Genomic DNA, 107,286 nt, shown 5'->3' on the forward strand with positions numbered 1-107,286 from the left:
CTATTATTACTGTTAATAACTTTAATAAGTTACTAGTTATATTTAGTATTCCTTTTAATTATTCCTTAAATTATAAGGTACTAATCTATAGTAAAGATAGCCTTACTATCTTTATTAAATCTTAGATTAAGTAGAATAGATCTATTATTAATCTTTATAATGTCCTTAAGTTCTTTGTCTAGGGAGCACTAAGACTTAGGGGTACTTATTAAGGGTATATTCTTAGAGGTTAATATAGTGTCTTTACTATTAGGTAAGTATTAAGGTTAACTTACTTAACAGGAGTAATTAAAGTATTATAGTTAGTAATCTAATAGTAAGGTTTCTACTAGGAATAAGCTAGGGTTAATACTTAGTTAATAGTAGTATAGGCTTACTAGTCTATTAATTACTTAGTAATTAGTTAGATAGTTAATAGTTATAAAAGTAGCTTATATAGCTCTTATTAATTAAATTACTAAGGTTAAATACTAAAAGTTATTTAAATAAATTATATTATAAGAAGTTAATTACTAAAGAGCTATAAGAGTCTATTCTTAAGTGTATCTAAGTCTATCCTATATATAAGTTTATTCTTCTTGTTAGTGTATAGGGCTATATATCTAAACTATAGTACCTATATGTTTTCTATATAGCGTCTATATACTAAGTATATAGCTTTTATATTTTTAATATATAGATCTTATTTAATCTTATTATTATATAACTTATACTATAGTTCTTTTATGTCTATAGGAGTTATCTTGTTTACGCTTATTTATTAGTTCTATATAAATACTATTACTGCCTACTAGTTACTTTACTAAGTAAGGTAATATTACCTATAGCTTATTAGGTTATAACACCTTAAGTAGCTAAAGAAGGTCTTTATCTTAGGTACTATACTTAGTAAGCTAAAGGTAGCTAGACTACTAGTTCTAGATAAGTATTATAGCTATATATTAATAGACTTTATATAGGAATACTTTTAGAACTAGATATATTTACTATATCTACTACTATACTTCTCTATTATCCTCTTGTTATAACCTAATAAGCTATAGGTAATATTACCTTACTTAGTAAAGCAACTAGTAGGTAGTAATAGTATTTATATAAAACTAATAAATAGGCGTAGACAGGATAACTCCTATAGATATAGAAGAACTATAGTATAAGTTATATAATAATAAAATTAAATAAGATCTATATATTAGAAATACAGAAGCTATATACTTAGTATATAGACACTATATAAAAAATATACAGGTGCTATAGTTTAGATATATAGCTTTATACACTAACAGGAAAAATAAACTTATATATAGGATAGACTTAGATATACTTAAGGATAGACTCTTATAGCTCTTTAGTAATTAACTTCTTATAATATAATTTATTTAAATAACGTTTAGTATTTAACTTTAGTAATTTAATTAACAAGAGCTATATAAGCTACCTTTATAACTATTAACTACCTAACTAATTACTAAGTAATTAGTAAACTAGTAAGCCTATACTATTATTAACTAAGTATTAACCTTAGCTTATTCTTAGTAAAAACCCTATTATTAGATTACTAACTATAACACTTTAATTACTTTTATTAAGTAAGTTAACCTTAATACTTACTTAATAGTAAAAACACTATATTAACCTTTAAGAATATACTCTTAATAAGTACCCTTAAGTCTTAGTGCTCCCTAGACAAAGAACTTAAGGACGTTATAGAGATTAATAATAAATTTATTCTACTTAATCTAAGATTTAATAAAGACAGTAAGGCTATCTTTACTATAGATTAGTACTTTATAATTTAAGGAATAATTAAAAGGAACACTAGATATAATTAGTAACTTATTAAAGTTATTAATAGTAATATAGTTAAACTAGAGCGCTTAGAGAAAGCTATCCCTAAGGAACCCTTAACTAAGATATAAAAACTTAAGGAGACTATTAAAACCCTCTAAGGCACTACTAATATTATATAGACCTTAGTTAATAGTTAAGATAAGCTTAGACTTAATAATCTATAGCTGTTTAATAAAACCCTAAGACACTTAAAAGGATTCCTTACTTAAGTCTAAGTATACTATTAGTTCTATAACGTTAACTTTAGAGATAAACCTAAGAAAGTTATTTATACTACCTTATTTCTTAAGAGAAAAGTACTAGCCTAGTTTAAACCTTATCTAATAGACTATATAATAAACAACTAGGTAGGCTTAAAGATAAAAACCTAGGAGATCTTTTATAAGTACTCTAGGTTTAAGAAAGCACTACTATTACTTTTCTAAAACCCTAATAAAAAGTAATAAGCTAAGCAAGAACTATTTAACCTAAGATAGACTAAGGCTACTTTATACTATATAGCTAAATTCTAAAGACTTACTGCTAGACTTAATATTACTTAAGAATCCTTAATTTTTATATTTTACTAAGGACTTAAGGAAGATATTAAAGATAAACTAGTTAAAATTATAAACCTCCTTAAAGATTTCTTATTATATATTAAGCTTACTATTAAAATTAATACTTAACTATATAAGTAATAACAAGAGAAAGAAAAACTAAATAACTTAATATAAATATAGGTAAAAAGTACGCCTAAGGGCTAAAGCTACTAGGCTAGTAAAACAAAATATCTAATAAATAATAAAGACCTTATAATAACTAGATAAGTACCTCTTAAGGACACTATACTAGACCTATAAATATAAGTATAGTATATAAACAAGACTAATAACTACTATATAACCTTAAGACTATTAAATACTTTAACTATAAAAAGACTAGTTACTATATATAAACTATAAGTAACTTAAATAACTTTAATATAAAACCTTACTAAAGTACACTAAAAAAGCTAATATAGCTACTAAGGAAGTCCTTTATTAATAATTAACCTAGACTACCTACTATAATAATACCTATACTATACACTAGGACAGTAAAGAATAAGTAAGATAGTATCCTAAGGAGCTAAAGATAAAAAATATATCTATAGGAAGAAAAAGACCTAATAAAGAAAAAAGAAACTAGAATATTATTATAGCCTTTATAATAATATAAGATATAACCTTTAAAAAGCTATAAGATACACTTAATATACTTAAACTTAATATAATTAAAGAATACCTTAAGAAAAAGATAGTAGTAATAGAAATACTTATTAATAAGTAGTACTTAATAAAACCTTACTAAAGAGGAACCTTAAGATTATTACTATAGCTAAGAAATAGTAACACTAAATAGTAATAAAAGTCTAAGAAACTATTAACAAAAGAACTAAAATAGAACTATTATAGTAAGTATAAAGTATAGTAGTAAAAACACTTACTAAGTACTAAGTAAGTATAATAAACAAGTACTATAAAGCTTAAATAGTACCTTATAAAATCTATAATAATAAGAAAAGAATATCTAATAATAAGTTAAAGTAAAAAAAAAGGAACTAAGGAAACTTTTTTTACTAACTAAGGTATACCTTTAACTTTATATAACCCTTTAGAGTTATAAAGTAGTAGAACCTTAACCCCTAGATCTAGAGGAAGTGTTAGAACTTACTAAGACTATATAAACAAAAGGATTCTAGAATATCTTTACTAGAACTATTACTATTACTAGAAAGTAATAAGGTATCTAAGAATAAGCTTTAGAATAATATAACTAGTAACTTATCTTAAAACTAATCTAAGCCTAAGATATAGTATAAAAGAAACTTAAGTAACTATATATATAAGATATATTAAACTTTATTAAAGAATAACTATATATATAAATCTAAGCCTAAGGAGACTACTAAAAGTAACTACTACTAGAATAAGATATTCTAAGGACTATAAATAAAATAACTAAACTAGGTATATAATTTATTAAAGTTATAGTAGTAGAAAAAAAGAAGAAGACTTAGTTTTTACCTTTATAACTTACTATTTAAGAACTAACCCCTTAAGACACTATTAAAGTATAAGGAACTAGTTTTAATAAAGAAGAACCTACTAATAAACTCTCCTTAGATAAGTTTATATCCCCTAGTAAAATAGAGCAAAGAGCTACTAAGTAATTAGTAGAAATTAGCTATAATAATCTTATAAATCCTAATCCCCCTAAGGTTAAGGACTAAAGGATTAGAGAGTAAATATATAGTTTACTATTATCCTTATCCCTAATTAAAAGCACACTAGGCTATAATTTAGATAAACCTCTTACTCTATAAACTTATAATAACCTTATAATATAAGGTAATAATAACTTTAGCCTTATATTCTATAAAGTACTAAAGGATATAAATAAACAAGAACTCCTATTCTATAGGACCTAAGATATAGATATTAAAGGAGAACCTATTATCCTATATAATAAAGAACCTATGTTTAGAGACTATAAACACTTAGACCTAAAACATCTATTATACTATAAGGTGTTCTAGGCTAACTATATTTATAATAAATATATAAAATATAGAGAAAAGAAAAAGTATATACCTTTTACTTTTATAGGCTTATAATAAACTAGTAACTAAATACTAACTTAATAAGGACCTCTGTATATAGAAATTAAGAAGTATAAATAATAAACTATTTACTTTAAGCTAAGCCTAAAGTACTTATGCTATATATATATAGTAAACCTAACACTAGTTAAAATACCTATATAATAAATATAAACACTACTATATAGAAAAGCTAAGGCATAGAGAACTTAGAAGAAAAGGCTAGACCTTTCTAAGAATAGCTAAAAAACAAGATATATTACCTATAAAGGGACTATAGATAATAAAGGACAAAAGTCCTTATACTTAACGCTAATATTTAGTAATAATAACTATTTTATATTAGATATTAAAATTAAAGGGTAGATTATTTACACTATAGTAGATAGTAGAGTATAAGTAAACCTAATATTACTAAGGATAGTAAATTAACTAGAAATTATATAGTAATCTAAGAATAAACTATATAGCCTATAAACTATAGAAGGAGAACAGTTATATATAATAGTAAATAGTTAATAAAGAGACTAAGGTTCTCTTATAAACGTTAAAGCTACTATAAATAACTAACCTTTAATATTATAGCTATTAGCTAACTAGCGTTATCCTTAGGATCCTATAGCTATAAAAGAATAACCTTAATATAGACTAGAGAATAGGCTAACTCTAGTAAAGAGACTTAGCTATAAGGCAGCATTATATACTATAACCCCTAAGTAAGTACAAGAAATAATAATACTATATATACATTAAAAGGATTAAGCCTATATAAAACTAGTAACTTATGTCTATAGTAACTATTAGAAATATAATATAGAATAAAGAAGATTTAGAAGAAAACTATCTTAATATAGTACCTTATAAATATTAATAATACACTAAGCTATTTACTAAAGAACTAGAAATAGGCTTACCTAAGTATAGACTATAGGACTATAAGATTTAACTACTTAAAGAAAAAATACCTAAGTTTAAGCTAATCTATACGCTTAACCCTATAGAAAGAGAAGCACTTAATAAATAGCTAGATAAGAACCTAGTAAAAGGTTATATTAGACTATCTAAGTTACTAGTAGGATACCTAATCCTGTTTATACTAAAAAAGAATAGAGAACTAAGACTTATATTAACTACTATAGACTTAATAATATTACTAAAAAAATAGCTACTTACTACTACTAATTAGTAAACTATAAACCTTCTATATAAAGCTAACTAGTTTATAGTACTAGACCTAAAGAAGTATATAACCTTATTTATATAAAAAAGAAATAAATAAAAATAGTATTTATATAAGGCAAAGGCTATTTAAGACACTTATTATACTATTTAGACTTACTAATACACTTACTATATTCTAAACTATAATTAACTATATTCTATAAGAGAAGCTAGATATTTTTATTATCTACTACCTAGATAATATCTAATCTTCTTAAAGACCTTAAAGAATATAAAGAATATGTACACTAAGTACTTAATAAACTTAGGAAGTAAAACTCCTAGTAGAACTAAGAAAAGTAAATTCTACACCTAAAAGGTAGACTACCTTAGATACACTATTACCCTAAGAGAAATATAAATATAGGATAAAAAAGTAAATATAGTTAAGGACTAGCCTACTCCTAAAATATTAAAGATATCTAATTCTTTATAGGATTTATTAACTTTTATTAAAAGTTTATTAAGAACTTTAAAGATATCTTATAACTAATATAATAACTTACTAAGAAAGACACTAAGTTCTTATAGACTAAAGAATACTAATAATTTTTAAGAAACTTAAGAAGCTTATTAGATCTAAACTAGTCCTTATAATACTTAACCTAGATAAGCTATTTAAAGTTAAGACTAATGCCTTTAACTTTACTATAGGTAGACAACTAGGATAATAAGACAAGGAAAAAAAACTTTACTTATATATATTTTACTTAAAAACCTTCTATAGACCTAAGCTAAATTACTAAATCTATAATAAAGAACTTATAGCTATTATTAAAGTATTCTAAGAATAAAGACTACACCTATTAGGAACTAAGCACTAGGTGTTAGTTTATATAGACTATAAGAACCTTTTTACTTTACTACCTTAAAAGTTTTTAATAAATAATAAATATAATAGTCTAAATTCCTCTTAGAATATAACTTTAAGATTATCTACTATAAAGAATAGAAAACAAGAAAGTAAACACTTTAAGTAAAAGACTAGACTATAAAGTACTAGTACTAAAGGAAATATAAGTTATCCTTAAATATAATAATAATAGTAATATTATACTAGCCTAGAAACTTATTATAATTAGTAGATATATTAATACTAGTATAACTAGTAGAATAATAGCTAACTAGATTTATAAGATATATAGTACTAAGGTATATAGACACTAAGGAGTTATAAAGATATTTAAAAGGATTTAATAATACTATAATAAATAAGTTATATATAAAGAAGTAGCTTTAGTAATTAAGGACTATAAGATATACAAGAAAGTAAGAATAGTCCTTATAAGCTATATAGGTAAATATAACTACTACTAGTACTACTAGAAGTATAGTACTTTATCTCTTTAGACTTTATTATTAAACTTTAAAGATAAAAGAACTACTTATAAAAACCTACTATAATAGTATATTAGTTATTATTAATAGACTTATAAAGTATACTTACTTTATTCTATACCTAGAGTTAAGTACTATAGAGGACCTAGTGTATACTTTTTAAAATATATTATTAGTAACTATAAATTACTAAAGAAATTATATTAGATAAAGATAAGTTATTTATATCTAAGTTCTAGAAATCCTTAATTTTATAACTAGGAGCTAATTATAAGCTATTAACCTTATTCTATCTATAAACTAATAGTTAAATAAAAAGAATTAACTAAATACTTAAATAGTATCTATAATATTATATTAACTATAACTAAGATAATTAAGTACTATTACTTTATAGCCTAATTTACCTATAATAGCGCTATTAGAAAAGCACTCTAAACTTACTATTCTACTTAAACTATAGATTTTAACTAACAGTATATAGAGAACTATAACAAAGACTATAGGCACTAAAAGCTATAGCTAACTTTAATAAGATTTAAGAACTCTAAGAATTAGCCTTAAGAGACCTAGAATTTATTAGATAATAAATAATAAAGTATATTAACTAGAAAAGGATTAAGGGACTAACCTTTAAAGAGGGAGATAGTATATATCTTATTTACTAAAATATTAAAACTAAGTAACTAAGTAATAAACTTAATTATAAAAAACTTAGACCTTTTAAAATCCTTAAAAAGTCTTACTAGTTAACTATAAACTTAACTTACTAGAAATAATAAAAATACACCTAGTCTTCTATATTATACTACTTAAACTAGCACTATAAGATTAAATATAATAACTATATTATTATAGAACTAAATAAACTAGAATATAAAGTTAAATATATTATTAATAAACACTATAAAGACAGTAAAGAATAATACCTAGTAAAGTAGAAAAGCTATAAGTATAAAGATAACTTATAAGAACTAGTTAAAACCTCTAGTACTTTAATAGCTACTCTAGGACTTTTATAAGTACTAGAAAATTAAGTACTAATAGACCTATACTAGTAAACTTATTACTAAGCCTATATAAGGACTAGTCTATATTATTCTTAATACTCTTAGCCTAAAGATTACTTATTACTTAACGCTTATAAGTATTAAGCGCTATTAAAGTATTTACCTTCTCTAACTCCTATATCCTCTATATAAACATCTCTATATAATATTCTTTACCTTCTTATAAATAGTATAAATCTTAATAGATAACTAGCTACCTTAGCTACCTTAGATTAGATCTAAGTAAGCTACTAATAAAGCTTAAGGAGATATTACTTACTTTTTTCTCTTTTTCTCTTATTCTTAACACTAATTACTTAGCCTTTATACTATATATTATTAGTAGTAAACTAATAGAAAAGAAAGAACTTTACTTATAACTTAATACTATACTATTCTATTATAAGGACACTTTAAGTTTTTATAACCTTAATAAACTTTAGCCCCTTTAGCTATTTAATAAATATAACTAGTATAAAAGCACTAGGTGTAAAGTATAATATTAAAAGAACTAAACTATTAGAAAATATAATTATACACTAAATAAAGTACTAATTTTAATCCTAATTTTTCTATATAACCTAATATAGTGTTAGTATTATAGGTAATTAAGAAGTAGAATTAATAACTTCTTAACCTAGGAGATATAACCTACTTATATAGGTCTTAAGAGTAAGACCTTTAAGAGAGAAAACCTAATGTTATAACCTAATAAGCTATAGGTAATATTACTTTACTTAGTAAAGTAACTAGTAGGTAGTAATAGTATTTATATAGAACTAATAGATAGGCGTAGACAAAATAACTTCTATAGATATAGAAGAACTATAGTATAAGTTATATAATAATAAGATTAGATAAGATCTATACGTTAAAAATATAGAAGCTATATACTTAGTATATAGACACTATATAGAAAATATATAGGTGCTATAGTTTAGATATATAGCCTTATACGCTAACAGGAAGAATAAACTTATATATAGGATAAACTTAGACACACTTAAGGATAGACTCTTATAGCTTTTTAGTAATTAACTTCTTATAATATAATTTATTTAAATAACTTTTAGTATTTAACCTTAGTAATTTAATTAATAAGAGCTATATAAGCTACCTTTATAACTATTAACTACCTAACTAATTACTAAGTAATTAGTAGACTAGTAAGCCTATACTACTGTTAACTAAGTATTAACCCTAGCTTATTCCTAGCAGAAACCCTACTGTTAGATTACTAACTATAACACCTCTAGCTACTAGATATATTAGTCTTTAGCCTATTAAAGTACGCCTATTAAAGGGAGGTTAAATATCTAGATAACTAGGTTAGTAATTTAACTATTACTAGTAAAAGGGTATTTTTAGCCTATTATATAAGGGCTAGAGATATAGCTATAATAGTCTAGAACGTTAGAAGTAGCTAGAGGTTAGCTAGACTATAGCTAATATATATACAGCGGCCTCTATCTAACTCTATAGTAACTAGGGCCTAGTAGACTAGCTAGACTAGCCAGTAGACCAGCTAGCCTAGTAGCTAATAGTAAGATAAAGCTATATTTATTGTCCTATAGTTAACCTCTTGTTAGTCTACTAAATTACAGTATTAACTACGCTAGTTAAACTAGCTAGCAGAGGATAAGTTAGATACCTATACTATTTATTACTTATCTAGAAAGGTGTAAAAGGGGTATAATAAGCAGGCATCTAGAAAGGCACTTCTAGAGCAAAGGGTCTACTAGCTAAAGGGCTAGTTAGATGACCTACAGTAATATAAAAGGAAAAGGGTTACCTTATCGCCTAACAGCACTTTTGCTACTATATATGATATCCGGCGGGCGCAAAGTCCGGATATTGGCGATATGGATAGTCCGGATGAATCCAGCGCATCTGAATTACCCAGTGAGGCCGAAAGTTGCATATGGGTGGGCGGCAGAGGTGGTGAAATAAGTGGTGATAGTGGTGGTGATGGTGGTGGTGATGGTGGTGCAGATGTGGGGGTGGTGCATATACAGGGTATTTGAGTTAACAACAACTAATCAACCACCTTTCCCACCACTTGTGATATCACAAGAAAACAGGGATATCCCATCGATTACCAGTGAAAACCAACAGGCATTATTGTCTTACCATACTTCATTCTTATTAACAAATAGGCTTAGCTAGGCGGGCTAATTGCGTTTTCCATTGCAAAAAATGTCTGTTTACAGATGCTGAAACATAGGTTACGCCGTGCCACAGATGATTCAATCAATGCTTTTGAAGTCGAAGAGTTCTTATGTGATACTTTTGACGGCGGAAGCATCAGTCTCAGCCCTAGTGGTTTTATTTGAGTGTTCCACCTTTGTCGTCAGCCTGCGGATCCACATGAGGCTGTCTCCATCTTTAAGCGCGGATCGTCCGATGAAACCCCACGGTGGATACACGGATCACCGGCCCGCGTCCGTCCGTAGGTGTTGTGATGTTACATACTAGTCATCCACCTCTAGCGATGCTCACAACCGGCTTCAACATGTCGATTGATGGGGAATCTGTCGTCATTAATTACCGATAGGTTATCTCTCTCTAGCTTAAGTGCCGCCAAACTCCAGAACAGCGTAATTCCAGCTTGAGCGGAGGCGACAAGACTTTCACCACAGCATAACAGTTGCTCACGAGTTATGGAGGGGCCAGTCAATGACAGAGTTGCAGATGATGCGCTTATCAGCAGGCGGTGACGCTAAAGGGCTTCAGTGAGGTGGATGATGTCGTCTGTCAGCTGCGTGTGACGGTTTTGCTCCCGACCTCTGGATGGCGCAAAACACTTCCGCCATAGAACAGTTTTAGGGCCCACGGAGGGAGTAAGGGCGGTGGTGGTTAGAGGGGACGTTGGTAATATTACCCCGACGCGTCCAATGTCTGTAGTTTGGAGAAAGAGTGCCGTCTGGAGCCGGGCAGAGTCTATGTTATGGCAAGGATTGCGGGGTAATGATGCAGACCTTAGAAACATTAACATCAACATAGTAGATGCCTTCATTTAATAGCGGGCAGCGGCAGAATGCTAGAGAGATTTGTTCAGCGGCCAGTGGATTAAGCCTATTTTGGATTTTGCTTAACTAACTGATAAGAAGGCTAGGATTTAGAAAGTTATGTTAAGTTAAAAACTCCTTGGATTTAAGCAATTCAAAGTCAGGCGATTTAAGGTAAAATATAGGTAATATGGTTCTTTGTGTAGCCTTAAAGTAGGCAATTACTAGCCTAGTTGTAGATAACGTGTCGCTAGCACTCCTTGAAGGTTAAGTAGGAGGGCTTTATCTTAGGCATCGTGGGCGTCTGTTGGCGATGGTGGATTTGTGGCAAAAAGGGCGTTTTTTGTATGGGTTATGGACGGCGGCGGTGGCAGTGGTGGCAGTGCCTCCCAAAATAGGCTTAACCACTGGCCGCCGAACAAATCGCTCTGGCATTCTACCGCTGCCCTTGAATAACAAGGAATCAGACCCATCACTATGCTGGCGTTGCTTTCCACCCAGGACCCTGACCCTATTCCAAACAAATAAACGCATATACGTGTAGTTGCCACTCTTATGGTTACTAGTCGCCGGAGGATTGTTTTCCGCTAGGACCAGCCACTGCGTCATTCACGAGATCTAGTGGAGGACATGAACCTGGTGCTTGGGTTCAACCGCGCCCTAAATTGAGCAGGCAGGCCCCTGCGATGCAAGGCGTATCGCGTACGGGTGCCATCGTGTACAACGGTGCCGCCGGTTTCTAGGACGACCGGCTCCTTGCGATCGCTGAAAGACCCCTTAACTCTCCGTGTTAGTCAGTGCCATTCCGGGTATTCGGCATTGGTAGGTCAGGTAGGCGCTGGAACAAGGCATAGAGTGACGTAAGCGCTGGAACGGCGCCTTTCTAGCGCAGTTGGGGATCTCCGTCGCCGGCTGTCTTAGCGTGGATCAGTCGGCAGCAAAATGCGATAGACGGTCGTTGTTGTCGTTGTCGATCAATGGTGCTTTGTTCAAGAAACGCATTGTACCGGTTCCCTCTCCAGGACAATGCTGCTTTTTGGACTAAGAAGATAGAAAGACTTTTTTTAATCCGAAGTCCAGTTCGCGTTCCCCTGCATTAGCTCGCCCTTTGGCCTCACATAAACACGGGACCCAAGTAACTTTGCGCAACACTAGACATTTCTACGAGCACACCCTATTCTTAGATATCCGATAGGCACATTAGCGCAGTACTATTCCGCTGCCGAATGATCAGTTCGGACGAGAAAGAAGCCATTCACCCGACGCAGCAACCCGTAATACCCGACCTCCGCCGAGCCTAACGCCAAGGATTGAGGAGATATGGCCGGTGATCGAGTTTTCGCCACGGCGTGGCTGTTCCTTTGAAGTCCGAGACCTCAGAAAAATACGATGGCCAAAGGATTGATCTAACAAAGTAGATGCTGGTTCGATGAGTATATAGCTCAAACATGCTCACACACTTCTTGGCATTCGTCACACAATCACAAGCTACTCAGCCAAAACATCACTACCAATACAAGTCATCTCATCGACCCACTATCGTTACTTGTTTGATTTGATTAGCCACCCAAGATGGTAGCCCTGCAGAATGCCAAGAACTTTGGGAGCTGGCTGCTGTCGACCCAAGCTGCCTTGTCTCAAGACAAAACCAACGGGTGCGCCACCTCCTCCCCCCTGCACCCCTTTCCCGGCCTGTCGTCGACGCAGGGCTCTGTGAATAACTTGCTCGCATCGAACTGCGCTTACTAAATGATAGGAAATCTCCTCTTGGGACTATTGGGGCACCCAAGCTTCCGCCCTTCCTGACAAACAACCCGCTGCCCCAGGGCAAGCCGTGGGGACCGCTCACGGTCGACGGAACTAACCCGTACTCCACCTGGCCCAACACCGGTGTCACCCGCAACTACGACTTCACCGTCAGCCGTGGGACTATTGCTCCTGATGGGTATGAAAGATCAGTTCTTCTGGTCAACGGGGCGTTCCCGGGGCCAACCATTGAGGCGAACTGGGGCGATTGGATCGAGGTCAAGGTGACCAACAACATCACCACCGGCACGCCTGAAGGTACTGCACTTCACTGGCACGGCTTTCTCCAGAAGGGCACGCAGTATGAGGACGGCGTTCCTGCCGTGTCCATGTGTCCTATTGCTCCCGGACAGACGTACACCTACAGGTTTCAGGCTTCACTCTACGGCACCACTTGGTACCACTCTCACTACTCGTCTCAGTATGCTGGCGGCCTGGTAGGGCCCATGGTCATCTACGGCCCCGGAAAGCTCTCGGCCGATATTGACCTCGGCCCGGTCATGCTTTCAGGTAGGAAAAAACCCTGCTGCTTGTTGACCCCTTCCCCAACCTTCTTTCCCCGTGCGCCTATTATAGCTCCCCGCTAATATCCATCATCAGACTGGTACCACGAACAATACTACGACCTGCTCGAGGACATCTTGAAAGTCGGAGCAAGCGGCCTAGTCTTTTCGGTCAACAACCTTATCAACGGAAAAAACAACTTCAACTGTTCTGATGTCACCCCTGGAGACAGCACCAAGTGCACCCCCAATGCCGGTGTCTCCAAGTTCAAATTCCAGACAGGCAAGACCCACCGTCTCCGCCTCATCAACGCTGGCGCCGAAGGTACACAGCGGTTTTCTATCGATGACCACACCCTCACGGTCATCGCCAACGACTTTGTCCCAGTTGAACCCTACGATACAAAGGTCGTCACTCTTGGCGTCGGCCAGAGGACAGATATCCTCGTCAAGGCTACCGGAAACGCCAACAGTGCCTACTGGATGCGTAGCAACATTAGCAGCTGCAGTCTAACCAACCAGCCCTTCGGCCTTGCTGCTATCTACTATGACAAGGCCGACGAGTCAAAGGTCCCGACTAGCCAAGCGTGGGACGTCGCTGACCCTGGCACTTGTGTCAACGATGATCTCTCCCTCACTAAGCCCGTCTTTAAGATGGCGCCTGCCAACGTCCCTGTTACCCGAAACCTCGAAATTAAGCTCTTCCGCAACGATTCTGGTATCATTCAATGGTCGCTTGGGGGTGAAGACTTCCGTGGCGATTATAACAGCCCCACGCTTCATCAGGCCATCAAGGGCAACTTGACCTTTGACGCTGAGTGGAACGTTGACAACTATTCAAACAACGGCAGCATCCGTGTAGTCATTAGCAACAACAGTCCTGCAGCGTAAGTCCATCCAGCAAAGTCTCCCATACAACTAGTCAACCGCACCTTTTACCTCCCCCTTGTTACGTTGCTTCTATGTAAGCAAGACTGACGCGTATCCGACAGCCACCCGATGCATTTGCATGGATTTAACATGTATGTACTGGCCGAGGGCCCTGGGCTCACCTGGGACGGGACCATCACCGACCCCCAGAACCCGCAGCGCCGCGACGTCCAGCTGGTACGCGCCAACGGCCACATGGTCCTGCAGATCGACACTGCCGACAACCCGGGCGTGTGGCCGTTCCACTGCCACATCGCCTGGCACGCATCGGCTGGCCTCTTCTCCCAATTCCTGGTGCAGCCCGAGAAGGTGGCGCAAATCAAGCTCCCACAAGCCGCTGTGGATACCTGCAACCAGTGGCAGGCCTGGACCTCGAAGAACATTGCCGACCAGATCGACAGTGGCTTGTAGAGAGTGCGAGGGATCGCACAGATTGATGTGTATAGATATGATACATGCTCCAGATTGTTCCATTAATTATACATGTACATAAGGTCAGAATGGCTTTGTTAGACAGGGATATGGGCCGAGGTAAACTGTAGAAATAGTATTAGTCAGATCAAGCAATAGACACTATACTGACACCTCCTTTCTTGTTACTTTGTCTTCAAGAAAAATTAACATCTATTGCTAATTGTGGCATCAGTGCTGTGCTGCCTCACATGGATACAAGGTTCCCCGTGACAGTACTTATATAACAGACCTGTGATGAACCGCAGCGTCTGGTCATATGAGAGAGAAGTAGTTGTCCTATTAAGAAACTACATATGAACCGGAGAAGTGGTACAAATACCTTTTCTACACGGTCCGTGCGGGTGGTACGCCACATCGGTGGCGGCGCTGCTGGCACTAGCCACACGAAGCTATTCCAGCTTCACAAGACCTATATAAGACATGGAATAATAGAGAACTACTGTGGGAGATTAGTGTTATCGGCAGAAAAAAGAGATGGTAGACAGCAGAGAATATATTTACATTGGCGGGTATAATTCTTCAGGCAACAGAAAGCTAAGCACTACTTGTAATCAAGGCCAAAATCGCCAAAATAGTCATCCTCAACCTTATCACAAGCGAAGGCCTCTCGCAGAAACAAGGATACCATGCGCCATAGCGCGACAAATACCTCTACAGCAGGCTCATAAGACTCGGCGAAAGCATAGTCAGGGCCAAGCCGAAACACTACAGCGCCAATTTTGGTATATTATAGCGCTGTATGGCTTTAGACCTATAAGCTTGGCTGCTCGGTTTGGTCATTGGCGCACCCTACTATTCAAGACCCTACACTTGAGATCTATTTTCAGTCTTCTTACCGCCTTTCTCTTTCTCTCCTTCCTTCGATGCTAGCTTTCTCTAATATTTGTAGACAATCCCAAAAATCGCGTCATCGAAAATATTGTCTTTTACCAACGGAATTCAAGAGTGGTCTCCGTATCAAAAACTTCCGCCTGATGACATGGTAGATGAGCTCTGGAATCGGCTGTACAGGCGTACGCCCACCCTTCCCATCACCATACAATATGTTGTTTCTGATTAACGCAGCAGATGTTCTTCCTGAAAGGATCAACCGTAAATCCTCTAGAAAGCTGATTAATCAGACAGTCGTCGCTCCTGGGTCGGACGGACAAGGCTTAATTGGTCTAGAGGTGATGAGTTCTACGCTACGACGCATTCCTTCAACCATCCCAATGGACTGACTTCTCATCAGACATCTAATGGATTGCATTGCTTGGTTTAAGATGCGGTTAAAAAATCAGCCGGACTGACATTGCTGACAATACGCTTCGGAAATCCTTGTGGCCTAGTCGCTACCCGAATTACTCTGTGGTTACACCATCTTACAGTTGGAGAAGACTCTCATTAATGATCATACAACTACATGAAGGCATGAAGAATCTTGTAGAACCAATGGAGAAAAGGCCCTCTGGATCATAAGCTATGACGCCCCAAGACTTAGACTTTTCTGTTGCTATGGATCGAAGCAATCTAGACCACAATTACAACCACGGTAACCTACTACCGCTACGGTCTTGATCAATGCACCGGAGATAGATGATGAACTACCTCTGCGGTTTAGATCAATGCATCGGAGATAGATAATGAACTACCTCTGCGGTTTGGATCAATGCACCGGAGATAGATAATAGATCAATGCACCGGAGACTGACAATACACCAGTTAATCGGAGATACCTCTGAGAAGATATATATTTTGATGCCTCGAACCCCTCCAAACCATCATTCCTTTCCAAACATCATCAAGACATCCTTCACCGACAAGCTCTTGCTACTACTATTACTCATTCAATTACGAAAGCCAGCCTTCATCAGCCTCTTCCCCAACGAGCTCTTACTTCTCTCACTACTTTTCTCATTACTCCTTCAATTCAATCAGGATTGCCTCAGTCTTCGACCAAGCGGCAAATACAACCACCATTACAAGGCAAAATGGGTTCTTCTCACTCAGTCACCTCTAAGCCTGACGGCTACTACGGCCTCGCCGCCATTAGCGCCCATGCACGTCGGATCCGCTCCACGACAGACGATGCCGAGGACGTCCTTCATTTCGCGATGTCCCAGCAAGACAGATTCCACCACATCTTCGACGAAGAATCCGAGGCTGAATACCATATCCGGCGAGGTTGGGAGATGGACAAGCACCTGGCCTGCCAGACACTTACTGGTCGACAACTCCGCCATTCCCTCCGCGATATGGATCGCGAGATGACCCACCAGCTCCGAGTCAGTTACAACAAGTTCCGCAACCGCAAGCAACGCGCCCTTGCCCAGTTCAAGTATGAGTGGAAAAACCATGAGGATGCCAGACATTATCCTTACTGGGGCAAGGAGCTGTACTGCTAATGGACTACCATAATAAAACCATCGATAAGGTTGGATCAGTTGGCATTGAAAGAAAGGGTGTGAGATGTCAAAAGTATAGTTACATGGGACATCGATAATTAGGAGAGAGGTTTTCTGGTTCCCCTTAGGGAATGGCATATATTAATTACGCAATAAAGTGTGTTCACTTTCATGATTTTGTGCATCCAAAAATTACTACCTCGTGTTTATTGTCTTTCCGTAAGGAGGAAAAAGTCTCTCATCAATGCTTTTATTGAGACTGTTTGTTATGCCATTCAAGATGGATGCATTAACGTGCGTCTTCTATGTACCGGATCTGTCACCTCATGAGATAGTTTAGACAGATAAGATTGGGACCAATCAACTTGTCTTGCCATATAAACCAAACCATCCGTCTTTCAGCATAACCCAGAGGTGTGTTGAGAGAATGATCAGCAACTCGCATTGTTGTCCAGCAACATTTCAAAAATCTCATGATAGCTATTCATAGCTGCGTAATGCAACAATGACTTTTCTTCCGGACCATACTGGCTTTCTCAATCCAATATCCCAACGTTGTTGTCCAGGAGGGCCCAGACAATCTTCGATGACCCTCCCGATAATGCTGCTTGAAGTGCAGTGCCATGAGTCGCATCGCGAACGTTGACATCTGCGCCTGGCAGGGCATACATCCCCCGTTGAAAACGCCCAGTAAGATCAGGTAAACGATCACGTACCAGTACTGCTTGCTAAGGAAGAGCTCGTCCATCATGTGCTCCACCACCGCATCCGCGGTGGTCGTGTCCTGGGGCCTGGCAATGGTAGCCGCGTCGAGGTCATGTCTAACTTCGAGGACGTATTTATTACTATGTAAAATGAAGTACAGTCTTATAGTCTATACGCTGCCAATGAATACCCCGGGACACCAGAACCCCAAGGCCGCTGGTGCCGAATACATACGGAGGAAGGATGCTGGCATAAGATAGGCAAGGACACCTAATATCATAAAACAAATCAGCAATCTCAGATAGTGTCGTTGTGAGAGTGGTGAAAGACGATAAGCTGATAAAGGGAAAGCTTGAGACATGAAGTGGAGAGGGGTGGCGGGTAACACATAAGAGGGCAGACGGGAGAAATGCGGGAGAACGGAAAGCGTACTCTGGGTATTGTTAGCATCATTTGATAGATTGAACGGTGACACGGAAAAGCCACCTAGATTGCCAGCAGCCCATGTGTCGCTGCTTTCCGGGCACAAGCTTGGGATGAGGAGTTATCATTCTAGTGTATTGTTGCGATATGGCGGCTGCTGTGCGACCACACCCAGCATGCGCGATGCTAAGCCCACGGCTGCACCGACATGTGCGCAACTACCGGTACCGGCACACATGCATGGCACCCACACAGTAACTGCAGTCCTAGGTGTATAAATGTCAATGTGACAGGCAATCTCGCGATGTCTTTCCCTGTTCTACCCGGATAGCCCGCTGCACGCTCACCTGCAGTCAACAGGTTTCAGTCAATGAGGAGGACCGTTGAAGATTGAGGACGGTACTAGTGCTTACGCTTAGTCACTAGCCTTGGCTGAGCTTGTAGGGCTTGTACTCGATGGAGGGGGAGGGGGAGCAGGGGTGGCTTGAGGACGATGCTGACTGACTTCGTTTGCACAGGTGCCTTAGGGCTGACATCGTACGATATGTATCGTCCTGGGAGAAATCGAAAGCTTGGAATGCTTATCTGTGAGATGCGATGAATAGTGAAGTCTGACGCAGCAGCTGAGATGTCAGGATCTCATGCGCCAGGGCACACACACACAAACCCGGGTGCTAGTGTGCGTGGGTTATATCCCGGGTCCACACCAAGCTGATCCAAGGTGTTTGCAAGTAGGCAAGCCCTCAAAACTGTCTGAATCGCTAGGGGTTTGTCATTTCTTCTTTCAAGTCTCAGCCCTGCGACTCGGATGAGAGCGATAGCCTACTGCAAGTGTGGCACGCTATCATATCCCGGTCCACCCCATCTTGTGGCCAACAGGAAGCGTCGAGGCGAAGCAGTCACTCCAGCCGATCCTATAACCGCAGCCGGCACTCTCACAGACATCCGAATATAGATGATGCTCTCTCAAGATGACGATAGCACTAGCTAATATCTCCTCATCTTATACTGCTGCGCAACGTGATCAATGCAGCAGTGCAGCAGGGGGGGGGAGTCCAGAGCCCGACTTTTTAACCCTTCAAAATTGTGTCATGGCTTGCTGCCCAGCCTTTGGAGTGTGCGCTATCAAGAAGGTCGAATAAGTATCTTCACTCCCCGGACAACTTCAGCTCATGTGCAGTATCATCGCGCCATCTGCTCTTTCGTTGTCTGTCCGCCGCTACCTGTATAGCCTAGGCAATTCTTTGTTAATCCGCAGTTTATCTCTTTCGGCCTCCTTTACTTGCTCGTGTCCTGTTGACACCAAGGAGCAGTGCCGAGATGGCCTTCTCGATGTTACTGCTGTTGTTGGCCGGACTGGCACAGGCTCTTCGTTATGACCCGGCCTTTGAGGAGTGGAATCTGAACACTAACCAGCAAGCAACAAATCCTCTTGATTATACGGGGACGCGACCGGGGCACAACTACACGGCATCGCCTGATAATTGGCGTTTTCCGTTCTACACAGTGATGCTGGATCGGTGGGTCAATGGGGACCCGTCTAACGACAATGCGAACGGGACTTTATTCGAGCAGGACATCTTGGGTACACAACTACGGAATGGCGGAGATGTTCAGGGTCTGATCGACAGCCTGGATTATCTCCAGGGGTTTGGTATCCGGGTAGGCTCTCGACCAATGGGACCAAGCATTTTGGCTGCGTGTGCTAATAGGATTCAGGGGATATACCTCGCGGGATCGCCGTTCATTAATCAACCGTGGGGTTATGATATGTACTCGGTAAGAAACCTGAATTCCGACTCCCCAAGCACACTTCTACTACCCCCGGCAAGCTGTTCTGACCATTTTGTCAGCCACTCGACTTGACACTGCTCGATGCCCACCTCGGAAATGTCACAATGTGGCAAAATGCCATCGATGAGATCCACTCCCGGGGAATGTACGTGGTAATGGACAACACAGTGGCCACTATGGGGGACTTGATCGGTTTTGAGGATCATTTGAACGTCACAGCTCCATTTGACGAACGGGAATACAAGGCGCTCTGGAAGACCGAGCGCCGATACCACGACTTCGAATTCGGTAACGATTACAACGAAACCTGCGAGTATCCTCGGTTCTGGGGGGCCGCGGGTGACCGCGTCCCGGCGGCCGACATCAGCGCCCTCAAAGGCTGTTTTAACAGTGATTTTGATCAGTACGGCGACGTTGAAGCCTTTGGTTTCCACCCAGACTGGCAGAGGCAGCTGTCCAAGTTCGCTTCCGTCCAAGACCGCCTCCGGGAATGGGTCCCTTCCGTGCGTAAGCGCTTGGAGGTATTCTCGTGTCTGCAAATTACCATGCTGGACATCGACGGGTTTCGCTTCGACAAAGCCGCTCAAGTCACGGTCGATGCTCAGGGCAACTTTTCAGCTGCGATGCGAAAATGCGCTGCTAGCGTGGGGAAGAAGAACTTTTTCTTACCCGGCGAAATTACGGCTGGAAATAACCTTGGGTCGATATATTATGGTAGGGGACTAGAAGCGGACTCGAAATTCGATCAGCTTGACAAGGCCCTCAACGCAACGGGTAATGATACTAGATATATCCGGGATCCGGGACAGAATGCCCTCGATGCCGCCGCATTTCATTACTCGGTGTTCCGCTTTCTCATCCGGTTTCTGGGCATAAGCGGCCCAAATCTTGAGAGCGGCTACGATCTTCCCACGGATTGGGTCAGCATGGTCAGCCAGATGCTGCTTACCAACGACCTAGTCAACCCAAACACCGAAAAGGTCGACCCGCGCCACATGTATGGCGTCACGAACCAGGACAACTTCAGGTGGCCTGCTGTGAGCCAAGGCATCGAGAGAGAACTTCTCGGATTCTTCATGACCACGCTATTCATGCCAGGCATCCCACTGCTCTACTACGGCCAAGAACAAGGTCTCTACGTGCTGACTTCCACCGCGGAAAACTACGTCTACGGCCGTCAGCCCATGACGCCCGCGCCGTCGTCCATGCTCCACGGATGCTACGCGCTCGGCGCCTCCACCTATGTCGACTTCCCTCTCGGGGCTGCCAGAAACGGCTGCGAAGACGAAGGCGTGTCCCGCGACCACCGCGACCCCAGCCATCCCATGCGCAATATACTCAGGGCCATGTACACGATGCGAGAGAACTACCCCACGCTATCCGAAGGCTTGCTTATCCAACCACTGGCAAACCAGACCGAGTACCGGCTGTTGAACGGCAGCCTCGTGCCCACGGAGTTTGGCATCTGGAGCGTCGCTCGCGCACTCTACCCGGGCTTCGTGCAGGACCAGTTCGCCAAGGACCCGGTGTGGTTTGTCTACCACAACGAGAACGAGACGACCAAGTACAGCTTCGACTGCAGCAACAACTTGACGGGCTTTTTTGCGCCGTTTGATGCCGGCTCGACGGTGAAGAACTTGTTCTACCCGTACGACGAGCTCACCCTGGCCTCGTCGCCGCAGTTCTTCGGGTTTGACGGATCCGAGAAGGCGTCGGGGTGTATTTCCGATATCAGCCTGGACCCTTTCGAGTACCGCGCCTATGTGCCCAAGGCACAGTGGAAGGAAGCGCCGCCAATGATCACCAAGTTCACCCCGGGACACGACGTGTCCATCGACTCGGCAGATTCCAAAGGTGCCGCGAACATCAGCTTCTCCTTCTCTCAGGAGATGGACTGCGATTCCGTGACGAAAGCCATCTCGGTAACGTCCACTGTCGAAGGGAATGGCGGCGATGCCACGATCGACGAGACGAGTGTCCAGTGTACGAAGCTAACTGAGGATAAAAAACCGCCCTACATCGGCGCCATCGGCTCAAAGTGGCGCTGGACAGCCACGCTACGGAACCTCACGGACGGCGTCCACTCCATCAAAGTGGTCAACGCCTCTGCCGTAGCAGGGGCCTCGACCGGATCGACAGACAAGTTCCTCCTCCGCGTTGGCGCCGCCGGAAACCCCATCACCTTCCCCATCTCCGCCAACTACTCCGGCACGCTGCTCACAAAGTCCGGCAGCGACCTCTTTGTCAATCACCAAGCGGCGGGAGCGTCGTCTTGGCGGTACTCGACGAACTGGGGGTCGAGCTGGAGTGACTGGACGCCGTACGCGGGCGGCAAGGACAAGATCGACAGGCTCCCGTGGACAGGCACAGCACTGCAGGCTTGGTCTGGGGATCACGTCATGGTGCAATATTGGTCTGCCCCTCTCGGCTCTAGTAGCCTCATGCAACAGGGCGACGCATCGTCAGACACGGGCAAGGTGAAGAGGGAGACGCACGACAAGGGCGGCACCGACCTCGCCTCGTCCACGAAAACACGTCGCTTCCCGCACGTCTTTGTCCAAGGTGACTTTAACCAATTCGGCTTCGACGGCGGGATCAACAACAAGATGTCCCAGCACAGCCCCGACGACGGCATCTGGGAGATGCACTTGATGGCGGAGTGGCCCGAGTCGCTGCAGCTCAACATCTGGGGCATTAACCCGGACGGCCGGCCCGATGCGACCTACGTACTGGGGGACGTCGACGGCGACGGCGTCGCGGATCGGCTGCCGCCGAACGCGGTGCAGGCCAACTTCTTCAACGCGAGCGTGCCGCCGCCGGGCTCGGCATTGAGCTACAAGCTGCGGTTCGATGACGCCACGTTGAAGTTGGAGCTGGTACCGCAGGGCAACTGGCGACTGCAGCTGCTACTGTTTATCCTGCTGGCCACGGTGCCGATCGTGACGGGGCTGGCGGTGGTATGGATATTTATGGGATCGTTTTACAAAGTCAAGATCAACAAGGTTGGGTTTAAGCGTGTGAGCAGGTCGCCTTTTGGGAGGGCTGCGAACCGCTTATCGACGTTATCGTTTGATGATTTTCGAAAAAAGGATGCCACGGAGATGAGCAACTATGGCGGAGCTAGCGCTGTGACGGAGAGGCGGACAGTTTTGATTGCTACGATGGAGTATAACATCGATGATTGGAACATCAAGATCAAGATAGGCGGCTTGGGTGTGATGGCTCAGCTGATGGGCAAGGCGCTGGAGCATCAGGATCTGGTGTGGGTGGTGCCGTGTGTTGGTGTAAGTGCCACGATGCTGTTCATGCTCCCCGGATCAACCTACCTTGCCGTTACTCAGGTTTCCATCGATCGATAAGCTACTGACAATATACACTAGGGAATCGACTACCCTGTCGACGAAAGGGCACCGGCCATGTATCCGGTAATCATGGTAAGTCTTGAGTTGAGCTCCCAAGCCAACATAACCAAACACCTTTTCCCCTTGAGAGTCTAGGCCTTGCTGACCACGTCGTTGCGAATAGGGCAAAGAATACGAGGTCCAAGTTCAGTACCACAAAGTGAACAACATTACCTACGTGCTCCTCGACGCCCCAGTATTCCGAAAATGCAGCAAAGCCGACCCATACCCACCTCGCATGGACGACATGGACTCAGCCGTGTACTACAGTGCATGGAATCACTGCATCGCCGAGACAATCAAGAGGTAAGTACGCCTTTGAAACTCGCATTCTGTTCATAGAGACCTGTCTCTTTCTCTCTCTCTCTCTCTCTCTCTCTCTCTCTCTCTCTCTCTCTCTCTCTCTCTCTCTCTCTCTCTCTCTCTCTCTCTCTCTCTCTCTCTCTCTCTCTCTCTCTCTCTCTCTCTCTCTCTCTCTCTCTCTCTCTCTCTCTCTCTCTCTCTCTCTCTCTCTCTCTCTCTCTCTCTCTCTCTCTCTATCTATCTATACGGATACCCAGGGAAGAAAGGCCCATGCTAACTGATGTGTGCGGCAGATTCCCCATCGACCTCTACCACATAAACGACTATCACGGCGCCGCCGCGCCCCTCTATCTTCTCCCCGAGCGCACCATCCCTTGCGCCCTCTCCCTACATAACGCCGAGTTCCAAGGCCTCTGGCCGATGCGTACGCCCGCCGAATCCGCCGAAGTCGCCTCTGTCTTCAACCTCGACCCGGCCATCGTCAAGGAGTACGTCCAATTCGGCTCCGTCTTCAATCTCCTGCACGCCGGCGCCTCGTACCTCCGCCTGCACCAGCGCGGCTTCGGCGCCGTCGGCGTCAGCAAGAAGTACGGCGACCGCAGCTTCGCGCGGTACCCGATCTTCTGGGGCCTGCCCAAGATCGGCCAGCTGCCGAATCCGGACCCTGCGGATACGGCGGACTGGAGCCTCGAGGAGGCGGCGCCTGATCGGGCGGTCGAGGTGGACGAGGAAAAGGAGTCGAAGCGCGGCGCGCTACGGAAGCAGGCTCAGGAGTGGGCTGGGCTCGACGTCAACCCGGATGCCGAACTCTTCGTCTTTGTGGGACGGTGGAGTCTGCAGAAGGGCGTTGACCTCATTGCGGATGTCTTCCCGTCCATCTTGGAGAAATACCCGACTACGCAGCTCATCGCCGTCGGCCCCTGCATCGATCTCTACGGAAGGTTTGCGGCGCTGAAGCTGGAAAAGCTGGCGCAGATGTACCCCGGGAGGGTGTATAGCAAGCCCGAGTTCACCGTCCTGCCTCCGTATATCTTCAGCGGCGCGGAATTTGCGCTGATTCCGTCCCGCGACGAGCCGTTTGGACTCGTTGCTGTGGAGTTCGGAAGTAAAGGTGCCCTTGGCGTCGGGGCGAGGGTTGGTGGGCTGGGACAAAGTAAGATATTATTATTCCCTTTGGATCCTTTCTATGATATTATGCCCGTACGAGGGAACAGGTAATTAACCGCAGTTCACTGACCCATGATCTAATCATCTAGTGCCCGGATTCTGGTACACTATCGAATCTACCGCCACAAGCCATCTCCTTCATCAGTTCCGCAGCTCCATCGTAACCGCTCTCGAGAGCAAGCCCACGACCCGCGTTCTCATGCGCGCCTGGTCCGCCAAACAGCGCTTCCCCGTCAAGCAATGGCTCAAGGACCTCGAGACTCTACAGTCCGAAGCCATCCGCCTGCACAACAAGGAAGCCTCCAAGAAGAAGCGCTTCTCGCATAAGCCCCTACTGAGTGTCCCCGCGCGCGGACGCGGGCGCGACTCGGCCGAAGCATCGCCGCGGTCATCGTCGTCGTTTCCTTCTCGACTATCGAGCCCTGCTGGAACCCTGGACCGTCGTCGATCGAGAGAGTCGACCCTGTACCGGGATTCTTCGCCTGGCTTCCCCCCGCGAACGGCACGAACGCCAAGTCCGTACTTGGACTCGCCGCCTATTGCGGCTGATATTCGTACACGTACCCGATCTGTATCTCGGCCCCCGCAGCTACGAGTTGATGGACCTGCGGGAGGACAAGATGCTGAAGACGGCTCGCTGTTAGTACCGCCTAATCCTCTCGACGCGAACTCGAACCCGTTCTACACAATCACCGGGAACAACTCGTCCTCGGATAGCTTGGCAACCATAATGGCACCCGACAACGGCATGCCGGGCAGCAACCCGTCCGGCCTGCGGCCTGCGCTCATGCAGCAACGTAACTCGTCGCTCCTCTCCGTCAACGAGGTCGTCGGCGCACGCAACGACTACGCTCTACAAAAGGTCGATCCGTTCTTCAACGACAGCACCGACGAGTACTACCAGGCCTTCAAGAAGAAGCTGGCCGGCTTGACAGCCAAGAACAGCGAGGGCGAGATGTGCATTGAAGAGTACCTCGTAGAGAGCGAGCGGGATTGGAGCAAGCGCTTCCGGGATGCCAAGCTGGGACGGTCTAGGAGTCCGCGGGGACGTACGAGCATGATGGATGGTCCAGGACGCCCGAGCCATTCGCGCAACTCGAGCTACAATAGCATTGCGCCCAGCGAGGCGGATAGTGGTGATGATGGGAATGGTCCCGACGGTGAGGATCCTTTGGATGATGAGTTCTTGCTGGGCAAGACGTACAAGGCGCCGACCGGACTGAAGAAGTACGTGCGATCTCATCCCCCCCCCCCCCCCCCCCTCACATTACATCCGAGCCTGACTACTAACCATTGTCCAGGTTGCTTCAGATCCGTCTCAGCAACTGGCCCATCTACTCGTTCCTCCTAGCTCTCGGCCAGATCCTCTCGGCCAACTCGTACCAAATCGTCCTCCTCACCGGCAGTACCACCCAGACTGAGAACAAGCTCTATCTCATCGCCAGCGTCTATCTCGGCACTTCGATCGTCTGGTGGATTCTGTTCCGTCGCTTCGCAGCCCTCTACACCCTCACGCTGCCCTTCCTTTTGTACGGCCTGGGGTTCCTTCTGCTCGGCATATCGCCGTTCATCCCTCTCCACGGCGGCCGCGGAAGCCTCCAAGTCGTCGCCACGTGCCTCTACGCAGCCGCGTCGTCCACGGGCAGCTTATACTTTGCAGTCAACTTTGGCGACGAAGGCGGCGCGCCCATCAACATCTGGCTCTTCCGCGCGTGCATCATCCAAGGGATCCAACAGCTCTACACCGTTGGCCTGTGGTACTGGGGCTCCGTGATAGCCGGCGCGCAGACCGGCGAAGGCAGCCTGAATAGCAAGACGATCGCGGACAGTCATGTGCCCGTGGTCCTCGTCATCGCCGTCCCCATCGCACTTTTCCTGTGGGCCGTAGGCCTCGCGCTGTTCTTCGGCTTGCCCGATTACTATCGCCAAGCGCCGGGGTACATCCCGAGCTTCTACACAAGCCTGATCCGTCGGAACATCGTTCCGTGGTTCTTCCTCACGGTGCTGGTGCAGAACTACTGGCTGAGCGCACCTTACGGACGCAATTGGCAGTTTCTATTCGCCTCGAAATACGCCCCAGGCTGGTCGGCCGTCTTACTCGCGGTGGGCTTCTTCGTCGGTATCTGGGCCCTTCTCCTATTCGCTTTCTCGCGCTTCAGCGTCACGCACCCGTGGCTTGTACCCATGTTTAGCGTTGGTCTTGGTGCCCCGCGCTGGGCGCAAATGCTCTGGGGTACATCCGGCATCGGCCTCTACTTGCCCTGGCTGGGCCACAACGCTGTCGCGAGCGCGCTCGTCTCGCGCGCTCTGTGGCTGTGGCTGGGCGTGCTGGATGCCATCCAGGGCGTGGGCATCGGAATGGTCCTGTTGCTCACACTAACGAGGCAGCACGTAGCGGCGGCACTGGTGGGCGCCCAGATCCTGGGGAGTGCCGCGACGATGCTGGCGCGCGCAACGGCCCCGGATAAGATCGGGCCGGGTGACGTGTTTCCTGATTTCTCAGAGGGGATTATGCCCGGGGTGTCAAGGGCGTGGTTCTGGGTGGCGTTGGGGATGCAGTTGATTCTGCCATTCGGGTACTTTAAATTTTTTAGAAAAGAACAGGTTAGTAAGCCCTAGATAGGCTGTCTATTAGCTACGGAAAGGAGGTTCAAGCGGCGAGGTTTAAGGCACTGAATACGCAGTACTGCGAAGTGATAATCAAATACCAATACAGCGCCTCTTAGGGAGGTCTAGCATGGATACTGTTTCCCTTGAGGACACGTCTTGTAACTTGAGAACGTGACCTACGTGCTGGATCTTAATAGGTACATAGTCTAATCTATCCGTACAGTGAATTTAGTGCTACTTCGCTGACTATTCTCCGTGCTTTAGCCGTAGCATTCTATTATATTTAACGGGTATCCTAAAGCATACAGGTGTTGAGAACGCTGTAAACAGCCACAGCCACGGGCCGCGTAGCGGGCAGGACAAGCACGAGATACGAGATACGAGATACGAGGGGAGCCCTAGGGCACATCCACAATTACAGTGGGTCAGACGCCATGCTATACAGCATAGTAGTAAGACAACAGCTGCTGCAAATGGCTAGAGCCTAGATCCGGCCCGCTATTTTCAAAAGCCGGCCAAAGCACTGCCCCAAACCTAGCTAACTGAGATCTCGGCCTTTCTTTTCCTCGTTTACTCACTCTCCTTGTTGCTGATTCCCCTGTATCAGTCCGTGTTTGAAAAGTCGGAAAACTCATGCTGGGTTAAACTGTACTTATTGATTTCCACCTCTTGGGCTTCCTTATTTGTGTGTCTCCTTGCTCTCCAAGTTATTGTCAAGCTGCTGCTACTCAACGAACCAATGGATAGCTCTCATTCTCCTGTCCCGGCTACTTCGGATGACTTTGTTGTGAAGGGGTCTGGCGAGAAGCTCGAAACAACAGCCAGAACTAACAAAGGCACATTTCTTCTTGCGATTCCCTCGTGCAAAGGGGCCCTCCGCTAATAAAGTGCCTTGCAGAAGATGGACGCGTCGACATCACCTTTGCCGCCCCGCCATACAGCGAAATCGTCCCGCCTTCGCCTCCTCTTAGCACAGCACCTCCCCAGCCCGAGCCTCCGGCTTTTGCAGAGATTGGTGACTCGGTGATACGGCGCCCACAACTTCGCCAATTTGCCTCAACACCTCCGTGTGCCTTGAACATTGTCATCCAGATCGTCGGAAGCCGCGGTACGCGTCCAACTCATTCCAATCTTCTGATACAGTCGCTTGACAAAAGTCTGGGCTCAACCACTAACTTCCTCACTGGCGGGGTGAGCCCAAACTTTGGTCATGTGACTGTATATTTACCAGCAAATTACTGATGCCCTCCTTAGGTGATGTGCAGCCCTTTATTGCATTGGGCAACGAGCTGCAGACACACGGCCATCGCGTACGCATCGCTACGCACGATGTTTTTCGGGACTTTGTGCGCAAGTCCAATCTGGAATTCTTTCCCGTCGGAGGCGATCCTTCCGACCTCATGGCTGTGAGTGGGCGACCTTGACGATAACTTCCACCCCCCTACGGATATTACGTCTAACAAGCGGCATCGCAGTACATGGTCAAGAACCCAGGCCTGATGCCATCCTTGTCATCTCTACAAGCTGGAGACATAGGAAGGAAGCGAGTCATGGTGAAAGAAATGCTCAACAACTTCTGGCGCTCGTGCATCGAGCCTGACCCGGATTCCAAGGTGCCCTTCATTGCCGAGGCCATCATTGCCAACCCGCCCAGCTTTGCTCACATGCACCTCGCCCAAGCCATGGGCATACCTCTTCACTTGATGTTCACCATGCCCTACAGCCCGACGAGAGAGTTTTCGCATCCGCTCGCCAATATTCAGCAATCCAACCTAAAACCCTCCACTACAAACTATCTCTCTTACGGCATGGTCGAGCTGCTGACCTGGCAAGGGTAAGTTTTGCCCTGTAGTTGCCTTCATCCGTCCGAACGCTCGCATTGATACAAAATAATAGCCTCGGGGATATCATCAACGACTGGAGACTCGAAACCTTGAACTTGGAACCTCTTACGGCCGTAGTCGCCACGAGCATGTTGGAAACTCAGAAAGTCCCCTACACGTACTGTTGGTCACCAGCCTTGGTAGCGAAGCCATCAGATTGGCCAAGCCACATCGGTAAGCTGACCTCAAATACTGCCACGCCAACTCATTTGCACTCCTAATCACAAAAGGTCACAGATGTCTGTGGATTCTTCTTTCGCGAGGAGCCTCAATACACTCCTCCCGATGACATTGCCAACTTTCTTCAGGGAGGGTCTCAACCCATCTATATCGGCTTTGGCAGTATTGTGATGGAGAACGCCGAGGCGATGACCGACATCATTCTCTCGTCGATACGTAAATGCGGTGTACGAGCCATCATTTCCAAGGGGTGGAGTAATCTCGGAAAGGACAGACAAGACGAGAATGCCATTTTCATCGGCGATTGTCCCCATGGTATGCGAACATTCATTCACCCGGGCTTACCGAATCAGACATTAACAGCACAATGCAGAATGGCTCTTCAAACACGTTGCGGGTGTCATTCATCATGGAGGTGCTGGGACGACCGCATGCGGACTGCTTAATGGGTGTCCTACGTTCATTGTACCCTTCTTCGGCGAGTATGGATCACCATGTTAGCAATTGGTTGCAGAGATGCTGATACACGCTTTGTTTAGTCAACCATTTTGGGGTCAAATGGTCGCAGCAGCTGGTGCCGGCCCCCAGCCAGTCGGGCAGAAGGCCCTGGACGAGTCTACCCTGGTGGCAGCCATTCAAACCCTCCTTGCACCCGATACGAAGATTGCCGCAAAGCGTATCTCGGACAAGATGAAGGCAGAAGACGGCGTCAAGCGGGCTGTGCAGTCGTTCCATCGAAGTCTCCCCCGCGAGACAATGACTTGCGACTTTTTACCTGAAGAGTACGCAGTTTGGACCTATAAGTCAAAGCTTCTTCAGAAGAAGCAAAGGAAAAAGTATCAAAACGGACTCCAGGTCTCTTCGAAGGCCGTCCGGATTCTGAGCAACAACAACAACCTCAACTTGACAAAGCTTGAACTGTAAGTCATGTCTGGCTTTTCCTGTGGGCCATATGCAATACCTACGCTCTTCCTTGGCACATCACGTTGTTGGGACGAACTGACAGTTAGCAGGAATCAACCGAAACCAGTAGACATTGATAATAGACGATGGGATCCATTAACCGCTACATCGTCTGCACTAGTGGGGTCCTTGGTTGACTTCTCCACCGGCATGGGTAGCCTTGTGTCGGCGCCCATCAAGAAGATCAGACATGAAACAGGCAAAAAAGCTGGAGGAGGGGATGCAGCCCCAAGCGGGACGGATGCGACGAATTCGACATCCGCGAGCGATGGTTCGCTGTCAAAGCACTCGGGTGCCGGGAAGTCAGCAAAGACGGGTTCATCCAAAGTGGCCAGGAGTCTTATCAAAGGCACCCTCGTTGATGTCCCTTGCGCTATTACTGAAGGACTGCACAACATTCCTGAACTATATGGAGAAAAGGTTCGAAAGCACGACAAGATTACCGACTGGAAGAGTGGCGCTTCCGAAGCTGGCAAGGTATGTAATGACAACACATCTCTCTGCAGAGGTTCTGGATAGTTCACGTTCTCTGCTTCGACCTCTCGCTCGGGAGAACTGCGCAGTCGGACTGGCTCCTGAACCTCTCTCCCTCACAGTTACCCGACTAACAATCCATGCACCTAATAATAGAATTTTGCTTATGGCTTTCTTGATGCCACCTGGTGTCTTTTCAAGCAACCTGTCGAGGACACCATGAAAAGGGGCCCGATAGGGTTGGTTACTGGTCTAGGAAAGGCGGGAATGGGGTTGATTGCTAAGCCTGGCAGTGGTACGTTCCAAATTCTTCCCATTTCCTCTCCACTAGCAGCTTACCGGATGTAGCGATGTTCGGGCTTCTGGCGTACCCTGCCCTGGGCATCTACAGGAGTCTTGCTGGTTCCCTTTCCAAGACGGAAAAGCAGATCATGGAGGCAAGACTGGCCCATGATGCTTATTTCGCCAACTTGGAACCGATCACGGATGAAGAGATGAATCGCGTTCTAGGGCAGTGGAAGGCCAAATAAGCAATATATACGACTACGTATGGCAGATGGCAGGACCCTTTCGCGTCCACCAATCTGTCAACAGCATTCTCTGGCATTTTCCTTATAGTGTACTCTAGAACTTGTAGAAATGCTCATTGACATTGAGCTTCTGTCTTTGAGAAATGTATTCCATGGAATGTGTCTGTGGTCTTGCATCCATCTTCCTGGGAAGAGTCGGTCGCGTCAGTACATGAAAGTGTCGTGCAGACACAAAGCTATATGTCGGGCTGCCGGATACAGGGCGGATACAAAGACATAACTCCTTCAATCTTATTTGCAAGTCACAGACGACACCGGAGACATGTACGGTCCAAACATGGCCATCGCTGCCGCCACCGCCACCACATTTGACGAGCTAGCCGCCGCCATCTCCAAGGACGCGGCTATCAGCCTATCACGACGGACCACCTGCGGCAGTACAACATCCCGACGCCTTCGCTCACAAACGGGCAGACTCTCGACACACGGATGCCCTCCCGGCAGATATCCAGGCGGCTTGCCGTTCGCTGCAAGATGCCGCGCTTCAGTTGCACGAGCTCGTCCAGGGCCCCCGCGCGATACTCATGAACTTCTCCAAAAACGCCAAAACCGACGCCGCCACCGTCTTCCGCTTCGCGCCCCCGCGGGCGGTCCCGCTCGGCGACGATGAGGGCATCACGTACGCGGAGCTCGCGCGGCGGACGGGCCTCGCGCAGTCGCCGCTGGAGACGATGGTGCGCCCCCCAGTGCTCTACCGCGTCTTCCGCGAGCCAAGCCGGGGCCACGTCACGCACTCGACGGCAAGCCGGCTGTAGGCAACAGATTCCATCGTCGAAAATGTGTGCTAGGCCTCCGGACCCCGGACAACGGGCTGCACGTGCGGTTCATCGCGGAGGCGCTGGCGCGCCACCCGCGGGCGGACGAGCCTGCTGACGCGGCGGCGAGCGTTCTGCACGCCGCTCTGCAGGGCGCAGAGGAGAAGCCAACAACGTGGTTCAAGGTCCTAGAGCGCGAGCCGGCGAGGGCAGGACGCGCGCAGACGGCCATGAACATGATTGACAAGCGCGACGGGGTTTCGCTGCGGCGGCGGCTGCTGCGAGCAGGTTCCCGCATCTGAGATTTCTCGTGCAGGTGAGTCAAGATCACGGGAACGGAGCCAAATAACGAGAACATGGTGCTTTCGATGGAAGAGCTGACAGCGAGTAGGGCCTCCCGCAGACAATTGCCACGGCGCCGAAAGTCACCCACCTCCCCGTCGAGCTCCTGGCGCACTCGTTCCTCGACGCGCAACCCGCCAGGGGCGCCAAGGTGTAGCTCTTCCGCTGGGTCTTCCACAACTGGCCGGACAAGTACTGCGTGCACATCTTGCGGACCTTTACAGCGGCGCTCGACAAGGGCGCGCGAGTCCCGGCCATGGACAGCGTGATGCCGCCGTTGGAGGCCGCGGGCCATGGAGAGGGAGAAGAGGTACATGGACCTGGTTATGCTCGCCAACTTCAACGCGAAGGACCGGCAGGCCGAGGCCTACGAGAGGCTGTTTGCCGAGGCAAACGAGCGGTACGAGTTCCTGGGCATCAAGAGCATGGAGGGGAGCGAGCTGGGCTTCATTGAGGCTTCATGGAGGGGCTGATGAAGTGAGCTTTTGACTGGGTCGTGATAGTTTAGAATAGGGGTCATAGTATGCTTTTCTCTCCGCGTCCCCCCAGCCGCGTTGTTGCTGCACTTGAAGATGGACAATATGCAACGTTTTTCACTTCAGTTATTCAGACAACATAGGCTGAAGCCCAAGCCTAGTTAACCATTGCAGAGCGGAATTGATCATCATGACTCGACCTTTGCGTCACCTAGACCATACATGAACCCTTCTGTCCGTTGTGCAGCGTTTGGATAATATTGTGCGTGCAAGCAGGAAAGATACAACGCAACTCGACTCGGCCTGGGGATGAGCACGTGGCTGCTGCAGTGGACGTTATTCCTTGGAACACTATAGACTCACGGAGACGGGTCCATATCCTGATTCTTCCACTGATAAGTAGAGGCCCGAAGTGCATGTGGGATGGGATATTTCCCTCCCCTCCTCATCCAGATTACACCACGACCGTCCTGGCCCCTGACTGAGACTGCGACATGTATCTCTCTTCACTTTATCCGGGCACTAATCCGATGGACTCGCTACTCGCGCTCGAGCGCACCTATGCCATTCTCCTCACGCTCGCTCTCGCAACCGCCGTGTACCTCCTTGTCAGACGCAAAGGCCACCATCCCCTGCCCGCACAAAGTGACTTATCTGGGTGGGGGAGAGGGCGAGGCAGGGCCTGGACGCTTTTGTATACCTGATGTGGTGTTAAACGGATTGAAGGTATCGCTTCCTCGGGGGAGAACCCGCACATCACCATGCCGTCCGCCACCATCCTCCTTTTCGGCGATCAGCTGGCGTCCAAGGCATCAGCGGTGGCCAGACTCTACGGCTTGGCAGCTTAGTGTTAGGGTTAGTCGCAAAGATCATCGTCAACAGCTTCGACGCAGAGGGCGGGAACGTCAGCATACTGGTCGAGGAGGCGCCCAAAGTCTCGGACTGGCGGGCCCACGACCAACGTCGGTACCACGTCGTCGTCTGCCCCGGCCGCACACGGTCGTCCCTCGAGGCGAACGAGGCCCGGCTGAGGGATTACTTGGCCCAACGCCCGGTCACGGACCTGGCCAGCCTGGCATACACCACCGCGGCGAATAGGATGCACGAGATGCACCGGTCCGCCCACGTCATGCAGTCCCTCCAGGAGCTGCTTGGCAACCTCGGCACCCTCCAAACGGCGCCGGTCAAGGACGCCCGGCTGTCGTTCTCCTTTACCGGCCAGGGCTCTTTCTACAGCGGCATGGGCGCGGGACTGTACCACACGCTGCCCTCGTTCAGCTCCACGCTGGACGCGTTTCAGGAGCTGTGCGATGCTCAGGCCCTCGGCCGGTTCCTCGACCTCATCGTCGGGGCATAGGACGTGGCGACGGCAACGGCGTGCCAGACGCAGCTCGCTCTGGCGGCGCTCAAGGCCGCCATCGCCCATCTGCTCTCGTCTCTGGGCTTGCAGCCGACTCTGGTCATAGGTCACTCGCTGGGCGAGTATGCGGCACTCCACGTAGCGGGTGTGCTCTCCGTCAGCAACATGCTAAATTTCATCCACACGCGCGCCTCGCTGATCCAGGAGACCTGCACGGCACACGCGTACTCGATGCTGGCGGTGGCAATGTCACGCAAAGCCGCCGCCGACATGCTCCACGGGTCCGACTGCCAGACGTGCGAGGTCGCTTGCATCAACGGACCGACCATGACGGTCATCAGCGGCAGCAATGAGGAACTCGCCGTGTTGCAGTCGACGCTGCGAGATCGGGGCGTCCATGCGTCGCTGCCCAAGCTCCAACACGACTTCCACTCAAGCCAGCTCGAGCCGCTTCTTGAGCGCTTCGAAGAGGCGGCGAGCAAGGTGCACTTCAGCGCGCCCCGCATCCCCGTCGCGTCTACTTTGCTCGATGAGGTCGTTCGCGCTGGCGACGCTGACGTCTTTGATGCAGCGTACCTCCGCTGCCAGATGCGCGAGCCGGTCGACTTCCTCGGCGCAGTGCGCGCGTGCGAGGCTCGGAAGCTGCCCCAGGCGAACACATTGGCCCTCGAACTCGGCCCTCATGGCAAAATCCGGCACCAACAGGGAGATGGCCACCTTGTATGCTCTCCATCAGGGCCAGGACGGCTTTGGAAGCTTCTCGCAGTGCCTCGCCGCGCTCCATGTGGCAGGCCTACCCGTCGACTGACGCGAATACTACCGGGACCTTGAGCCCGGTCTAAAGCCTCTGAATTTGCCCGTATACGCGTTCGATACCAAGACGTACTGGGCGCCGTATAAGACGAAACGTGCGATACAGGGTACCGAGGTGGTGGCAGAAGCGCCTTCGCAGCGGACGTTGCCGTACGCCTTCCTGCAACGCCTGCATAGCCTCGGCTCGAACGGCGGAAAGACGAGGGCGAGGTTCACTTTGAGCACGACGCATCCCGAGCTGACAACGGCCATACAAGGACACATCGTGGGCGGTGTGGTGCTCTGCCCGGCCAGCGTGTTCGTGGAGATGGCGCACGCGGCGGCATCCCATCTCTTGACATGCACGGGTCCTGCCGGCGAGGGCTCCCATCTCGAAATCCCGGACCTGCAGATGACGCACGCCCTCGTGGTTCACGCAAGGGACGAAGAGTGTCTGATCCACGTCGAGTGTACCATCGACGACAATGCGGACGCGGAGATCTCAGTGGCCTTTAGCTTCACGAGCCCGACGGGCGCATCGGCCAACCACGGCGCGTGCAAAGTGCGTTTCGGTGCGCAACGTCTCTCCAAGGTGCAACAATGGGGCCTCATGCAGAACCTGATACGGCGGCGCGTCGCTGGCCTGCTTGAGACGGCAAAGGACAGCCCGGCGCACCGCATCTCGAGCAACCTATTCTACAAGCTCTTTTGGGCCGAGGTCGAGTACGCCGAGCCGTCGCCTACCAGCTCGCCGTCCCGCAGGCCCGCGCCGTCGACACCGCCTTCATCGCCCGCGCCCGGCGCGTCGTCGCCGAGAACACGAGCGTGCTGCTTGACCCGGGCGACCTCGCCCACGCCGCCGCCACCGTCCGGGCCCTGCACTCTTACACGCCGTGCCCGTTCCCGGCCGCGTGGCGCCCTCTCCGCGCCGCCGTTGTCTGGGCCCGCTGGGGCGTCAACGATAACCCCGACCAGGCGCTGCGCGATCCCGATATGCGCCGCCCTGCGGCCATGTGCCCGACGCTCGCCAAGGCGGCGGACCCGGCGGCCGTCGGCCTGGATGACTTTGAGGCCGAGTTCAAGTCCTGGTTCTGGGGACTCGGCCCAAACGGCTGGGATGCGTTGCTGGGCGGGGAGGTGCTTGGGCACACGGTAGACGGAGGTAATGCTTTCTGACCCTCTTGCACCCTGTATGATTGATGTGACTGACCGGGCTCCTTATAGATCACTTTCGCATGATGAAGCCGCCGTACGCACACTCTCTAAGCGCTGTTGTGACCAGCGAGATTGCCGAGATGGAGAGGTTGAAGTAGGCGGGCGGCGTGTTTCCACTTCGTCTTTTGTCTTTGGCGCAGTATCCTGATAACCGAACCCACCCCGGATAAACCCAAATCATGTGTTGGTATCAAAGTAATTACTGTTTGTTGTGACGCTACATATCGCTTGTTGGCTTGCGCTGTTTGAAAGCTAGCAGTCATAAATCTTTCCACGCCCGTCGTTGCACTTCTGGCGCTCTTCAATCCTGGCTTTGGCCTCGACATAGGCAGCGCTGGAGTTCTCCGCCAGACTTCGACAAGTCTGATAACCCCAGTACCGGAGACCACACAGAGTGGCCCCACGAACAAAACCCTCTTCGTCTCGCCTGAGTTCAAGGTGGAAGTAATCGTCGTGGGTGGCAGCTATGCCGGAATCATAGTAGCATACAACTTCTTGCTGTCTGGCCACAAGACTTCATGCTCGCTGCTCAAGGCCGGACACCGCATCGGCCAAAGCCAGACGCAGGCCTTGCGGAGCGCACCTGAGAAGTTTGCCATGATGGGTATAACTTGGATTAACAAGATAACCCGACCCTTCGTTAATGCTGTATGTGAGTAATTTGGTCAAAAGATTGCGCGTCAATAGACTATGGGCGACATCATCCGCCAAGACTACATCGGAACACTTCACCGAAAGTCTCAGAGCATCTTTCAGGTAGGCTGAAAAGGGCTACTTTGGGAGGTTTTCCCTTGTACTGTTAGACATGATGGCAAATCTACCTAAGCAATCATTTCTCGTAATTGCTCTGCCCTTGTCTCACCTTCAGCCAGCCTTTTCTGCGAATTATTATAACCTATATGACAATGTTCCGTACATAGTCGCCCCCTGAAAGGTACTCACCGCTCGGCTTCGCTAGTGGCTGGCTGGCTTTTGCAATTGTCATGACAGTAAATAGCACTTAAGTGCAGTTATAGCAGTACCAACCGTAGGTCTACTTTTGTTATTACTGTAATAGTTTTCTGTTCAAGACTACGCCAGCGAATATAGATAGAGGGTGCTCAGACAGGGACTGCGGTTCCTGAGTCACTGTGCCTGAAGTGTCTCAATCGCCACCATCTTTTCAGCTGAGCCATTGTCGGAGACTTCACCAGCTCAACCAAGATGCTGCGCAATACTGAGCACATAAAGTGACCGGATTCCTCATGATCTTGCCTGATGCCGGGGCTGCGTTTAGGTAAGACTATCCATCCGGTTGATAGGATATACATATATATATATATACAACTATATCTTAGTGCTAATATGAACCCTAACCTAATTATTAGATGCATGACAGTTGATATTATCTCTGAATTTGCGTTTAGAAGCTCTGACGAATAGAACAAGGCGTCTGCTGCATAAAAGTGGATCCACAATTACCGTGCTGTAATCATGGTTTAATTATATCGCCCCCCAGATCGCTCGTTTCCCAGCGTGCCTGCGTCAACGAAGCTCCCCGAGTTGCAATGGCGGTGCCCGGCTGGCTGCCTCGTGTTGTACCTAAACAAGCGCAACCACTCATTGCGGACGGTAAAGTGGCACCTCCAGGTGCATGTTCTGATCCCAAGCGTGCTTCTACAAGCGCCGCTAAGTTGACATGGGTAGATAATCGTTGGAATGTCGGCGTACACGATGCACACCGATCCATAGATCTGGGGTCCGGATGCCAAATCCTTCAACCCGGCCCGTTGGCTCGGTCCTGACGCAAGGGAGCTTGAGACGAACATATGCACTTTGAGTAAAGGCGCTCGCTCGTCTTTGTCTTGGAATCAAGTAAATAGACCCCCTATACAGGGGTTTAGTATATATACATATAAGCTATATTATAGTTTCTAAAGTAGAGTAGTTGTACCCTTAGTATTAGACGTTAGTCAGGTAGAAGAGACCTATACAGTGTACTAATCTAGAGAGAGAAACATTGACAACCTTAGACGTAACACAATGTACTTCTCTAATTAGAATAAGATTACAATAATTGAAAGGAACTGAGAGTCATTAATTAAAGTATAGTATTCTAATTAGAGTAGACTCTTCTAATTATCACATGTTACTATATCCAATTACAAATTATAGGAAAGGCTCCTGGCTTAACTTAGCTAAAAGGTAGGTCTCTCAAAAAAAAAAAAAAAAAAAGGAAAAGTTCGTGATATTCTCTTGTCTACTTACTTCTAATTAGCCATCTTATACTTGTCCTCCTAATTAGAACTATCCTACTCCTTTACTGACTTCCTCTAATTAGGACTTCTAGTAATATAGTAGAGCCAATTGCCCTACCCTGTTCTAGTATTTAAACTAACAGTTCCTGCCTAATGTCTGGTTGGGGTAGTTGTTTTGCCTGGTGTAGTTGGTGCGTCGGCTGGGTCGGCCGGCTCATCGGCCGGCTCATCTGGAGTAGTTGTTGTCTTGCCTGGCTTAGTTGTCTTGCCTGATGTAGTTGGTGCCTCGCTTGAGTCAGTTGGGTCGGCTGGCTCATCGGCTGGCTCATCTGGAGTAGTTGTCTTGCCTGGCTTAGTTGTTTTGCCTGGTGTAGTTGGTGCATCGGCTGGCTCATCGGCCGGCTCATCTGGAGTAGTTGTCTTGCCTGGCTTAGTTGTTTTGCCTGATGTAGTTGGTGCCTCGCTTGAGTCAGTTGGGTCGGCTGGCTCATCGGCTGGCTCATCTGGAGTAGTTGTCTTGCCTGGCTTAGTTGTTTTGCCTGGTGTAGTTGGTGCATCGGCTGGCTCATCGGCCGGCTCATCTGGAGTAGTTGTTGTCTTGCCTGGCTTAGTTGGCTTGCCTGATGTAGTTGGTGCCTCGCTTGAGTCAGTTGGGTCGGCTGGCTCATCCGCTGGCTCATCTTGAGTAGTTGTCTTTGGCTTAGTTGTCTTGCCTGGTGTAGTTGGTGCCTCGCTTGAGTCAGTTGGGTCGTCGGTTGGCTCATCTTGAGTAGTTGTCTTTGGCTTAGTTGTCTTGCCTGGTGTAGTTGGTGCCTCGCTTGAGTCAGTTGAGTCGTTGGTTGGTTCATCTGAAGTGGTTGTCTTTGGCTTAGTTGTCGTGCCTGGTGTAGTTGGTGCCTCGCCTAGGCCGGTTGAGTCGTCGGTTGGTTCATCTGAAGTGGTTGCCTTTGGCTTAGTTGTCTTGCCTGGTGTAGTTGGCGCCTCGCCTAGGCCGGTTGAGTCGTCGGTTGGTTCATCTGAAGTGGTTGCCTTTGGCTTAGTTGTCTTGCCTGGTGTAGTTGGTGCCTCGCCTAGGCCGGTTGGGTCGTCGGTTGGCTCATCTGAAGTGGTTGCCTTTCCTGGCTTAGCTGGCTTGCCTGGTGTAGTTGCTGCGTCGCCTGGCGTAGTTGCTGCGTCGCCTGGTGTAGTTGCTGCGTCGCCTGGTGTAGTTGATGCGTCGCCTAGGCCGGCCTCGCCGCCGGTTGTGCTGGCCTCGCCGCCGGCGCCGGCGCCCATATCCCCCCCATTCCCCCCCCATTCCCCCCATCGATGGATCCATTCCCATTCCTCCCATTCCCATTCCTCCCATTCCCATTCCCATGCCGGGCATTGCCATTGGGATTGCCATTGGGAGCGTTGCTCCTATGCCTTGTCCAATGCCCGAGGAGCCTAACCCGCCTCCGCCGCCGCCCATATTTTGCATGCCTGGGTCGACCGGCATGCTTGGCTCTTTTGGGTTGACCGGCGCGCTTGGCTCTTTTGGGTTGACCGGCGCGCTTGGCTCTTTTGGGTTGACCGGCTCGCTTGGCTCTTTTGGGTTGACCTGTGCGCTTGGGTTGTTTGGGTTGGCCGGCACGCTTGGGTTGTTTGGGTTGGCCGGCACGCTTGGGTCTTTTGGGTTGACCTGTGCGCTTGGGTTGTTTGGGTTGGCCGGCACGCTTGGGTTGTTTGGGTTGGCCGGCACGCTTGGGTTGTTTGGGTTGGCCGGCACGCTTGGGTTATTTGCGTTGGCCGGCACGCTTGGGTTGTTTGCGCTGAGCGGCACGCTTGGTTCGAGCGGCATGTCTCGGTGGTTTGGCGCGGTTGGTATCTTGGGCTTCCTCCTGAATGGATTTCCAAATCTAAACGGATTTCTAAATATTGACGGACTTCCAAAACTTCCAAACCTCAACGGGAGGGCATCCACGAAAGCAAGCGAGCAAATAAGAATGATGAGCGGGTATAAGGAACGCATGTTAGAGAGTTGATAAGGCGAACCGGGGTGATACAAGAACGAGCGACAGTCAGCGAGTGACAACAGAAGGAGAAACAAACAACAGGCAGGTCGATGCTGCGCTTGATTTGGTGGATAACGGTAAGGCTGGATTGTGTCCCTAGAGATATCTGGAACAATATATATATATATATATATTTGCTTGAAGTCCAGCTTCCTAATACCTACTGTACTCGGCGCTGGAGGGGAATTGACACGAGGCTTGCGCAATCGGAGTCTCCGGTAGGTGTATCCGTGAAAGTTCTCCAATCTCAGCTGAACCCATCCATTTTATGCGTGCATAGCCAATTGCATGAATCCTTGGGACATTTCCTCTCCCACATCCCTGCGCGCGAACCTCTTTTAATTACAGCAGCCCCAAAGATGAACCCACAAAGAAGCACATTTAATAGCGTCCTATTGAAATTAGGTAAGATGCATCTAAATTTCAGGCTGCTATTAATTTAATTCGGTGCAGTAGAACTCTATAGTCTATTGTGCATCTAGATGCCGTTAAGAGCTGTATGCCAACCAGACTACGTTAACTAAACCCCTGACTTACTAATAGCCATTTAACATTTAAGACAGTAGGTGAAAAACCAGCGATATAATGCCAGCAGCTCCTTGGCCTTAGGCTTTGGTTGACAATCAAGAATCCAAGTCAAAAGTCCGTTCTGTTTTAGCGCTTTTAGGTGGTAGAAGAAACATCCTGCAAACCAAACTTTACAAAACATCATGCCTTCTAATATTGAACGCAAGTCACAGGTAATCATATTTTTTTGTTGTGTACCCACACTAATGCTCAACACTACTAATCACAGATCATTTTAGGTGGTAAGCCCGCGGCGCAAGTGATAGATGCTAGATTATGGGGCATATAAGATCAACTATTAAGTACCTAGGATTTTACTAAGGTGTAGTGCCCTACACATAAGGCTAGCTATGGGATCGGACTTGCCGAAGGAAAAATCTATAATAAGCGGGCACACCCAATTAGATTTACTATAAGCTACTATGCTTCACATAGTCCTCCTGGTCATAAATTATCGTTCTAGTGGTAATTGTTATCTTAATTAATTGTTTGTAATACATTAAGTGTTAATAACTATTCTTTGTTAGGTCATTTTACATAGGGTTATAGTGTAATAATAGAAACAGTTTAGAATGTGAGCAAAGTCTTACAAATTGCGTCAGAAGATTGTTAGATTAATATAAGCTACCTTAGCCATAGAAGTTTCAAGTCAGTCGTTAGTCCCAGTCCCCCCCCCTAGGTTTGACACGTTGTTCTTTATTTGTGATCTATTGGCACAACAGTAGAGCCTGCCCACGTCACGCGATAAGTGTTACAAAATGCTCCTGCTTCCTCAGCCGGCGTACATATCCCACTGCAGCGCTGGCAAACGCTAGATATCTTCCTTCTTCATCATCCACCAATACAGCAACAGTTACGCCTATCAGTTGATTCACCTTTCCTAAGATACTAACATCACTATTTAGACTTGAGATAGCAATGTGTATGATAAGCTTATAGGGCGCATTTCGGCCAAGAGAATGGCTGACTTGAAAATGGCACCGGCAAACCCTTCTCGGCCAGCCACTGCAGAGAACACTAGCTCCGATGGTCTCAGTCACATTCCCCAGAGATGTTTAATGGGTCTGGCTAAAAATGCGAGAATGTCACGTTCTCGAGCTATTAGTACTCAGCTTGTCAGGGATAAAAGAGCGGATCTTTGATTGTTTTACAAGAAGGGATTTTAGCGTTGTGTTTGTGCTAGCGATGAGAGAAAGGTAATGTGTTAGGGTTTGTTAAATGTAATTATTAACAAGTCCGCTAAGGTGGATGCGTCTTGATCTTTACTATTGCGGCCGATCCGCTTCAGACGCCGCGCCATCTTAACAAATTCAGCAACGAAGAGGTACTTTTGAATAATGCACCCATCAGTTTGTCACAAATCTTTCAAACATGCACATCCACATAAAGTAAAGTAAACAAGGCCCATCGCTGTGTCGCTTCCCAACTGTCAACAAAATGATCACCTATGCCAACATCCTAAGCATATGTTAGAGGATTGCCTCATGCACTTAGCAGTAAAACGCTGCATCCACAACCGACTACTTGAGGACTTTGGAGGTTATTTATTCGAACGAGCCAAAGGAACTTCTACGCAAACAACGCCTTGATGATTTCTATAGCACTTTTATCAAACTCTCTCACCCGCTACTACAGTCTATATTAAATGGCAGGGAAGAAAAGCTTATTATCTAAAAGAGTCCTAGCAGACATGACCATGAGGAGGACCCAGCAGCAATGTATATTATTATTCTTGATACGACCCGATCAAACAGGCGAAGGTTACCTTTTAACAATATCACTTGATTTGAACGCCAAGGAATAATCGATTGCCTGGTTGACAATGATTGGTAAAACTCGAACGCTTGGAACATATGAGGATATCGGAAGAGTCACAGCCGGCATATGTCTTGTCTGTGAATTTTAAGGATAATGAACGAATAAGAGAGGAGAGTTTAATTCTTTTCTAGGTAGATAGTTTTTTTTTTTACGGTTTTTTCTTTTTTTACGGGCTCTCTAAGATCCCTACAGTCACTATTGCTCATATGTGTAGTAAACTATTACCTATATAGCCTTCTATATACAGACTCAGGTAACAGGGCCTTACATGAAAACTAGAGTGTCTAAATCTGACCTGAGACATGTTGACTCTTCTCTTGGTATCGATAGCTGAGTCATTGATACAGGGACTAAGCTGTTTTCACACAGGCTCGCAGTTTGTTCCCGGCCTCTTCCATATAGGCACCATTGGTGACAATAGGGGCGAATCCTGCAGTAGTTGGATGAGCGCGATAAACATCCTCATCATTGCCCATCTTCAGTGTCGTAACGCCGCGGAACAGGGTGGGAAAATTTTCAGGCGACGACCGTTCAGTAAAGAAGGATTTGCTGAGAAAAAAGGTTGTTGAGCTGTTCCACCTTATTGGTAACCATGAAGTCTAATTCGTTCTAGTGTAACACGACTGACGGTGCGCACAGAGATCTGAGTTGAGGAACTTAAGGAAAAAAAAAAGTTATGTCAAGGATAAGCAGGGTTGTAGCAAAAGAGAGAAGTACGAACTGAAGCAGGGGAACATCCTTGAGGAGTCAGCTTGAAAGACTTTTCGTAACAGTATTAAGAGAAGTGCAATGAAACTAATTGAGTAACGTTTTGCAGAAATGGTAGGTTAATGCATGGGTAGTGAGCTAGTGAGTGCTTTGTGTAGGAGGAGCTGGCTTGGTTTATATACCACTAGGGCAGTAGAGTACGTAATCCTATCTAGCTAATTCTGGAATATCGAAAGCACATGAGCGTTAAGGCCTAATGAGAAATCTTGACACTGGAATTAAATTAACATAAAGTTAACAAAATCCATGGATATAGCATTAGAAACTAGGCTGCTCAAGTCTTAGATTAAGACTAGTCGAGGAGCTAGTTACACAGGTCCTATTGAGGTAGTAACATTAACAACTAGTACTTATTAGAAAAAGATTACAGAGGAAAAATACAGACTTTTTCTAGGTGTTTACTAATTTTAATTACAGACCAGACCAGGATCTCCTCTTACTTAGCACAGCAGGCATGCAGGAGAAGAGAACCCAGAAATATCAGCCTACGATCTTATGGCTAGCTAATGACGGTATTGTGGCTGTCGGAACAGGCCAGGAGATAGCGGGGTTATACGGATAGAAAAGCGAGTGAACCAAGAAATTTTATGTATGTTCTTAAGATAAGAAAGGGGCGTGAGCTTGGCCAGCTAAGAGATTAAGAGTATCTCATTTACAAATTAACTTCTGAAACTTTATAGAGAGAAGCTATTGGATCAGATCGAAAAAGGCTAGGTCTTTCAGGAAAAGGCCAATTAAAGACAGTAGTTTATCATTATATTCCAGTCAACACAGGCTAGATAAACTTCACACAAGCGTAGGATCTAACGCATCTGATATACATGCCCAAGGATTCTGAAGTTGTAAATGTTGTTAAGTAAATATTAGGAGATAAGCCGACACGCGTCTTATTAATTTCGCTAGTACATCGTTCTGTTTGACCCACTGCGAGGCAATTAAAGTGTCCCAGTGTGAAGCAGTCAAAAGAGTATAACAGACCAAGTTGCAGCATACACTGGAAACCAAGTACTGATATTTGTATGTCGGTATGTGATTGGTAACGAGCCTCCTATTGTAACCGCTTACTGCCTTAATATCTGTATGCTCTGTAGTTAACCTGATGACGTATTATAGGGGCGATTGTATGACTGTGTGAGGTTACATTAGCTGTAAACTTATTGGTTGTAGCAAAAACTTGGATTTCTCTACTAACTAAGAACTTTCCCATCAACGATTACGTCTTCAGGAAAAAGATGGATAATACAATATGAGCAGGGTTATCTCCATTATTTGTAACGCAGACGTAGAATGGTGTATCCCCCGTTCCAATAGTAAAGCTTCCACTACCACCACCAGTCGATCCATCCGCTTGGAAAAGAAATGGTCCAGCACTTGAATCTGGACCAACGGTAAATTTGCTCACAGGTGAATCCAACTATTGTTTACTATCAGCTTTGTAATATTCAGTTAGGAAGACTTGTTACTCACTGTGAACTGATACTGGAAACTAGTTTGGCCTCCTGCAATAATATCCACATCAATACTTGCTGGGAAACAAGTAATTTGGCCGCCGGAAATATTAGATTTATCTAATGACATGACTGTTACGGGGCTCGCAGTGGGTGCGGGGGGAGGGGGAGGAGGCGCCGTTGAGCTGGGTGTCACAGTAGACGTGGGTTGAGAGGGAGCAGATGAAGCGTCGTTGTTCAAAGGGCCGTCGCCAAATGTGAGACCAGAAAAGAACGGTGCATTAACAGGATCGTTTGCATTGATGGATTTGTCTCTGAAATCGGTGGTTCCGCTAAGGCTCCTTGGCGAAGAGGAACAGGTTGGAGCTGCCGAGGAGGTTGTTGACTGGGTCGAGGTTGTCGACTGGGATGCGGATGTAGAGCTTGGTGCTTCTGCTGACGTTGATTTTACCGGTGGCTTATTGCCTTCCTCTTCATCGTTGAATGTTGATCCAGTAACCGTTATAGTTTGGCCAGCGGCGATGGGTATCGTTTTCCCATTCAATGTGATAAAGCCTCCCCCGACACCCCCTGTTACTGTCATACCAACGACGACAGGAATTGTGTCGCCATTCGAGACAGTTTCTTTAGCACGTGCAGATACCGTTGGCTGTGGAACAGTGTTGGACAGGGTGAAACTAGGCAAAAGAGTTGACGTAGGAGCTTTTGTTGGCCGAAAGGCGGATGAGGAAGTACGCCGAACACGGCGAGATTTAATGGTAAAGGAAGAGTTTCTTGCCATGGAAGTGAGGCTCGAGGAAGAAGGCTGAGGCGTAATTGAGGGATGGCGACTAGTGGTGGGGTTGCCTGACGCTTCTGATATGGACAGAGACAGCTCATTTTGACGACGCACCACAGGTCGTCGACAGGCTTGAGATTGTGGTTTTGCCCGCTCCGGAAATGTCAAAGCATCAAGTGCAAACAGAGGATAGTTCTGGGCGTTCCGAATCTTATCAGCAGCCGGAAGAGCGGCACAGCTGTTGATGCTTAGCTACATTCGAGAAGCGAATCTATCACGATCAAGACTCACCAGCCCGGAGAGTAGCAATCCTCCCCACTACCTGCGTTTGGATCCTGTACGTCATCGGCCTTGGGACTGGGAGACGTTGCTTTGCGCATATGTTGAAGCTCGTGAAGTAGGATAAATCCTTGCGACTGCGGTTCGATCGTGAGCTCGGTTTTCCAGGCTTGTACCATCTGGTCAATGGTGGTAGTTGATTGAAAGAATTTCGGGCAAAGAGCAAGTATTGTGGGTCCCGTAGGCTGAATACTGCCATCAGCATTCTGAATGAACTGCGATACTGTGGCAGCGTTTGTCTCTGGGTCACAAATGTCTCCAGAAGTCTGGGTGAGCGGTGGACACGCATAAACGAGGGAATCAAGTGATGGTGGACGATCTTGAGGGAGGACTTTGTAGATGATCTCGCCGTTATCGAATGCAATCCCAGCTAGTTTACTAGGGAAAAGGAAATGGGTCATGGCAGGTTTGAAATGTTCATTGAGAAGCTCAGTCAACGTCCGAGGATTTGCGTTGCCTAATAGCTCTTAGCTCTACGGTTTATCACTATTATAAAGGGTGATTACTTGCCAGCACCGAACCAATTCTCATATGTGTCTGATGTTTCTGAGCCAGCCACTTCCAGCACGTCGATGGCCGCTTGAGCAAGTCGCTGGGCGTCGGCAATAGCTGGTTTAAGCGCTGATAGGGCCGCCGGGCTGCACGCCCATTGGCCCTGTCCAATGAAGTAGGCAGCATCATATTTGTCATTAAAGTCGCGTCCTAGGTGTAAATGGTGATGCACCTTTGAAAATGAAGCTGCCACCGCCAGGGTGAATAGAGACCATAAGAAAAAGAGAGGCTGTAGTTGACACATTTGCAAAGTGGTTTCATTGGAAGGTGCGAGCAGGGAAAAAATCAAAACTCACGTGGCGAAAAGAAGTCTTAAAAAGAGAAAAAGAACCTACGGTTGATACAATGAGCTGTGACTTAGTTACCTATGTACGTTACATTGTTCAACACTCCCAAGAATTTGGCTGGGTGCTCAAACACTAGGGGTGGAGGCACCTCTTTGTTCCTAACGACCTTCTGGATAGTATGTGACCACCTGACAAGTTTCAGGCGATGCAGCCCCACCGCGCAAAGTGGTATAGGTGGCATAACCCTTGAAAGCCCTAGTCGTACGGATAACTCCTTACAAGTGGAAGAACTACGGAGTATACTATATAGGTCATGTAATAAGAACTAGACAGCCATGTGTTCTAGGCTGAGGACATCACGATGCAGGGATCATAGCAACCCCATCAACCAAGGATAAGCCCTAGTCAAGGCCTTATTAATAGCACACCACAATAATCTTATTTCTGGTGATTCTTTTTACAGTTGTGTCCTCTTGCGTAGCGTGTAGTAATACTAATACACACCTCTTAAGAATTAGGTACAACCGGCGAAATTGGTTATAAAGGCTAGCGCTGCTTCATTCGTAGGATTAGATGCTACCTTACGCTTGCTACTATACACTAAGGTACTTGGGGTTTTATTACAGTGAGTAATCTAACAGCTGACGGTCTCTCTAGCATATGCCCGGTTCGCCCCTAGAAATAACATATTCTATTACTTGAACCCTTATATTTGGAGGTATGGTAAGTGATCAGGGACAATTAGGACCCAGATTTGGAACTCAAATTGGTTGCAATGGTTTCAGTTAAAATATGTAGGTTTCAGCCTTCTTCTTGGTCCGGCGAAGAGGCAGAGAAAATACCAAAGTGGAGTGGCCAATCATTAACTACCGTTCCATCTAGATCGACAGATATACAATCTATAAGGGGCACTCCACAAGTGGGCTGAATGCATGACTGTAATATTGACGATTACTCATTAATATCTCTGACTTTATTGGGACGGATATCTGCGGTTCTTGGGATGCATTGTTTCACATATCCGAACTGCCGGTGCATGACTCGGCCTAAGTAATAGGATAGCCCAGAGTCTGGGGACACTACAAACCGTAGCTTGAAGGACAGTAGTAATTCTAGACATAGAGCTAACAGCATCAAGCTTATGGAAGACTATAGTTTGTGTTGTAGACCCTGGTCAATTTGAGATATGGTACCTCTGGTTGTGCGGTAGCGTGAGATAACTAGGGAGTAGATTGCTGCCTATAGCGATACCCTCCCGGCTAATAGGTTGCTTTTGCTTTCCTAAACTGTTATAACTATGGTGAGATATACCATAGTCTTATGGTGTTTGTCTAATTTATTAAAGTTTATAACTATCTTACTCTATATATGATTTTGACAAAGAAAAGTCTACAGAATAGAGGATTAGATAATACAGAAGAAGGTATATATGATAAAGAAGGCTTCATAGTAGTTAAAACTGCACCGAGTAAATGTCGCATGTAAGAGAGAACATGCTGTGTCTCTACTTGTTAGTAATAGTGCTAGTCATCGAACTGAGGGGCGTGTTCTCTACGGAATATATCACTTACGAGACAACCCATTTCAGTGACCAGATATCAGGAAAGAAGGTAGACATAAAATGGCATGCCTGTTAGAGCAGCTGTAATTCTTCTTAACAAACTGCAAACAAAATGGTAGATATAAGTATGTGGATGTAAGCGGTCGCGGCTTAACATCTCAAAGAGAGTATAACTCCAAGTCACTCTTCAGTTTCTTCGATTTTTGTATTTCAGTTCTCATTTAAGAGCAAAATAAAAATGCGTTAAGTTAGAGTCACAAGCCACGAATAAGACTACACTAAAGTTTGTACAGTGGGAGTGCCTGAATCACAACTCTATTGGATTCCCAGGGGGGTCGGCGGCAGCGTCGGATCGGGATATAATGTATGGCCACAAGGCACAACCGGTTTCCATGGAGGAACGAAGAAAGACTGGAATAGCGACTGCACATTCTTTGAAACCTTTACTCTATGCGATTGCAGCTTCTGACCTTCTTACTATGACGAATTATGCTTTAGGACGTAAAAATATCTAACCCAGTAACATCCATTCAAACTCCAATTTTGTTTTAGTAATATTCAATCGGCACTTCTTATTAACGCTAGAATTCTGTGGATAGAGCACTGAACTTGCAGACATAACTGATATTGGCTTAAGCCAGCACCTCCGTCAAGGCCGGGACCTCTTTCTGATTGATGCCGACAGAAATGCGAATCGGTTCTTGTTCTCAGCCATGGAAGAGCTGGCTGAAATCCTCGAGGTCGAAAATGCAAACTTGCCCCTTTTGTAATAGGGAGACTGACTCTACTTAATTTCTACAGCACTAGATTGATACACACCTCAAGAGCCTCATGATTATTTAGTCTAGTGTTAAGGAACTCGATACTTAATTCAAAGTACCTACTTTCTGATTACCACTATATTATGATTACCTAAATACAATGCTGTTATAATGACTACTACTTGATTTAATCAAATACTAATATTGTCTAAGCACTTTATTTAGTAATATAGCTTTTAGCCTTACTAAGTAATTTTAATATACTAGATTTATTTATATTACTCTTAAATTTCCTTATATTATACAGTAATCAATGACCTAGTAGGGCTGCTTGGATTGTAATATACTGTTATATAAAGGGAGAGATAATTGGTACCTATAGTATGGGCAAAATACTATATGAATAGAAGTACCTTGAAACTATTAGCTATTAGCGTTAATTGCTGTGGCCTGATTTGCCTCTACCTCTCACGGGGGCTAGTAGGGTCTGTTTGTCACTAAAGGGATACAGTCCTTGTGTAACGTAAAACTTGTGGTTTTGCCTTGCCTATACACGAATCGTTAATGTAGTGAGGATATGGTGAAGGTAGGGAAAACAGGAGATAAAACAGGGGTTAGACTCTGTAGATTAAACATAGAATAGGGCTGTAGGGGGCCTCTACTTGTTAAGATCAGTAGCGTCTGTGTTGGCTATTTCTTGACCAACCCCTCCTGGATCTAATGATTTAGCCCCGACACTTCCCTGAACGACGCCTGTTCTATCTCCAGCCGATCCAACAATGCTATGGGTAGTGGTCTCTGGTCATAGGACAGGACAGGCTGGGGAGAGGATGCGATCGCTAGCTACCCAGAAGCCGAGGCGCTCCAGTCACCGTCGGCGGGCGATAAACATGACGGGAGGAGAATCCGGGGATCGCGCGATGTAAGTCCTGTCAGCTCAGACAGCGGGTCAGAGCGGTTCGTCCAGGCGAGAGATAACCTCCGGGGGCATGTTTGGCCCAGTATCCTACAGCATTTTCAGAGGCAAGCGCCCACTAGTGCGCGTAAAGCTCGAGGATCTGCTTCTTCGGCCACTCTAGTGCCGCCGCGAAGACCGGAAGTCCAGCCAGCCGCATTTCGGCCGCATCGAGGAGGTGCCGCGACCACCCCTGGAAGAACCAGTAGATGCGCTCGACGGCACACAGGAGGACGGCGAAGTGGGAGACGAGGACCATGGCGTGTGGGGCGGCCGTCTGGACGTCGGCCATGACGCCGTCCGAGACCCTGTACAGCCAGAAGACGACCATGCTGATCTCGGGGCTGGCGCCGGCGTGGGCGACGAGGCAGGCGACCTTGCGCAGCTCCGTTACGGCGACGGCGTAGTCGTCGCGCGCGTCGCCCTCGAGGTGATCCTCGAAGAAGGCGGCGAGGCGGCTCAGGGCCTCGAAGATGTCTCTCGGCAGGGGGGAGTGGTGTAGGGCCGGGTTCCTGGGCAGGATAGGGCGGTCAGCGTCCCCGAAGGTTCTCCGCTAATACACGCCCTCACACATGAACGCGGCTGAGGAACTTACTCGTACTCAGGATCGCCGGGCTCGACTGTCCAGGGGCCTTCGACCAGAGGCGCCAGCTTCGTCCTTCCCAGTCTCTCCTGGTAGGGCTCGAGAATGGTCCTCACGCCCCGGACGAAGACAAAGAGGGCCGTGATGTCGGGGACGTGCCTGCCGCCGCCGCCGTCGTGCGCCGGGACGCAGGCGACGTAGAAGGTGACGAGGGTGGCGAAGCAAAAGAAGGGCTGCCAGTTGGTCTCGTCGATGGTGTGCAGCAGGGCGCGGAAACCCTCGAGGCCGGCGTCCAGGTGGCTCGTCGCCAGGTCGAGGTACCGGTCCCGTTCCGGGGGTAGGAGGTAGGCCTTGTGCAGAGCGGCCATGGCGAGGATGCCATGGGCAACGAAGGGGCAGTCGTAGCCTATCTCAGGCACGATGACGCGCCAGACGTGCTGTGTTTTGTGGCGCAACGAGATGGTGTTGGCGGTATGCAGGGTGTAGTGATGCATCAGCTCTAAGCCGTGGCCCCAGAGCTTGATGGTCGGCTGCTGCGGTGTGGGTTCGGCATGGCTGATTACCACGTCGAGAAACTGGTACGGCGTTTCCGGGCTTGAACTGCTGGTCGACTGCGTGAAAGATGGCGAATGGTGAGTGGTGCGGGACGGAGAGGCCCCCGAGGTTGATAGACTGCACGGAATGCCATGTCTGGTGCAATTGAAGCAGGACGGATAGGCCTCGTCGCACTGACAGGGTGGCTAGTCAGTGCCAGTCACATGGCCGGTGAGCGCAGAAGCGGAGGACTTGCCTTGACTTTCCGCCGCTTGCAGTCTCTGCAGCCGTTGCGCGACTTGGTATGGGAGCGACGGGTGACCATTGGGAAGAGGCCCGCTGGGACGGAGGACCGTTGCTAATTCAAGGTTTCGGACGCAAAGTCTCAGCGCATAAGACCGGGTCTCGGGTGACGACGGCGTTAAAGTGTTGGCGTGGGGGCTTGTTCGAGCCGCTTGTGGCAAGCCGATTCGTGAGAGAAGTGCCGGTACGAACACGCGGATTCACTCTCATTAAAAAAGAAGGATTAAACTGAGAGGCAAGGGGAGCAGCGAGCAGAGCCAAGGCACGACGTTCAGTCGATGGAGCCGATGGGGTCTATGGAGGGCATGTCAATATCAGGGGGTTAGGTTGTTACAAAAAGGAAAGGAGTAAAGAAGGCACTGCTAATAGGCAGGTACCGGTAGATAATTTGAGTGAATTTGTAGCCTCTGATTAGCTAGCTAAGTTGTTATGGGTTGACCTGCAGGTACTTGACAATGGGGTTAAACTTTGGCCTGAGTGGGGTAGTAGTGTACACTTGTATTTCTCTTAGCGATCCTGTTCAGGAACGAAAGAAAGGTTTAGATAAACGAGGAACGAAGACAGGAGAATATGGATACGAATGAGCCAGCGCTAGCAATTTTAGCGTCTTGGCAATCACAGGGCGCAGCAGGAGCCGACTGCCAGTGACAGAAGCAAGCTGCTTGCATGACTTTTCCCCTGCAGAAACAGCTTTTTGCCTGACACGTGCGTCGCCGAAATGCCGACCTCGATCTACGATTGGAGAAACCCTGTGAAATTGTGGCACCTGGTGAGGAATGTATGCCGGTAGGCTAGTGCTAAATGCGACAGTCCGCACATGTGCCCGGGTTTTTGGTCGCCTATTCACAGCCACTTCTTCACAGCTAATACCTATGTGTCTCTTTACAGCCATCTCTTTCCACAATGACATGTGATGACCTTCGCAAGCTAATGGAGTAGGATGATTTGCCCCTGGCACCTTCGTATACCCGTTAAGGCGGTGCGATAGAGCTCGTCGGCTTCCTCGAATTGATTTTGTCCCTGATGGAGGCAAGCGAGGCAGTAGGTAGATGCTACTGAGTGTCCGGCTGGTCCTGGCCCAGTGCCTTTTCACGCCCATCAAGCGCCCGTCGGTACATCTGCTCCCTGGTACTGCAGGAAAACAGTCCGTCACGCAGTTCACGCTTGAAGCCTCTCGCGAGATATCAACCTCCAAGTCTTTGTATTGATATCCTTTTAGTTATCCGCACACTTGACGAATTAATCGACCCAGCAGAGGCTGATCTTTAAGGGTATGAACTAAAAGCGATACTCCTATTGTTGTTCGGAGAGGTGTTGAAGCCATTCAGCTGCTATGCGACGTGGGTGCGCCGCGCTACAGGGGCAATACCGTAATCACTCGCGAGATCTTAAAGGAGCCTGCTAACGGCAAGGAGTATCGTGGCCGCTGTAAGTATAGTGTGCTGGCAGAAACAGGGATCTGTATATATCAATTTTCTTACGTAACAGCTGTGTTTTTACTAACAGTGGGCTGGCTGGTGGGCACAGAGGATGGAAAGGGTGACCGCCTTCTATGGTAGGACTAGCGTAGGTGATGTCTACTAGCCGTTATAGGATATCTGCTAGCTTTCTTTGGCTAGCGGGTCTCTTAGCCTTGTCCGGATCTCGCGAGTGTGTACGGTAGTTGAATGTAGAGTGGCTCACGCTAAAATCCGCGTCTGCAACGTATTGAGACGCACATTTTTCGACCATCTGGATAGCATTATCAATTGTGCGTTCATCCCAGCCCCCAGTTAACTCAGCATTAGTAACCATCACCTGGTGGCTAGTACTGATGTGGTAGAAAAACGTTCGGGTCAATTCAATCCGCTTGCCCAACAACATGGCCCAACGGCGGGGATACGAGTTTGCCGAGACACAACCGTATTCCCCCGCATTCACAGCTACCCTGTCTTCTGCACAGCGTGACACCCACATGGGTCCATCCGTCATGTGCTCGCTCATCCATTGCGGAGAGACTGCGTACAGGCAGCTAACCTCGTGAGGGAAGTTCTCAATTTCCGATGCAGAGCCCGTCTGATGTGACGATACTGAAAGGACTCATATTCCGGAAGAGGCGGCTATATATTTAAAGGGCGATCGATGGCGAGTGATGGCCACATCTTTCCTTAATCCCTCTGTGGTCTTCTTACTCTCCTAGCACCTGTACGTCTAAACCGCAAGTGTATTGTCTGTCTTTTGATTCTCCTCTTACTGTAATACACGACAATGAAAGTTGAGTTAGGCTGCGTGGCTGTGCTTACAGCCCTGGCTCCTATAGGTGCTTCGGCCCAAGGTAGCTCCTGGGAAGATGCCTACGAGACAGCCGCGGCTGCTGCCGCAAAGCTATCACTGGACGAGAAGGTCGGCATCGTGAGTGGCGTCGGCTATGGAAGGGGTGTCTGCACCGGCAACAACCACGGTGCCGACACCATTGGTTTTCCTTCTCTTTGTCTACAGGACGGACCCCTCGGTGTCAAAGGTACCAAGTCGGCGACAGCATTCACGCCTGGTATTCAGGCTGCCTCTACGTGGGATGTGGACCTTATCCGGCAGCGTGGGCAGTTCCTGGGTGAAGAGGTACGTCATACGCCAGCGTGTGCACCTTCAAATTGCTTGTCTCACTAACACCGTCGTAATCTTCCTAGACCAAGGCCCTCGGCGTCAACGTTCTCCTCGGTCCCTCAGCCGGTCCGCTCGGCAAGCACGCACTGGGGGGACGTAACTGGGAAGGGTTCAGCCCAGACCCGTACTTGAGCGGTGTCGCGATGTACCAGACAGTCGCAGGGATGCAATCCGCTGGTGCCCAGGCGTGCGCCAAGCATTGGATTCTGAACGAGCAGGAATTCGACCGAACTTACATTTCGAGCAACCCGGATGACCGTACTGTCCACGAACTGTACGCCTGGCCGTTCATGGACGCCGTGAAGGCCAATGTGTCCTCGTTCATGTGCAGTTACAACAAGGTCAACGGCGTATATAGCTGCGAGAACGACTACGTCATGAACGAGCTTCTAAAGGACCAGCTCGGTTTCAAGCACGGATACGTCATGTCGGATTGGAACGCCGTAACTTCTACAGTACAGGGCGCCAACAATGGGCTCGACGCAGTCATGCCTGGGAGCGACTACTATGGCGGAATCATTTACTGGGGCCCGCAACTCAAAGCGGCCGTTGAACGTAACGACGTGTCTCAGGAACGGATTGACGATATGGTTCAACGCATCCTGACTCCGTGGTACGCTCTCAGCCAAGATCGAGGCTATCCTGCCCTTGACCTCAACAGGGATGTTCAGGCGGACCACAAGACCAACGTCCGCGCAGTGGCCAGAGACGGCATTGTACTCCTGAAGAACGAGAACGATACGCTACCTCTGCCCCTGAAGAAGCCGTCCCGTATTGCTGTTATTGGCACAGGCGCTTTCAAGGGCAGGCACGCTAACAACGGTCCCGATTGCGATAACAAGTTCTGCAATGACGGTGCTATTGGCATGGGATGGGGTTCCGGTAGCGATAACTACCCGTACTTTGTCGCTCCCTTCGACGCCATATCCGCCCGTGCCACGACTGATGGTATCACGATCTCTCAGAGCAACTCTGACAATATTACAGAGGGTGCTGCTGCAGCCAAGGGTGCCGATTTCGCTCTTGTCCACATCACTGCCGTTTCTGGCGAGCAGTACCTGCCCACTGGGGTGGAAGGCATCATTAGCGACAGGATCGACTTCGACCCGTCGCACAACGGAAACGCCCTGGTCAAGGCCGTTTCCGAGGTTAATGAGAACGTCGTCGTAGTCGTACACACCGTGGGACCCCTGGTCCTGGAGTCGATCTTGTCTAACCCTTCAGTCAAGGCTATCGTTTGGGCAGGCCTACCCTCATCGGAAAGCGGGAATGCGCTTGTCGACGTGCTCTGGGGCGATGTTTCACCCTCTGGGAAGCTAGTATACAGCATCGCTAGGCAGGCCGCCGACTACGGTACTTCTATTTCTATCTCGGGTACGGACGACTTCGCCGAGGGTCTCTATATCGACTACCGCCACTTCGATAAGGAGAATATCGAGCCGCGGTACGAATTCGGCTTCGGTCTCTCGTACACGAAATTCAACTTCACCGATCTTGGCACAGCCCTCACGCCTGATTCTAGATCCGGACCAACCACGGGCCCCATCGTCACCGGTGGTCCATCAGACCTTTGGAATATCGTGGCCACGGTGACTGCGAATGTGACCAACATTGGTGAAGTCCGAGGTGCCGAGGTCGCGCAGCTGTACATCACTTTGCCCTCGTCTGCCCCGACTACCCCGATTCGTCAGCTCCGTGGCTTCGACAAGTTGCCTTTGGCTCCTGGCCAAACTGGCACCGCCACCTTCCTGCTTACGAGACGTGATCTAAGCTTCTGGGACACCAATAGTAAAAAATGGGTTATGCCTACCGGCACTTTCGGTATCAGTGTTGGAGCTAGCAGTAGAGACTTGACACTACAGGGCACTCTACAGATTGATTAAAAAACATAGTTAACTGTTCTCGTAAAGGTCTTTGAATCATGGGCGATTTCTTGTGCAGGACGTGGGTATGGATATGATGGTAGATGTTATAAAGCTAGAAACACTTTAATATAAGCACAGGGATAATTATATACCAACTAGGTATACAGTCTATTACATTAGTAACCTTCCCTTAGGGAAGGTCAACTATGAATACAATTACTTATCATATATCTATCTTGTTTCTGTGACATTGTTTAGTTTCCTTGCTATTCCTTGCCTTGCTTATTGCTTTACCTCCGCACTACGTCACTTCGCGTTACGCTAGTGCAATACCCCGAGTGTATCGCAGCCCAGCAAGTCCTGTCAGATCCAGAACAGCTGCCAGGAGGGCTGTGTCAATTCTACCCTAGAAGTAGTGGTAGTGTATATATGTAGTGTAGGCTTTACCTATTTCAGCCAAGTAGACTAAATAGTGAACACTAGTTACAGCCACATGACCCACACTTCAACAGGATCTCGCTACCTGATGCAGCGAAATCTAGGAACACATAGATGAAGCCCTATAGTAGTAGTGATCTAGCTACATAGTTACAAATAATACACAGTAATTAAACAGCAATAACACAGCACAGTATACGTACTGTAGCGAATACAGGAGCGGCTAGTGTACTACGTAGACCTTTTAGTTGACTTAGCCGAAATAGGTAGAGTTTGCGGGGAAATTGAGCATTTGTGTGGATTTCGGTAAATAATACCACGAGACCCGAGCGGCCACGTGCATTTAACCCCTGGGGCCATTCAATGCCAAGGATAATTCGGCGAATTAGCAGAGATTCAGCTAGACTGTTTACGTAGTAATACGTTATTCACCGATGTAAGGTGTGAGTTGTTGTGGAGCATTTGCGGGGTACTTTCCCCCGCATTTGCCTTGGCTCTAGATAGCAACGCTAATGTACCCCACGTTATTGCTTTATACTATATTTTCAATAAGAGGAACATCCTCTATAGTATCTTGCTACATAGTGGCTGGATATAATATAAATAACAATATCAATCCAACACTTACGGTACGAAAACGTCCGATTTCCCAGCCCAGTATCCCTGACAACTACTCGACACAATGCGGCTGATAGGATTCCCCTTCCACCTTCTACCATGGCTCATTTTGCTGTCCGGTTGCACGGCGGAAGACGAACCTGTTCTGCCTGGTTTCAAGGACCCAGCCAATGATTACCGACCCAAGTTTCGATACTGGCAAGTTTGCCCCGAGTGCATGTATGATGACCACAGCTAACACTTTGCTCATAGGCTGCCAGATGCCAGTGTCCCGGCGGAATCCGTAGTGCATGATGTTGAGGCTATCAGCGCTGTAGGTGCTGGAGGCTTAGAGTTCCTTCCATTTTATGGGTACGGTACCATCGCGCCGGAATCCATTCCCACCGACTGGCATACCTATGGCTTTGGCACAGACGCCTTCAAGAAGCTGTTCATATCGGCCTTGAGTGCTTCTAACGAAGCCAAACTCCGGTTTGACTTTGCTGTGGGGGCTAGTCAGGGACAAGGCGTTCCAGCGGAGCCAGGATCGGACGGTCTGGCTGTGGAGTTGACATATGGAACAGTCTCCATTAACGGGGGTGATGTTTTTCGAGGTTCCTTGCCGGGACCCCAGCTTAACTATAACTACTTGCCCGGTTTCATGAATCCACCTGGAAGCTGGGGAGCTAACGAGCTAATTGCGGTTGTCGCTGCCGGTATCAGGTCAAGTAAGGCTACATGAATCGTTCCTCAAAGAGTGTCTTGGGGTTCAACGTGGCATCGCCATAGGTTTGCTAACCACTTTCCAGGAAACACCCTCCAAGCCGTCATTGATGAGTCCACTCTTTCCGATTTAACAGCTTCAGTCGTCAATAATTCATTGGAATGGACCGCTCCGAGCCAGTACTCGAGTTACACACTGTTTGCATTCTACCAACGACACTCCAACCAGAGATCTGTCACCACGAACCCCAACGCTGAGACCGTAATTGCCAACGGTTCCTGGGTTGTCGACCACTTCAGTGCTAGTGGCGCTCAAAAGACAACCGACTTCTTGGATCAACATTTGTTGGATGATCCATCTACCAAGGACCTGTTGAGGGCCACTGGAGAATACTGTGAGTGTCCGCAGCCGTTCTGCTGGAGATTTTGTCACCACCTTCCCCCCCAATCATGTACCAGCTTTGCCCTTAACAGAGATACTAACTACTGGATAGCCTGGGAAGACAGTAACGAGTTTCAGTCCGCACTTTATTGGACTAAAGATTTCGTCAAGCGGTTCGAGGCCAATCGAGGATACAGCCCTAATAAGTATCTTCCAATATACTTCAACGTCGCCAACCAGTGGAACGCATTGTGGCAACCCTACAACACTACCTACGTTCTAGATTCGGGAGCGGCCGGCGGTGAGAAGTACCTGCAGGACTATCGATTAACCCTTGATGAAGGTTACACGGAGTATTTGACTCATTTTCAGAAATGGGCAACTTCGCTTGGCTTGAGTCATTCAGCTCAGCCGGCCTACAACCTTCCTCTGGACGTGGTACGGACTTTGATCTCTTTCAACCTCCCCAGCTAGACCCCACTGACAGTACGAATAGCCGAGACATGTTCCTGAGGTCGCTGTGCCAGAGCTTGAGTCTCTCGGTTTCCCAACAATCGACAGTGCGCTTCATTTCGTAGGAGCCGCTCATCTGAGCGGGCGCAACGTGATCTCTACAGAAGTCGGGGCTGTGGCGTCGGGATCATACACACAAACCATCCCTTCACTCGTTGCCCTTTTCAAGGATTCTTTTGCAGCAGGCGTCAACATGATGGTCATTCACGGTTACCCTTACAGCGGAGAATACATCAACACAACATGGCCGGGCTATGACCCATTCGTCTACGCATACACTGAATGCTGGAACGAACGGCAGCCGGCATGGCGGCACATGAACGACAGTCTTGCTTATGCTGCAAGAAACTCCCTCGTATTGCAGACTGGAGTTCCGCGAGTCGACTTGGCATTCTACACTTTTGCACAGCATGAGCTTGATGCAGTGGAAACATCGCGTGGGGATGATCAGCGGGCAGCTGGTAAGCATCATCAATCCTCAATCGTCTGCTTAACTAACAAATCCAGGCTATTCATACGAGTATTTGGGCCCTATGAACCTGGTCTCAGAGGACGCAGTAGTAAGGGACAAAACATTGGCGCCGGACGGTCCCGCATATCGCGCACTCGTTATTAACAACGAGACCTACATCACTGCGGCCCTGTCAGCCAAGCTCCTCGACTTTGCAGCCGGTGGTCTTCCAATCTTCATCATCGGAAATGTCCCCAACATCACCATTGGCACCAAGGACCAGGCAAATGTGTCTTCCAACATGCAGACTCTTCTCTCGGACTACCCAAGTGTGCAGCGCCTGAATAACATCAGCGCTCTGACACAGGCTCTGCAAACCAACCAAGTCAAACCTCGGGCTTCAATCTTGAACGACAGTGCTTCCGGTAAATTTTACACCTTCTGGAGAAGCGATACCGAGCGAGATGTCGAACTTGTGTACCTCTACAACAGGGGCGCGGACGCCTCCGTCGATTTCGCGTTTCAAGCAGCTAGCGATAGCGTTCCTTACGTTCTTGACGCATGGACTGGCGAGCAGAATCCCCTACTTGTATACGAGAATCTTGAAGGCACTTTGGCTACGACGGTCTCTCTCAAAAGCAACCAAACAGCGATCCTCGCTTTCTCGAAGAGCCAAACGCAGAACTTACATGTTGTCTCGCACTCGGAAAACGTTGAGGAGTTTCAGCTCAAAGACAACGGCCAGATTGAAGCTCTTGTCGATAGTGGCACCGCAGATGTCCTCCTATCGAATGGCGATCGAAAGATAATTCCCGAGTCCGCAGCAGCCTCATCAAATCTAACACTTGATAAATGGAACCTCACGGTTGAATCGTATGGCCCAGCTTCCAACGAATCAAGTTCTCGAACAAGCATCACCACCATTGACGCCGGCGAATTGTCTTCGCTGCGCCCGTGGACGAACATTCCTGGTCTGCAGAACGTAAGCGGCGTGGGTATCTACACTTCCACTTTTGACCTGGACGATGTCTCGGTCGGAAATGAAACGGCCACGAAAATCAGATTTGGACCAGTGTTGAATTCTCTGCGAGCCTGGGTCAACGGTGAGCTGCTCCCTCCTGTGGATGTTATCGACCCAGAACTTGAAATTTCCCGCTGGGTAGTGTCGGGAAAGAACCAAATCAAGATTGAGACATCTAGTACCTTGGTCAACGCCGTCAAGGCAAACATCGGCACTGTGAGGAGTATCGGCGTCCCACCATCAAACACTCAGCCGTACGCCAATTATGTGGACTATGGGTTGGTGGGTCCGGTAACGATTAGAACGTTGAGGAAGGTCGTTGTTTCTTAGTGTGAGGAATTCAGGTGTATTAATGGACTTTTTCGTCTATTATATAGCTAGTCAATTATAGGATAGCTTCGCTTTAGGTTTACAAGTAAGTAGCTCGTAAGACTATAGCGTTTTATACTATAATTACCTTATAATATGTATGATATAGTCCTCCTAGCAGCCGTTCTGGATCTGACAGGACGTGCTGGACTGCGATATGCGTGGTGTATCCTACCAGCGTAACGCGAAGCGACGCAGTGCGAAGGTGAAGCGTAACAGTAAAGCAGTAAGCAAGACAAGCAATAACAAGGAGCTAAGCGAAGTCAAGGATAGCGTAGGTATAGATAGGTAAGTCTCTTCATGGTTGACCTTCCTCGCGCAAGTCAACAACAGCACTGGGATATATGCCCGCGGGCACGTGAAGGTTCACGTTATAGATAGGTATACATCTAGTGGCTGTTCCTATCTGCTATCTACGAAGGTGTTATCCCGTAATAACATATATAATAGTGTAGTATTTATAGAAAATCAAGTTATAATAATTACTAGGAGACAGAAAGAAAAAGTAGATACTAATCATAGAAATTACAAGTAAATATACTAAAAGAAAATAAGGATACTGCAAAGATTTATTAAATTCTCAATCCTGACCTAATGTAACTGGCATAATATTAGATCTATTATCTAATTCAACAAGGCCTTTGTCTATAGCCCTAAATCTAAAGGCAATTAATATGACTTATAAGAGGAGTGAACAGGCTGAAGCGCAAATAAGCGACTGTCCGCCTTCAACGGGCCTGGTTCTAGCTACATGACTACACACTTCTGGTAACAACAGTTGCATAAACATCCCTATAAGCATGAATAGTGGAGCGATTGAGTTGAAGAATGCAAACAGACACCCCTCTGCCTTACATGCTTGCAAATATTTTAAGCAGAAGGTCGCCTAATTAGATTAAAGGACCTAACCTCTCCCAGAAAGACAAGTTCCTCCGCCTTTGCTCCTTCTGTATTTCCACAAGACGCGCTTCTATATCACCCTTCTCTGGAGCACCTGATACCGCTGCTTCGCCCTCAGCTTCTGTATTTCTTAGGTTAGTTGTTCTATATTGGCTTTCTACTGTAGTCCCATGCCCTCTATCCCCAATTTATCCTTCTCCAACCTTGCAACCTTGGCTGCATGCTAGCTGCCACTGGCCTTCTGGTCCTTGAATTAAGCCATGATCTTGTTGAAGTTCTCCATCAGCTCATCCACGAAACGCTTAGCTGCATCCTGATCCAAGAGAGATTGCCTCTTCAAAGTTTGGATTCTGTCATTCAGCGATCTCTTCTCCTGTTCTATGCGTATATACTGGTCAGCAAACTCCTGCTCTTGGCGGCGATGGCTTTCTTGGTTCTTAGCTCACAGTATTGCCTATTCTTCTATTAGTTCCCTCATAGCCTTCATTTCCTCTTCCTTCTCCTCGAGAGCTTTACAAAGAAACTCGTTCTGTTTAAGCTGTGCCTTTTCCTGCTTGTTAACTCATATTTCAATCTTGTTCTTAAACTAGACACGCAAATCTGCTAGCTCCTAGTTAAGAGCTACCCTAGCTATGGTATTAATAACATATTATAATGCCTTGCTCTACTATCTCCTTTTACACTTGCAGCACAACAGGAGGCAAACTAGCAACTTCCGAGAGTATGTTAATAGCGGATCACTGTATACTACTGAAGCGCTAAATCTGCAAGCCCTTGCTCTTTATCTCACCACACCAATTAGGCTTTCTGAGAAGCTCCCGCTCTCTCTTCTATCCTATGTTGGCGTCCTGCAGCTTATCCCAAAATGTTATTACAAGGTACAGGTTGCCAAAGAAGTTATCCCTACATAGGTAACAGAAAATATCAAATGTCCACTAAACCCTGTTGCTGACTTTCTTATCCTTAATACAACAGGAAAAAAAATCCCACTTAACTAGAGCTTGCTTTTGGAAGATAAGCGTAATGTCTCTATAATGTTAATAAGAATCTCGCCATTACCCTAGCGAGTGTTGTTAACTCGTAGTGTGTTAAAGAGGATAAAGGGCGTCCTCTAAACTTCATAGTAAAGGATTCAGTCTTTTAAGTGCCTAAACAACATTAATATTAGATAAATACCCTTGAGATAGCATCAAGAAGCTCGCAAGATCCAAGACTTCTACTAACGATAGGACCTACGCCCTTAAATACTAATAAAAGGGAAGCTGGAAAGATATTAAACCGCCTGTCTTAAATGTCGCTAATTAATAGGATGTAGCAAAGAAATAGAAGTATAGACACATAGACTAGGTAACATACCATAGACTAACCTATTAATTATTTCTAACAGTGGGAAACCTAGTGCTTATTATATTTGTTATTAACTGTTAGTGTTATTCTTTGTTTTTCTGCATCTTGTTTTACGTTTTTCTTTTCTCTTTTAATCTAGTCACTATGTTGTGTGTGCACTGTGTGTATTTTATATACTAGTCCTAGGAAGCGTTGAAATATAATAGGTCATCCTGCTACCAACTTGAACTACAAATTTTTGCATCGCGCAGAAGATTTTAGCAACTACATGCACCAGATGCCAACTCCTGGTGATGTTGATTCTTGAAATAAAAATCTTTTTCATTCGACAGGGTTGGCTGTTTTTCATCTAAACAAAGGTTTAATTTCATATTCGTGTATTCATGCTCATCTTTATCGCTCAAGATTAAGTGTTCTACTCCGCCGTATCTGATGGTCCTCCTCTTCTTCATGATGAAGATGCCGTCCTGGAAGTCTCACCGCATGGTCCAGCGCAACAGGTAACCCACGGTGCCTACCGCGCAGCATGACAAGACATAATATTAGCTTGCTGCCTGTATGCCATGCGCCGCAAAAGCTGTAAGCGTCCGTCGGGATGCCGACGGATATTCCGACTGTACCATAAGCTGACACCACTTCAAAAATAATGTTAAAAACGGAAAACGTGACAGGATCCTGATTGAACTTTGACGTCTCGATGATCGTGATAATCAACACTGCCAAGACTAGCCACCAGAGATCGTGGGCTAGCTGTCCACGTACTTGCTGGCTGATGAAACTGATGCGACTCTCCGGTAGATTCGGGTCTCCTGAGGTGGTGCCAAGTCTTGGTGGCGCGACGCCGACGCCATGAAAGCTCATGAACGTGCTCTTGAATGCACGTCTTGCATCAGTCATACCTCTCGACCGGCTTAAGCGACGAGCCAACACAGAGGGTCGCGCTGACGCTCCACCAAAGCTAGTGGTGCGAGCGAGGGTTGGCGGGCGACTTCCTATAGACAGCAAGGACATGGCGCCTTCCGGGTCTTCTTCAGATGGGGATGACACGTCATCACTGTAAATACCTAGCGATCGCTCCTCGTAGACGTTGGAGTGACGCATCGTGATCACAACAGGATATACCGAGATATACATCATGATCACATATAGTAGTTGCAAGCCGATGAATAGTCCGGAAATAGGCACGACATAGAAGCCGCCAGATCGTACAGCTGGGACAGGGGGTAAGCATTCACTTTGTGTTTTTCAGTCCCAAACAGATGGCAAAAATCAACTCACCCAAGGCCTGGAACAGACCATCCAGTACGCGAAACCCGGTAGGAATTCTCTCTATAACTGGATTTCCAAGGTTGAGAATCTCAAACGCAACCCAGTCCACGCAGTTGAGACAGAGTAACATGAAGAAAAGCCACCAGGTTGGTCGTGATGGAAATAGGTTCGTGTAAACTCGTCGAGGATATTTCAGGATAAACTCAAGTGTAGCCTTAAGCTCGGTGAAGGCGTCCTGGGGCGTAGCGAGATTTAGTAGGCGAAGAGATGACCAGAGGATAAGACGAAGGAAGAGTGGGTAGGCGGTATTTCCAGCTAATATCAACAGTCCCATGGTGATCAAGACGTAGTAAGCGCCCTGAAAAGGGATTAGGTTTGCATCCAGAAGGGACATCCCCGAGTTATTGAAGGCCGAGACGCCGTTGAATATACCGAGCCACCATGGATTGATTCCATTGGCTTTTGCGGTATCGGGCATATAATGGTTCATCCAGGCTCCGAGACCAAGGCAACCTAGAATCTGCCAAAGAAAGAAATACACCGGCACCAAAAGAGCCAATACTTTAAGAGCACGGTATTCGCAGCCGCCAAGATGGTCGCGTTCAGCGCTGCTCAGACCATGAAACTGGCCGTTGCGACTAGCTAAGTGGTACTTCAAGAAATGGCGAGCGTCGAGGTCAACATCAGCCGAGTCCGTGGCCGACTCAATGTTGACCCTCCTCGATGGACGCGGTGCTCCGTCGTCATGGAGTGAAACACCTGTCGAGGCAGCGTGGTCGGCAGCAGCATTCGGATGAGGTGTATCATCAAATGTGATGTGACCCGGGTTTTGAGATTCAAGTACCTCATCGACGTCTTTGTTTGTGTTCTTGTCTCGAGATTCGATGTTGGGCATTGACGTTGTCCGCCGAAAATAGGGGGCAATATCAGCAGCATTTGGTTCCTGGTAGTCTGGCAGAGGGGCGCCAGTCTCTTGGAAATGCGTTCCCTTTCCCTTCAGGCTTTGATCCGGCGGCGGAACGGTCTGAGCTTTGCCGAATGAGAGTGTCAAATGGAACTTGGGTAAGTTCAGTGGAAGGCGCGGCATAGCCAATGACAAGCTACTACCCTGACGACTGAGTTTGCGCGCGCGTTCCGCTCGGACAATTTCGTTGAAGCGGTTCTCGAAGACATGTTTACGCGCCAAGACAGTCCAGATGGAGACCCAAATGGTGCTACCTAGCAGAAGTAGGAGAAACAGGATGGTTTGTTGCCATGTCGTGAGCTGACTGAGGTTGACCGTGTTCATCCCAGCTTCGGTCATAGCAGACACTACGAGAAAAAGGCTGTCGGTGTAGCTAACCTTGAAGGCCGGATCGGACGATCCCCAGAAGATGACCGAGCTGATAAGACACATAACAATGAAGTAGACATAATGAAGGGTGATAAAGTTCAAGGGTGGGAGATATTTGCCTAGGGAGGTTGATGATCGCGAGAACAGGCGCTTGAGGGAATCGTTGAGATGCATCAGACGTCGCGCTGGAGGCCAATAAAGAGGTTGTGTTGGTTGCAATTAGGGAGGTTGATGATCGCGAGAACAGGCGCTTGAGGGAATCGTTGAGATGCATCAGACGTCGCGCTGGAGGCTAACAAAGAGGTTGTGAGCGATGTTTGCAGGATACGGCGAGGTTGTGTTGGTTGCGATGTTTGCGAGATGTGCGTGACTAGTCCGGATGTTAGTTGGAGGAATAGGAGGATGGATTAAATGGCACTGTAGGGGCAGATGACGGCTCACACTGGGCTGTCTCGTGGTCGAAAAAGGTGACGTATGCTTTATGGTAATTGTGGGATAAGGGGGAAGGAAGGTGTCGAAAATCCCTCATTCGGACTGCGACGGACTTGCTTCAAGGCTAAACTTGTGAGGGTCTGGTATCCATTTCATCAATTGCGGCGACACAGTAGAATCACCTCCAGATATAAGACGTAGCGCGAGGAAAGGATAAGAGATCTTTCTGGCTTTCCTCGCGTTTCATGATTGTCAGACGTTATCATGAGACACGTGCCGAGGCATTGGTTGAGATTGCGCTTTTTAGTGCAAGGATAAAGTCTGGACAAGGCTTGTAATATTCATGTGCTGTGAAAAGCCCCGAAAGAGAAAGGCGCGTGCCTATGACTGATCCTAAGGGTCGGTCTATTTGGCACTTACAGAAAAAGATACGTGGCGTCGCATGGGGGCCCCCAGATTTTTGGTGTCCCTTCCGGCCTTAGGCATCACCATGATTTTGCCTCCTCCCTCCTCTCCAGGCCGCGCTCTTAACCCAGGATACCCCTCCCTAACGCGCGCATGTATGCTTTATTCTTCTCTTCTATAAGGGCACATTAGTATTCTGTCTTATATATCTACACTTGAGACTGCTATTTACACCCAACATCTGATCTTACGTTTACAAGTAAGGCATGTTGTACTGTGTTTCTAAAGATGATTTTGAATGATTTCTCTCTTTTTGTATGCGTTATAAATAGTAGGTGTAGCTATAGCAACACTAATAGTAGATACTCCTAAGGTGAAGGGAACAGCTAACCTAGAGATGGCGGTTGATGTGGAAGCACTAGAGATGAGGCCTGTGTCATATTCTTACTCCCTTTGTAGCCCCTTAGGTGTCAGGGCGTTGCACTTCGCATTATATGCCTTAAAATCAAAGGGCATTTTGCGGCTGATTAAAGTCTGGTGTTAAGATGATTGAAATTAAGGTGATCTGAGGAGGGGAGTACGGCGGATGTGCCGCACCACCTGATGGCAGTCTACTTTAATCATCAGTGTCGTTAATCGTTGAGGAGATTTAGGGCAAATGTGGCGTCTTGAGGCATATTGAAATGGTATGCGTCCATGCAGAGCTCGTCTTTTTTGTACACCACACATTGGCAAACTGGCTCAGCTCCTCAAAGTGTAGCCAAAGGCGCATGTCAGCCGCAGCGAAAAGAGTTAGGGGCCCAAGCAAGGCAGAAATGCAGCCAACCAGGGTGAATGCATGTTTCATACGAGCAAACATGCCATCAAATATGCCAGGGATAAGTCATTGGTCTATAGGGCGAGCTAAGCCTGGGTCCGCTGTTTCTGGGAACTGCTTAAGACCCACTGCGCCTATTGAATAGTTTTAGCTGCTGGTGGCATAGGCATGTAAACACCCACAAATAGCAAGAGCTTTTGCGCAATGCAAGCACTGATTGCTTTGGCAGTGAAGAGAAATCATCTCTTCTTGGTTTTATTTCACAGCCCGAGGAGCATAAATGTACTGACGACCGCACGAATAGCGTTCTCACGGTAGGAGCGTTTTTGCGGCCCCGCTGTTGCCAGCCCATGCCTTCACGATGCCGATATGGCCAGAATTATGAAATACAATTTCTGCGACACAGACAGAATTCCATTGTTCTCTACAAACACAATTCGGCTTCCCTAAATACTAACCTGCTTGCTCCATTGCTAGCATGTTGATGGATGATTATTACAACTCAATGAACTGGTATGGGCCTTGACCCTCAACGTTGACAAGCTTGCCGCTGCCCCGGCCTTTGCGGCACGAGCAAAGCGGATCAGTTCCCAGAAGCGATTATCATCTACTGCCTGCTTACTAACGTCGAACAGGGCTATCTATGAAAGGTGTGTACTGCTGCGGGCAGGTGATGTTGGACGGTGGGACTATGCCCTGGAGATATGCCTGAATATGTCCGAAGTAACAGTTTGACGCCCCTTGATCTATGACTGTATGCTGCATCCGAGAAAAACATCTCAAGAATAAGCTTAGGCCCTTCTGTTTTTTTTAAGATGGTTGTGTGGTTGAAATGTGTGAGCAACTTACACCGATAGCTTCTTGCAATAAGAGTACTGATCCGGGAAATCGAGACGACATCTTGAGCGCCCTGAGAATATTTTAGGTCAGTTAGCGATTTCTAGATGGCGGAACAGTTTGATCGAAACGTACGACTTTGAGGGCGTTATAGGGTCGATGGTGTTACTAGCAAACAAGATCGGGAAGGAGGTAGGTATGTCCAGTCCACCTATTGATTCTGAACAAGAAAAGAAAAGACTGGTTAGATTTTGCGACCTAATGATGTTCATTCACCTGCGAGAAGAAAGGAGAGAGAGAGAGTGAGTGTGTGTGTGTGTGTGTGTGTATGTGCGTGTGCGCGCGCGTGGGTGTTGCCTACCTTGAAACACCATGCTATCGGGCAATTCTGGCCGAAAGGATCTACACAAGATATTCTCCAGGAAGATGGGGTAGATATCACCGATGTATTTACTCTTAGAAACCGTGTACTCGACATAACTTTTGAAATCTTCAATGGTTGTGAGCTTGTTTCTTCGATACGAATCGGCGCACTGGATGGCAAGACGGGCGTCAGATGTAATACCAAACCCGTCGAATAAGCCCACAAGAGTAGATGCATTCCCAAGCTCGAGCTGCAGTAGAGTATCTGCCATAACTGGGAATGACGCCAGTGGAGTGTAGATAGTGTTGATAAAAAGAGCCTTCAGGTCTGAATAGGTGACCATTGACGGCAAACCTCGATTTTGAACTCCGCTTAGTGGAACCGGATGGTTCTGAAGCTGATGGACGATGCCGTCTATTCTCGCCGTGATGTCGTCTGGCGTGGGCCCCCAGAAGGAACACGTCTCAGGACCTGCGGAATGGCAGAAACTCGAGAACTGTTCCATGGTATCGTCCATTTGATCGACGTTGTCCCTCCAGTCATTATTGTAGTATTCCTCTGCATTCACAACACCATCGAGCACCATTCTCCCAATTCGATCAGGAAACATCGAAGCGAAAGTGGTGCCGACGATAGTGCCGTAGCTGATGCCATAACACCATAATTTGGCGTCCGACGGCGGCTGGCTGGCCACCTCGGCTTCGGCTTCTATAAATCTGAGCAGATCATGGGCAGCCGCCGGCGTAGTCACATAATATGCATAAGGTGACCCATTCTCAACAGCGTCGTTACACCACTCTCCATAGATAGAGCTTGAATAGTACTGTTCCTCAAGTGACGTTGATGAAATGTTAGTAGCGCCGGTACTGTGTAGTTGATTGAAGCCCAATCTTGCTTCTGCGTTCCCCGAAAAACAGTCGAGAGTCAAACCGCTGTTGTTCACACCGCGAGGGTCAAAGGAGACGAAGTTGTACTGCTCTCCAAAAATTGACCCTGCCAAGTTTTGATACGTGAGGAGAAGCTGAATACCAGAACCACCCGGACCGCCTTACGAAGTGTCAGTTTGGTCACTTGGATTCAGGGTAACTTTGTATGAGTGATCCAATAAAAATCTTACCTGGGATGAGTACAATGCTTGGGGACTGGGTGGTAGCATTTTTGCCAGCCAGTTTGATGAAGGCGATTGACGTCATTCCAAGACTTGTATTCGAATAATCTAGAGGAACTTCCAGTTTAGAGCATGTAAAGTCATCGAAACATGGGCTCCACGTGAGGTTGGCTGATGGCTCAATCTAGATGACCAGTCAGAAAGGTTGGAAGCCTTGGAGAATGTGATTCGGCAAAGTCCAGCACTTACGTTGTCAAAGCCATAGTCCATGCCCGGATCATGCCAGTAACTGGCTTTGCACATTAAGCTTGTGGAAAGAGTGAATATAATGAACGCGTTCATAAGTCGTGCCATTGTTATCCCCGAAAGGTTCCTCATCGAGCTTTCTGTCATGTTGCTTGCAAGAAGGTAATAACATTAACCATTGTAGCCAGCACAGCTGCGACATCAGGGAACTATTTATATTAGTTGCAAGTCACAGCACCTCACATATTTTCAGGTTTAATTGCCTAACCTGACAGGCAATCTCACTCCTCCCATCAACTTACAATATCAATTGGGCATACTCTCCATGCGCCCCACTTGTACGAACAAGCCAATCAGTTCCCATCTCAACTCTGGACATAGCTGTTTAAAAGATATCGCATGAGGAGATCTCCACTGCCGAAAAAGTCAAGCTGAGTCTAGCCAAGGCCATAGAGAACTCCGCACAGGTGTGCGATGGGCTCCACTTACAGGTACACACTTCCATAGGCACAGGATGCAGCTGACCTGACCTACCCCACCCTTGCCTGACCTGACCTAGGCCCACTTCTAAAACTTACCCAAGGTTTCGCCGTTGATGGAGGGTAGGTCAGGTCAGTTCACAAATGTGGGTCTAGGCCCACACACCAATGTAGGCAGGGTACAGAGATTAATCCTAGACTATTCCTATCTACCTTAATTCTACCTTAATACAGAGGTCTAACAATACTTAATAAAGACATTAAAGATAATCCTTTTATTAGCTAAATAGAATCTAGAGGTCTATTAATAAAGAAGATAAATATAATTCTTCTATTAGCTAATTATAGGATATATAAATATATAAATATATATTCTAGTTTAAAAGTACTAGGTAAAAAATAGAACACTTAGTTACCCTTTATTTTCCTTATAGCTGCCCTTTGTTACCTTATTAACTAGGTGCACCTAGCCTAGCTTATAAATATCTACCCTATATACAAAATTTCCTAGATTACTCTAAGCCTATTCTTAAACTCTTCTACTTTACTTACTTTTTTATAATAATCTAAGTTTAATCTTAGATAGCTTTATCTTTACTTAATATTAATTTTAATCTAAGTTTAATCTTAGATCCCTCCTTTACCTTAATATCTTTATTCTTTAGTTAATCTATTAGAGACTATTCCTAGATTAATCCTAGTTTACTCCCTATGCCTTAACTATAAGGCCTTATAGCCTTTAAAGACTTAAAGGCTTATATATATTACACTTTATATAAAATATACCCTAAGGGCTATCCTGTTTAGGATAAGAAGGTTTATTTACTAATTATTTCTAAAAAAAGCATTATTTAATTACTAACGTTTATATAAGGATAATAAGTTTATAGTTCCCCTAGGAGAGGTCTTCTACTATAGCTATACTATTTTAAAGAAGGGTTATATTACCTATTACTAGGATACTATATATTTACTTTAAGATAAATCCTAGATTAATCTAAGCTTACACTATAATAGTGTAAATAGGCTACTAGTAATTTTAACCTATATTACTATATAAGCACCTATATAGACGTCTATATAGCCTATAGTAATCTTAATTCTATATACTACTAAGAACTTACTAGTAAGTTTAACTCTAGATTAAGTGTTAATTAATCTTTACTTACTCTCTAAAGAATACTACAAGGAAGTTAATACCTATTACCTTATAAGTATACAGTAGGTAGACAAAGACAACAACTAGACTATAGACACTATTACTTACCCTCTAAAAGAGGCCTAACTAAAGAAAGATACTAAGTAATCTTAGTATAATCCTAGCTTAGGTAAAAATAAATCTAAAAGTAAGCTTTTTCCTAAGAAGAAGTAAAAGAAGTCTAGCTACAAGAAGGATTAAAGTTTAATTACCTCTAGAACTATAATTAATTATTCTTCCCTTAACACTATAAAGACTAAGCGTAAAGGAAAAAGTAAAGAAAAGCCTAGTCTAATTAACCCTAGTTCTACTAAGGATTTATCTAAGATTAATTATAAGACTAATCTTTAAGAGGAAATTAAATTTAAGCCTATTCTACCTGTCTAGTATATTACTTAGTTTAATAAAGATAGCGTTTAGTATAGCCCTAAGAAGTACTCTTTAGCTATTATTCTTATAAAGCTAAAGAAGAGGAAGGTTTAGTATATAAGTAAACTACACTTTATCTAAGATTAATCCTAGATTATTACTAATGTCTTATAGCCTAATCTTAAGGCTATAAAGCAGTAACTTATCTTAGCTAAGTGTAGTAACTATAACTTTACTTACAGTAAGATTTTATAAAGAATAATTAAAGATTAATTACTAATTATTTATAGAGTGTCTATCTAAAGAGCGCCCTAAGCTAGACACTAAGGGTTACTACCTTATTTAGGACTATTATAGTCCTTGTCCTAAGCTAGCTAGCAAGGATAACAGTAAGCCTAAGTTAGCTAATATAGAGAATAATAACAAGGAGATCTAGGAGTAAGCTAGGATTAATCTTCTAAGGTAAAGTAATATAGGTTAATAACTAATTAGGGTTAAGAGTAAGTAAAGATTAATCTCCTAGGGTAAAGCAATATATATTTAATATAGTAAAGGGGTAAGTTAAGACTAATTAGAGATTAATTATAGATCCTATATAGCTATTTAAGGTAAAGAAGGATTAAGGACTAATTATAGATTAATTATAGATCCTACCTAGCTAGTAATAACTTATTTTAACTATAAAAAGATAATTAGTAATATATTAAAAGACTACTCTTAATTAAACTAAAGTAAAAACACTAGATAAAAATATCTATCTTAGGCACTCTTAATTAAACTAAAGTAAAAACACTAGATAAGAATATCTATCTTAAGCTTTAACCTAGCTTTATCTATTTTACTTAGTAAGATTATAGTAGGCTCTTAATAAAGGTACAATATATCTACAATATACTCAAGGTTAAGTGTACTATCTACTTAGCTAAGAATATCTAGCTTCTTATAGATAAATACCTATTAGGTAATATTATAACTAAGTAGACTAAACTACTTTTAGTAGGCACTAAGTTAGAATAGAACGTCTTTAATCTTTTTAACACTAATTAATCTTTAATTAGGATCTAATCTATCTATAGGCCAAGGATAATAATCCTCCTTTATAACTCTAAAGGTATTACTAAAAGATAAGGTAAGGTTTCTTGCTTATTTCCCTTTATCTATAGTAATAGTAATTAATACATCCTAAGAAATAGGGATCTTAAGTATTACTATAATAGATAGTAGGCTAAGACAGCTAAGTGCATTAGTTAAAAGGTGTTTAGTAAGGATTATCTAAAGCCCCCTAGCTATAGAGCTAAGGAGAATATACCTTTTCTTTTGCTAAGTAAGTAAAGCCTAGTGCTTTAGTTCTACAAGAGGCTCTATTTTAACTTCTCTAGTAGCTCCTAGTAAAAGTACTAGGTTATATAAAATTACCTTCTAAAAGGTAAAAAAGTTAAAGGCTTTTTAGTATTATAGATTTAGGGCTAAGTGTAAAGATTAATTATATGTTAAGGTTACTAGGGATTTATCTTCTAATTAAACTAGCTAGTAAGCTTTAATTAATCTTAGAGTAATTATATATTAATCTAAGGAAATTCTAGGATCTCTAGGGTTAGTAGGATTAGGGTCTTACTAGCCCTATAAGTTAAAAAGGTTATATTGCCCTATATTCTTGTTGCTTTCTAGGTTAAATCTACAAAAGATCTAAGTACAAAATTAGTCTAGGTTTAGAAACACAAGAGGACCTTTAGATTTAGCTTCCTTCTGTTTTAAAGTATAAGCAAAGAACTCTTTAGTAAAGCTATAAATATTAGTACTTTATACTATAATCCCTATATAAAAGCTAGTATCTATAATTAAACTATCTACAGTAGCCTTATATATATTAAAGATTATAATTAAGGTAATTACTATATTAGCTAGGCTTTTATTAGCTATATCTATAAAGTTAACTACTTAGGGGTTTTAAGTATTAGAGTTTAGTATAGTTTAGCTTATTAAAATAGCCTTTTTCTTTAGACTACTTAAAAGCTCTAGAAGGCCTAGTGTTTTAAGAGGGTTTTCTCCTTAGCGTTTATAAGCCTTAACTCTCTAGAATTACTCTAGATAAAGGTATTATCTATTAATTAAGTAGACACCCTTATCCTAGGTAAGCAGGTAATTAGCGTTAGGCTCTATATAGGTAACACTAGACTAACAGCAGTAAAGGTTCTACTTATAGAGGATATAAGAGCTATATTTATCTATAATTACTTCCTAGTCTTAGGCTATAGTACACTAGCGCTTACTAGCTATAGATAAAGTCTTATTAAACTAATACTTACCTATAGTAAAAGTAAAAGTAGTTAAAGTAGTTAAAAGTTTTTATAGATTAATTAATAAAAAAGAAGTAATAAAGCTTTAATTAGTTCTTAAAGGTTTAATAAAGAATTAAAGATTAATTAGGGATACATAGAATAGTAAAGTAGGTAGAATTATAGAAATATAGTTTAAAGTTAAAGGTTACTTATAGTAAAGTAGTAAATAACCTAGACATAGACTAAAAAGATTAAATATATAAACTCCTAGTGTTATAAAAATAAGTTAATAGTAAATACCTTTATTATTATATTCTTTATATAAGTATAATAAGACTATAATAAAATAGTATTTATTTATAATAAAGAATCTTTATAACCTTTTATTCTATAGCTAAAAGAGACTTTAAACTACCTTCTAGAACTCTTTCTTTTACTATTAAAAAACGTAAACTTTACCTAGACATAGTATTCTTAGTTTCTAAGACAAGGTAGACAGGCTATATAATTAGTATACTTTACTATTAAATATAGAATAATAGTATAGCTTACCTTTTACTGTCTTATAGATACCTTTATAAATTAGCCTAAGGCTAGCTATCTGTTTTATTTCTGCCTATTTAGGATAAGGTAGGCTTCTCTTTTTCCTAGTAAACATTAGTACAACCAGAAGGCTATTATTACCTTCTACCTAGTAGGTAGTCCTAACTCCCTTTAGTTAATTATTAATTAAGCCCTAATTAATCTAAGTTATATTTACTAAGGTAAAGTTATTTTCTATAGTTTATTAACTTAAAGGACACTTAACGTTCTTTGCCTAATTATTAATTAAGCCCTAACTAATCTAAGTTATATCTACTAAGGTAAAGTTATTTTCTATAGTTTATTAACTTAAGGGACACTTAATGTTCTCTACCTAATTATTAATTAAGCCCTAATTAATCTAAGTTATATCTACTAAAGCAAGGTTACTTAAATTTTAATACACTATCTAGACCTTGTCCTATATAGCTAAAGTAGTTAATAGTTAAGTAGACTAGATCTCTTTACTACAAGAAAGACTTAAATACCTTAAGCTTAAATATAGCCTTAAAGGCTTAGGTCCCCCCTACTAGAGGAGATTAAGACCCTATAGACCTTAGATATATATTTATAAATATTAGATATAAACCTACTATTTAGGTCCTAATGTCTCTAGTTAGATATTAGTAGTCTATAATATACTTTAAAGGTTAAATAAACTTACTATATTAGGATATATAATCTTACTCCTATTAATATTAAGAAGTAAACAGTAAAAGACTTCCCTAGGAGGAACTATTATAACATTATCTTTAACCTTAAACCCTAGGGTATTTTAAGGGCGTTCTAGATAGGCCTAATACTACTAATATAAATTAAAATTACAGTAATTAACGCTAAGAGGGACTAGTATTATAAAATAGTAGTTTAAAAATAACTATAAGGGAGGTTATTTTAGGTTAGTAGGTTCTTAGTTTAGGATTAGATTAATCTTAGATTATTTAAGAAAGATTCCTTATATAAGAGGGGATAAGATTTAACAAAAAGAAGGTAATAAAGGTAAGCTAAAGAAATACAAGACTATTACCTCCCTACTATAGAGACAGGCTAGCTTAATCTAGCTAGTATAATATAGCTAGTAAGCAAAGACCTTATATCTAGATATAATCTAATTATATTACACACTAAGTCTAGCCTAAAACTTTACTACCTAGGATAAATATAGGTTATAGTTAAAAATAGCTAGGTCTCTATAAAGATTAACCTAATAGTCTAGAAGAGTTTTTCCTTAACCTTTTTTTTTTAAGTAACAATAATAAACTAAACCTAGAGTAAACCTAGATCTAACTTAGATTAATCTAAGAAGACAATGTCTCCTACTAAGCTAAGATCTAACTTAGATTAATCTAAGAAGACAATATCTAACGTTAAGCTCCCTACTTAAAGTAAGTACCCCTTGTAATTAATTAATAAACTTACCTAACACTTACCTTAGCCTTTTAGGAGAGACTCTCTAGTAAAAAGAAAGACACCTCCTAGGCCTACCTTCCTTAGAAAAGTAAGTAAGTTCCCTAATTAATCTTAGATTATAACTAATAGTTCTTTAGTATTCTAGGAGTTATTATATAGAGGTTAGGTAGATATAGTAGAGCATAAGGGGGCTAAGTTTAAGCCTATTATAAAGACAAAGAGAAAACTAAAAGTTAAAGAGTCTTAGATTAATTATAGATTAATCTCCTACTTTATATATAATAGAGGACAAGTTTAAAGGTTATAATTAATTATTAACAAAATACTTATTCTAATACTCTTTGCCTTATAGAATAAGGGCTATCTCTAAAGATTATAGTGTAATCTTTAACGTAATATATATAAAAGTACTACTATAAAACTATTACTGCTCTTTGTTCTATTCCTATTATTCTTTATCTTATAATAACTTAATTAAACCTAGATTAAACCTAGATTAACCCCTAAGCTTACTAAGCGTAAACCTCTTACTATTATAGCCTTTAACCCTAAGGTATCTTAGATTATTCTTAGCTTTAACTTAAATAATATTTAAGGTAAAACCCTTTATATAACTAGATACTATTATAGTCTTAACAACTACATTAATCCCTTTACCTACTACCTCTTTAGCTTTAGTAAACATCTAGCTATCCTTGTCTATTAGGCTTACCTAGATTATTCTTAGATTAGTCTTAAATACTTCTTAGATTCTATTATAGCCCTTTATTAGTAGGCTAAAGAGGCTATTAAAAACTAGCCTATTCCTTTTAAAAATAACAAGGTAAGTAAGATTAATCTCTAATTAAACTATAGTTAATTATTAATTTTAGGTTAACCTTAATAAGATAAGGTCCTATACTTTATGCCCTCTTGCTAAGGTATATAGAAAGTGTTAAGGTATTTATTAGTTTACTAACGCCTATATATATATTCTAAGATTAATCTAAGAGTACTTACTAACGTCTAGTAGAGTACTCTCCCCCTAAGCGCAACAACTACTATACTGTTTAGGCTATATACAACTTAACCCCTAGTAAACTAGAGTTAGATTATCCTTAGAACACTCTTAGATTAATCCTAGAGCTATCTAGTACTTTTAATAATAAGTCTAGTAACTCTAACTATAAGTAATTAACAACCTTAGCGTCCTCTAGAAGCTTCTACCTACGTTATAGATATTTATTATAAGGCTACACTAAACAATAGATAGATGCTTAGTTATAGATTAATTAATAATTAATTAGTTCTTAAACTATATTCTCTTTATAGACTTTCTATATAGTATTTCTAGCTTTACTATTTAAGCTCTTAATCTCCTATAATAGCCTATTGTTCTATAGTTATTAGTGTCTAATCTACTCCTATAAAAGCTCCTTTTAAAGCTCTTAAATTTCTATGTCTTATACCTCACTAGATATTACACTTTACCTTTAGCCCTCTATTCTAGATTAATCTTAAAGTCAGTAAATAAAGCTTTAAGTACATTATCTTAGATATTACTTAAGTTAGTAACTTAACTATTTTAAATAGATTAAGAGAGGACTATATTATACCTTTATTAGCTTCTTCTACTGCTTAGAGTACCTTATAATAAGACTAATAGAGAGTTAACTATTTTAGACTTATACTAAGGAGGAGAACTTAATATAGTTAGTACTAGTAATAAGCTAGTAAAGACAGGTAGCAAGGATAAGAGCCTAGCTAATAATAAAGGCAGTAAAGGTCTTATACTTCCCCCTTCTCTACTATATAGCTTATTATATTAACTTATACACTTCTGCTTATACTACTCTATATATAGTCTTAGATTAGACTATAATTAAACATTAGATAAGCACTAATTATACCTAAAATAACTATCTAGTTTCCTTCTCTAGTATACTAAGATGTCTTTTAATAAGTATATAATATACCTTTTGTCTTAAAGACCTTGCCTTTAAGACAAGTATAGAGGTCTTACACTTTTAACCTAGAGTATATAAGGTTAATATAAGGTAGCCTAGAATAAAGGTTATACTAATATTTACTAAACAACTATTACTAGCTTCCTTTGTCTACTAAAGAAGTAAGATAAATAGTGTAGGCCCTTAATAAAGTTTATATAGAATGTTAACGTATCCTATATGCTCTTTAGGCCTTAAAACTAGACTAGATTAAGTCCTATACGTATATAAACTACGTCCTTATACTAAGCCTAGTTATATACCTATAGATTTACATAGGCTAAAGATTAACTAATACTTAATTATAAGAAGATTAGTAAATACTTATAGCTTAGACGTTAAATAATATAAGTCTATTCTCTTATACTTATATAGGTAAGGAGTAATATTATTATTAAGTAAAGGGAGCCTAGTGCCTAACTTAATATATTACTAGTAATTTACTCTACGCTACACTAAAAGTAGACTTTATAATACTAAATTATAGAGGCAGTATTAGTCCACCTACCCTAATAAAGAATATTAAGGTTATATTATAAATATATATTAAAACCTAGATTAGTTAGTAAATAAGCTAAGATTAAGTATAGATTAATCCTACCTACTAAGAGCTTTATATCTATATTAATAGTAATACTATATATTTTTATACTAGCTACTAGTGTTATAATTTAGTATTAGCTAAGATATAGCTAAGCGTATATAATCCTATATTAAACTTAAAGGGTTTTAAATAGATACTTAAAGAAGAAATAGTAGGTTTTAGAGGTCTCTAAGTTTATAAGTCTATAGGCAAGTATAACACCTATTACCTTATTAATATATACTCTTAGATCCTTCTATAATTATACTTACTTTACTTAAGACAAGAGAAATAATAACTAATAATAATCTCCTTTTTAGCTTACCTAGAAAGGTGTTTATAGTTTATATTAATCTAGAAGGTTATAATATCTTTCTAGATTTTAGCTTACCCTGCCTAGAAGCTAATTACTATCTACGTAAAAGGTAATTAATAAAAAAACTAAAGATACTAGTATTAATCTTAGTTAGTGCTAAGTATTATTAGTAATTACTCTAGGATTAATTACCTACTTATCTCTAGAAGACTAAAGTACCTTATCCTACTTATATTAAAGGCTAAGAATAGATAAGCCCTAGGGGAAGTATAGAAGATTCTATCTATAAATAAGTATAGTAATTTAATCTTAGTTTAATAGGCTAAGGTAGATTTTAGGAAGGCTTTAGGTATTATATTATTAGTAGAGGGCTTAGTAATAGGGGCTACTTAAGAACTTATCTAGAGACATTAGTATATACTATATAAGGGAGTATTCTAAGAATAAACTAAGAGTCTAAGTAAGGTTATTTACTACTTAGATTACCTTCTACAATATATCTAAGATCTTAAATAGTATTTTCTTAGGTAGCAGAGGTAGGTATAAATAAAGCCCTTAGGATAAGAGGAGAATCTATAGGCATTTGTCTATATTTTTTAAGATAAAGTAATAGAACTTAACGCTATATTCTATTAGCCTTATTTACCTTTAGCTTTATTAATAGTTAACTCCTAGAGTAATCTTAGTTTAAATAAAGATTAATTAATAATAAATAAGAATCTTTTACTACACTTAGTCCTTCTATAGCAGTTATAGTCTTATACCTAACAGCCTTTTAAGTCTTCTTTATAAGTAAATATTAGATCCTAGATAATCTATTAAATAATAGTTATATAACTACTATATTTAAAAGGAACAAGTATAATTATATAACTATTATTTTATAGAATTGTCTACTACTAGTTATAGTATCTAACTTAGTACTAGATCTAAGGTTTAAAGCCCTACTTTAATTAGCTAATATAGTAAAAAAAGAAATAAAGAATATACCTCTAAAGGTGTTATAACCTACTATACTTTATAAGTATTATTACACTCTTTATATATAGTTATTATACTTAATATAAACCTTTTATAGACTAAATAAGCCTAGATAATAGCCTTATCCCTTAGGGAATACGTAAGTGTTTTATCTTAAAGTTTAGCTATTTAGTCCTAGATATTATCTAGGATAATACTATATAGCTAAGAGAAGTTATCCCTAAGGTACTTGTATACCTTACACCCTATGTACACTTGTACCTCCCTATAGTAATCTAAGACCTTAAGGAATATATATTATATATTTAGAGACTTCTATTTTAAAGCACTTATATATTAAACCTAGGATATTATTATAAGTTTAATAATTATATATAGATTAATTAATATATATACCTTATTCTATAGGTGTCTAATCTTGTCTTTAGTAAGGCTATAAGTAAAAATAATATAAAGGTATCCTTAAGTAAAAGACTAAGAGTACTCTAGGATATTAAAGGTCTAATAAACTTTATCTACTATAAGTAAGGTTAAATATAATTCTCCTTAGCTATAGGCTACCTATTTTATACTATATTTAGCTTTTAATACTTTACTAGCCTTTTCTTAAAGGTCTATATACCTAACTAAGGGAAATAATAATCTATTAGCTCTTAATATTAAAAGGTATTTAATACTCTTTAGTAATAGCTACTAGTTATTTAACTAGTGTAGGACTCTAGGGGTTATATACTACAGGGGATTAAGGTACACTTAGGCTATAGGTAGTATATTAGTAATTAGAGTCCTATTAAATAGCTATTTTAATACTAAAGATAAGCTAATTTAGGCGTAGGGCAATATTATTAGCTAATATAGTAGTATACTCTATAAGTAATCCTAGAATAGTCTTAGATTAGTCTTAAATTAATCCTAGTAAATACTTTAGGTGCTCCTAAATTAGTGACTATAGCTTATAATTAAGCCCTAAACAGTAAATAAAGTCCTTAAATAGTTAAAGTAGAGATTTATTTATTAAGTTATAGATAAAGCAAGGAATAACTAAGAAATAACCTAGGAATAATCTAGGAATATACTATTTAGTGTTCTTAGATATTATATAAATAGGAAATAAAGTTTATTCTAGTAAATAATGTTAAGGATTATAGTAAAGTACTCTGCCTACATCAATATATGGGCCCAGACCCACATTTGCAAACTAACCTGACCTACCCTCCATCAACGGCAAAACCTCAGGTAAGTTTTAGAAGTGGGCCTAGGTCAGGTCAGGCAAGGGGGGGTAGGTCAGGTCAGCTGTATAGCGCCATAGGCATCAGCCAAGGAGACCCGCTTGTACGACCTACCCAATCAATCAGAGCTATCAGAATGATCCTCGACTGGTATACGTAAGTATGTCTGAGCCATCCCCTGTTGAGGTCCCACTTGTAGGGAATAGCCAATCGATATTGATCACAGTAAGCACTAATATCTATTGGGATTTATCCTGGTTGGTTTATGTTTAAGCTACTCCCTTCCCCGCTGGCATATGAGCCGACGTGAACACGATACTCTTGAAATTCGTTCGGCACCTGATATACTTTTCTTCTATAACACATTGCCGCTTGCAGCTGGCGGCTTGTGTGTCGTAATGGGCCCGGTCTCTTTTTCAGCTGATCATGGCACGTACTGCAAATCTCGGCCAACCAATATTTCAATTGACAAGATGGACGACGTTCAGAGAGAGGACGCCAAGGCAGCCAATCAAGCTTGGCGAAGAAAGCCTCGAAAGTTCGCTCCAAAGTCAAGACTAGGCTGTAAGACTTGCAAGTGAGATTTGCCTCCGTGTGCTGTTACAGCGCAATCAGTTACGTTCAAACACTCAAATGCTTACAAGTAACCTCGGTGCACATTTCAGGATAAGACGAGTAAAGTGCGATCTATCTCGGCCTTCATGCTTGAAATGCCATTCCACAGGTCGCACTTGTGACGGCTATAGCGGAACTCCCCTGGCCTCCAAACCTGAAATTGAATTTAGACATAATCACAACGAGAAGGCCAGTAGAGCAGAAGGCATCGAGAGTCATCGCCCTTGTAACATGATCAGTGCGTATCAGCCAGAGCAATGGCATGCGACATACCACCGCGTCATTCCGCAGAACCTTGGACCCTTTATGATCTTACCGATGACTGGGTCAGCTCAGAGAGAGGTAATGCGTTTTTTCGAGTTTATCTCGATCAAGCATCTGAACGAATACCACCCTTGCGAATCATGGCGGAGGACTCTCATGTTCTTCTCCCAAACAGTGCCATCAGTGCGGTGTGCCGCCACTGCTCTGGCTTTGATCCACCGGAACTACCTGGATCGCGATACTACCGACCGTGGGTATCAACCACAGTTCTTGGAAAACCGGCTATCGGATAGCGCTCCCTTGCTTCACTACAATCGTGCCATCCAACTTCTTCTGAACCAGCAAAGTGGCGACAAGGATGAAACAACAGCCGTCACGCTTTTGGTCTGCTATCTCCTCACTTGCTTTGATCATCTGGCGGGAAACTACGTACAAGCAATGAAGCATCTGCGCGGAGGCGTGGAGCTCTCACGCAACATCGACAGGGCTATGTTAAGCAACAACAAGAACAACACATATGACAATTACGATACCTCAGGGATTCGTACACTCATATACCAAGTCACAAGACAGATCCGCCGCCTCGACATGCAGGCTGTGACCTTTCTTGTCGACTGGACTCCCGCCGATATCCAAGACACACTCGCATCCCAGCACCCACCATCCGACAGTCCTTTTCGGTCTCTGGACCAAGCCGCTGACCATATGACTAGCATCGTTGCTCGGGTATTGATGCTGCGCAATACGGAGCAGCAAATACCCCCTATTGGTAAGATGCGGCCGTCACCTTCAGTAGCTAAAAATATTTTGCGCGGGCAGTTGGAAACATGGTCAATTTTCTTCGAATACATGCAGCAACAAGGCAATTCTAATGAGATGGATTCCGAAACTTATCCGCTCATATCACTGCTACGTCTACAGCATACTATCGCATGGACTCTCCTTCAAGTTTCTGGAACTGGCAGGGAAATGGACTATGACAACTTTCTGCCCCAGTTCCAGCAATGCGTGACTTTGGCGGGCGAGGTAGCCGCGGCGCATGTGCGGTATTCGGGGTCGCTAAAGCCTACCTTTACGCCTGAGGTCGGAATTATCCCTGTGCTTTACATGATTGGAGTCAAGTGCCGGCACCCCGTGGTACGACGCAAGGTGTTGAACATCTTACGACAGCAGCCGATGCGTGAGGCAGTTTGGGATAGCATATCTGCTGCCAAGGTAGTTGAGCGGGTAATCGAGATTGAAGAGGGTGGCTTTGGGGAGGAGAGCATGACACAGAACATGGAACAGATTCCTGTGTGGCAGAGGATCGAGACAATGTCTTGGATACAGGCCAGTGGACAGTCTGTGGCTAGGATCGACATCAGTTATACGTTCTGCGAACAGAATGGGGCGCATATTGAGTCTCTCGTGAAATAGCAAACGAGAAGTTTCACGTCAATCACCTCTATTGTAGGATTACTGAGGGTAGAAGGTCCAAATACTAGGTAATCCACATTCTACCTAGTACAGGGTCTAAGTCTAGCTCTCTACATCGCACACATCGCATTTCCCTTGTAGACGTTGTGTCTATAGTAATATCGTAGTTAGTGCAGGCTGGCATTTAAGTGAAGCGACTGTAGATGTCTTGCCTCAGCTCTCTATATCTAAGAACATATTTTTTCTCAGCTAGCCACTGTAGATGTCTCACCCCAGCTCTCTATATCTGAGAACATATGGTTTTCAGGTAGCAACCGTACAGATTGCACTTCTAATATAAGTTGATTGGTCAGATAACAGGGAACATCAACAACGCTCGACCAATGCCGCGAGGCGCTTGATGAGTCCGTCCGCGAGGTGTACGACGCGTACGTCAACAAGCAGGTTACCCAGGAGGCCCAGTTCAGAGTATGGCAGCATGCACCGATCCTCAAGACAATATCCTATCTACCAGAGAATTAAGGTAGAGACCTATGCCGTGTACGGCTCGGACGGCTTGTATGAAGTGACAAAATCGACAACTACATAACTAACCGCAGTTTCTCCTCAATTCTGACTCTATTCAACCAACGATTAAGTACCTCATTACCTCGCCTTGTTCTTCCTTACATCATCTGACCTTTTTTGATTCTCGGCATGTCTAATATTACCAAGATCTAGCCCTGGAAGGCGTTCCCCCGCGAACTCTCAGCCAACGCAGTCGAGTTGACTCCAGAGGAGCTCGACATGCAGCGTTCCTACGGCGCTCATGCGTCCAACACCAAGGGTCGTATCTTTATAATTGATGAAAAGACTCAGCCCTGGAAGGTCAGCTGGCCTGCCGCTGGTGTCGAGGCAGCTGACCTCACCGAGGAGGAGTTGAACATGCAGCGTTTCTACGGCACCTAGGCGTCCAACACCAAGGGTTGTCTCCTCACCTTTGACAGCAAGTTATGTAGGTAAATTCATTATTCCGCTTTGAAAAGAAATGCTAGGGTTGCTAATAAGATTTCCTGAAGCTAACTAAGCTTGTGGGGACAGTGCACTCTGTGCTGTTAAGAATAGAAGGGTGGAGAGTGTTAGGCTGTGAGGATATAGAGTACGTTTGATTGGGAACACTAGAGTACAAGCTCTTAGTTACATGATGTACACAGTAAACTATCTGCAGTATATATTAATAAGACCTCGTGTGATAAACCACAGTGTCTAATTGTTAAGAAGAGAAGTTGTTGTTCTATTATAAAACTACATATAATACATATTCTAGCTAGAAATACACTTTTCTCTATAGGTCTATGGAATGACAAAAGCAGATCCGTAAATGCCACTACGTAATTACGGCCTATATCACAATATACCCCCCTAGGTTTTTAATATGTCTATTAGAAGGCTAGTAATATAGAACACTCTTAATAACCTTCTAATTAGGTACATCTTGCCAAAGTATAGGTAGTGTTTTTAACTGCCCTGAATAGTGCTTAAATCTAGGCCCCTTAGAGTTATAGGGGTCTCTAATATAGCCTATGCGTATACTATTAAGGCACACAGAGGTCCAGAGTAGAGTAGGCTTATAACTGTGATAATAAAAGTGGATCTGTCATTGCCACTGCGTAATTATGGCCCATATTACGATAGTCTATCTATTAGTAATATACAAAGCCCATATTACGATAGTCTATCTATTAGTAATATACAAAAGGTGAATACGATGCTCTTATCATGTCGAACCGAAGCCGGGAGGTCGCGTACCGGAAGAAACCCGCCGACGCCGCAGAATCTCCTGTCGTTTGCCGACAGACGTCAGCATCAACGGACCGGTGCGACGGAGATGGAGGAGACTTACTCGTAATGTGGTGACAAAAGAGTAGCATCTTCAGCCGGCTCAAAGATGGCCTTTTTCACAACGCTTCGTACGCCATCGGCGCCAAGCACCAGGTCGGCGCTCTCCTCTCGACCGTCGGCGAAGCGGACGATGGGCCTAGTACCGCCGCTCAGATGTACAGCAACCACCTCGCGGTACTGTACGTTGTGTTCTCCGACGATTTCCAAGAGACAATCTCGCAGCATGGCCCGCGGGCACGACACGGTGTGTTCACGCGGGCCCCGGCCGTCTTCGGTGGCTGTTGTGGCGAGAGGATGGCCTCGCGCGGTTCGAAAGCGATAAGTCTCATTCTGGTAGCCTATGGATTGGAACAGATCGTATAGGCCCTCGTCAATGTAGCGCAAAAGTCGCAACGCCGTCGGGGTCAGCGCGATGATTTTGCCTACTACTGTGGCGGAGTCGGTGAGTGCGGCGGGCTCGGTTTCCGGCACCCGATGTTGGTTCGCCTTGCCCCGGTGTGACTCGAAACGACGAAAACCAGTATGTCCTCCAGTATAGACCTGGGTAGCAGCTTCTTGAGCTGCAGATAGGCGGATAGCCCTGCCACGCCAGCACCAACGATGATTACCTTCATGATTGAGGGTTGCGGATGTTCTGGGGACAGGAATGCGCCATGGTTGCGAGCCGGGCATTAGTGAGGCGATTTCACAAAGAAAATGCCCCGGCTAATATGAAGGCAGCTGAGTGTGGGTTGGAAAAGTAATGAAATCGGGATCCGTGGTAAAAACAGCAGCCACACTAATGCATATGCCGCTCATGGGGCAGCTTGTGTGAGCTGTTTTGCGCAAGTTTAAACGTGTAAGGTATCTCTCAAATGTGGCATTCTGCCATAGATAATGTGAGACATACAGGTACCAAACAACACCCCCTAAAGACAACTAACCAGTTAACCAGCCTATGATTAAGGATGGGGTGGGAGCGGTCACGCAGTGAGCAGTTTTGCGCATGTACTATGTAATACTCTGTAGTTCTTTTCTATACCTATCTCGTCCAGTATCTAAAAGGTTAGGCCTGTCTAGGTTTAGAAGTATCAACTATTACGGTCGTTACTCGCTCACTCGCTCACAAACACACACACGCAGCGCAACACAATGCACCCGCCCCCTTTATCTCATGGTATGCAATTGGTATTGGCCTGGCCCCACGAGTATTAGACCTTTTCTTGGACAGGATGTGGTGCAGGACTTTATAAGGCCCTACCCCCCTGTCTTATCCAGAGAGCACTTGCTGTTGCATTAACTGCTGTTAGTTATCACTACCTTTGCCTTGACCCTCGAGAAGAACAAACGCAGCCAAACCCACCATGGCCAAGGTAAGTCTATTTGTCCCGTCGCTCGCCGGTACGCTGCTGCTGCTGCTCGCGCCCACTGTGGCCGGCCACAAGACGGGGCTGATGGGCTGTGGCCAATCCTGGTACGACCCGCGTTGCGCATATGCGTGCCGGGCAGTCATCGGATCCGCGCCGCTGGACTGCCCGGATACAGACGCCGGCGGCATGACGGGCATGGACATGCACAAGGCCTCGCCCATGGCGCCGTGCATCGCCGACAACGTCGACTTTCTGTCCACCCTGGCCTACTGCATGGGCGAACGCTGCGTCGCTGACGGCGTCTCGGCCTCCAAGCTCGAGGCCTACTGGGCCGACCAGGCCACCGGCGACCCCACCGTTCCTCCTCACTGGACCTACGGCGCCGTGCTGGCCAACATCACGCTCCCGCCCAACCGGACCTTTGAGACGGGCGACACCCTCAACTACACGGCCTTCATCTCAGCCGCCGACTACCAGTACCAGTACGACTTCGACCGCTTCTTCGATTGGGAGGAGGCCGTTCAGTCCACTTACGTGTCAGTCAAGTTCACCCTCGAGTTAAAAAGTCGCCGCCGTCGACGCATCTGTCGTGTGTGTGCTGATCGTGGTTATATTACCGTCTAGAATCGTCATCATCTGTGTGGGCGTAGGATCGCCGATCATGCTCTCCGCCCTGAAATATCTTCCCTTCATGACTGGCGCAATCGACAGGCTCAAGCCGTATCTCGTATACCCGATCGGCGGGTACAACATTCGTCCTCTCCCCCACCTGCTCGGGAACCCCCCAACCGCAGGCCAAGGACTCTGGATCGCCATGTTTGTAACCCTGAACATCGTCCTCGGCGCCATCACGTACAGGAACTTCCAGTACGTCCATCCGTGGGGCTTCACCAAGACGGCCGAGATTCTGGCCTATGTCGGCTACCGCACCGGTCACATCTCCTTCGCGCTGCTCCCCCTGACTGTCTTGTTCTCGTCCCGCAACAACGTGCTAATATGGCTCACGGACTGGCCCTTTTCTACCTTTTTGGTCCTGCACCGCTGGGTTGCCCGCCTCTGCGCCGCCCATGCCATTGTCCACTCCATCACCCTTCTGGCGACTTAACTCAAATACCCTGCGTATGCACCACCCCCACATCTGCACCACTAGCACTACCACTTTCTTCCTACTTTTACTACCTATATTACTAGGCCTATAGGTAAACAACTTATATATAGCATAATATAAAGTAAAAAGATTTTTTTAGAACTTTTTTTAGCTTACTAAGCTTTTTATATAAGTAATAAATAAAGTTAATTCTTAAAATAAAAGTATTTATTAAAAAATAAAATATAAATTAGTATAAGTAACTAAAAAACTATATAAAAATATAGTAAAATACTAAAGTAATTATATTACTATAAAAGTATATTACTAAGCTTATAAAGACTAAATAATAGTCTATATATATAATAATAGCTTTAGTATTATAATAAAACTACTATACTTTTAAGTATTTACTAGGTTTTTATATTATATACTATAAATATAAGTTAGTAAAGTATATTATAAGAATCTACTTAAAAAGTAGTATAGTATAATATATATCTTAAGTTATATAACTTATAATATTATTATTAAAAGATTTTTTAAAAGTAAAGTATAACTATTACTACTTTAACTTAGTATTATAGTTCTATTATTATATAGTATAGTAAACCTTCTATATACTAAGTAGTATATTAGTACTATAGTATATAGTATAAGTAAAAAAAAATTTATCTCTTATATATAGCTAGATATTCTAAAAATTATATTTTTTTAGTTTTATACTTTATATAAAAAGTAAGTAAATTTATATATAGTAGCTATATATACTATATATAGTACTCTTATATATATATAAGCTATAATAAAGCTTATACTATTTTTTATAGATTTTTAGCTTTACTATATAAGTATTTATTAAGATTTCTAGAGTTTTAGAAAATACTAAGATTTTCTTAGTAAAAAAGAATCCTTAAGTATTTACTACTAGTACTTAGTTATATAAAGGTCTAAAAATAGTATATATATATAAGAAAATACTAATAGAACTAAAGTATTTTATAAGATTTTTTTCTTAAATTTTATAGCTTAACTATAGTAGATTCCTAAGGCTAGAAAACATAGTGTATTTTGGTGGGAATCCACTGTTTTGGAGTGGTGCAAATGTGGGGGTGGTGCATACGCAGGGTATTTGAGTTACACCAGCACCGGCACCTACTATACCGACGTCCACAAGCCATACTGGATCTGGGGAATCGTCGCGACGCTCTGCCTTGTCATCCTGTTGTTCCAGAGCGTCGTCTGGTTCCGCCGCGCTTCCTACGAGGTCTTCCTCGTCCTGCACATCCTCCTGGCCGTCTTCACCGTCGCCGGCTGCTGGTACCACGTCTACTACTGGAAAGGTCTCACCGGCGTGTACGAGCTGTGGCTATACATGGTGTGCGCCGTGTGGTTCTTCGACCGCCTCGTGCGCGTGCTGCGCCTGGCTAAGAATGGTGTCCGTCGCGCCGATGTGGCTGAGCTGTCCGCCGATATCGTGCGCGTCGACATCCACGGCTTGAGGTGGTCGGCCGAGCCGGGCTATCATGCCTACGTCTATTTCCCCACGTTGCAGCCCCTGCGTCCCTGGGAGAACCACCCCTTCTCCATCATCCAGACGGCTCTGCTACGTCCACGGAAGCACTCTCTCGCCTCGGCGCAGACATCGTCGCATTCGGGCGACGCCGAGACGAATAAGAGTCCAAAAGTCGTTGTGGTAGCCCCGAGCTTGGCGGGCACCGATGGCATCTCCATCTACATCAAAAAGCATCGGGGCATGACGAGCTTTCTTCAGGAGCGCGTCGGCCTGCCGGTGCTGCTCGACGGCCCGTACTGGGGCAACCTGAGCCGGGATGTGCTCAAGTGTGACCGCGTGCTACTAGTTGGTGGCGGCATTGGCATCACCGGCCTCCTTACCTGGACCCGCGCGCACGTCAATGTCAAGCTATGTTGGAGCCTCCGGGAGACATCCTGCGCCCTTTTGCAGGACCTCGAACCCGCGCTGGACAACATACCCGACAAGGTCGTGTTGGTCGGCCAACGGCTTGATATTGAGGCGCTCCTAGTACGAGAGGTCGAAGCGGGATGGAAGAAGGTTGGCGTCGTCGTCTGCGGACCTGCTGGCCTTTGTGACGATACTCGGATGGCCGTGGTTAGGGTTGGAAAGCGGGTTAAGGTTATATTTGAGTTAGAGGTAGATGCCTTTAGTTGGTGAGATAGATAATCACCTGTTGACCTATATAGAAGATAGTATGTTTATGTTAGTTAATAATATATGTTCTAGTTATAGTTACATAGTCCCTAGTGAATAGCTAGGTCTCCCCTAGGTGCTCTTTATCCTATTATAGGACTTCTAAGTCAAAGCACCTACTTATGGCCCCCCTACCTATATAGCCCGCCTTTTCTCACCAAAAACAGCTAAAAACAGCTATCTATATCTACACTAATAAAAGATAAAAAGCTCTATAACTTCTATATAAGGTAGATAGTATATATAAGAAGCTATAAAAAAAGTTTTTACTAATTTCTTTTAGTAAATCTCTAGTAATAAGACTAAGTACCTAGCTGTTAAGGTTTACTAGTATTTTAATAGTAAATCTTAACTTTTTAAAAGCTTATATAACTTTATAACTTATAAGCTAAAAATAGTATACTAAGAAGTTTTATACTATTTATATCTTTTATACTCTTATAAAAAAAACTATAAAGCTAAATTATAAAAGACTTATATTATATTAATAATTTTAAGTTATACTAGTTAAAATTTCTTAGTAAAATACTATTATACTATATTTATAGTTAAAGAAAATACTTAAAAAATAAAGCTTTAAATATTCTAGATTTTTAGTACTTAAGAGAGTTAAGTAATATTTTTACTTATTTTTATCTTCTTTATATTAGCTATATTTTCTAGTATTAAACTTACTATAAAAGAACTTTATAATAGTAATTTAAAGCTATTGATTAGATAATTAAAAAGGTTTTTAAATATATAGACTAAGAAGTACTTATAGACTCTATATAGAGAAAACTAAAGTAATAGGTCTTATACTTACTAAGATATAGATAGCTGTTTTTAGCTGTTTTTAGTAAGAAAATGTTATAGGACAAGTGCCTTATATAGTAGATAGGTAGGTAGGACATAGGATTACCTTGTTAGTATATATCTAGGTATATACCTAGGGGTATATATTCTATTACCTATTTTCTCTTATAAAGAAGAGTAACCTTAATAGATAACCTATACTTATACTTAGCTTTATCCTATATTATTTATTTAGCTTTTTATTATTACTTGCCTTATTTTACTACTTTACTATTATACTTTACCTTTATACTATATTACTTTATATTACTTATTATAGCCTTACTTCTTCTATTAAATCTATAATAGCTAACGTATATACATAGTAAGTAGCACATTATAGTAAGTAGCACACATCCACCTTATTTCTACTAGCTTTATCCTTACATTAACCTTTCTCTATGTACAATAATAGAATCCTCTTCTTAAGAAAGCTAAATTATCTTTGCAATTATAGCTATCTAAAAAGACTAAAATCTATCTATACAAAAGGCAGCCTCTATCTATAATGTACCTAAAACTACACTTTATTATTAACGCACTAGAAAAGTTATATAAGCTAAGATATATTTAAAATTAATAAAGATAACTATATCTAAAGAGAAGGTAATTCTTAAAAGGGTTATTAACCTAATTAATTAAGGATTTCCTCTATAACAAGAAGATATATAAGATATAGCTAATTAACTCCTTAATATATATAATAAGATATATATTAGACCCTAATAAGTAGAGAACTTTATATAATAATAACCCTAATTAAAAATACAATTTTAATATTAGATTAACTATTAGAGGGCCTTAGCTAAGGATCCTATAATTATATAAGGCTAGTTTACACTTATATAAAATATAATTATAAAGTATAAGATATAGGATTATAATATCTATAATTTTAATAAGACTAGGTTCCTAATAAGAATACTATTATATATAAAGGTTATTATAACTTTTAACTAACATAGAAGACCTTATATAAAGTAGCCTAGTAATTATAAATAGGTTTCTATTATTTAAGGTATATATATAGATAGCTAGGTAATACCTCTATATATTATTATAAAAGGTAAATATTACCTTCTATTATAGTACTTTAATAGTAAATTTCTAGCTATATAGTGTATTTACCTAAGTAAAAATAGATAAACTATAAACAAGATTAGCCTAGATTAGCTAAAGCACTTTAATTAGTGTATAAAGTCTTATATAAAGGGTACTTATTACCTTCTAATCCTAGATAGCTATAATAGCTATAAATTAACTAAATTTAATAACTACTATAAGGAAGAAGGTATTATTACTTTATATATACCTCCCTATTTATTATATAAGCTTTAGCCTCTTAATATTAGCTATTTTAGCCCTTTAAAGCACTTATATAGTAAAAAAATTAAGAAAATAATATAGATATAAATTATATATATTACTAAGGATAACTTCTTTTTTGCCTTTAAAGTAGTATTCTTTACTTTAATAGGAGAAATAAATATATAAGTAGGTTTTTAATAGGCTAGTCTTATACCTTTTAATCCTAAAGTTATTATTTCTTGCCTAGATTTTAAGCTAAAGACACTAACACTAGTTAACTTATATCTAACTAGCTTAGGCTTATAGGACCTAAAGACACTAATAATAGTAATTAAAGGTATATAAAGCTTTACCTTATTAAAAAAAAAGATTAAGGACTATTAAGGAAGTTTACTAACACTAATATATAAGGTAATTAACTTATAGTTAAAGGGTATTAGTAAGTTAGTATATTAACTTACTATTATTAAGGCAGAGAACTATTAACTTTATATAAGAATAAAGGTACTTAGTAAGCGCTAAAGGACTAAAAAGACCTAACTATGTCTTAGAGGATCACTTAATACAGCTAAAGTAGAGGCACTACAAGGAGAAAAGGACATTATTAAAGCTAGAGGTAAGGAAATATCCTAAAAGGGGGGTTATACAGAGAGTAGTAAACTACTTGCATAATAATATAGTAATTACAGGAAGACTAGATATAATATATAAACCTATAAGGTAGTTTAGGATACTAATAAAGAATAAGGTAATATATATTTTTAATTAATTTTATATAATCTAGTTAAATTAAGTTATTAAAAAGATAGAAAGGTAGGTAGATATATACTACTTACTATAATATACTACTTACTATATATATACGTTAGTAAAAAGGCTATATTAAGTAGTAGTATAACTACCTTAATCTACACCTTTAAATTTTTTTTTACTAAGATATAGTAAAAATACCTCTTTACTTTAATAAGAATTAACTTATAGAAATAGTATACTAAGGCTAGTATAACTAGGCTAAATTACTAATATATAGTATATATATATATATAGCTTTAGTAAAATCTAAACTATAAAGTTACTTATTCTCTACTATAGAGCCTTTATAATAATATATATACTTTTATATTTATAAAATTTAATAATAATAAGCTATTCTATAGAATAATAAACTAGTAGAAAAAGTTTAAACTAGATAATAGTAATATAGTTAATCTATATTAGATAAAATTAAATATCTAGATAGTAAAAAGAATTATTAAAAATACAAGAAAGTATTTAGACCTATATATATAGCTTTATATAGAAGCTATAGATATCTTATTATCTTATATTAACTTATAAACCTTTTAGTTATTAAAAAACCTAGTTATACTAGAAAAATATATAACTAAATAAGTACTAGATACTTCTTAAAAAATCCCTCTTTAATAAACTAACTTAAATAAAGATATTATAATAAGTAAGGCCTTTACTTAAAGTAAAAATATTTTACTAGATAGTATATTACTAAAGTAAATAAAAAGTATAGTAATATTATAGTAATTACTAAAAAGTAAAAGACTAGAAATTATAGGCCTACTAGGCTTCTATACTAGCCTACTAGTAGATTTTACTAAAAAAAGTAGACTACTAGTCTATCTTTAATAACACTTATACTTTATACTAGGTTAATTCTTAGCTAGTGTAAGTAGCTACTTATATAGCCTAGACCTACTAAGGTTTTAGCCTATATAGGCCTAGATAATATAAGCCTTTTACTTATTTTATAAAGTATATTAATAACCTTTACTATTAAAGTAAATAATATATATACTACTTATAGCCTAAGAACTACTAGTAGTATACTTATTCTTATAGAGGAACTACTTAAGTAGACTACTAAGTACTACTTACTCTTTTATATACTTAACACTATTAGACTTAATAGTTAAATAGGCTTAAGCCTTATAAGGACTACTACCTTTAAGTTAACTAGTAATTAACCTTATATAGTAAAGATAAGCACTAGCCTTAATAATACTTTTTATTATAGGCCTAATACTACTAATAGATATAAATAAGTTTATAGTAGCCTTTTTTTATACTATAGTAACCTAGAAATAGTAAGCTAAGACCTTATTAGGTTCTATAATTAGCCTAGGTTATATATTAGCCTAAATACACCTAGTAATAATAGTTAGGATATTTTAGTTAAATATAAACACTAAATATTATTTACTTAACCTTATCTTTTATAACTACTATATAATATATTACTATAAGGTAAAGTTATAGATTTAAGTAGTTAAAGTAGTATATATAAATAAACTATCCTTATAGTATTTTAGTTAAATAGTTTAATAATATCTCTATAGTTAAGTATATAACTAGTAAGAATTTTAACTTATAACTAAAGAATAACACTAGCTAAAGTAATAAAGGTAGTTAAATATTACTAGATATCTTAAAGAACACTTTAGCTTATCCCTTATTAATATAGAGAAGTAGTTTAAGGAGAACTACTTTACTATTAAGAAAGTTAATAAGTAGGATAATATTTATACCTTTACCTAATCTTACTTTAAATATACTAAGGCATAAGGTAACTAAACCTAGTACTAATAGCTAATAAGGTTCTATAATAACTTTACTTTTTAACTTTAGTAATTCTTTTATAAACCTAGAGAATATAACTCCCTAGATATATATATTATACTTATAGAGAAATAACACTAAGCCTTATAAAATATAGTACCTAGATTATATTATAACCTAGTATATATTAATAATATAGCTAACTAGAATAATATAGTTAGTAATATAGTACTTTAGAGAAGTATACTAAGATATATAGGATCTAATATAAATACTTATAGAGACCTTTATATAGTAGACCTCTCTAATATAAAGAAAAAAGATACTACTCTATAAGGATCTTATAATAATAATAATAAGCACTTAAGGAACTACTACCTATATAATAATAGTTCTTAAGAAAACTATAGAGGATACTAGAACTATAGTAATTATTAATAAAACACTAAGGACTAATATAACTACTAGGATAACTTAAACTACTATAAGTATAACTAGTAGCCTAAGTAAAAAATAAATAATAAAGTAATTAAAGATAATAAGTAAAATATACTTATTAATTTAATAAAAAAAATAAAGTCTAATTTATCTAGGAATATAATAAGAATATAGATACCTATATTAATAAGCTTATTAAAGATAAGTATATACTTAAAAAAATAAAGGAATTTTTCCTAATCCTAGGTAGTAATATAAACTTTATCTTAATACTAAAGGACCTAGGACTATAGGTAATAAAGAAGCTAAAGATAGTTACTAAAGATCCTAAAGACCTTAAGGACCTATACCCCTAATAAAATAAGGTTAAAAGATACCTTAAATAAGCTATTAAAGTATATAAGAAAAAAGAACCTAAGGAGGTCCTAGATAAGAAGCTAACTACTAATAATACTATAAACTTTATCTTTTAAACTAGTAAAGTTATTAAGGCTATTATAAAGCCTAATAAAAAGAAAAGTTACTATAAGTGTACTTATCTCTAAATTAAAGCCTAGATAAATAAAGACTTAGAGGACTACTTAGTATATATTAATACTAGTATATTAGTAATTCTTACTAAATATAACTAGGTAAAAAGATTTATAAAGAACCTAAGATTCTTCTTTATTAAGCTATATAAAGTAAAAGCTATAAGATTATTATTTATATTAATAAAGGATATTACCTTTAATATATACTTTATTAAAATAGTAAAAAGTACTAAAATAAAGGTCTATATAATAATTATAGTAAAAGTAGTTAAAAAACTCTTAGCTTACTTACTACTTAGTATACTTTTTTATAATAACTATAGTATAGTAGTAGATTTTAATAAGAAATAGGTAAAGCTTAGGTTAGCCTATAATATAATAATCTTAGTAATAGTAAAGAATTACTTCTTTATTATAAAAAAGGTTATAGCCTAATATATATATTATTAAGTAGTACATTTAGAGGGTAATTTATATAGTTAAAAGTAGCTTATTTTTTTTATCTATAGTACTATAATCTATGTTTCTTAAATATTACCTTGCTTAGTAGATTCTACTATAAGTATCTATATTTAAGAGCAAAGGTTAAATTAATAAGCAACGTTGTTCTAGAAAGCAGTGTTAGTTAGTAATATCTTATATAATATACCCCCTTAGGCGTTAACGTAGGTTACTATATGCCTAGATATAAAGGAAAAATAGTTCTTTTAGTGTAAAAGGGCTAGTTATTATATAATTATAGGCTACTAGTATTAGGTGTTCTTATTAGTAAAGCTACTTACTATAAGGCTAGCCTATACACTAGTAAATATTTACCTTAAGGCTAAATTTATAGTTACTTTTTTTTTTAATAACTATAATAATAATTATAAGTTATATTATTATTTTTATTATAATTAATCCTTAACTTATTATCTTTTTATATTACTATACTATTTTACTTAATTACTAATACTCTTTATCTTTTTAGATATCTTATAAAACTATTACCTTTAGTAAAGCTTATATATATACCTTTATAGCTACTATAGGCCCTAAGGCTATAGTAGTCTTACTACTATATAACTACTATAGTTACTATAAGTATACTCTGTCTTCTCTTAAGGAGAAGAAGAAGACCTTTAGTAAGTCTATAAGGAAGTAAGAACCCTCTATAGATAGGTCTTATAAGTATTATCTTATTACTAGTTAATTAATTTTAGTACTAAAAAATAAGTATAGCTTCTTAAAAGTAATAATAAGTAGTCTCTCTAGAGACTAGCCTTCTTAACTTTAGTTAAAAAAAGCTATATAACTTAGGCCTAGATTTACCTTTAACTAGTATATTACTACTTATTATTACTTAGTTATTTTTTAATTACTAACTTATTTTATAGATAATAAAGCAGTAGTAAAGTAGTTACCTTTTTACCTTTATATTAATAATAAAGAAAGCTTACTACTATCTCCTAAGGTTAAAGAAAATTTAGGTAGTAATAATAATACCTTTATAAAAGCACTAGAGTACTAAAAAGGTATAGTAAAAAGACCTACTATTATTAGCCTTTATAAGTATTACTTAAGAAGTATACTTATAAGTTAATCTAATAGTAAGTATTTCTTAGGTCTTAGCCTTAAATATTACTAATATATTATATATTAGTGTATATATATATTACTTACCCCTAAGGTTATTAGCCTAGCTAATACCCTCTTATATACTTTAAGTAGTAAAAAGGCCTTATATAAGGTAAGTTACTTTTATTTATATAATAATTACTTCTACTTATATATCTTTATTTTAGGTAATTATAGCTATATAGTTATATATATAAGTAGTCTTATCTTAAACCTTAAAGAAGAAAAAGGCTACTTTACTTATAACTATCTCCTTTAATAAAGATAAAGAGGAGGAAAATAAAGAGGAAAAGGAGAAGTAAAAGAAAGAAAAAGAGATATATAATAAAGTAAGTAGCCTTAAGGATCTTTTATAAAGGCTATTACCCTAAGTACTCCTTTAGCTTCCTTATTAGTCCTTATATATATTATAGTGTCTCCTTTAGTGCTATTTATATATAGGTTAACCTTAATAGCTTTATTAGTAAGCTCTCTCTTATATAGAGAACTTACTTTATATTTTATTATCTCTTAGATAACTATATAGATGCCTCCTTTATTAATAATAGGCTTCTTAGCCCTTAGGCTATTTTTACCTTTTTAGAACATTAGGCTTCTTAGCCTATAGGCTGTTTTTTAATTTTTACTTTAGCTTAGGCCCCTTAGCCCTAGGCTATTATTTAATTTTAGAGAAGTTTTTACTTTTACCTTTCTTATTATTTATTAATTAAGTTTTATTTTTTTTTATTTTACTATATACTATATATTTTATACGTTAAGGAGTACTTTAAAGTACTTAAATTTAGCTTATAAAGATTCTTAGTAAGTCTATTTACTAGTATTTTATTTATTAGTAAATATATAATATTAACTTTACTTTTATATAGACCTTTTATAACTATATATTCTAGATATTAATATAGTAAAGTTATATTATAATCCTCTCTTTTTCTCTTATAACTAAGTAAATTATTTACTAGTTATTATATTATACTACCTATATATTATCTTTTAATTTAAGGTAGATATTATAAAAGAGGTGTTTTAGGGTAATAAGCTTTTTAGTTATATAGTTAAGAGTAAAAAGCTTAGCTTTAGTTATTAATATTATAACTATTACTTAGTAAGTTACTTTCTAATAGATTAAGCTACTAAAGAGATATATAATATACTCTAGGATAACTAATAAGTAATTATATTATTAGTAAAAGAAGTATTACTTATATAGAGAAATTATATACCCCTAAGATACTAAAGTATATTAATAAATATAAGATATAAAAAAGTATTAAATATACTACTTTACTACTTAAATATAGTATATACTTAGGTTTATTAAATACCTAGAGAAAAGTAAGTAAGTAAATACTATATCTAGCTAGATTATTATAGTAGTATATTAGATTAATTTAACTGTCTTTTAAAAAGCTTTACTTTTACTAGTATTATTATCCTTTTATTTTAAAGAAAGTCTATTATTAGTAGTAGTATTATAAGTAAAATCTTATCTATACACTTAAACTTTACTACTATATTATAGATATATTAGTTATAGTAGAAATATATCTTTTAGTTAGGTCTATTATATATAATATAAATACCTAGATACTACTTTACTTCTCTAAGGTCTTTTATTTTATATACCTTTTTTAGCCTTATAATAATTACTTCTTTTGCCTTTTTACTCTCTTTTAAGTATATAATAAGAATATTATTAATATAAAAGAGTATATATATAGTATACTCCTTAGAAATAAAGAGATAAAGGTCTTCTTTTAATAATAGTAGCCTTAGGCTTTTTAGTGTCTTTATAAACTTCTTAAACTAAAGAAGAGGTATATTATATAACCTATATAAAGCCTATATAATAAATACTACTTTTTCTTTTTACTAATAACTTAGTAGTAGCTTATAGTATACTAGCTTTCCTAATAGGTCTTTTTAGTATTAAGAAATATATTAACTATATTAAGTTACCTAACTTTAAGGTTAAATTATATAGTAATAGCTATTACTATATAAAAGGTTTATACTATAAAGGTTACTATATATATCTAAAGAAGAAGGTCTTTTTTTATATATTCTCCTTATAATAACTTATACCTTACTATAGTTAAGATATCCTTTTAGATCTTACTTATATATCTATACCTACTTTAATAAGAGAAGCCTTATTCCTAGTAGTAAATCTTACTTATTAATTACCTTAAACACTTTAAGACACCTTAGTTCTATAATTTTATAGTCTATTACTTATTATAGTAGTTAATAAAGGTCTAGAGGCATCTTAATTAACTTCTTTAGTGTCTATAGTAGTCTTATAAGATTATTATAATAATATTACTTCTTATTTAATATTTATAGTATATAATAAGTTATAGGCTTATATATTACTATACTTACTATAGTATATAGCGTATAGTGCCTATTACTTACTTTAGCTTTTACTTCTTGTTAATTATTTAAGAAGGTTATAAAGAAGCTTTTAAGGCTTAGTCTTTTCTTTTAACTAAGGCACAAAAAGAATACCCCTTTAGAGGCTACTAGTAGGTGCCTTACTCCTAGTCTATACTTTAGTATACTATAATTAACTATACCTATATATACTAAAGGCACCTTTATTATTAGCTTATTTTTATTTTTAGCTTTACTTCTCTTAGCTTAAACTATTAGGTTAATTATATAGCTATATATTAATTTATATATTTTTACTATTTTAGAACACTAGTTATTATCTAGTAATATAAAGGTTAAAAGACCTTTTTATATAAGGTTATAATTCTTTTATACTATAGCACTTAGCCTTATTATATAATCTTACTACTTAACTATTATTAAGTATTATACCTAGTTAACTAATTTTAGAGGATAAAGCTATCTTAGTATTTAGATTACTAGGGCCTAGTATTATCTTAGGAGTCTATGCCCTTTTTTTTCTTTATAGTAATACCTTAGTTATATTACTTAATATCTTAAGTAATTACTTTAGTATTACTTAATAAAGGACTATTATTCTATATTATAGTAACTATTATTTTAAATACTATTATTATTACTTTTATTAACCTAAGTATATTTATTATTATATTTATTTATAGTCTTTATTTTTAATAGTTTTAACTATACTTTTTACTTTTAACTTTACTATTATATTACTTTTTTATCTTTACTTTAGAAGAACTTTATTTTATTAAAGTATATATTATATATTATAATTACTTTATATAATAAGGTACTTAAATCCTATAAAGGTTATATATATTTTATATATATTCTACTAGGTATCTAATATACTCTTATAGTTTAACTTTAAATTATTTTTTTAAATACTTTTCTTATAGTTACTTATTAATAAATAAGTCTAGTATCTATATATATATATTTATTCTTAGTAAAAATAAAGGTTATACTATAATACTACTATATATACTAGTGCTTACTAGTAAAAGTACTATTTAAACTAAGCCTTTTCTTTCTTAATAAGTAAAGTCTAGTTATAATACTAAAAAGGCTTACGTTATATATATAGATTACTATAAGTACTACCTTTAGCTATAGTTTATAGGGTAGTTAAAGGACAAGAGTATTTTACTATATAAGTAATAATTTTTACTTTACTTTCTTTTTACTGCTATAGGCTTTTTTATATTTAGTAAAAAAGCTTTATATTTATCTTAAGCTTTACTATCTACCTTTTATACTCTATATCTCTTTAATACTAATAACTAATATATCTTTATTTTAGTAAATCTTATAAATATTAACTTTTACTACTAGTAACCTAAGTAATAAATCTATAGATAACTAGGAATATATTATTATAGGTCTTTCTAGAAAGTATAACTTTAAAAAGCTAAGTAGTATACTTATCTCTTAAGTATATAAGCTACTTTAAGTAGTTAAATCTAGTTAAAAGTTAAAGAGATCCTAAGAGATATAATAATATAATAAATTAAGTAGTCTTTAGAGGCTTACTTTAAAATTACCTTACTTATATAGTAATAGTATAATACTTATATTTAATATAAGATAGTCCTTTAATTTTTACCTCTTAAGGTTAACCTAGAGTATTATAAGCGCTTTAGGCCCTAGATACTACTCTAAAGGTACTAAAGGTAGCATTATTACTATAGTCTACTAGTATATTTATTAATAAGTAAAATAAGGTTATAAACACTTATATATTTACTAGTAAAGTAAGGCTATAAAGAATAAGGCTATATAATAGCCTAAGGTAAAAAAAGAAGGTTTATATTTAAAGAAGACAAGGTTACCTTATATACTAGCTTCTTTATAGTTATATTCTTTTTAGGTATTCTAAAGTAAAAGTATAGTTATATCCTTAATACTATACTTTTCTTTCTAATTAGACCTTCTAAGGTAATATTAATATAAAATCTAGGAATAAAGGCTATATTTTTTAGCCTAAGATCCTCTATACTAGCCCTTTATACTATTAAGAGGTTCTTTATAATATATATACTATATCTTTTATAAGTAAAATATTATACTTAATTTAATATAATAATTATCTATATTTATTTTATAAAGCTAGGCTTAAGAAGTAACTTATTATTTATAATATAAAGACCTTTATAGTTATTAAGAATAGTACTTTTACTAAGAGTATATAGGCTAATAAGTAAAGTTAAGAATATACTAAGAGTTAGAAGAAGTATAGCTAAGGTCTTACTAAATAAGTAAAGGTTAATAGTAACTATAATAAAGGTGCCTTATAGGTAAAAGGAGGTTAAATCCCTTTTTTTTACTTCTTTTATACTTTACCCTAAGGTTTAACTACTTTAGCTTTAAAAGCTTATAATAATAGCCTTTACTACTTACTTACTTAGGTTACCTAAATAATCCTTAACTTACTAAAGAGTATATACTTAATATACCTATAGTTAATAGGTTTCTATAGTAGTTAGACCTTTTATAAAGGTATTTAAAGTACTACTTTTATTTTATAGTTTACTTTTTTTATAAAGGTTATATATACTTTATTACTTTATAGGATTTTATAAGTATTATTTATAGTAAATTACTTAGTAACTTACTATATTCTCTTAGGGTTATTTACTATCCTTTATATTATTTAGTCTTTATAAGGTTATTTAGCTTACTATTACCTAGGAGAAGTAATTTACTACTTAATAGTGACAAGAAGGTCTTAATTAAGAGAGTACCTTAGATCTTAGGATACTATACACTTTAGCCTTTATTAAGGTAGTATACTATTCTCTAAGCTAAGTAAATAGGTTATTTATTAATAAAGTATATATAAAAGTCTTATTATAATTATTATAGGCTATATTACTTACTATATTATAAAAAAAGTATATTATTATTTAATCTCTAAAATAGTTATATAAAAGTAAAGTTAATATTATTATTTAGTAATTATAGCTATATACCTTTATAATCTTCTTTATAACTATAGTATTAACTAGCTTAATAATAAGTTATTTACCTTTTACTATTTATATATCCTTAGCTTAGTAAAAGATAAATTACTTATAGTAATAATTATTTTTACTTTATTACTTTATTATTAATAGTTAGTACTACTAGCTAGAATAGCTTTTAGCCTTACTACCTTACTTACTAGCTAACTAAGAGGTTATTCTAGCTTATAAAGTTAGCTTTATATTACCTTTAGTGTTTAGTGTTTTACTTTATAATATATTTAGCTAGTATAGGTGCTCCTAGGTGCTTAGGAGCTCTCTTTACTATCTAGATTAATAAATTACTAGACTTTACGTTAGTAGTATAAAAGTAAAGCTTTATATACTATAAGAACTAATCTTTATATATAGTTAAAAGGCTATAAAGATAAGTATTAGTTAGTAGACTTACTATTACTTCTAAAGGTATTATAGGTAAAATAAAGTTAAAAAAAGTATTAGTTTTAAGAAAGGTATTTTTAAGTGTATACTACTTTATAATAGTAAGGTTATTATTACTTATAAATTAAGTTAAAGCTAGGCTTATAACTATTATTAAGTAGTATATTTAGGGGTAATTTATATAGTTAAAAGTAGCTTATTTCTTTTATCTATAGTACTATAATCTATGTTCTTTAAATATTGCCTTACTTAGTAGATTCTACTATAAGTATCTATATTTAAGAGTAAAGGTTAGATTAATAAGTAATATTGTTCTAGAAAGTAGTGTTAGTTAGTAATATCCTATATAATAATATAGTAATAATATTACTAGATTTAGTCTACTACCTCTTTATTAACTTTATTAACCTTCTTAAGAAATATAATAAAGATAGTAACTTATATAAATATTAAGTATACTTAACTAATAGATTTACCTTTAATATAATATTAGATTTATAAACCCCTAAGGTAATACTAGTCTATAATAATATAAGTAGACTAATTACTAATGTACATGTATAGTAAGTAGCCTATTATAGTAAGTAGCCTACTTCCTCCTACTTTCTACCTCTTTAACCTTTACACTAATATTCTTCTACGTATAAATATATAATCCTCTTTAATTAAAAGCTATATCATCCTTGTAATCTAAGCTATCTAAAAAGACCTAAAAATGTCTATATAAAAGGCAGCTACTATCTTTAAGGTCCCTTAAAGTTTACTTTATTACTAATACGCTAGACGTGTTATATAAGACAAGATATATCTAAAATTAATAAAGATAATAAAAGTAGAAGAGGATATAATTCTTAAAAGGGTTATTAACTTAATTAATTAAGGGTTTCCTCTATAATAAGAAGATATATAAGATATAGCTAACTAACTCCTAAATAACCGTAATATAATATATATTAGACCTTAATAAGTAAAGCACTTTATATAATAATAACTATAATTAAAAATACAATTTTAATATTAAATTAACTATTAGAGGGCCTTGGCTAAAGATCCTATAATTATATAAGGCTAGTTTACACTTATATAAAATATAATTATAAAGTATAGGATATAGGATTATAATATCTATAATTTTAATAAGACTAGGTTTTTAATAGGAATACTATTATATATAAAGGTTATTATAACTTCTAACTAACGTAGAAGGCCTTATATAAAGTAGCCTAGTAATTAAGAATAGGTTTCTATTATTTAGGGTATATATATAGATAGTTAGATAATACCTTTATATATTATTATAAAAGTAAATATTACCTTTTCTCCTAGTACTAAAATAGCTAATTTTAGCTAGCTAGTATATTACCTAAGTAAAAATAAATAAATAATAAATAAGATTAGCCTAGATTAGTTAATTTTTTTAACTAGTATATAAAGTCTTATACAAAGGGTACTTATTAACTCTTAATCTTTAATAGCTATAATAGCTATAAATTAACTAAATTTAATAATTTCTATAAAGAATAGAAGATTATTACTTTATATATACCTCTTTATTTATTATATAAGCTTTAACCTCTTAATATAGGTTATTTTAGTCTATTAAAGTACTTATATAGTAAAGAAATTAAGAAGATAATATAGATATAGATTTTATATATTATAAAGTATAACTTCTTTTTTACTTTTAAAGTAGTATTTTTACTTTTATAAGGGAAAGAAATATATAAGCTAGCTTTAGATAGGCTAGTCTTATACCTTTTAACCCTAAAATTATTATTTTTACCTAGATTTTAAGCTAAAGACACTAATACTTCTTAGCTTACCCTTAGGTAGTAATAGCTCTTAGGACCTAAAGACACTAACTATAGTAATTAAGGGTATATAAAGCTCTAGTTCTCTTAAAAAGAGGATCTAGTAATATTAAGGTAGCTCTCTAATAGTAATATATAAGCTTATTAACTTCTAAGCTAAAGGTATTAGTAAGTTAGTATATAAGCTTACTTTTATTAAGGCTAAGAATATTAGACTTTATATAAGGTAAAATATACTAAGTAAGCACTAGAGGGCTAAAAAGACCTAACTATGTCTTAAAAGGTTACTTAATATAGCTAAAGCAGAGGCACTATAAAGAAAAAGAAAGTGTTAAAGCTAGAGGTAAAAAAATGTCCTAAAAGGAGGCTTATACAGAGGGTAAAAAACTAGGCGTACAATAATATAGTAATTATAGAAAGACTAGTTATAATATATAAACCTATAAGGTAGTTTAGGATAGTAATAAAGAAGATAGTAATAAGTAGTTTTAATTAATTTTGTATATTATAGCTTAATTAACTTATAGAAAAGATAGAGAGGTAGAAGAAAATAAGCTACTTACTATAATAGGCTACTTACTATACATGTACGTTATTAAGAAAAGTATAAAGGTAGTATAAATTTCCCTAGTATATAAGAGGGAGTCTATATAGCTTATTATAGAGAAAGCACTAAATATAATTACTTATAGTAATATAGTAAACTTCCTTAATATTACTAATAAGTTCCTTAATAGTAAAAGTAAAACTACTATAATAGTAGACACTAGTAATAAATTAATAAACCTACTATTACTAGCTAAAGAGGTGCCTAGATATAGGATAATAAAACCTAACTTTTACCTTATAATAACTAACTACTATAAAGTAAAGATCTATATAGATAATTATAAAGGGTTAGTACTACCTTTTAATAGGTATATAGTAACTTAATATAATTAATCTAGACTAAGGAAGGAAGGCTATTTATAGTAGTATATATCTTGTGTATATAAGGTTAAATAAGGGCACTAAGTAAGCGTTAACTAAATACGCCTACTTTACTAGCCTTACGCATTATAGTAAGCAAAGCCTTACTATATTTACTATAGCTTTAGCCTATAATATATGCCTCTTTTCCCTTCTAGTGCCTAGGAAAATAAAGCCTCTAGGCCTTACTAGCCTTTCTGCTCTATATAACCTTTAAAATTAAACCTATAGTTATTACTTACTATAATTTAGTTATTAGTTTTTCTTTTTCTTTTTTTTCTCTAGGCTTCTTTATTAGTATTATAAGTATCCTTTTTACTACTATATATTACTATTATAAAGTAATTATTTTACTAATATAGTTTTTATTAATTAAAGATAATTAAAAATAAAAGATACTAGTAAGTTACTTTTATAAGCGTATATATATATATATATATAGACCTACTGTTAATTTATTACTAACTTATTATATTATAGCCTTTTACCCTTAGTTAAAGCCTTTTACTTATAAGTAAAAAAAAAGCTATCCCTAAGACCTTATTACTACTATTAACCCTAAGTGTACCTTTATTATACTAGTCTATATATCTAATTTACACCTATATTATAGTAAATTTATAGCTAATATTAAAGATAGTCTTCTTTTTTATACTACCTATAGTAAAAAAGGTCTACCTTTTAGTAAGTACTATCTAGTGTCTTCTTTACTAGTTATATACTAACTACCTAGCTAAAGACCCTATAGTGCTTTATTATACTAAAATATAGTATCTAGTAGTACTTATTATACTTTTTATATATTAAGTAACTAACTTTATCTTAAGGGTATAAGTTTACTTTTTTTATATTTACTACTCTTTTTATATATTATCTTTTCTCTTAGATATATATTACCTTTATAGCCTTTTTATAAGGCT

General features: G+C 41.2%; 21 protein-coding genes across 21 annotated transcripts; 12 read left to right on the top strand and 9 right to left on the bottom strand.

Annotated features, from left to right (window-relative positions):
- The first annotated feature begins 10,244 nt into the window (after positions 1-10,244).
- Positions 10,245-10,679, top strand: LY79DRAFT_57607 (uncharacterized protein). The gene has a single exon (XM_060559760.1). It carries the CDS (start codon positions 10,324-10,326, stop codon positions 10,555-10,557), a length of 234 nt encoding a protein of 77 aa, XP_060408090.1. The 5' UTR covers positions 10,245-10,323; the 3' UTR covers positions 10,558-10,679.
- LY79DRAFT_57608 (uncharacterized protein) lies at positions 10,680-11,136 on the bottom strand. The gene has a single exon (XM_060559761.1). The coding sequence runs from the start codon at positions 11,096-11,098 to the stop codon at positions 10,802-10,804; it is 297 nt and encodes a 98-aa protein (XP_060408091.1). The 5' UTR covers positions 11,099-11,136; the 3' UTR covers positions 10,680-10,801.
- A 1,526-nt stretch (positions 11,137-12,662) lies between these two features.
- Positions 12,663-14,740, top strand: LY79DRAFT_584395 (multicopper oxidase; the record flags this gene model as incomplete). Its single annotated transcript, XM_060560398.1, has 4 exons — positions 12,663-12,745; positions 12,847-13,406; positions 13,497-14,286; positions 14,392-14,740. The coding sequence occupies 4 exons, from the start codon at positions 12,663-12,665 to the stop codon at positions 14,738-14,740; spliced, it is 1,782 nt and encodes a 593-aa protein (XP_060408092.1).
- A 1,852-nt stretch (positions 14,741-16,592) lies between these two features.
- On the top strand, positions 16,593-17,339 carry LY79DRAFT_663416 (uncharacterized protein). The gene has a single exon (XM_060562840.1). It carries the CDS (start codon positions 16,774-16,776, stop codon positions 17,185-17,187), a length of 414 nt encoding a protein of 137 aa, XP_060408093.1. The 5' UTR covers positions 16,593-16,773; the 3' UTR covers positions 17,188-17,339.
- A 2,296-nt stretch (positions 17,340-19,635) lies between these two features.
- Positions 19,636-27,599, top strand: LY79DRAFT_527828 (glycosyl transferase group 1; the record flags this gene model as incomplete). The annotated part of the gene is made up of 8 exons (XM_060555966.1): positions 19,636-19,977; positions 20,035-20,094; positions 20,169-23,393; positions 23,490-23,543; positions 23,635-23,816; positions 24,107-24,966; positions 25,070-26,207; positions 26,282-27,599. The coding sequence occupies 8 exons, from the start codon at positions 19,636-19,638 to the stop codon at positions 27,597-27,599; spliced, it is 7,179 nt and encodes a 2,392-aa protein (XP_060408094.1).
- Positions 27,600-27,896: 297 nt separating this feature from the next.
- On the top strand, positions 27,897-31,886 carry LY79DRAFT_570885 (uncharacterized protein). Its single transcript, XM_060559199.1, has 11 exons — positions 27,897-28,426; positions 28,489-28,698; positions 28,845-28,996; positions 29,066-29,424; positions 29,487-29,647; positions 29,711-29,968; positions 30,027-30,135; positions 30,193-30,573; positions 30,667-31,093; positions 31,247-31,385; positions 31,439-31,886. The coding sequence occupies exons 1-11, from the start codon at positions 28,330-28,332 to the stop codon at positions 31,618-31,620; spliced, it is 2,475 nt and encodes an 824-aa protein (XP_060408095.1). The 5' UTR covers positions 27,897-28,329; the 3' UTR covers positions 31,621-31,886.
- A 201-nt stretch (positions 31,887-32,087) lies between these two features.
- On the bottom strand, positions 32,088-33,432 carry LY79DRAFT_570891 (uncharacterized protein). Its single transcript, XM_060559200.1, has one exon. The coding sequence runs from the start codon at positions 33,091-33,093 to the stop codon at positions 32,407-32,409; it is 687 nt and encodes a 228-aa protein (XP_060408096.1). The 5' UTR covers positions 33,094-33,432; the 3' UTR covers positions 32,088-32,406.
- A 950-nt stretch (positions 33,433-34,382) lies between these two features.
- LY79DRAFT_527865 (acyl transferase/acyl hydrolase/lysophospholipase) lies at positions 34,383-35,444 on the top strand (the record flags this gene model as incomplete). Its single annotated transcript, XM_060555971.1, is given in 2 exon segments — positions 34,383-34,598; positions 34,611-35,444. 2 exon segments carry the CDS (start codon positions 34,383-34,385, stop codon positions 35,442-35,444), a joined length of 1,050 nt encoding a protein of 349 aa, XP_060408097.1.
- On the bottom strand, positions 35,113-36,092 carry LY79DRAFT_570892 (uncharacterized protein). The gene has a single exon (XM_060559201.1). It carries the CDS (start codon positions 35,794-35,796, stop codon positions 35,452-35,454), a length of 345 nt encoding a protein of 114 aa, XP_060408098.1. The 5' UTR covers positions 35,797-36,092; the 3' UTR covers positions 35,113-35,451.
- A 2,075-nt stretch (positions 36,093-38,167) lies between these two features.
- LY79DRAFT_499808 (uncharacterized protein) lies at positions 38,168-38,438 on the top strand (the record flags this gene model as incomplete). Its single annotated transcript, XM_060553355.1, has 2 exons — positions 38,168-38,302; positions 38,352-38,438. Coding segments are annotated over 2 exons (222 nt in total), but the record flags the coding sequence as incomplete, so codon positions are not given.
- A 406-nt stretch (positions 38,439-38,844) lies between these two features.
- Positions 38,845-40,132, bottom strand: LY79DRAFT_663420 (uncharacterized protein; the record flags this gene model as incomplete). The annotated part of the gene is made up of 1 exon (XM_060562841.1): positions 38,845-40,132. The coding sequence occupies one exon, from the start codon at positions 40,130-40,132 to the stop codon at positions 39,008-39,010; it is 1,125 nt and encodes a 374-aa protein (XP_060408100.1). The 3' UTR covers positions 38,845-39,007.
- A 3,296-nt stretch (positions 40,133-43,428) lies between these two features.
- LY79DRAFT_570895 (uncharacterized protein) lies at positions 43,429-44,124 on the top strand. Its single transcript, XM_060559202.1, has 2 exons — positions 43,429-43,848; positions 44,000-44,124. Exon 1 carries the CDS (start codon positions 43,581-43,583, stop codon positions 43,845-43,847), a length of 267 nt encoding a protein of 88 aa, XP_060408101.1. The 5' UTR covers positions 43,429-43,580; the 3' UTR covers position 43,848; positions 44,000-44,124.
- A 2,280-nt stretch (positions 44,125-46,404) lies between these two features.
- LY79DRAFT_527850 (uncharacterized protein) lies at positions 46,405-47,407 on the bottom strand (the record flags this gene model as incomplete). The annotated part of the gene is made up of 3 exons (XM_060555969.1): positions 46,405-46,524; positions 46,614-47,077; positions 47,128-47,407. Coding segments are annotated over 3 exons (864 nt in total), but the record flags the coding sequence as incomplete, so codon positions are not given.
- Positions 47,408-50,806: 3,399 nt separating this feature from the next.
- Positions 50,807-52,587, bottom strand: LY79DRAFT_653710 (uncharacterized protein; the record flags this gene model as incomplete). Its single annotated transcript, XM_060562612.1, has 3 exons — positions 52,101-52,587; positions 51,323-52,038; positions 50,807-51,239 (listed from the first exon to the last, which is right to left on the bottom strand). Exons 1-3 carry the CDS (start codon positions 52,167-52,169, stop codon positions 50,807-50,809), a joined length of 1,218 nt encoding a protein of 405 aa, XP_060408103.1. The 5' UTR covers positions 52,170-52,587.
- A 1,807-nt stretch (positions 52,588-54,394) lies between these two features.
- On the top strand, positions 54,395-56,673 carry LY79DRAFT_527829 (glycoside hydrolase family 3 protein; the record flags this gene model as incomplete). Its single annotated transcript, XM_060555967.1, has 2 exons — positions 54,395-54,745; positions 54,814-56,673. The coding sequence occupies 2 exons, from the start codon at positions 54,395-54,397 to the stop codon at positions 56,671-56,673; spliced, it is 2,211 nt and encodes a 736-aa protein (XP_060408104.1).
- Positions 56,674-57,654: 981 nt separating this feature from the next.
- Positions 57,655-61,117, top strand: LY79DRAFT_618313 (uncharacterized protein). Its single transcript, XM_060562021.1, has 6 exons — positions 57,655-57,909; positions 57,964-58,413; positions 58,480-58,808; positions 58,908-59,233; positions 59,292-59,769; positions 59,816-61,117. The coding sequence occupies exons 1-6, from the start codon at positions 57,776-57,778 to the stop codon at positions 61,108-61,110; spliced, it is 3,012 nt and encodes a 1,003-aa protein (XP_060408105.1). The 5' UTR covers positions 57,655-57,775; the 3' UTR covers positions 61,111-61,117.
- Positions 61,118-63,789: 2,672 nt separating this feature from the next.
- Positions 63,790-66,172, bottom strand: LY79DRAFT_527851 (cation transport protein-domain-containing protein; the record flags this gene model as incomplete). The annotated part of the gene is made up of 4 exons (XM_060555970.1): positions 63,790-64,183; positions 64,304-64,607; positions 64,675-65,608; positions 65,687-66,172. The coding sequence occupies 4 exons, from the start codon at positions 66,170-66,172 to the stop codon at positions 63,790-63,792; spliced, it is 2,118 nt and encodes a 705-aa protein (XP_060408106.1).
- Positions 66,173-67,839: 1,667 nt separating this feature from the next.
- LY79DRAFT_570910 (Alpha/Beta hydrolase protein) lies at positions 67,840-70,535 on the bottom strand. The gene is made up of 6 exons (XM_060559203.1): positions 70,211-70,535; positions 69,971-70,145; positions 68,851-69,900; positions 68,625-68,709; positions 68,502-68,562; positions 67,840-68,411 (listed from the first exon to the last, which is right to left on the bottom strand). Exons 1-6 carry the CDS (start codon positions 70,352-70,354, stop codon positions 68,274-68,276), a joined length of 1,653 nt encoding a protein of 550 aa, XP_060408107.1. The 5' UTR covers positions 70,355-70,535; the 3' UTR covers positions 67,840-68,273.
- An 11,556-nt stretch (positions 70,536-82,091) lies between these two features.
- LY79DRAFT_527833 (sugar transporter) lies at positions 82,092-83,913 on the top strand (the record flags this gene model as incomplete). Its single annotated transcript, XM_060555968.1, has 2 exons — positions 82,092-82,195; positions 82,284-83,913. The coding sequence occupies 2 exons, from the start codon at positions 82,092-82,094 to the stop codon at positions 83,911-83,913; spliced, it is 1,734 nt and encodes a 577-aa protein (XP_060408108.1).
- Positions 83,914-85,791: 1,878 nt separating this feature from the next.
- On the bottom strand, positions 85,792-86,408 carry LY79DRAFT_674364 (uncharacterized protein; the record flags this gene model as incomplete). The annotated part of the gene is made up of 2 exons (XM_060564288.1): positions 85,792-86,222; positions 86,297-86,408. The coding sequence occupies 2 exons, from the start codon at positions 86,406-86,408 to the stop codon at positions 85,792-85,794; spliced, it is 543 nt and encodes a 180-aa protein (XP_060408109.1).
- An 819-nt stretch (positions 86,409-87,227) lies between these two features.
- LY79DRAFT_594625 (ferric reductase like transmembrane component-domain-containing protein) lies at positions 87,228-90,424 on the top strand (the record flags this gene model as incomplete). Its single annotated transcript, XM_060561704.1, has 3 exons — positions 87,228-87,679; positions 87,768-88,218; positions 89,327-90,424. The coding sequence occupies 3 exons, from the start codon at positions 87,228-87,230 to the stop codon at positions 90,422-90,424; spliced, it is 2,001 nt and encodes a 666-aa protein (XP_060408110.1).
- Positions 90,425-107,286: the final 16,862 nt, after the last annotated feature.

This window comes from Colletotrichum navitas (genome assembly GCF_030913465.1).
Source record: "Colletotrichum navitas strain CBS 125086 chromosome Unknown LY79scaffold_119, whole genome shotgun sequence".
In the NCBI taxonomy this organism is placed as follows: domain Eukaryota; kingdom Fungi; phylum Ascomycota; class Sordariomycetes; order Glomerellales; family Glomerellaceae; genus Colletotrichum; species Colletotrichum navitas.

Bases quoted from the DNA above. Each gene is read 5' to 3' on its own strand.
- LY79DRAFT_57607 (XM_060559760.1), top strand. From the start codon at position 10,324: ATGATTCAATCAATGCTTTTGAAGTCGAAGAGTTCTTATGTGATACTT.
- LY79DRAFT_570910 (XM_060559203.1), bottom strand. From the start codon at position 70,354: ATGACAGAAAGCTCGATGAGGAACCTTTCGGGGATAACAATGGCACGA. The intron at 70,146-70,210 runs GTAAGTGCTGGA...CTGGTCATCTAG, and splicing joins TGGACTATGGCTTTGACAAC to ATTGAGCCATCAGCCAACCT. The intron at 69,901-69,970 runs GTAAGATTTTTA...ACACTTCGTAAG, and splicing joins AAGCATTGTACTCATCCCAG to GCGGTCCGGGTGGTTCTGGT.
- LY79DRAFT_618313 (XM_060562021.1), top strand. From the start codon at position 57,776: ATGCGGCTGATAGGATTCCCCTTCCACCTTCTACCATGGCTCATTTTG. The intron at 58,809-58,907 runs GTGAGTGTCCGC...ACTACTGGATAG, and splicing joins GAGGGCCACTGGAGAATACT to CCTGGGAAGACAGTAACGAG. The intron at 59,234-59,291 runs GTACGGACTTTG...CAGTACGAATAG, and splicing joins ACAACCTTCCTCTGGACGTG to CCGAGACATGTTCCTGAGGT.
- LY79DRAFT_570891 (XM_060559200.1), bottom strand. From the start codon at position 33,093: ATGTACCTCTTCTCCCTCTCCATGGCCCGCGGCCTCCAACGGCGGCAT.
- LY79DRAFT_663416 (XM_060562840.1), top strand. From the start codon at position 16,774: ATGGGTTCTTCTCACTCAGTCACCTCTAAGCCTGACGGCTACTACGGC.
- LY79DRAFT_57608 (XM_060559761.1), bottom strand. From the start codon at position 11,098: ATGAAGGCATCTACTATGTTGATGTTAATGTTTCTAAGGTCTGCATCA.
- LY79DRAFT_570895 (XM_060559202.1), top strand. From the start codon at position 43,581: ATGTTGACTCTTCTCTTGGTATCGATAGCTGAGTCATTGATACAGGGA.
- LY79DRAFT_570892 (XM_060559201.1), bottom strand. From the start codon at position 35,796: ATGGGAGCCCTCGCCGGCAGGACCCGTGCATGTCAAGAGATGGGATGC.
- LY79DRAFT_570885 (XM_060559199.1), top strand. From the start codon at position 28,330: ATGGATAGCTCTCATTCTCCTGTCCCGGCTACTTCGGATGACTTTGTT. The intron at 29,969-30,026 runs GTATGCGAACAT...AGCACAATGCAG, and splicing joins CATCGGCGATTGTCCCCATG to AATGGCTCTTCAAACACGTT. The intron at 30,136-30,192 runs GTATGGATCACC...CGCTTTGTTTAG, and splicing joins ATTGTACCCTTCTTCGGCGA to TCAACCATTTTGGGGTCAAA.